The sequence below is a fragment of the Aethalodelphis obliquidens genome, unplaced genomic scaffold, assembly GCF_003676395.1.
Source record: "Aethalodelphis obliquidens isolate GAN/ISIS:26980383/991018 unplaced genomic scaffold, ASM367639v1 scaffold16, whole genome shotgun sequence".
In the NCBI taxonomy this organism is placed as follows: domain Eukaryota; kingdom Metazoa; phylum Chordata; class Mammalia; order Artiodactyla; family Delphinidae; genus Aethalodelphis; species Aethalodelphis obliquidens.
The window spans coordinates 34211651-34352709 of NW_020837960.1; the positions used below are offsets into that span (position 1 = coordinate 34211651).

General features: G+C 53.6%; 1 protein-coding gene and 1 long non-coding RNA gene across 2 annotated transcripts; one reads left to right on the forward strand and one right to left on the reverse strand.

Annotated features, from left to right (window-relative positions):
• Positions 1 to 3223: 3223 nt before the first annotated feature.
• ATP12A (ATPase H+/K+ transporting non-gastric alpha2 subunit) lies at positions 3224 to 96876 on the reverse strand. Its single transcript, XM_027116772.1, has 39 exons — positions 96811 to 96876; positions 96123 to 96250; positions 95307 to 95358; positions 94247 to 94379; positions 91998 to 92124; positions 91588 to 91799; positions 90830 to 90971; positions 90040 to 90233; positions 88192 to 88352; positions 87892 to 88057; positions 87242 to 87357; positions 85576 to 85688; positions 80288 to 80351; positions 77636 to 77773; positions 75753 to 75878; positions 75155 to 75302; positions 73043 to 73130; positions 28801 to 29029; positions 25710 to 25769; positions 24716 to 24919; positions 23836 to 23949; positions 22772 to 22906; positions 22528 to 22645; positions 21999 to 22267; positions 20629 to 20827; positions 20402 to 20511; positions 18609 to 18743; positions 15136 to 15328; positions 13125 to 13300; positions 12279 to 12415; positions 9567 to 9717; positions 6398 to 6566; positions 6149 to 6303; positions 4890 to 5013; positions 4614 to 4759; positions 4063 to 4196; positions 3833 to 3934; positions 3337 to 3428; positions 3224 to 3252 (listed from the first exon to the last, which is right to left on the reverse strand). Exons 1-39 carry the CDS (start codon positions 96874 to 96876, stop codon positions 3224 to 3226), a joined length of 5355 nt encoding a protein of 1784 aa, XP_026972573.1.
• A 56-nt stretch (positions 96877 to 96932) lies between these two features.
• LOC113625852 (uncharacterized) lies at positions 96933 to 100265 on the forward strand. Its single transcript, XR_003434903.1, has 2 exons — positions 96933 to 97412; positions 99956 to 100265. It is a non-coding gene; the product is annotated as an uncharacterized LOC113625852 (long non-coding RNA).
• The last annotated feature ends 40794 nt before the right edge of the window (positions 100266 to 141059 follow it).

Below are 141059 nucleotides of genomic sequence, written 5' to 3' on the forward strand. Positions count from 1 at the left end.
CCCTGTTCCTGCCACACCTCCTGGAATTCTCCTCTGTGCTCATTCACCACCCCTTTAAAGGGGGCTCACCCAATGCCCCATCCTATAACTGTCTAAGCCTCTTTCCACCTATTAAAACCCTGATCGCAATTTATGATACTTTTTCTGCCCCTCTCCTGGAGCACCAGTTCCATGAGTCTGTCTTGTCCCTGCTGTTTTCTCAGACTGCACGGCAGACACTGAATGAATAAAAATCTCTTATAGTTGACAGATCTTTCATATCCTATTGACAGGCAAGATATTCACTTTATTACTGCTGGCAGGAATATAAATTGCTACAGCTTATCTGAGAATAAATTTGGCACTATTTATCAAGAGCCTTAAAAATACTCTTAACCCCTTAATTCCATTTTGAGGAATCTATTATAAAATAATAAGAGATGTGGTATAGGGCTTCCCTGGTGGCGCAGTGGTTAAGACTCCGCCTGCCAATGCAGGGGACGGGTTCGAGCCCTGGTCCGGGAAGATCCCACATGCCGCGGAGCAACTAAGCCCGTGCGCCACAACTACTGAGCCCGCGCTCTACAGCCTGTGAGCCACAACTACTGAGCCCACGCGCCACATCTACTGAAGCCCGTGTGCTCTAGAGCCCATGCTCCGCGACAAGAGAAGCCACCACGATGAGAAGCCCACACCCAGCAAATGAAGAGCAGCCCCCGCTTGCCACAACTAGAGGAGCCTGTGCGCAGCAACGAAGACACAGCCAAAAATCATAAACAAAAATAAATAAATTTATGGGAAAAAAAGAGATATGTGGTATAAGATTTAGTGACAAGATGCAACCTTAAAAAAAAAAACAAACAGATGACCAGTAGGAAATAGATGCGCCATCCTACAGTGGGGATATGGAAAAGCACTCTCAACATGGAATAATGTGTAGTCAGTAGAACCATATCTTCCATGTTAAATAAAAAGGCAGAATGGAAAACTTTATATTTCAATTCTGCCTAAAAATAAATATATGCATAGAAAAACCCTAAAGAAATAACCACTCTTGTTTAGGTATATAACTAGGTAGTGAGATTCTCGGTGGTTTTAATTTTCTTTTTACTCTTGGATATTCCAAATTTTCTAAGATGAGTTATAATTTTATAATCAGAATAAAACAGATTGTTTTAAAAAATGCTCTATAAATCCAGCCTCATCTCTATATCTCTGAGTTACTCTGCCACACCAATTAGATTTAAATTAACTGTTATTTTTTCTAAAAAGTGTCTAGGCCTTAGTGGGTCAATGAAGCAGTCTCTCTAAAACAACACAAAACAAAAACCCTCTGATATGAGATTTTATTGCCTCTTTTCTGTCTAAAACTTAATCAAGCTACTTGATATAACTTGATATCATTTCTGTGATTCCTTAAATTTGTTACTTATTCATTTTACAAACATTTGAGTGTCAGCTTTTTGCGAGGGTAGGTACGTACAATATGAAAGTTATTCCAGACAGGGTTCCTCTACTTCAAATTTAACTCCTTTCAAGTGTAATCCAACCCACCATAAACCCCTTACAGCTTTGTGCTCTATTTACAGCCTTCTCCCACTGGCTCTGGCAGGACCATAAGCTGCCAGCCATCACAGCTAGGGGCACTTGGACAGCCTGGCAGGGAAAAGAGTGAGGACAGATTATTCTTAGTTGAAGTTTAGGAAGCATTACTGCCCTGCCAGGACTGGAATGAGAAGGCCGTCACGACGCTGCCTGGAAAGGGTTCCGGTTCACTGAATTACTAACGTCAGATTAGTCCAGTGATAATTGCAGCTGAAGACAGAGATGAAAAGCCTCGAGATTAAATACATTATGTTAACTTCAATATACACAGTGACACAGTGCACTATGATCTATTTACATGAAGTTACAATGATGGCCCTGAGAACACGGCAGAGAACCATGGCTCCAAGACTCCCTTTTCCTGCTCCAGAGACACAACCTAGCGCCGTCAGCAGCAGAATGTCCTTGCCTGCGCGAATGATGGAGAAGAGGTGGAGAAGCAGCCACTGAATGGGAAAAGCTCACCAATGTCATCCTGTCAAATCAGTTTGTGCTGGGCGTGCAGCTGATGACGGAAAGGCTGTGAAAACAGCTTTCTCTCGCACGCTGCTGCTGCTGGACAGACCCTTCCACAGAAACTCTGCCTTAAAAGTGAGCGCACATCAGAGAGGGGACAAAGCAGCGATGTTGGTGAGGGAAGAGTTCAGACCTTCCATGGACAAGTAAAATGACCAGAAGAAGTAAAAAAAAAAAAAAACTGAAATCACATCTGTCCTATGCTGTGCATTTTAGACAAACTCAAATTAATTAGAACACCACCCTCAGGCCTGGTTTTATAAAACATCTTTTACTCAAAAACGAGGCCTCTCTGGGGTGTCAATATGGGTGTGAGCACACATGTTACACATGAATAAACCTAAGTTAAAGCATGAAACATAAAATTAGCGCTGCGGAGTGCTTTGCGACTGTCTTACAAGAAATAAATATTACGTGTTAAGTCACAGTGGTCCTCCACTGAGGATGAATCCTGGTAAATGAAAACCCTTTTGGGCCAGGGGAGAACCTGGGGCTAGCCTATGCCAACGCCCCGGGGCTCCCTTTTGGAGCTGGTGGTCAGGGTGGTCAGCTTGGGAGGAGGGAGGGCATCACAGGACCACGCCTCAGAGTCAAACTGAGGTCGTCCCAGTTGCTGTGATGTAAATGTGCCATCGCTTCAGCCCTTGCAAACCTCTAGCTGAATTAGCCTTTTCTGAGCAAGGTGACTGTGAAGTAATAAATTCCCTGGGAATTCACAGGAATCTTAGGGAGGTCACTGGACTTTTAACAGAGTGTGGAATGGAGGTTTGAGCAGTCCTGTCTAGAATTAAGGGACAGCGAGACCCCAGCAGATGTCTGGATTACCCGAGATTATTTAACACGAGTGACCTTTATATACATATAAACACGCCATGCTTCCCTACACCGTTCCCTTGAAATTCACATATTTTAAAATAACGAGATAGATATATAAATTAAAATCATGTATGAACAGTTAAATCTCTGCTTTAAATTACAAAACATTAGTGAGCATCTTTCCTACAGTTCTGTCATTTCTTAAACGCGTTCTGACGATGTCCCCACGGCTGCAATCGCCCAGCTGGCGGCCGGAAGATGAAGAACATTCTGACGTGCAGCTGGGGGCTCGGGAAGTAAGGTGGTCTTAATAGTACATGTTCTTATCCCACCAGCCTATAGAGGTAGAAAACAGTAAGCTAGAAACTGAGGGGAGTCTGTTGCACTAGACAGAGACCCCCAAATCATACTACTACTTACTTCCAGGGTAGAGTCTGATGGCCAGTTTCCGCACCTCATCGTACACCCAGATCAGAACAGCGTGTGGTACAGCCACGAACCAGTACTGAGGCCTGGGAGGGGGCGGAGGGAGGGAGGTGAGACCCACGCACCCAGAGGGGGGCCCGCCCCACAAGTGGAGGAGCTTCTCGGTCACTTCCCAGCCTCACTGGAGAGAACGACGCCATTGCGTCACACAGCGTAAAACCACACTGGACCGTGACCACTAGAAACAACGCCTGCCTGGGAAGTGGTCTGCCGGACGAGGGTACAGATGGGATGGTGAGGGATGGAAAACCCACCTCGTCTTCTGAAAAAAACTAGTGGGTCAAAGGCTCGGACTGATATAAAACCGGTGCCATTTTACCTCCTTTGAAAGACTAGAGGGGAAAGAGTCTCTGGAACCCTAGTGATTATTTAGGCCGTGACAGCAGATGGGGGCTCACTCCTCCCTCCCCACTGTTGAAGGGAACCTCACCGGAGCATCGTGAAGTTCAGGGCCACGATACTCCCGAGGCCGTAGGAGAGGATTAGCGCGATGATAACCTGCGAGGCAATCCCCACCCAGATGACTTTATTTCTGTAAGACACAAAAGCAAACAGATTCTGAACTCCCAGGCTCAGCCCCACACACCCAGCACAGTCAACGCCTCGTCATCCCTGCAGCAAAGGCCCAGGCTGAACCATGAGGGTGGATGCCGGCCGTACCTGAAGAGACCCTGCTGGAAGATGGAATTCCTCCGGGTTTTCCTGATGATCAGATCTGCTATTTGCTGGACCATGATGCCAACAAAGAATGCTGTGTAGCCCGTCCATTCTAGGTACTTCCTCTGGTAGCTTGTCTGTCAACGGCCAGAGAAAGAGAAGTCCATGAGGGCCAGGATGGAAACTTCAGGGAGGCACCAGCACACTGCTGTAAGCCTCTACTCTCTCCCCCTTACCAAGACTGAGCGAGGATCACCTCCTTGTGGTTGGAAAGAAACCTTTCTTTCCTTTAACCAGCTGAGTAGGAAAAGATGCTAACTTAATGGATTTGGCCCAACTGTGGCAATGTTGGCTGGTTACTCTTACACACCTATCGCAAAGCTAATGTGAAAAGGTGAGCTCTAGGCACCTAACTCGAGAGGTGAGCTGAGCCCCGAAAGAGGCAAACCGCTGTGACCAAGGGGCCCACAAGCCCCGTTAACCGAGAAAGCTGTCACCTGCTTTGTCCCCTCACGGTCTTCCCAGGAGGACACTGCTGGAGGGCCCGCCCTTACCCATTCTTGTCCATAGCTGTCTTCCAAGTCGTTCACATAGCCCTTTTCCCACTCCACCCGGAGGTTAAGGAGAGTGCTGGGTCGAAAGCCCTCCTGTGCGTACACGGTGAAATATACAACAAAAGCTCCCAGGGCCTGCATGAGGCCTGAAAGAACAGAAGAGGTTCTGTAATGACTTCAGAATTGCCCCGACCTCATTCTCCTCTGGGTTCCTCCTCACGTCCCAACCCTGCCCCACAAGGCGAAAAGAATTCTCTGGGAGGCCCCTCCTCGCACCAATGTGCAGGTAGGAGTACACGGCAAGTGGCTTGTTCACCAGTCTGTCCTTCTTCTTGTCGCGAGGCTTCCTGTTCATAATGTCACTTTCAGCTTTCTCATAAGCCAGGGCGATGGAGGGAATCTAGAGGGAGAGAGACCCCGTGAGGCCCGGCCCTGAAACACTATGACACAAGGGGACAGCGGCTGCATAACCAGGGACTATGGGGTTAGGGAACTGGTCTCTCCAGGGTACAGGCCTCGGGGTGCGTCATCTGTAGAGAATTTAAGAGTCAGTCGGCTTCTGATCATTGCCTTGTGCTTCCAGTTCTAAACAATGCTAGTTATAAAGCACTTTTCTCTCCTTCTGTCCTCTCCCACTTCGCCCCGCCACTGACCAGTGGTCCTCTCACAGGTCCTCCCCCGCTGGAGGGCAGAGAATCTGCATTTCTAACCAGGTCCCCGGTGATGCCTGGAAGAACCACTAGAGTGGAGAAAATGAGCAAACTTCAAGGGCCTGGAAAGTGATCTGACTGCAGGCTCTGGGGCCTCAGCTCCCCACTAAGGTAAAGATACCCCCAGCCCCCTGCAGTGTGGAGGGTGCCCTGCAGCTGTCCTATGAGATGAGGGAGGAGGCGGCAACTTGCAGGGCTATGAGTTCTGCTGCTGCCTGTCACCTGTGTAAGCCAGAGCCACGGGAATAACTGCCACGAAGCTTTCTTAAAGGGATTCGTCCGAGAAGGGGAGAGGGTTTAGGTGACGTTACTGTAGGTCAGCGTGCAGCTTTACAGAGTGTTAATCGTGGCTACTTCTTACTGTGTTTGGTGAGGGGCTTCGGGGTCACAGATCCTTTTACTTAACGAGGAGCGGCTGTGGGTTATCACTTCAGCCACTGGGCCCCCAGCAGTACAGGGACTACTTTGATGACAGCTGCATCTTCTCAAAAGAAAAGGGAGGCATGTGAGCTGAAACTGACTGATGGCATGCTTTTTCGGAATGGTGAAGAACTTATGTCTTGAAAAGTTCTTATATGGAGGGCAGTGGTTTTAATTTTCAAACATATGACAGATCTCTCTAGTCCTTTGCTCTGAAGTGTGGTTGGTGGACCAGCAAACTCGGCATCACTTAAGAGCTTGTCAGAAATGCAGAACTTCAGGCCCCATCACGTCGAGGTTTGAGAAGCATTGATTTAGTGCATCTCTTGCTCTTGAAGGTAATGACTCTGAAGTTTCCATCACCTGGGGAACTTATCAGACGCTGTTCCCTTTAGGGCTACTTACTATGTCCGTGCCCAAGTCGATGAACAAGATAGTAATGGTGCCAATGGGCAGGGGAAGCCCAGCGATGATGTAGATCAGAAAGGGGCAGAGCTCAGCGATGTTCTTGGTCAGGGTGTACGCGATAGTCTTCTTTAGGTTGTCAAAGATCAGGCGACCTAGGCAAAGACGTTACGTTTCTCCTTACAGGACTCGCTTCTGATTTTGCAGGCGGCCCCAGCCCTTGCTAAGACCCCTTGAGACCCCACTCACCTTCCTCCACCCCTGTAACGATGGACGCGAAGTTGTCATCCAGCAAGACCATGTCGGCTGCACTTCTGGCTGCATCAGAGCCCGTTATCCCCATGGCGATCCCGATGTCTGCCTTCTTTAGAGCCGGGGAGTCGTTAACTCCGTCCCCTGTCACAGCGACGATAGCACCCTGTGGGGACACCAAGAGGAGGTGAGTGAGCAGCCTGGGCAGGGGCCACCCACTCCCTTTGCCTTGAGGCCGCGAGGTCAGCCAGAGGCAAAATGAAGGCCCGCTTTGGGTTTGGGGGGAAAGATTAAGACAGCAAATCCCAGAAGCAAGAGCAACAAGCCCCAAACAAGATGTGTGTGAATAATTAAAACCAATGTGAATCCAAACTGGAAAGGAAGAAGTGAAACTGTCACTGTTTGCAGATGACCTGAGACTAAGCAAAGAAAATCCTAGACTCCACCAGAAAACTGTTAGAACTAATAAATACAAAATTAGTAAATAGAAATCTGTTGCATTTCTATACGCTAACAACGCACTCTCAGGAGAAATGAAGAAAACAATCCCACTCACAATTGCATCCAAAAGAATAAAATACCTAGGAATAAATTTAACTGAGGAGGCAGAATACCTGTACTCGGAAAACTATAAGACACTGAAGACGACACAGACAGATAAAAAGATACACTGTGTTCCTAGATTGGAATAATATTGTTAAGATGACCATACTACCGAAGGCAATCTACAGACTCAATGCCGTCTCTGTCAAAATATCAATGACATTTTTCACAGAAGTAGAATAAGTAATTATAAAATTTGTATGAAACCATAAAAGACCCCAAATAGGCGAAACAATCTTGAGAAAAAACACCGAAGCTGGAGGTATCACACTTCCTGATTTCAACTATACCACAAAGCTACAGTAATCAAAACAGTATGGTACTGGCACAGAAAACAGACACATGGATCAATGGAACAGAACAGAGAGCCCAGAAACAAACCCACAATAATGTGGGCAATTAATCTACAACAAATGAGGCAAGAATATACAATGGAGGAAAGACAGCCTCTTTACTATATGATGTTGGGAAAACTGGACAGCTACATGCAGAAGAATGAAACTGGACCACTTTCTCACACCATATACAAAAATAGACTCAAAATGGATTAAAGACTTAAATGTGAATATAAGATATGAAACCATAAAACTCCTAGAAGGATACATAGGCAGTACACCTTTGACATCAGTCTTAGCAATATTTTTTTGGATCTCTCTTCTCAGGCAGGGGAAACAAGAGCAAAAGTGAACAAGTGGGACTATATCAAACCAGAAAGCTTTTGCACAGCAAAGGCAATTATTGGCAAAACAAAAAGGCAACCTACTGAATGGGAGAAGATATTTGCAAATGATATATCCAACAAGGGGTTAATATCCAAACTATACAAAGAGCTCATACAACCTGACATTAAAAAAATAAACAATCCAATTAAAAACTGGACCTGAATAGACATTTCTCCAAAGAAGATATACAGGTGGCCAACAGGCACATGAAAAGATGCTCCATACCACTAATCATAAGGAAAATGCAAATCAAAGCCACGATGATGTACCATCTCACACCTGTGAGAATGGCTATTATCAAAATGACAACCAGGGACTTCCCTGGCGGTCCAGTGGTTAAGACTTCTCCTTCCAGTGCATGGGGTGCGGGCTCAATCCCTGGTTGGGGAAGTAAGATCCCAAGTGTCTCGTGGCCAAAAAATCAAAACATAAAACAGAAGCAATATTGTAATAAATTTAATAAAGACAAAAAAAAATACAACCAATAGCAAGTGTTGGCAAGGATATGGAAGAAAGGGAACACTTGTGCACTGTTGATGGGACTGTAAATTGGTGCAGACACTATGGAAACCAGTATGGAGGGTCCTCAGAAATTTAAAGATAGAACTACCAGTGGATCCAGCAATTCCACTTCTGGGTATTTTTCTGAAGAAAACAAAAGCACCAATTAGATAAGATACATGCACCCCAGTGATCATTGCAGTATTATTTACAATAGTCAAGATACGGAAGGAACCCAAATGCCCATGAATAGGTGAATGGATAAAGAGGATGTGGTGTGTAAATTTGTTACTCAGCCATAAGAAAAAGGAATGAAATCTTGTCAGTTGCAACAATGTGAATGGACCTAGAGGGTGTTATGCTCCACATGACATAAGTCAGAGAAAGACAGATCGCATATGATTTTACTTATATGTGGAATCTACAAAACAAAACAAATGAACAAACATGACAAAACAGAAACAGTCATAGATACAGAGAACAGGTGGTTGCCAGAGGGGAGGGTGGGGGTGTTGAGTGAAACAAGCATGGGGGATGAAGACACACTTTCAGTTACAAAATAAATGAGTGGCAGGGGTGAAATGTACAGCGTGGGAGACACAGTCAATATGTAATATCTTTGTAAGGTGACAGGTGGTAATTGAATTAATTGTTGTGATCATTTTGAATTGTAAAGAAATATCAAATCATTATGTTGCACACCAGAAACTAACAGTGTTGTAGCTCAATTATACGTAAAAACAAACAAACAAACAAACACATAAAAAAAGAGATCAGATTTGTGGTTACCAGAGGTGGGGGGTGAGGAGAGGTGGAATTGGAGGAAGGGGGTCAAAGGTACCAACTCCCAGTTACAAGGAGTGCTGGGGATGTAACACACAACATTACAGGAAAGCTGTTGAGAATTCATCCTGAGTCCCCATCACAGGAAAAAATTCTTTTTTCTTTTTCTTTAATTTTGTATCTATATGAGACAGCTGTTCATTAAACTTACTGTGATAATCATGACATATGCAAGTCAGATTGCTATGCCGCACACCTTAAACTTATACAGTGCTGTGCGTCAATTATATCTCCACAAAACTGGAGGGAAAAAACCCAGTGTGTGTGCAGGCGACAGTGGGTACGCTGTCTTATGGCTTTGCGCTTTCTGTTCTGCGTCCACTCACATCCCCCATAGCGCCAAACTTCCCTGTCACAAGGCCCCAAGGTGAGCAGAGGGTCAGCCCCGACGGGTGGAGATGTGGGGTGGTGAGGATGGGGGCCCAGCGCTCAGCGCTGCATGTCCCCGTGGGATGGTGACACACCTGGAAGGTTCCCCCAGTGCTGCGTCCACCCACCTGCCTCTGACAGCCCTCCACAATGATCAGCTTCTGCTGGGGGGACGTCCGGGCAAAGACGATCTCCGAGTGGTTGGCCAAGAGCTCGTCCAGCTGCGCCGGGCTCATGTCTTTTAGCTCCATGCCGGTCACCACAGCGGCCTTAGCGTCCCTAGAAGGGCAGCAGGAACTGGCTGAGGCTCAAGGCTGAAACACTGTTCTGGGCGGGAGGTGGGCTGAACCTCTTTGATTTTACCTGGAACCCACAGTCCTGACACCTAGTCCTCTGGTGGGATAACCGGGTGTGTGAGTACTCGGGATACTTTGGTCTCATTTCAAGACAGTGAACCAAGGCTGACAAATAAGGTATTTCCTTGCGTCACTCAACAGTAGGAAAAAGCCAATTAGCCATTTCCTTCCAGGAATGTGTGAGAGGTGGTACTTCCCGGGGCAATGCTTTACTCAACAAGTAAAAGGAGGGTAAATAAACCTGCCTGTTTGTACGTTTTGGGTCCTAGAATCCAGCGTATGCCTAAACACATGGGTAACAATTCTTTACTGTCATTTCCTATTTATAGTGTCTGCTATGCCATGAGCTATGCAGGGAGAGAAGTTTATTGAGGTCTTCTTTGAGGAAAGCTTTTAACTGCTGACTATAAAAGTGAGGTTCTAGAAACTATGTGCAGATCTGACTGTGCTGTCCCCTGTGAACGCTCTCCCGAGGCTTCCGCTGTGCTTTGAGCAGACCCCGGAATCCCTACTCGGTCTGCAGGGCTGGGTGCAGCCCAGGCCATCTGTCCCTTCTGACTCTTGCCAGCAGCCCACTAGGCTTCTCAGTTCTGAGCCCCCGGACTCTCCGTGCAAAGGCTCACACGTCCTGCTACGTCGACTTCCCTTCCCTTGGTGAACACTCCAGCCTTCTAATCTCAGCTTAAACATCCTTTAGTACAAAACACTGCATGCTTTTTTCATTCTAAAAGTTCTGAGCTTTTTTTTTAGGTCTGTTCTTTCCTATCGGTGCTAAATATTGGAATTCTAGCACTTGACTCAAACTACAGGTCTTCCTATATTCTGGTAAGAAAATGTATATATATGGGGCTTCCCTGGTGGCACAGTGGTTAAGAATCCACCTGCCAGTGCAGGGGACACGGGTTCGAGCCCTGGTCCGGGAAGATCCCACATGCCGCGGAGCAACTAAGCCTGTGCGCCACAACTACTGAGCCTGCGCGCCACAACTACTGAAGCCCGCACCCCTAGAGCCCGTGCTCTGCAACAAGAGAAGCCACCGCAATGAGAAGCCCACGCACCACAACAAAGAGTAGCCCCTGCTCGCCACAACTAGAGAAAGCCCGCACTCAGTAACGAAGACCCAATGCAGCCAAAAATAAATAAATAAAAAAGTAAATAAAAAAATTTATTAACAAAAATATATATAAATAAAAGTAAGTTAAGAAAGAAAGGGTGTTTCCTTTCTCCCCAGAGCTGCAAAAAATGTTATTCTGTGATCATGAAGCTGGAGTTGATACAGTGGACAATTGAAAATGTTCACAAAGCATCCACCCCTCTCTCCTGTGTGGTAACTTGTAGGAAAAAGTATAATCCTACTATTTAAAAAATCAAAACAGATAAACAAAAGCTCCAAACCTGTCTTCATAGATGAATGCTATTGACACAAAAGAGCGGTGGAAGACCCTTAGACTTCAGATACTGCTGCTGTGCCCAGAGGCCGTTCAACTGTTTGGTTGTCTTAACTGGTAATTCATTGCCCTGGTAGTAATTCACTACCTGACAGCTCTGTGTTCCTAAAAGGCATAAATGCTTGGGTAAACTAGAAGAGGTTCTTTGGTTTTTCCCTTTTTTCCCCACATGCATGAAAGTATAATAAAGCCAATGACACTAATTTTCAAACTAAGACTTTGGAGCCCTTGACTCATATAAATGATCAACAGTCCAGGCTCCCATTGCCAGCTCCTTTGTCCCTGTGTGTCCTTCACTGAACTTACCACATCACAATTAATTTATTTTTCTTCCCCTCTGGCTCAATGGAAAGCTCCCCAAATGTGGGGAGAGTGTCTGGTCTGTTTCTGCTATAGCTCCAGTGTCTGGCACAGTGCCTGGTAGACACTAGGCACTCAACAATTATTTGTTGAAAGAATACAGAACAAATGGACAGATGACTGGACTAAAGGATGAACATGATTTAAAGAATTAGGAGACACAAGAAAACCAGTCTTTCCTTACGAAGCTTCCATTCTATTTACTACCAAGTAAAAAGTAAAGAGAAGTATGTTTCCATAGCTACACATTATGAAGCCAATGGAATAAATACGCAAGATGCAGACTGGGAGGGCACATGGAATGCAAAGTGTTCTCAATATTCTTGATTACACAACTGCATCAATGGCTGGTAATTTCCTGTAAAGTCTTTGCTTCAGTTTCTTCACGCTAAGTTAGGCACTTAAGTTTTCAGATCTGCTTCATTGGGTTGAAATTTCATACAAGACATGCATACAGGTAACCCTCATGGCACCAGTACCATGCCTGGCACATGTCCGGTGCTCAATCCAATTTTGAGGAAGGAATGGATACATACATTATAGAGGAAAGCAGCCTCGCATAACCCTGAGAGGATGTCTGGCAGGAAGGGGGTTTGCACCCACAGCATGGCTCTTTACAGGCAACAGGGCCCCGTGGCTAAGAACCTGAGTTCTGCTGGGTGGGTTCCGAGCTCACCGCTTGTTAACCTGTGCCACAGCAACGTTGAGGCGTTTTGCAATGTCTTCCACTGTCTCACTGTTGGCGGAAATGATACCTACACTCTTGGCAATAGCTTTGGCTGTGATTGGATGATCGCCAGTAACCATGATGATCTAGAACACAAACAATGAGAAGGGCATGTAGACGGTGAGGGGCTCAGGTACCTGAGCAGGGACAACTCGGCATCGCCTGCTCCACCATGGCCCCATACAGCACGGCTAGGGATGACTATGCTTTGCCCTAATGAGTCGTCCTTGATCTTTAGGTCAAAGAAGCAGCTGTCTTTGAAGGGCACACTGATCCCACGAGATCTACCCTTGCTCCTAAGCTTCTTACATTTCCTCCTCTGACATCCAGCCTTTCCTTCGGACATAACTTTATCTGTGAAAGGGCTGACAGGATGTCTCCTTGGGCAGCTTCGTGATGCTCCACAGCCTTGCCATTTACACGGTAATGGAATTCATATTTTGGCTTTTATATCATGAGGGAAATGGAGTATGGAAGCTGGACCTCGAGATTAAGTAATAAAACCTATTACTGTCTATCACAGTCTAGGGCAAGATGTGACCACCTCATGGCACAGGGACACAGCTTTCTGCTCGCTGCAGTTACTCTTGTGGTTTATTCCACACAGACACAATCACTTTGCTTTTATGGGACAGTTACTGAAATCTTAGTACAGTGAAAGTGGAGACTAAAAAAAGGGGAATTATGACATTTAGTTGAAGAGACCTAAATACTGACTCTCCCATGACAAATGTTCCTAGAAAGGGATCCAACATCAATGGAGGACTTGTTAATTCAGGAATGTGTAAGTCCCACCTTGATCCCTGCACTCCGGCACTTGGTGACCGCATCAGGGACCGTGGACCGAGGCGGGTCGATCATCGATAAGAGGCCCACAAAACAGAAGTGGGAAGTAGGAAAGTTCATTGTGTCTACATCAAATGAATAGGTTGCTGGAAACTCGTCTGCTGGCAGGTAGAGATGACAGAAACCTGAAATGGGTATAAATTTGGGAGTCAATGAAACTAGGATAAGAAATGACACAAGAAAGAAGGAACAACAACAAAGAAAAAAGAATGAAAGAAAGAAGGAACATTTTCATACACTCTCAGTCCTTTAGAGTTTAACCAGAACTGTTTAATTCCTTCAGTTCCATAACACATGTTGTTTTTAGGAAAGACATGTTTCATCCCAAAATAATTTACTCTGTGCCCATTAGGTTCTCTGTTACGTTCTGGAAACAGAAAGCCCAGAAGTGGACAGCCTTTACTTCCCAAGAGGTTGAAGTTTAGTGGGGGACAGACACAAAGAGATGAAGAGCCCGGAGCGTGGTGAGTACCACAGAGCAGGGCTACGCTCAGCCACCTGAGAACAGGAAAGACTTCACCGAGGAGGTCATGTGAGCTCACTCTTGAGCAAGGAGTCGGATGTTTCCTGGGGAAAGAAGGGAGGACAGGCGGTGGGAAGGCCCTTTTCGGCAGAGAAAACAAAATGTGCTCCTGCGCAAACCGGGGAAGGAACTGGGGCGTCAGGGGAAGGGCATGATGTTCAGCCTTTAATCACATGTGAGGGAAAGGTCAAACGTGAGGGTCCTAGAGCAACTCAGACGGGCAGCAATCCTGCCTTGAAAGACTACTTGGTGCTGTGGGGCGCGCCTCAAGCATTATCAACTCACTTACGTATTTTATTTGCTTTGCAGACGCAAATGTCCTTTAGAAACACACATTCCACAGATTCCATCTCTACTGGCAAGAGCTTTCACAATGTTTAATGAGCCTTATCGTCAGTATGAACTTCTGCTACCTTGAACCCATCCATCACCCTGTCGTTCAGAGCTGCTGTTTCGATGGCCCCCGATTCTCCCAGCAGAACATGTCCTGTGATACCCCTTACGTTGCCACTGACAGGCTTCTGCCACGGTGGCTGTGCTTCTAAGGTTCCTTCCACCTCTAACGCCCCCTTCTCTCAGTTACTGGCAGTACGTTTTCCCTAACTGCTCAGTGGGAAGCTTCAACATTTTTTTTTTCTTTTTTTTTTTGCGGTATGCAGGCCTCTCACTGCTGTGGCCTCTCCCGTTGCAGAGCACAGGCTCCGGACGCGCAGGCTCAGCGGCCATGGCTCACAGGCCCAGCCGCTCCGTGGCATGTGGGATCTTCCCAGACCGGGGCACGAACCCGTGTCCCCTGCATCGGCAGGCGGACTCTCAACCACTGCGCCACCAGGAAGGCCCCTCAACATTTTTTTAAACTTACTTTTCCGCTCTAATTAGCTGCTAAGTCTTACCAATTGTGCCTCCACAGTCTCTGTATGTGACCTTCACGTTCCCGTTGCCTGGGATCAAATCCCTTTTCGCCTGAGTGAGGGCAGCACCTCCTGCTGAGACCTACTCTGCTCCTGTCCTCGCCAAGAAGGGCGCTGCAAGCCGACCTCCACACGACTCTCCTAGCCCTGTGTCCCAGGACCGTGGTACCTCGTCCACCTGCAGCCTCGACAAGGCGCGTGCCACTCCATCCGTTCCCACCGCTGTGCTCTGGCCCACGAGGTTCCCTCTGCGTGAGTGCGCTCCCTACCTCCCTTCAAGTTCCCTCACTCCAAGTCCAGAATGAAATGCAACCCGTCCCACGGTAACTTCCCAGATTTCCCTGATCTGGAAGGGACCGCCCCGCACACTATCCATCACACATTGTCTCTTGTACGTTGACCATTTCTCCTTTATGACTCAAGTGGACGCCAGAGCTACTCCGCTACATCGCAGGCCTGTCTCCTCGTGTGCCGGAGGCCGGCAGAGAGCCGCGGGCCTCACGGGCGGGATCAGGGCTCTGCTCACCCAGCACGCGCTCCCCCAGGCCGCCCAGCTCCATGTATGCCGTGTGGAAGGCCTTGGCCGTGCTCCTGTCCAGAGGCTGCTCCTGGCCGTTGACCATGATGGTGCTGCACTTCTCCAGGACCCGCTCGGGGGCCCCTTTCATCACCATGAGGAAACGCTTGTCACTGGGGTCGTCTGTCTCGTGTATGGAGAGCTGCGGGGGAAAGGGGTCGAGCATGTTCAGTGTGGCATCGGGCAATGACACCGTCTTTACTACTAAGGGCCTGAACTGGACACATCTTTAAATGAGCAACACGACAAGATTAAAAACACCCCTTTCTCTGTTGGCTACTGGTCCTTGATTTATAAAGAAGGAGTGTCCTCTGCAGGCACATTCTGTCCTTTCTACCCAAGCAATATGCAGAGAGCTAGACTCTGTCCCAGCCCAGGGGGACACCTTGAATTTGAATCAGGGTGTCTCGCAGGGGGAAACTCAGCCTGTCTCTCAAACAGAAACTGGCTGCTTTAGGGAGGCCTGATGCGCTGTCGTCCTGTGAAACCTGCTGCCTTGAACACGATCTCCTGGGGCGACCGTGGGGTCAGAGGGCTGGGAGCTGCCTTGTCTCACCTCCTGCCTTGACTGCCCTCCCTGCAGACCCGAAACGTCCTGCACTCAGTCAGGCACGTGGGCAGCGTCATTATCTGGATGTGACAGAGGACGTGAGGGCTGTGAGGACAGCCTCTCACGCTCAGGCCTCTGGGGGGACAGCTAAGTAACAAGAATCACAACTTTACCATCATTACCCTTTGACCTCACAATTCTACTTCTAGATGTACCCTAATAAGATAATCGGGAAAACTGTGGAAAAATTTATAGACAATAATAAAGTGGCTAAGTCTAGACCTTATTTTATACCAGGTACCCTTCTAAGCCCTGGAAAGAATTTTAGGAAGCTGGAGTGTTTGGGAGAGAATGAGTAAGTTACAAAGAAAAATTCTATCATTTTGGGTCTACCAGTTGATTCTAAACCAGTAGTTTATAGACTTTTGGATATCAGAGATGAGTACAAAAAAAAAAAAAAAAAACCATGGAGGGCAAACGCAAGGTTGCAGCTTTTTTCACATTGCCAAGTAGCGACATTAAAAAAACCAACTAACCGAACCAAAAACCTCCACCTACTGTCACTATCATTTTCTGAAAGGTAGGGCATTTTAACACTTAAAGTAGAAATAATAAATACTTTTATTGTGTATACTGTTCTGAGTGCCCAGAAATTAAATGGACTCATTTAATTCTCAAAACTATGGCCATGGGTACCATTATTACTGCCTTTTACAAGGGAGGAATCTGAGGTGCAGAGAGTTCAGTGACCGCTAGCAGTGGGCTGAGGTGGGACCTGAATTCTGGCCAGCAGGCCCCAGAGTCCCTGCCCTAACCATGCAGGACATAAAGGATAATCTTCTAAATTCAATTCTTTCATCTCTATATAAAATTTTATAAAATATTGTCCTAATTTTTCAATTTGCCATAAACTATGGAAAATATTTTAATGGACCAGTCTCAGTTTGGGGAACTGCTATTCTAAGACTGTCCACTTTGTTTCCTTGGGTTGAACGAGGCCCCAGAGACCCTCCAAGGTCATGACACCCAACCACCTTGCTTAGTGCTGAGTGTTGCTCGTGTGTGGATATAAAATGGCACTAATAGCATCCCAGAGGCTCTTTGGCCTCTTCTGAAGGACCCTCTCCTTTCTAGACCAACCCTCAACATTCCATACACGAGGCCTCACAGAACCCGCTTTTCCTCACATCTCACACGACGAGGAAGCCTTCCCTGGAGGAGACAGAGCCCCGGGGGGACTCTGAGTCTCGTTCATGGTTGGAAGGCCATCCTGTCTAGTCCTAAGAGCATGGTCCCCTGGGTCTGCCTGAGTCCTGGCTCTGTCCCTGGCTGGCTATGTCCTGTTTCCTCCTTCTCTACTGTCTAACAGAATTGTTGTGAGAAGTGTGGAAATTAGCACATGATAACTATTGTTACAATCATTATTTTAGAATTGCTACTCATTCTATTTTCACTACATTTTTGAACAGAAATCTGATTTCCTCTACATTTTACATCATACATTGTTAGTTGTCTGTTTTGCTAACCATGATTTTTTACTGTTCAATCATCCACAAAGATGTTTGCGCCACAGTTATTTTCCAGTCCTAAATTCCTTCCAAAGAAAATGTGTGGGTGGGTGGGACTTCCCGGTGGTGCAGTGGTTAACAATCCACCTGCCAATGCAGGGGACACGGGTTCAAGCCCTGGTCGGGGAAGATCTCACACGCTGCAGAGCAACTAAGCCCATGCACCACAACTACTGAGCCTGCGCTCCAGAGCCCGTGAGCCACAACTACTGAAGCCTGCGTGCCTAGAGCCTGAGCTCCACAACAAGAGAAGCCACTGCAATGAGAAGCCCACGCACCACAATGAAGAGTAGCCCCCGCTCGCCGCAACTGGAGAAAGCCTGTGCACAGCAACGAAGACCCAACACAACCAAAAATAAATTAATTAATTTAAAAAAATAAAAGAAAATGTGTGGGTTATCACCAGAAACTTGTACACAAACATGGTTATCCTATTTACATAATTTACTGTTATGCAAAGACCAAGTCACGATGCCCCACTCTCAGCTTTGGAGTCTACAGGGAATCCCACCTGTGCCAGCACCTTGGGCTAGAAACTGTCCTTTGTCCTAACATGACTGCTGGGCACCCCTGGCATGAGGGGTGACAACTAGGCAAGGATCACCATTCTCTTCCTGAGCCACGGGGGAGAGGAGATCCCTACGTACTGCCTGGGGGGCAGAACGGGAGAGCAGTGTGGCTGGCGCTCACTGGTCTTCACAAAGGGCAAGGCTTACCAACATGGCCTGAACTGAACTGCCCAGACTCTGTGCTGTGGCAGAAAAAGCATAGACTCAGGAGTCAGAGGTGTGAAAAGTGCTTGTGCCACTTAGATGCTTGTGTGACTCTGTCACCTCAGCGCTTTCTAAGGCCTGTTTCCTCACCCTTCAGTTGGGGTTACTTGGTCCTACGTCACAGGCTTATAATGAGGATTAAATGAGACAAAGCACGTAAAGTGCCTGATGCAGACGAGGGGCAGCGCTGCTTCTCCCCATGCCCCACCCTTCTCTCGTCCTTTGGGATGTGGCCGCTGCCCCTCCTTGGCCAAAGTTACCCAGTGCGGGTGCTGTTGCGTCTGTGTGCGTGTGAGTGTGTACGTCACACAGATAGATCACGCGTGGGAACGGCAGGACCTTCACCGTTCTTTTTCTATACTTACTTCAGGGAAACCTCTTACGGGTTTACCAGACGTCCAGGCCCTGCATCTCTGAGGACTATTTTTGAAGTCAAGTATCATTCACAATACATATTAACCAAAGGATACTTACACAGGTGGAAATGCTGTTCTAGTGATGATAAAGATTCAGTTGTGACGAAAAACTCACCTGAAATTTGTTGGTTGAGTTAAAAGGTATTTCAGCTACTTTGCGGTTTCTTTTTCTAATTTCCATCACGTTACCCAAAATGACCTCTGAGAATTTCAAAAGAGCAGTTTCTGAGGCATCTCCAACCACAGCTTTCTGCGAATCAAGAGATAAATAGTTGCAGCACATAATCTGGTTCTTCTCTGATCAATTGCGACGAACCAACACAGAACCTAAGCTTACTATCTCCTGGAGAGAGAAAACAATTACCGCACAATTGGTGACTGACTTAGGACTGTTAACTGCAGGGCGCCACCTGCTGGCATTAGGGGAGTTCAGAAAAGTGAGAGCTCTGAGAGCAGGAAGTTTTCATGAAAAAAGCAGTTATGAACTAGATCTTGAAAGACAGGTGGGGAGAGCTCCCTGGCGGTCCAGTGGTTAGGACTCCGCGCTTTCACTGCCAGGGCCCGGGTTCAATCCCTGGTCAGGGAACTAAGATCCTGCAAGCCGCAAAAAAAAAAAAAAAAAAAAAAAAAAGAGAAAGACAGGTGGGTTACCTACAGAGAGAGGAGCAGAAGAAAGCCTTCTAGAAACCAGAAAGCCGTGAAGGAAGGCACGTGGTGGGGAAACTCTATCGTGAGTGCTGAAGCACAGGTGGACACGGAGAATGTGGCAGATGTAAAGAACCCCAAAAGGCAAGCACTGAGGCCTACACTCGAGAAGCAGAAAATAGAGAAGCATGGAAAGTTTTTGAGCAAAGTCAGATGAAGTAGTCCATCTAACTAATGAAGTAAATTAGTGGCATGCAAGAAAGACAGGAAAATTAGTGGCATGCAAGAAAGACAGGGGAGGGATAAACCAGAATCATGGAGGCCAGTTAAGAGGTTGGTACAATTGTTCCGATGCAAGGTATTAGTGATAACAGAAATGTAAAGTTGGATGTTCTGAAACAAGAGTAATAGGCCTTGTTGACTCACTAGATATTTGGGAAGGAGTAAGTTAAAGATGACTTCCAAAAGGATGACAAGTAAAATGGTTGCAGCATAGAAAAACAGAAAATTTGGGATAAGATATTAACTTGGAGCAAGTGTGGGTACAGGTGGAAGGTGACAAGTATAGTATGTTGAGTGTCTAGCCTGCAAAACCTCCCAGTGGAAACACACACAGCGAGCTGGAAACGCCTGGAACTTGGGTGAGAAATGAGAACTGGAGACAAGGGCTTGAAAGACACAGAGAAGTGATTGGCCGAAAGGAGAATTAATGAGCTGGCTGACAAAGAAAAGCAAACAAAAAATACAAGTGAGAGTCAATGAAGGAAACAGATGGCAAACAGGAAAGCCAGGACACAGACTCGGTGACTCCTGAGAGGGAGAGGGAGGAAAGGAGGGGAGGAGAGAGAGAAGTTTCATATATTGCAATTATACAAGAGCTCCAGGCAGCCCAGAGGAATACGCTCCAAGACCCCTCCTTCTATTTCCAGCCGATTACATGTTAAACATCAGTGAATGGCATTTATGTAATAAGTAACCTTTGATTATATCTTCTTAGCTGATAAAGAAGTTAGGAAAGTAACTTAAAGGCACATTCATTTTCTGGAAAGAGACAGAATTTTCAAAAGGCCCAAGTGAATATTCTGAGAACTTTTAGATTTCTCGAAGCTAGTTACAGCGAAAAAAGTTTTCTACAGGTCTTGTGATTAGACTTGCTCTTACAGCATAAACCTACTCAGCTGCAGAGATTAAGTCAAGCACCAAATCAGAACAAGGAAGTGACGTGGCTCTGCCTGTAACTGAGACCGTGTGCAGGGCCTTCACCTTCATGATGGGGACGCTCTCCTGTCCTGGTCTGAACTCAGCGCGGTTACACAGCGTTATGATCTTTGACAGGGAGGCCCAGGTTGCAGAGCTTTGATCAAAGACTTGATCTGGAAAGAAGAACAGGGGATGCCAAGGGTGCTGGGCTCGCACCCACGAACAGCACTATTCACCCCAAGGGCTGAGTCCGCAGTGCAGGGCCAGGCTGGACGCGCCCGAAGACTTACTCGAATGGTCTTCGCTAGTGTCCGCCACGAAGACCTGGTTGTCGAACCACAGATGGGCCACGGTCATCCTGTTCTGGGTTAGGGTCCCCGTCTTGTCTGAGCAGATGATGGAGGTGGAACCAAGGGTCTCCACTGCCTCCAGGCCCTTCACCAGGCAGTTCTTCTTGGCCATGCGTTTTGCTGTCAGTGACAGAGCCACCTAGATGGAGGAGAGAGGGAGAAGCTTGGAGAAAAACCACCCTTTTGAACTTGGGTTCAATAATGCAGAAACAGGTAGAGCTGGACTGGTGTCAGGTATGGTTGTAGATGCAGTAAAGCCGCATCGGCCCCAGTGACCGAGAAAGCCTGTAAAGCCCGTAAAGCCCTATACATGGACGTGCCACAGCCCTTCCTTCTATTGAATGTGGAACACTCTGTTGTCCCTTTGCCCCTTCAGGAAAATGATCCTAAGGCGCCCACAGGTCGCAGAGCCAGGCAAGTCATGTGTAATTACAAAGGGGGCCTTGGCTGTCATTCACAAGCAAGAACGCGTAAGACGGACTTCCACCGCTGCTTGCCAAAGGGCTTGTCCCAAAGGGCTGCCTTGCTGCTTTGGGGAATCAAGAAGCATTTGTTTCACTTTAAGAGCTCCATATTTAAACATTCTTCGCTCTCTCTGAACCCTGCAGATCTCAAAGGGTTCTGTTTGCCTCCAATTCTGTCAAATTACTCTCTGCTGGAGTCAGAGGAGACCTGGAATCAAAAACTTCTGTCTTTGCTCAGGATGGCGCCAGGCCACCTTCACACAGGACTGAAGATACGAGGTCCTCTTCCCTGCCTGTGGGGGGGGGGTCCGCACCGCAGAGAAGGGCCTTGTTCAAGGGTGAGCTAAGCAGGGAGAACCAAAGCTGAACCTGGACGTAAGCACAGGAAGGGGCTGAACTGCTCTGCAGGAACACACAGAAGCATTTGTGTGTGTCCGTGGGAGTCTGAGAGGGAAGAGAAGCGAGGTAAAAAGTGTGCTCAAGTCCCTCAGCTGTAGAAACTGCTAAAGGAGTTTGTTGGTTTGTTTTCCTTTTGAGAACAGTGGAAATGTGGGGGGAGGTATCCGGCTTCTAGAAAATCCATAAATGGTGGTTCAAGGCTGTCTTATCTAGATCTTAAGGGATTTGCAGACAGATCTCCTGAAAATGAAAATATAAGTTTTCAAGGACATTGCATTCAAATATTAACAAATCACAATTCTTTTTGTCCCTCTAAGAAACAGTCTGTTCAGAATGTACCACGGTTGCCCCTGACGGAGCAGACTCAGCCGTGGTGGGCGCTCACCCAGCACAGCAGAATGGCATGTTAGCAGGGTCAGCGTACGACCACTAGTAGTGCAGACTCACAGTGACAGTGGCCAGGAGACCCTCAGGCACGTTGGCCACAATGATGCCAATGAGGAAGATGATGGAGTCCAGGACATAATACTTCATGGACACTGCGATGATGAAGAAAAGGACGCCGATGGAGACTGCCACTCCTGCCACAATGTGAACAAAGTGCTCGATCTCGATGGCAATGGGCGTCTTCGAGTTCTGGACTCCCGAAGCCAGCGAGGCGATCTGCCCAATGACGGTGCGGTCACCCGTGTTGATGACCATGCCAGTCGCTGTGCCTGCAGGTGGAGCAGACATTTTATTCTGGGGGTCCTCAGCTAGGAGGGACCACAGCCTCACGGACCTCTCTTTGGTGGCTTACGTGGCCAGTCAGCACATGACATTACTAAGGCCAAACACCAGCTCTCTAGGTTCTTCAATTCCACGTCTTCTCTTGGAGAAGCTTTGCAGCAAGTGATGGTAAAGAGAGGAAAACAAAGCCTGAAGACGGAGAAGCGCTATGAGCGGAACATGCGGTCCTGCAAGCAGCTGGACTTACCTTCCAGACAGGTTGTGGAGAAGAAGCTGATATTCTTTGTCTCCAGGGGGTTGTCATGGGTAAACTCAGAGGAGCGGGGCTGGGGCTCAGACTCCCCAGTGAGAGACGAGTTGTCTACCTAGAAGTTTTGAAACAAGTTCAGGGTCGGGCACCTTGTCCCTTCCCCAGTTATGCTGAGACCTGGAAAGACCACAGCAAGCCAGCTGGTCATGAGCACGATCCTTGGGGCGCCTGTGACGCTCACCTTACACCCCTGAGCAGACAGCAACCTGATGTCCGCGGGGATCTGGTCTCCTCCTTTAATCTCCACTATATCCCCCACCACCAGCTGGTCTGCAGGAACTGTCTTCTTCTCTGAATCTCGAACGACAAGAGCTTGCTGCGAAAGAAAATCATGACCCAGGCCTCAGATTCCCTCCTGGAATGACGATGGCAGTCCTGCACCCTCTCCAGACCTCAGGAAGGGAGGCACTAGGACCCACAGCTGTCAGAATAGCAGAAAATGAAACAAAGACTTTTACTTGGGGCCTGAAGACCCTAAGAACTATTGTTTCTTGAGAAGGAGCTCATGGAGATATTCTTTGACCCAGAAAATTCTGCCATGGGAGGGTACAGCAAAGCGACAGCCCTGAGCCTGGCGGGAAGGGAGACCATTAAGGATGAATGATCCTGCTGGGAGGTCCAGGAAGACTCCTGAAGGTTGAGCCAAAGGGTTTAACAATCTTGCTCAGGTCGGGAAAACTTTAATGGCGCGAGAGAAGGGTCTCCACTTCCTAGCACAGAAGATCCCACCCAGAGTCCCCTCTGTCCAGCAGCTCTGCAGACCAGCGAGGGTGCGGTTTTCCTGCCACGCTGACAGCAGTGCATGGTCTCCCTAGAGGACCCCTCCTGGGTTCCTGTGGGCGGAGGGATGGGGGCGCCTCCCATACTGAGAGCACATGTGGGGAGGCTGGGAAATGGGAGCAAAGAGGGTGACACTTAAAGAATCCCAGGTCGGCCTCCTTGGTTCCCGCTCGGAGCCCCCTGGACTGCTTTTGTCTAAACAGTTCACCAGCGCTGAGGAGAAACCACAGGAGATGCTGTGCAACGCCTCATGTCCCTGTCCCACTTTGCTCTCGACTAAGCGCTTTTCTCCATTTTATCTTGCTGATCGTCTCAAAACCCGGAGAGGAAACAGGGGCTCCACAGAGATTAGGTCACTTTGCAGGCAGCAGGGAGGGAGCCCAGGCCTCCAAGCTCTTCCACTCCCCCAGCCTGATGCTCGCTCATCTCAAGTCTCGCAGACACCACAGTGGGTGCCTCACCCACCTGTGGAATCATCTGGCGGAAGCTGGCCATGATGTTGGTGCTTTTCGCCTCCTGGTAATAGGCAAACGCCCCGGTTAAAATAACCACCAGGGCAAGCACGGAGCCCAGGTACACCTGGGAGAGGGGGACAGGCATCGATCAGAAAAACAAGCATCAGGAATGAGCCGGAGCCTAGGGCCAGGGTGCTCCATGGCCAGCGAGAGACATGGCAGTAGCGTCCTGGTGTAAAGAGCAGGCACACAATTTACACACTTGAAGTATATAACGAAGGGATCGTTAATAAGGTACACAGTGTGCAACAGTCACCACAATCCGTCATCCCAGTAAGTCCCCTTGAGCCCACTGGCCATCACTCCCCACTCCAGCCCAGCCCTGGCAGCCCGACGGCTCTGCTTTCTGAATCCAGGGCGGGTCTGCTCTGAACATTTCACATCAATGGAATCGTGCAGTATGCGGCCTTTCTCAGCTGGCTTCCTTCTCTCAGCATCGTGTCGGCCAATACAGTTTTGTGTTTCAGTCCTCCGTTATCAGCAGGCACAGAAGCTCTCCACAGCAAAGGGAGAGAATAGCTTTGAGGAGAGAAAGCCCAAAAGCACTTCACGTGGACAGGGATCCTTTTTCTCCACGTAGGAAGGAACTTTTGTGTTTCTCTCTCTCTCTTAAAAATTCATGCTCATACTGCCTCTGAGACACCAGAATGTCAGATGTAATTTCTGTTTTACACTTTGGAAAATGACTGATTTTCTCAAACTCACGTGGTGACTGATCAGTGGTGGACCCCTGACCCCAGCCCAGTGCTCTGCCCTTGCGTTACGGTGCTGACTCCTCACCGCCCCCCGCCCCGTTACCACCAAACCCAGGAGGAGCCCCAGGGCCTCACGCTGTCCAGGGAGGAGGACTTATCGTTGGAGTACTGAATCCCATATGCGATCCAGCACAGGATGGCTCCTATCCACAGGAGGATGGAGAACCCCCCCACCATCTGCTTGAGGAACTTGATAATCTTCGGGGTTTCCTTGGGGGGGGTGAGGGTGTTGGGCCCATCCCGAGCCAGGAGCTCAGCAGCCCGGGTGCTGGAGAGACCCTGAGAAAGCAGAGCCAAAAGAAACAGAAATCAGACGTTTCTCCCCCGTTGGGTTGGATGTCACGTTTCTGCAGAGGGTGGGTAGCGGTTACTACGTCCCAACTCAATCACTGCACCACCCAGGGAGCCTCGCCTGTCAGACTCCACCATTCCCTCAGCATGCCCTTCGGCCTCTCACATGCCGTTTCGGGGAGCAGCGTGGCTGCTGAGCGCTTTCCTACACGTCTGCCTCCCCCGCCCACTGCGAACTCCTGAAACCCAGGCATCGCCTGCTCCTCACACTGCAGGTATTCTTGTTGACTTGAACAGGTGCACCCAGATCTCCTGACGTTAAGACACCAAAACTTTTGAGATTTGAGATTTGAATTCACAGAAGGAAGCCCTACTTCTGTGGTGGGAGATTTTATGAGGCACATGGTGTGCCCTGCAGCCTTGTCCCTTTCCGGAGGAGGCCTTGATAAGACCCTAATACGTCCTGGGCACAGGGTTTAAAAGCAACCCCTGATCATGACAACGAGGAAGCATCCAAACCTTCCTGGGGTCACCACAGCTTCGCTGCGGTCACAGTCAAAGAACTGCTTGTGACCAAGCACACAGCTCAACAGAGGGCTTGGCCAGGGCTGTGGTTCAGACGGGCCAGCTCCCGAGGGGAACCAGCCCTGTCTCGCATGGTGGGCATGTGGGTGGCTGGCATTCTCAGAGTCGCAGCTTTGGGTCACTCATTCTTTTCCACAAACCCTGAGCACAGTCCTGGGATTCTCTCCCCATCACTGGTTCTCTGACGACTTACCGTAATGATGTTTGTACCGTATTTTGTTTCCAATTCCTCAGTGCTGAGTTTGTGATCATCCTGAAGGCCATGAAAAGAAAAACAGAGTGAATTAGATAATTCCAAGACTCAAACCCTAAGCCTTGACAAGTGCACGAAAGCTGGGAGTAGCGCTGAGGAAGGCAGAGGGGTCAGGGAGTGTGGGATGAAAAGAAGGAACCTTTGTCCCAGGGGCTACTGCAGCGAGAGAAGAGAACCTCGCTGCAGGACAGGTCACTGGCCAGGGGATTTTCTGGCCACCCCTGAACAGTTCAGACTTAACTTGCCATTTACCACAAAGCAGCTGTCCTTAGTTTTTCTGAGCAAAGCAATGTGTTTCACCTCAGTCTGGTCTCCAGCACATGCAAATCCTAGCACACCTGCTGTCCAGGCACCAGTGATCTGGACACTTAACTCAGACCTGAACTGTGGGATCCGTGGAGGGCTGTGAGTAGTGCCAAACCATTTCGTGTCCTGTTACCCCTGCAGCCCTCACCGGGCAGGCGGTCTGGCGCAGAGAAGCATGCCTTTCCTTATTCCAGTACTTGAGACTCAGTTCACTGTCAGAGAAGAAGCCCCCAGATTAAAAACCTGCCAAAATGAGCAACCACACTTGCTCATTTTGCCACAGAATCATTAGGCTAAAGCAGAGTCTCTCAACCTTGGCGTTACTGACATTTGGGGCCAATAACTCTGCTGTGGAGGCTTCTAGCCACCAGCGCCCCCCCTTAAGAAGTGAAAACCATAAATGTCCAGACATTGCTGAATCTTCCCTGGGGAGCAAAGCCCCCCTCTCCTCTCCCTCTGAGAGTCTCTGGGCTAAAGGACTAGAAGCCCTTTCTGTGGCAGGAAACCCAGGGCGAAGTCTTCCTCACCCCACCTAGAAAGCCCAGCATTCAGGATTCTAGAACTCTGATTGTCTGAAACAAAAATTTATACTGTGACTGGTACCAGAACCATCTCTTTTCTCAAGTATATGCAAAAAAGTTTCATGTTACAAAAGAGGTTTTTTTTTTTTTTTGCGGTACGCGGGCCTCTCACTGTTGTGGCCTCTCCCATTGCGGAGCACAGGCTCCAGACGCGCAGGCTCAGCGGCCATGGCCCACGGGCCTAGCCGCTCCGCGGCCCAGACTGGGGCGTGAACCCGTGTCCCCTGCATCGGCAGGCGGACTCTCAACCACTGCACCACCAGGGAAGCCCACAAAAGAGGCTTGATCTGCCTTGCTCATTTGTTCATTGTACCAATATCAACTGAATGTGGCATTGCTGGGGAGTCAAAGGATTAAGACACAGTTCTGTGCACAGTACACCAAGTCCTGGGCAGAGAAAAGTTAAAGGATGATTAGAGCCATCGGTTTCATGGATGCACCTCAGACTTTGAGGGGCTGTACTGCACTGTCGTCTCCTGCTAGCCCGGCTCTGGGGATGAGAGCAGGGCAGGGTGCGGGAGTAAGCTCTGCTGGAACAGCACAGGGCAGCACCAGGTGGCTCAGGCTTGAGTCACTGTCTGCCTGCGTCTTCAGAAGCCAGGGATGCTCTAGTTCTCATCAAGGTTCTAACTTGCTGGAGGGGTCGGGTTGCAAGGGCATCCAAGTACGCAGTCACAAATTATAGGATTCTTGTGAGAAGGTTGTGAAAAAGGAGGGAAAGAAAGATGTATCTCAGCAAGGAAGCAAGGGAACACTTTGGCCAATACTATGGAAATTATTTTTCTGTATTATACATCTTCACAAAATGCTACAATCTCAAGGGAGGTTCTCATTGTAATTTACAGGCATATGATACAATGGATATATATTCATATTATAATTAGCAATTTCAAGTAAGAGTAGTTATGTCTTCGCCCCTAACTGCTAGAGATACGTAGGAAATAAGAATGACTATCTCAGTCTTTCTCCTGCTTTCTCTGTAACCCTCTTAACAACTCTAAGAGGTAGGTACCATTTTTAATTCCAATTTTTCACAACAGGGAACTGAATTTCAGTCAAACTGGGATTTCAGTTCAGGTCAGTCCAGTTCCAGGGCTGTGGTCTTAAGTGTCATCAGAAGATACATGGACAAGTGCCTAGTGGTGTGTGCTGTTTAATGCGCTCTCCAGGAAAAATAAATAAAGAGCTCCGATTTGTAGCATTTACTGATTTCTCACCCCAGTCACACTTCACGCTACTAATCCAGTACCAGTCAGCTTGCCAAATTCCTGAGTGTTTAACAATTGGCCCTGTAGCACACATGAGCACACACTACTACCAGCTGCTCAAAGAATCCCAGCTTTAAGGTCTGCAGTGAAGTGCAGGGACAATCTAGCATAATCTCAAACTCACGTAGAAGTTTCCCCTTTGGCATTCCTGAGATGCAGTGTCACATTTCAGTCCCAGGGCAGCTCTTTTCCAGGGCAGCCAGCTTTACCAGAAACAGGGTTGCACGTCCACAAAACACTTCCATTAAGAACACTCTCATTCTTATCTCACTTTTCTCCTGACAGACCCACAAAAATTGTTTATTTCCCATTTTACCTAAAGAAAACGGAGCTTCAGCAAAGCTAAGTAGTTTGCTCCCAGTCACAGATCAGCCACGGAGAACTGGACCTCAGCTGAGCCTAAGGTTGTCTGAAGCCAAGCCCAACTCTCTTACAGCTGAAATTCTTTCTCGTGGGGCAAATATACCCAGAAACCTAGCAAGTGTAGTGCTTTTGGTTTTCCTCCGGGGTGGTTCTGCCTCAAATAGTTCAATCTTATCAGCTAAAATGTGGCAGCTGGCTGCTTGTATCATCTCGGCGAAGCCACCAGGAAGGAGAGCGGTCTGGGCCGTCCATGCCTGTGGGGACCGGAGTCAGAGACTCCCTCTGAGTGAGTCTCACCTGGGTGCGCCTACAGCCTGAATGCAGGGAGCTTTCAGAGGCCTGACCCCTGGGCAGATATTATCCCACCATTTTTTTTTTTTAAAAAACAAGGAAACAAGTCTCAGGGCTTTTCGAATTCTTGAGACTGAATTTTCGTCTGTGGGAGGTGGGTTATAGGGGCGAGCTCTCAGCGGGGAGGGCAGTGCTCAGGGGCACCCGGTTGGCTCAACTGACCAGATCGAGTTCTTTCTTAAGCTCCTCTTTCGGCTGATGCGTTTTGCGTTCTAAGCAGTTCTTTTTCAGGCCCCCGTACTTCTTGTCATGCCCCTTGTCCGTTTTCTCAATGTCTCCGGTTCCGCTGAGCTCCACAGAGTAAATTTCTGTTTTCTGAAAGAGAAGCAGAGGTGCGGTGCTGGCCCGAGGTGGGTTTTCCGAAGCGGAGCTGAGGCCTCCCCGACGGGACCTGCAGGGAAGACGCGCCTCCCTCCCTCCGGCCCCTCCTCCCGGGATCTGCTCCCTCCCCGCCCGGCGAACAGCGTCCCCCGCGCCCTCTCCTCCTCTGCTCCGGGGTGGAGGGCTGGCTGGGCGCGCGCAGGGCTGGGCAAGTTATTTCCCCGGCTCGAGACAAGATCCCCCAGGAGGGCAGGCTCTCCCTCGTGCCTGGTCCCCAAGGCACACGCCAGCGCGCCGTTCCTCGGCGGGGGCGCCCACTGAACTCCTGGGCCTCAGAGGCCGGGGCGGCTTCAGGACCACGGCGCACCGGTGGAGTCCCCAGCCCCGCGCCGCCTGCGAATCAGGACCCCCGCGGCCCCTGCCCCGCGTCTGGCTTCGCGTCTTCACGCCGGCAGCCCTGGGTCTCCGCGGTCTCCGCGCAGCGGAGGGAGACGCGCGGAGCCCGCCCGCCCTCTCCTGCCGCCCCGCGCGTTCGCGCCCCGGCTGCACGCACCGGCCTCATGGTGCGGGCGGGGGCCCCGGGGGGCGGGCGGGGGCCGAGGCCGGTGGCACGCTCCTTGCTCTTGCGGCAGCCGAGCGCCTGCCTGTCCGGCTCGGGCGGCGGTGCGGCCTTAAATGTGCGGCCCGCCCCTCCCCGCCCCTCCAGCGGGCTGCGCGCCCGGCGCGCTTGGGCGGGGTGGGCAGTGCGGTCCCGCGCCCCGACCTGCCGTGCGCCCCGCCCAGAGGAGAGCCCCCGCCCACCCTTCTCTTCGAGACCTAATTGCTCGTCGGTGGGGATTGCAGCTCCCGGTGTCCCGGCAGTAAGAAGCCCCGGGTGATCGGAGAATCGGCTTCAGGGGACGGTGATGGGGTCAGAGCGAACCGGGGGATAACCTGGAGACCCTCCGAGGGGCAGCTCCGTTCCTCTGCAGGGTCCAGACGGGGATGGAGGCGCTGTGAGGCCCGAGGGCTCCGGACGAGGCGCCCCGTGGGGATGGAGCCTCCCCTCCTCCGCAAGGGCTGCCCCACAGTCCGAATCACCCCCCTTCCCTTCTTCCCGAAAGGGCAGGGTTTGAACTCAAATCCCACCCCCAACCCCCCACTGCCCCCCGCCCCCGTGCAGCAGGGCAACAGCAGTGAGTCACTGAGTCCTAAGGGACGGGAAGACTCCGGCGACATCTGGTTACAGATACACATCACAGGTTCTCCAGCTCAAGCAGCAGTGTACTCCTGGGGAGGTCTGTGTAGGGAGATACAAACTTGGTATGAAATGTATTCCCGCTTTGCTGGGAATCCGGGAGAACGGGTCTTGCAGGCACAGAGTGGCTGCCCCTGCTCTATGTTTTTGGACATGTGGAGTAGAGGACACCTAGAGAGAGGCCCCTGGGCTCGAGCTTCCAGAGCAAACCCGGTTCACACTGACTTGGTTAGGGGGCCAGGAGAGAGGGGGGTGGGGAGAGGAGATGGCGCAGGTTTAAAAACGAGTAGGTTGGGGACTTCCCCGGTGGTCCAGTGGTTAAGACTCCGCGCTCCCAGTGCAGGCGGGCCGGGTTCCATCGCTGGTCAGGGAACTAGATCCCACATGCACGGCGCAACGTAAAAGATCCCGCATGCTGCGATGAAGATCTCGCTCGCGGCAACGAAGGCCCCGCGTGCGGCAACGAAGACCCCGCGTGCGGCGATGAAGACCCCGCATGCGGCAATGAAGACCCCGCGTGCGGCGACGAAGGCCCCGCGCAGCCAAATAAGCAAGAAGGCAAGCAAGGAAATACATGAGTGGAAGCAGCCCCCTCGGAGAAGACCGCTGCTAATCTTGTTGGTGTCAAGTTTGGAAAAGGTCTCAGTTCCTACCAACTGCACGGCAGAGAACACTGTCCTGCCCGGGATGGTCCCGCAGAGATCCCGGCTTCCACCAGGCGTCTGTCTCAGCCACTGCTGCTGTGGCCCCTGTGGCAGCCTCTGATGCCGTCAGGTGTCCTGGGTGTGACCTTTGCCCCTGCCCCACACCCACCCTAACTCCAGAGGTACTGCTTCGCCGTTGCCAGACACCTTGCCCCAGAGTCCCGCGAGGAAAGGGCCTCCGGGTGTGTGTGATGCGGGCACCTGGAGTAGTCCTCACCCGAGAGAGACACAGACTCACCTCTCTCAGGCCCCAGGGCCTATCGACCCTGACCTCCACCCAGTCCTGGTGACCTCTCCTGGGCTGGCCGGAAAGGCCAAGGTACAGACTGGGACACCTTCTCAGCCCGAGCCTGCAGTAGCAGCTTCTGCTGAAGCTGGGTTCTCCTGTCTTTGAAAAGAAGCATATCCACGCTGGGTCTCTTCTAGGGCTTTTCTGAGTGACAGGTATTACGTATTGGGACAGGTTGTCATATGAAACTATTCCTAGCTCATTTTGATCAATTAACGCACTTAACGTGTTTGAAATTGCACTAGACATAGGGGGTGGTTGGGAGAAATGGTCCTAAAATTGTGTTATTCTCTGCCCTGGAGGAAGTTACACTTGAGTTGAAGACCCAAACTCAACAAATAAACGATTGTAAGTGATCCCAGGAAGAACAGAATTTAGCACTAAATGGTATAGGTTTTAAGTGCTTTAGGAGTTTAAAGATGGGACGATCTCATTACTTAGAATTAGTTATCCAGATTTTTTCTCTCCCTTAGCAGCCTCCACGAGAGGTGGGAGAGAGGCAGGTGGGCCTGTGTGTGTCAGTTACCCCTGGTCCCTGAGAGGCCCCTCCTGCTGCAGTTCTGGGGGACAGGTGTCGCCCTCTGGCTCCCAAGGTGGAGGAAGAGGATCCAGGTGACAATGGGACGAGGAAGATTCCCTTCCGGCCTCACACCCACCACCCTCGTCTCCCAGGCACACGGCAGCCCCACACACCTGTGTCCACGCGTCCTGCCAGGTTATGACTGGACAGCATTTCTCCACCCATGAGGGCCTCCTGGAGTTGCAGTCAGAATGAAAAAACAAAAACAAACAAACCTTCCGTCAAGCAGGCTTCTGCACTGTTTCCTCATTTCTTCATTTATATGGGCGTATGAACATCCTGCAGAAAGGAAACTGGCTTCCAGAAATCAGCACCTGGTCTGTGGTTATAGCCCTGCCTGCAAAGCCCAGGGCCAGGTGGGCAGGATGCTCCAGGATGGGTTGGAGCCTGCGGGGGCTCAGGCAGGTTGGGGGCAGCCACACTCACCTTTCTCCTCGTGGATATGCTCCCCCAAATGTTAGGGCACTATGGCATTCGTTCTCTGTGACTAATTTTGGGTAATAAGAGCCTTTTTCAGAAAATTACCATTTTCCTTTTAATAAGTGGTTGAAAAATACTGATTGCATTCTGGTCTTTGATTTGTGTTTTTTAATCTTAGGGGGAACACAGATTTTCCCCACTTGAATCATCTTCATCTTTGTCATGGAAGTTATAACGTATATACATATGTAACATATAAATCGCATAATATGTATGATATGAAGGATATCATTCATACAAATATGTTGGGCTAACTTTGCAGGAATTTGCCTCTTCTGATGAGTGAGGTGATGCTCTCTTGGCCACCAGCCCCCACATTCTTCAGAGTTAGGGAGCCAAACGCAGACACTCGATATTTATTTATTCCTGGAATATTTCTTGGAGGTTTGTGATATGTATGTCGCATCACACCAGGTCCTTCCTGGGAAAGAGCTTTCCACCTGGTTGACAAGGCAGGCTACATCAGCCCAGGCAGGATATTCACACATGACGGTCAAAGGCCTGACGAGGTCCAGCACTGAGTCGGTGGGCAGAAGCCGGACTCCAGAACAGCCGAGGAAGGAGCGAACTGTGCAGTGGAATGATGGGCACTTCCCGAAGTGGGTTGAGTGCCAGTGCATTTTGAAGGCTGGGTCACCTGACTCAAGGGGGGCAGGTGAGGGCACTGGCTCCTGCACAGACATGACTGAGAGCGTTTCAGGGAGTAGCAGGAGGCCCGGCTCTCAGGGTGGGCTCCGTCCGTATGCCTTGGGGAATACTTGACGATGAGATGGCATAAAGGAAACGACGTTTTAGGAAGATGAGAGGTTCTGCAGCAAAAGCGGAGGGCCGGGCTTGCAGCTGCCCCGACGACATGAGACCTGAGCCCAGCTGCCCCCATCATAGGCTCCTGTCAGCCAGCAGAGCGCCAGCGAGGTTTGAGTGTTGGCACCCTGATGCCCTGAGCATGTTTAGGCCCTAAGCAACCGTTATTTCAGATATAATTTATTTGTTCTGTCAAGAGTCTTTGAAATGAAACAAGGGAAGGAAGGGCAAACGATGGTCACCCAATCTAAGTTAGAGGAGTTTCTAGACTCTCCCCTCTGGGTACCGCCCATAAATGTACATTTATCCTGTGTTTCCAGGGTGAACTGAGCTGTTCTAAGGTCTGTGGGGGAGGGGAGCTATGGGATTAAAGAATATCATAAGAGACATGCTCCATCTCACCCACAAAGATCAGCTTCAATCTCATAATAGTGATGAGGGGCTGTCATCCTTTACAAAGATCTAAGGTAATTAAAAAAGAGTGTGGGGCTTCCCCGGTGGCACAGTGGTTGAGAGTCCGCCTGTCAATGCAGGGGACACGGGTTCGTGCCCCGGTCCGGGAAGATCCCATATGCCGCGGAGCGGCTGGGCCCGTGAGCCACGGCCGCTGAGCCTGCGCGTCCGGAGCCTGTGCTCCGCAACGGGAGAGGCCACAGCAGTGAGAGGCCCGCGTACCGCCAAAAAAAAAAAAAAAAAAAAAGAGTGTGACCTTTCCCCAGCGATGTTAGTAGAACTGTCTTCATCTCCCCCAGTTTTCATGCCTGGTCTGTCCCTGTGAGATGCCACGTTCGGTTTTGGGGTGAGAAGAACGACGTGATCCTTATGGGGTCAGTGTTCCATGTAAGCCAGGCACAGAGAACTGTAGCTTCATCATCTTGGTTATCTCTCGTCCTCTCTGATATACTTTAAATAACTGTCTGTGATAACCCAGCATCTTAAGTCAGCATGAAGTAAGCTGGCCTGGCTCTATGAACGCATCTCTCCTGGGATCAGCACTTCAAAATTCCAAAAGTTTACTCTAGAAGCAAACGGGAATAAGAGAGAAGGAAGACAGCCCAAATGCCTGGCTTCATTCACACCAGGGCCCGACTTAGTCCTTGCTGATCCAGAAAGGTGCACAGGAATGGGCCGTCCACAATGTGGCACAGACTCCACAGCGTGGCTAGGCTCGGCATTTCCTACACAAGCCTGAGGAAAGGAAAGCAAGTGAAGGAACTGAGAAACTGCTTTCCAGGGACAAGCGGGAGGAAATGGGCAGCTGCTTGGCTGCATGTTCTACTGGGAAGTTCCCCGAAGAGGCGAGTGGGCAACTGAGGTTCTGAAGTTGTGTCTGCCGTCACGCGGGAAGGGGTCAGACCTGCTGGATAACGAGCCGCTGGGCCCCGGGGAGAGGTGGAAAGCCAGGAGGAACACGAACACGTTTAAGGAGGTCCTACTGCGGCTGCCAGAGTGTCCCCTGAAGAAAGGAGGCCACCGGCTGCCGAAGCACAGCTTGTGTGAGTGAACCTGCGACCAGCATGACAGCGGGGGAGCCTCGGGTCTGATGGCTCAGCCTTCACCAGCTTCCAGCCTTCTTAGACTCTGGACTGACCTTTCTCCTCACGTTAGTCTCTCTTTCCTCCCTCTTAGGGTTGCCAGATAAAACACTGGCACGAGATATGGGAACATGTGTATATGTATAACTGATTCACTTTGTTATAAAGCAGAAACTAGCACACCATTGTAAAGCAATTAGACTCCAATAAAGATGTTAAAAAGAAAAACAAAAAACCCCACAGGCACCTGTTAGTGTTGCCTTTCAGATAAACAGTGAATACTTTTTTAGTAGGTCTCAAATATCACATACGACATACTTATACTAAAACTATTCATTGTTGAGCTAAAGTGCAAATTTAACCAGATGTTGTTTGCTAACGTTGGCAGCTGGCTTCCTCTGGATGCCGTGGGGCCCCTTACATCAACAGGCACAATGGGGACCCTGGCCCAAGCTCTCCTGTCTTCCGTTTCTCCACCAGATAGGAAAATAAAAATATTCAGACTTTCTCTTTTTGCCATGCCAGTCCCGGATTTGTCTTAAGACGGTCAACTTGAATGAGTGTGGAAGTAAGTTTTTTTTTTTTTTTAATCCCCTATCTCTTTAGCCAGAAAGATCTTACCACCGTGCAGAGGTCACATTCTTGGAACTGAGGGAATTCGGTGCCGCCTCAAGACCAACTGTGAATTCTAGAAGCGACCAGCAGAGGGCGCACATCCCACCACCGCACCTGGACTCAGCATCCCTGGTGAGCTCATCACCTACCACCAGGCCACCTGCAGTCGCTCAGGCACCAAGAATTTACAGAACACCCGCAGGCGTGGCCACTTCGTGCCAAATACTTCATTTCTGATGGAGCGAAGGACAACTTGGTAAAAGACAAGTCCCAAACAAACAAACCATTAAAAAAAGAACACCAGTAAAAGAAAAGAAGCAACAATAAAACTCCAGTGATAATTACCACAAAGAAACAGTGAACTACGACGTTACCAGAAAAAGCAAACTGTCATGGTTTCCCTACTCCTACGGCTGGATGGGATTTGGAAACACCACATTCAACCTTCCAAGTCTTGCTTCTTCCCTGAGGCATTCTCTGAGGAGTAGCCCACCTCACCCGCTACCTTCTCCAAGGGGCTAATGCTTTCCTAGTGAAGGGGAGCAGAATTTGCCTCCCCAAGTATGTCTCTTGGGCGTATTACTTCTTTTAAGCTGCTTATTTTCCAAGAAACAGCAGGCATGGGGAAAACTCTGAAAACCAAGTAGGAGCTGCCCTCTTGTGAGAAACATTTGCATCTGTAAGGGAGATCTCCGTTTGTAAGGGTGTCTCCCAAACCTCCAGAGCCATCAGTGGAGCAGCAAGGACTTCCGTCTGTGTGACGGCCCCGCCCTTGTCTACTGTGCTTTGCCTGGTCGCTGCCCCTAACTGCTTCCCCATCTTCAACATCCTCTTTGGTCTTTGGCTGAAGACGGTACATGAGGTGAGGACTTCGTCCGTTTTGGCGAGTTACTCCGTTTTCCTGGGTCTCTTCCATGTGTACGCGTTATTAAACTTGTTTGATCTTCCCCCTGTTCATCTGTCTCATGCCAATTCAATTCTAAACCAGCCAGACGAACCTAGAAGGGAGAGGAGAATTTCTTCCTCCCCAGCAGGAGTCTTGGCCCTACAGAGCCCTGATGCTTCATTTCATTTGTTTGTCTCCCCATCAAGGAGATATGCCCTTCGATGCCACGTCACAGACTTTCTCGGTCTTTCAAGACACGGCCACGGCCACTGGCATGTAGTAGGTGCCTCCAAGGCTCAATTCTCTTGGAGAAATGAAAAACTTTAAAAAATGTCATTTTATTTACTTATTTAACAAATTTATTTATTTATTTGTTGTTTATTTTTGGCTACTTTGGGTCTTTGTTGCTGCACGCGGGCTTTCTCTAGTTACATCGAGTGGGGGCTACTCTTTGTTGCAGTGTGCGGGCTACTCATTGCGGTGGCTTCTCTTCTTGCGGAGCACGGGCTGTAGGCGCACGGGCTTCAGTAGTTGTGGCTCGCAGGCTCAGTAGTTGTGGCTCGCGGGCTTAGTTGCTCCGCGGCATATGGGATCTTCACAGACCAGGGGTTGAACCTGTATCCCCTGCATTGGCGGGTGGATTTTTAAGCACTGGGCCACCAGGGAAGTCCCACTGTCCCATTTTTATAAACACTGTTTTAGAGCCAGATTCCTTGTGGTTTGTTCTGAAGCCATTTTTCTAACCTTGGGGTGTCTGGGTAGCAGTGGGGGGCAGACGATGAACAGTCAGCTCCAGGAGAGAGAAGTGAGGAGTAGAGGCTCTGGTTTTGAAATATTTGAGAGGCTGCAGTGAAGTGATTTGAGTTCTTAGATTTCCTAGGAACTCAGAGAGGCCAAACTACTTCTGCTAAATTTTATGCTGGTTATAAGCTCTGTTTTCAAATGCAGCATGTAAACTGTTTCTACAAAATAAAAGGAAAAAGGGAATTCAGCAACTTTCTGGTGGATTTGGTCAGCATAGACTTCACATCTACAGCTCACAGGGTCCCCTAGACTTGGAGGTTTGGGTACCGGAAAGATCCAAACAACCTCCTAAACACCCTTGTTTTCTTGGCCCCTTTGGTCTCAGCCACATAGACTCAGATTATTCAGCTATAATTATTAATGCATGAGAAGGGGAAACACAGAAGGGCGGCTTCTTGAGGATTCTGTTTATCTTATCTGTGGTGCCCCAAAGGTGTACCATGGAATCTTAGTCCTGCAGCATCGTCATAAGGACAAATATTGATACATTCAACAAGGTTTTATACTGTGCACTTTTCATCCTTGGAGAGTTGCTAAGCTATTAGCATTTAAAAGGTGCTAGGACCCCACTAACCTCCCTCAGAGGGACATTTACTTGAACAGAAAATCTGATTTTACAAGGTCATGTTAAATCAGAAGGTAATTTGTCCAAACACAGTTCACATGCAGCATCTAATCCCGCACTGAGAATGTTTCCTGCCTTTCGAAGCCTGCAGACTTCTTCATATACCCAGCCTGCTCCAGGACACTGAGGTAAGATCCTTCACCTCTCCTCTGCCAGGTGCTGAGCAGGGCAGGTGTTAGTGCGGCATCTACAATGGGCTTGATGATTTGGAGGATATGAAGAAGTAATAAGAATGGTTTTATTCAAAAGTTTAAAAAATTATTTGCATAAATATGTCCACAGTAGTGATTTTTATTTATTAAAAATTTTTTTAAAATTTATTTTATTTATTTTTTTTGGCTGCGTTGGGTCTTCGTTGCTGCGTGCGGGCTTTCTCTAGTTGTGGAGAGCGGGGCCTGCTCTTTGTTTGCTGTGCACGGGCTTCTCATTGCAGTGGCTTCTCTTGCTGTGGAGCACGGGCTCTAGGCGTGCAGGCTTCAGTAGTTGTGACACGTGGGCTCAGTAGTTGTGGCGCATGGGCTTAGTTGCTCCACGGCATGTGGAATCTTTCTGGACCAGGGCTCGAACCCGTGTCCCCTGCATTGGCAGGTGGATTCTTAACCACTGTGACACCAGGGAAGCCCCACAGTAGTGATTTTTAAGTGGCAAACATTTGGAACTATTCAAATGTCAAAAAAGGGGCTATGACTTAAAATTATAGCATAGTAACATGAATGAATATCATGAATTAATTGGAAAATATGGCTATCATGTAGAAAATATCAGTATGAGGGCATGCTTAAATGAAATAAAGTTAGGTGAAAATAGCAGAAAATAGGTTATGTGTACAATGATTACCATGATGTGGAATTATATGTGTGTACGTTAGCAAACATGAGAGAATTTGAATGAGGTTGCTGGTTTAGAATGCAATATACATTGGGCTTTTTTTTACCCAACCACTCAAGTTTCTAAAAAAGAGCAGGTGGAAAACCTCCCAAGTGTGTGGAGTGGGGGCCCTCATTTCACTTACCCGGGGCTGGGCAAGGACAGACGTTCAGGCCGGGGTCAGCTTGATGTGTCCACTTGGCGAAGCTGCAGTCTCAGGCAGTTCAATCTAATGCCCTTGTCGGTGCTGTTGTGAGGCATTTGGAAGCGGGGACCGACGTCGAGAGTCAGTTGACTTTAGGGAGATGGTCCTGGATTATCTGGGTGGGCCCCGTGCAAGCAGACCAAAGGCCTCGAGAGCAGCTCTCGTGGCCCCCAGCCCGCTCCCTGACGGCCTTCAGACTTGCCCTTCCAGCCTGCACAATGTCGTGAGCCAGGGCTCTTACTTACCTGTCTCTGACTGGTTTTGCTCCTCCGGTTGAATTTGGACTAAGTTGCTAGAAGCACTTTAGAGACGGCACATGGAAACTCAGTGGGGAGCCCAGAGCAAGTGAGTGCCGGTGAGGACGATCCAGACCTGCAACCTGGAGTTATCTCTGCTATGCAGCCTCTTCTTCATTTTTCTGACTTGGGGCAAAAGGGAAGGGTGGCCTTCTTTGTAAAGTTCCACAGAAGTTTTATGAGAGCTGATAGAACTGCCTTTGAAATGCTAGAAACTATGTGTCCAGCCCCCTCCCTGCTCCAAGCTCGGAGAAGAGCACCGGCTCTTGAGGGACCCGTTTCACTGCTGCTCTCCTTGGTGAAGGCAGGCAGCCACACTGCGGGGTCCCGGGACCCGACAGGCAGTGTCCCAGGGAAAGGTGGCAAAAAGGGATTCCAAGGGGAACTGGTGGTTACAGCTGCATAAGCTCACTTCCCGCCTTGTAGCCACACAGGAAAGTCAGCGCCCACAGCCCCCAGACTTGACTGGATTGCAGGTGGCGGAAGAACGGGGCGGAGAGGAGTGGAAGCCGTGTTCTCACAGGCAACACGCAGCATCCTGTTCCACTAACTCTAGAGGCAGGGAGATAGATTGGAAAGTCTTGGAAAGTTCCCTCCAGAAAAAATGTTTGTATGTAATGAGGCACTAAATTTATCCTTCCACGTCAGAGGGTTAGCTCCTCTCCAACCAGGTAAAAACCCTGGGCGTGAGAAGGAGAGGACGCCCCAAGTATACATACTTAGGATTAAACTTTGTAGTTTCCTTATGAGTTCATCGTATCCTTAAAATAGAATTTCCATCTGTGTTCTCATAAAGTCTGTGTAAATACGGATTCTAACATAGGTTGGAAAATTATATCTTCAAGGCCAGATGTATGATTTGCAAGGAAGATTCAGTTTCCTCTAGTAATCCCCTCATTTGGGGAGCAAAGAACCAGGAAGGATGGAAAAATAGAAATGAATTTATGATGGCCCTGACTGTATAAGGAAAGCTTTATGAGTTTGATAAGGGCCTTTGTACAACATTTTTGCATGTTATATGTAATATGAGTAATTCTCTTTTTAAGTAAACACAACATACAATACTCTATGCTTAATAAAGCAGGGAAATAATTTATGTATTCTCCACCCTCAAAATTAAAATGCCATGTGTTAGACTGTAAGGTGTGAGAGGACTACGCAGCCTTGTTAGGTAATGAAGAAGGGCAAAGCCACAAAGATGGAAGCAGTGGGTGTAAAGCTGGGGATTGTGGGAAATTCTGTGGTTCAAGAAGGAAAACAGGTAGGTAGCTGATAGCGAACAAAGATGCTCGGGACAAAGATGGTTGTAGGAAACTCAAACTGTGAAGAGGCAACTGGAACCATTGGTTAGTGTTCAGTTGTTTGATTTCCATGACAAGCATTTTAATAGCCTTAGACAAAAAATTTTCAGACTAGCATATTATTTCTCCTACTCCTTGTCGTTTATGATAGAAAACTATGGGAAATTAGTAAGAAAATAATTTTAGGAATCACTTTATTAAAAAAATTCATTCTTCCATAAAGTAAGATACATCGGGATTTCCCTGATGGCGCAGTGGTTTAGTCTCCACGCTCCCAATGCAGGGGGCCCGGGTTCGATCTCTGGTCAGGGAGCTAGATCCCACATGCATGCCGCAACTAAGGAGCCTGCCCACCTCAACTTAGGAGCCCACCTGCCTCAAATAAGACTTGTGCAACCAAATAAATAAAATATTTTTAAAAATGTTCTCAAAATAAAAAAAGAGATACCCTTGTAATCTTTGGAAGCACCCACTTAAGTATCAGATTTTATTTGAATTTATATATTATGTTCTGTTGTTTAGAAGTTGTTAATATTTACATTAATTAATTGATGAAATACATGATTGGTGAGTCAAAATACTCTAAAGATTGGGCAGAATAAACAACAATAATAATAAAAGCGAATCTTCATTGGAAAGGACATAATTTCCTGTCTTGTAAGAATCGTTGCTTCACATTGATCTTTCCACTGGTAGCTATCATTTAGTGAGTGTTCTTATGCAATGGGTATACTAGAAATATAACTTTATTAAAATTTTTTGAATTGAGATATAATTGACATAAAGCTCTTTTTTAGTCAAAGATTTTAAATTACAAAAGTAACATAGCACTGTATAAAGTGCCACCCACCTCCATCCTTGTTCTCGGAAATCATCACCTTGACGTCGCTGGGGAAGACAGTTTCAAGAGGCCACAGATTTCTGCCACTCATGGAGGTCACCCAAGCTGCGGCGTCTGTGACTGAGGTTAAGGCCCGTGATCCCTGAATATTCATTGAGCACCAATAGTGTCCAGGTGGTGGGAATGAGACTCAGATCACAAACTCGGGCATGTGAGAAAAAGAACTTTATTTTCTATAACTAAGGTATAGTTTCTATTTCAAGATCCATTTGCCAGGTGGTGGGAAGTCAGTTTTGTTATGATGGGGTTATCCCAACTATCCCTGGTGTTGGGTCTGTGTAGCTCCAGGTTCTGTTCCTGGAGTTTTCTGTCCTCCTAGAGGGACACCTGCTGTTGCTTGAGATGGAAGACGGGAAGCCCTGAGTTTGAATCGTTAGGGTTACGGGCTTGGTGGGGAGGCACCTGGGGACATGAGGCTGCCGCACAACTGCTCTCCTGGCTGGGCTGGTCCTGGAGTCGTGACCTTGATGGTCTCATGGTGGAAGGAGATGTAAACCTCTGATCCTAATAGCTTTTGCTTCTCTTTCTTTTTTTTTTGGCTGCGCCGTGTGACTCGCGGGATCTTAGTTCCCTGACCATAGACTGAACCCAGGCACAGGCAGTGAAAGCGCTGAGTCCTAACCACTGGACCGCCAGGGAATTCCCTAAATCATGGGCCCCAACCCCCAGGCCACGGACCAGACCGGTCCCAGTCCTTGGACTGTTAGGAACCGGGCAGGAGGAACAGCAGGAGGTGAGCGGCAGGTGAGGGAGTGAAGCTTCAACTGCGGCTCTCCATCGCTCCGGTTACGGCCTGAACCACTCCCCCGTCACCCCGCCATCCGTGGAAAAATTGTCTTCCATGAAATCTGTCTCTGGTGCCAAAAAGGTTGGGGACCGCTGCCCTAAATGCACTACTTCTAATGTCCACAGTTAGATTTGATGTGTTTAGCACATGTCCTTAATCGGGTTAAGGAAATTTTTGTTGTTGTTGTTTGTTTGTTTGTTCGTTTTGCGGTACGCGGGCCTCTCACTGCTGTGGCCTCTCCCGTTGCGGAGCACAGGCTCCGGACGCGCAGGCTCAGCGGCCATGGCTCACGGGCCCAGCCGCTCCGCGGCATGTGGGATCTTTCCGGACCGGGGCACGAACCCGTGTCCCCCGCATCGGCAGGCGGACTCTCGACCACTGCGCCACCAGGGAAGCCCAAGGAAATTCTTTTTTATTCCATATTTGCCAAGAGCTTTAATAAAAACAATTCATTTATTTATTTAATAATAGTTCAGTAAATAGAAACTACTATCTAACAAATAATGAATAATTGTTGAATTTTGATTATTTATGTGGCTTTTTGTGACTACGCTACTTTTTAGAATAGTTTTAGATTTACAGAGAAATTTTTTTTTCCCACATCTTTATTGGAGTATAATTGCTTTACAATGGTGTATTCGTTTCTGCTTTATAACAAAGTGAATCAGCTATACGTATACATATATCCCCATAACCCCTCCCTCTTGAGCCTCCCTCCCACCCTCCCTATCCCACCCCTCTAGGTGGTCACAAAGCACCGAGCTGATCTCCCTGTGCTATGCGGCTGCTTCCCACTAGCTATTTTACATTCGGTAGTGTGTATACGTCAATGCTACTCTCTCACTTCGTCCCAGCTTACTCTTCCCCCCTGCCCCAGCCATGCCCTCAAGTCCGTTCTCTACGTCTGTGTCTTTTTTCCTGCCCTGCGACTAGGTTCATCAGTACTGCTTTCTTAAATTCCACATATATGCGTTAGCATACGGTATTTATTTTCCTCTTTCTGACTTACTTCACTCTGTATGACAGACTCTAGGTCCATCCACCTCACTACAAATAACTCAATTTCATTCCTTTTTATGGCTGAGTGATATTCCATTGTATATATGTGCCACATCTTCTTTATCCATTCATCTGTCGATAGACATTTAGGTTGGTTCCATGTCCTGGCTATTGTAAATAGTGCTGCAATGAACATTGTGGTACATGACTCTTTTTGAATTATGGTTTTTCTCAGGGTATATGCCCAATAGTGGGATTGCTGGGTCATATGGCAGTTCTATTTTTAGTTTTTTAAGGAACCTCCATACTGTTCTCCATAGTGGCTGTATCAGTTTACATTCCCACCAGCAGTGCAAGAGGGTTCCCTTTTCTCCACACCCTCTCCAGCATTTATTTTTTGTAGACTTTTTGATGGTGGCCATTGTGACTGGTGTGAGGTGATACCTCATTGTGGTTTTGACTTGCATTTCTCTAATGATTAGTGACGTTGAGCGTCTTTTCAAGTATTTGTTGGCCAGCTGTATGTCTTCTTTGGAGAAATGTTTGTTTAGGCCTCTCGCCCATTTTTGGATTGGGTTGTTTGTTTTTGTGACGTTGAGCTGCATGAGCTGCTTGTATTTTGGAGATTAAGGATTTACAGAGAAATTGAGCAGGTAGTACAGTACAGAAAATTCCCTTTACCCTCTACCCCACACATACATTTTGCCCTATTATTAACATCTCAGATCAGTGTGGTACATTTGTTACAATTAATGAACCAATATTGATACATCATTATTCACTAAAGTTCATACTTCATTTGAATTTCCTTAGTTTCTTCTCAATGTCCTTTTACTGTTCCAGGATCCCTTCCAGGCCACCACACCATACTTAACTGTCAGGTCTTTGTCAGCTCCTCTGGCTGTGACAGTTCCTCAGACTTCCCTTGTTTTTGATGACCTTGGAAGTTTTGAGGCACAGTGGTCAGGTATTTTGTAGAATATCCCTCAGTTGGAATTTATCTGAAGATTTTCCTTTCTTTTAAAAAAATTATTCATTTAAAAAAAGAATTGTGATATAGTTGACGTATAGCATTATATTAGTTTCAGATGTATAACATACTGATTTGATATTTGTATATATTGTGAAATGATCACCATGATAAGTCTAGTTAACATCCATCACCAAACATAGTTACACATTTTTGTGTGTGTGTGATGAGAACTTTTAAGATCTACTCTTTTAGCAACTCTCAAATATACAATACGGTATTATTAACTACAGTCACTGTGCTGTACACTACATCCCCAGGACTTATTTATCTTACAACTGGAAGTTTGTACCTTTTGACCCTCTTCATCCATTTCCCTCATCCCCACCCCCCTCTGACTCTGGCACCCACCGATCTGTTTTCTGTTTCTATGAGTTCAGTTGTTTAAGCTTCCACGTATAAGTGAGATCCACAGTATTTGTCTTTCTCTGACGTATTTCACTTAGCATAATGCCTTCGACGTCCATCCGTGTTGTTGCAAATGGCAGGATTTCCTTGTTTTTTATGGCTCAGTAATATTCCATTGTGAATATAGACTACATCCTCTTTATCCATTCCTCTGCTGTTGGACACTTAGGTTGTGTCCATGGCTTGGCTATTGTAAATGTTGCTATAAACACAGGTGTGTAGATCTCTTTTCAAGTTAGTGTTTATGCTTCCTTCAGATAAATACCCAGAAGTGGAAATGCTGGATCATATGGTAGTTCTTCTAAAAATTTTTGGAGGAACCTCTATACTTTTTTCCATAGTTGCTGAGCTAATTTATATTCTCACCAACAGTGCACAAGGGTTCCCTTTGATGCTTTTTCTTATTATTAGACTGGGATTACGGGTCTAGGGGGAGAAGACCATAAAGGTGAAGAGCCAGCCTCATCACGTCACATCAAAAGTACACACTGTCAATATGATTTATCACTGATGATACTGACCTTGGCCACATGGCTGAGGTCCACTGTAAGGTTACTCTCCCACCCCTGCCATCCATTCTGTACTCTCTAAAAGGAAGTTTGTGTGCAGCGCACACGTAAGGAGTGGGGAGTTATAATTCACTTCCCTGATGGTGGAGTAGCTAAATAAATGATTTGGGATTCTTCTGCATGAGAGATTTGTCTATTTTCCCCATTTATTCATTTATTCCCTGGTATCTTTTTTTTTTAATTTTTTGAGTACTGAATCAATTTCTTTCTATTCTTTTATTTTTCTTTTTATTCATTTTTTGGTTAGTTTTGGTAAGTTATACTTTATTAGGAATTTTTTATTTCATTGAAGTTTCTAGATTTATTGACATAAAAGTCATTTGTAGTATTCATTTATGATTTTTAAAACTCTACCTCATATGTAAGTGTGTCACCCTTGTCATTCTAAAGTTGTGAGATGTGTAATCTTGCAAAGGGTTTGTATATTTTAATACTCATTGTGAAGAACCAGCTTCGGTTTTGTTGATTGCCTCTATTATTTTTGTATTTTTTAATTTCATTACTTTTTACTCTTATCTGTATTATTTATTCTCTTCCTACTACTTTCTTTACATTGTTGTCCTTTCCCCAGTTCACTGTGTTTGTTTTCAATTTTTCATGTTGTCACATAAATGCATATAAAGTTTAAATTCTCTCTATAGCTTGCCTTAGGTATTATCCACAGGTTCTTAAAATGCAGGATTTTTTAAAAGTTAGAAATATTTCAAAACTTTCATTGTGTTTTTCTGTGGAGCCAATGATATTTAGAAGTGTGCTTTACAATTTCTAGATATAGGTGCTTTTTAAAACCATCTTTGTTATTGATTTCTAATTTAAAGATATTATGATCAGACATATGGTTTGTGGAGTATCTAAAATTTTTTTAACTAGCTGCAGACTTCCTTTCTGACCTAACACAGAATCGGATTTTCTAAAACATTTCTTGTACGCTTGAAAAGACTGTACATTCCGTATTCCTGACGCTGGGGTATGGGTTTCTACATATATTGCTAGATTAGGCCAGAGACTTCCGAAACTTCTCAGCTCCTAGTGTCTTGGTAATTTCTTTGCAGCACCCCTAGACCAAAAGAAATGCCTACTGGGTCTGTTTAAGTAGTTAGATCCAAATGACTTAATAAGTATTTGTGTTCTAACAACATGTAGATGTTTGAAAAATAATACTTATATTGACAGAAAAAATTTTTTTTTCACTTCTTCAATCACCATGTGGCTTAGGAATGGGATGCAGCTGCCTGTTGGGCCTGCATGAGTTCTCAAACCCTGGAAGCAGATTGAACGCTGTTGCCACCCTCATTTCCCAGGCAGCTTTACGTTCCCATGGTAATTGGTTTTTATCACGACAAGTGCTGAAACCCCGGCTTCACAAAGATATCGAGGTTGTGGAAAGAATGTCATACGATCTAACGTTGAAACGGTGAACTCTCTCAAGCTCAGGCCTTGAGTGTCTGACCAGATGTTGAGTGTGGCTGTTTTCCTTGAAGCTTGAACTGTCCCAGGGCGTCCTCATAACTCCTCTTCTGCACCAAGCACCCTGGGGTGCCTTGGGGTAGAGTTTGGGAACCTTGGGATTAGGCTCATTACTTGTGTTGCTCAGTCATTCTATAATTTTATTATTATTTTTACATGTTTGATCTTTCAGTTTCTGATTTAGAGGTGTCTAAAAATCTCCCATTATGATTGTGGATTTGTTCATGCCCTCTAGTAATTTATGCCAGTTTTTGCTCTATGGCTTAGAGTCTCAATAGCGCTATTGTATCTTCCCGATGAATTTTCCCTCTCGTCATTAGGTAGGCACCTTCTATCTTTATTAATAATTTTTGCCTTATATTCTATTTTTCTGGTATTAATATTGTGACACACTTTTTCTTTTGGTTGGTATTTGTCTGGTAGATCTCTTTCCATTAATTTATTTTCAATCTTTGTCAATTTCTTTTAGGGTTTGCCTCTCGTAAGTGATACAGAGGTGGGTTTAAAAAACAACACAGACTGATAGTGTTTGATTTTTATAGGTGAGTTTAGCCCATTTTATTCATTTTACTTTATTTTTATTTTTTGGCCACGCTGCACAGCATGCGGGATCCCAGTTCCCCTTCCAGGGATCAAACCTGTACCTGCCACAGTGGAAGCGCGGAGTCTTAACCACTGGACCACCAGGGAAGTCCTCTAGTCCATTTTATTTTGTCCAACTTATGTTGGCTACTTACATCTACCTTCTGACTTTGGAACTGCACCCTGTCCTGAATCACTGCAGACTCAGACACGCGGGAACTGTGCTGACGGATGCATCTTTCCCAAGAAACAGGCAACAAGGAGGAAGCGGTGGGATGATGGCGCCTTTCCAACTGGGCTTTGGGTCCATGGCCTTTTTCTGGCTAGAGTTGGGGCTAGGAATCACCCTCTCAACAGGCATCTTTATAGTTCGTTTGGGAAAATAGTTGTCCAGACTCAAACATATTTGTCCAAGGGGAAGTTTGATATAGAGAAAAGAACACTGGATAAGAAACTGGGAAACCTGTGTTCTTCTGTCAGTTAGTAGCTGTGTGATCCACCCCATTCCCTTCTGGAATAACACCGGCCTTGCCTAGTTCACAGGATTGCCCGAGGATCAGATGAGACAAGGATGGAATGCTTTGTGTTCTACAAGAGCTTGTACCTGGTGGGTGGATCCGTGGTCCTCAAGGCTGGCTGCGCACACATCTATCACCAGCCCTTGGCTTCTCCTCCTGCTTTTGCTCTTTGACTGTCACTGTCCTTTTGTGATAGAGTCTCCTGTAGAGTGTAGCAAGGCTCGAGACCTGGAAGGGCAGCACGGGCCTGTTCACGGTGCTCTGCTGGGATAACTCTGGGAGTGGCTGACCACGGGGAAGAGGAAGTGGAAGCCATAATAAAAATCGCTGGCATTTTCTTTGAGCTCAGTCACTTTACGTTTCACCAAGCAACTCTTTGCATGGAGCATTCAGAGTCAGTTGTGTTACACATGCCCTCTTGCCAGCTGGGAGGAGAAGGAACCAGCAGCTTGCACTTCTAGGGCTACTGCATGGCCACCACTTCCACAGCGAGACTGGCCAGATGATCTGGGGTCAGGAAAAGGTGCTGGCGCTAGGGACTCGTGTCCTGGGGTGCAAATGGTCTAAAACATTTACTGGGTTATTAGTACCCACGGGGTGTGGTTTGGGCAGGCTCTGCAGCTCTCCATACCTCTCCAATATCTGTGAAGGGCTTGAAATCCTATCATTATAGTTTCCTCTTCATGGACCTTGAAAGCTTTTTGATTTCTAAGAGCCTTATTTGAAACATACACATCCTTCAGCGATTATCAGCTGGTCATTTTAGAGGGGTGCCAGTCAGCTGAAGGCAAGACCGTGACAAGAAGGGTGAAGCTGGGGTCATGGGGGCACAGAAGTGGGGAGAATGGGCAAGATAAACTCTGCTTACTTCCCAATTTTGTTGAAGGCTGGTCTTGGTTTTAGTTTGTATCATGTTAGGCAGGGGTCCCCGATCCCTGGGCCACGGACCAGTACCGGTCCATGGCCTGTTAGGAGCCGGGCTGCACAGCAGGAGGTGAGCGGCGGGCGAGTGAGTGAAGCTCCATCTGTATTTGCAGCCGCTCCCCATCGCTCGAATTACCGCCTGAGCTCTGTGTCCTGTCAGATCAGCAGCGGCATTAGATTCTAGGAGCGCGAACGCTACTGTGAACCGCGCATGTGAGGGATCTAGGTTGTCCGCTCCACATGAGAGTCTAATGCCTGATGACCTGAGGTGGAGCTGAGGCGGTGACGCGTAGCGCTGGGGAGCAGCTGCAGATACAGATTATCACTGGCAGAGAGGTTGGACTGCACAGAGACCATAATAAATCAATTGCTTGCGACTCATATCAAAGCCCTATCAGTGAGTGGCAAGTGAAAACAAGCTCAGGGCTCCCACCGATTCTGCATTATGGTGAGTTGTACAATTATTTCATTCTATGTTACAACGTAATAATAATAGAAATAAAGTGCACAATAAATGTAATGCGCTTGAATCATCCCCAAACCATCCCCCACCTCCGCTCTGTGGAAAAATTTTCTTTCACGATACTGGCCCCTGGTGCCAAAAAGGTTGGGGACTGCTGACGTAATGTACTTCCCACTATGTCCACACAAAACAGCACTGAGACACACAGAGTTGGGATCAAGGCAGGAGCAAGCCCGCTTCTGTGCTCAAAGACTTGTGGTCTGGCAGGCACGAGACTCACCCTTGCCGTGATGTGGGCTTCTGGAAAGACTTTGGAATGCCGAGCTGCTGGTACAAACGCATATAGTGGCAGCGTAGGGTGGCCATGAGTTCTCCTGGAAGATGCCCTTCATGTTTGTTCAGTGGCAGAGGGGGTAACACTGCAGGAGTGGTGATCCTGGACCACTTCCTGTTTCCATGAATCTCCTGTTCCCATGCATCTCTCTGGCTTAAGCAAACTGTTAAACTGGTCTGGAGAGGCAATTCCAGAATAGTTAGCATAATTCCACACTGAGGTATGTTCACGGAGGAGAAGGCGGGTGAAAGGTCTTGGGATGCCCATTAAACCTAGCAACTGTGGAAAGACCCACCCCTGCTGATCTGAGCCAGGCTCCATCCAGCCTCACCAAGCCGGTGGCCACTGGGAAGCTGGAAAACCTCAGGGCTTTTTCTGAATCTTTGGCTTTCTTTTTTTTGTCCCATCTTTTAATTGTTTTTAATATACATTTTCATTTTTATCTTTATTTTTTCAGTTCAAGCATTTTGCTTCTTACACTTTCTTACTCTTCATTTTCAGTCCTCTAATTTCACTTTCCCTTTTTTTATTTGGCCACACTATGCGGCATGCGGAATCTTAGTTCCGCGACCAGGGATCGAACCCGTGCCCCCTGCAGTGGAAGCGGGGAGTCTTAACCACTGGACCTCCAGGGAAGTCCCCCCATTGTTTATATCTTTACTTGTGGGGGACATTTGCTTATTGTCTGTATTCTCAAAGGCACCTGTCAGGACTTCCCTCGTGGCGTAGTGGTTAAGACTCTGAGCTCCCAATGCAGGGGAGCTGCAACTAAGAGCTCTCATGCCACAACTAAGGAGCCCACAAGCCGCAACTAAGGAGCCTGTGAGCTGCAACTAAGAAGCCCGCCTGCTGCAATTAAGACCCGGCGCAACCAGAAAAAAAAAAAGCCACCTGTCTGCATGGTTGGAACCGACATGTGCTTTAGCAGGGAAAATTGTATCCAGATCGATCCATCAATGCATGAGGGCGCCGTGCAGAGGCGGCTGGTACCCTTCCCACATCCTACCTGTGCCCCGTCCCCCCAGTCTCTTTCCAGTCACGTTGCCCATGTGACAAACAGTGCTGCTGGGCTGAGTGGAGGCCGGGGGCCACTGGGTAGAGTAGTTAGGAGCAAGTGTGAGCCTTCAGCACGCTCCTTCTTTCATCTGAGTGGCTGCATGTGAGGACCTGGGGCAGCAGAGGCGCTGGAGGAGCCGCCAAAGAGGCCGCCAGACCCACACCTGGTATGGCATGACGCAGAAAACCCTTTGTGGTGCTAGCTGGGAACTCCTTGTTTCCACGTGGTATAGCTTGTCCAGATCGATGATTCGGGTGCACAGACGATGGGCCGTGGGGTCTGCTGGGGTGGAGAAATGGAAACGGCAAGAGCTTTTGTGGGCCCAAGTCAGGTCACCTTGTTGTGACACCGAATCTGAGGAAGGCTGGGAATGTTCCTTAGGAGAATGACAGCATCATTGTCAGTTTGTGAGCAGAGGAATAACGGGGACAGATTTGTTTGGATTTAGAGAAAAGGATGCCTGGAGAGGAAAGGAAATAGAGCCAGGCAGGTCAGTTAAAGGGGAGAGAATTTCTCTGACTTCAAGTACTTCTAGTTGGAGACCTCAGGATTAAGCAGGATTATTAACCTCATGAAATACAATTCAAGTGACTGTACAAATATTGACTGAGTGGTAGAGAATGTAGCAGATATTTGTAAAAAGAGAGATTATTGTAGGCTGGGAGACCAGGAAGAGGAAAGACTTCACAAAGAGCAGGGATGTGAGACGGCTTCATAATATAGGCCGAATTTAGAAAGAAGGGGAGAAGAGAGTGGGCCTTCTGGGGGAAGGATTGACGTGCACAAAACTTTTGAGGCCAGAAAATCGTGTTAGACTAGTTTGGAGCGTACTATTCCGGGAATGCTGCATGACTGGGAGGTGAGACTTCAGAGTCAGATGGAGGACACATGGAAGAGAACCTCATATGCCATGGGATACCTTTCAACTTTATCTTGAAAGATTGCTCTTTCAATGTCACAGTGAAGAACTGGCGACAAGCCAGATGGCTGTCAATCAGGGGTGGTTAAATAAGTTAGGATGCTGCCCATTGATGGTACACCATTCATCAGCTGTGCAGACTGACCTGGACCTAGGTGAACTCACATGGAAAGACCTCCAAGGCATTGTTGAGTAAAACCATCAAGAGTAAGTAACGCCAGGGACTTCCCTGGTGGTCCAGTGGGTAAGACTCCACGTTTCCAATGCAGGGGGCCTGGGTTTAATCCCTGGTTGGGGAACTAGGTCCCGCACTCAATTCTCAACTAAGAGTTCACATGCCACAACTAAAGATCCTGCGTGCAGCAACGAAGATCCCACATGCTGCAATTAAGACCCGGCACAACCAAATTTAAAAATAAATAAATAAATAAATAAATAAAAGAAAGGGAATGCTTTAAAAACAAAAAAAGCATAAGTAACGCCACTGTGTGAAGCGGGCCATGCCCATCCCCGCAGCACTCCTCTGTACTCTTGAAGGTATGTGTGATCAACACACACAGATGGAAGCGAATGCATCCTGGTTCTGGAAGGATACACACAAACTGAGAACAGTGGTCACGTCCTGGCAATGGCCTGGGACTGGCCACACAATCCTGCCTGCTCTGGAGGGTCAGAGCCTTGTCCTTGGAGAGTTTTTCCTAACGAGATCACTTACCCAGACCCAGCTGAAGCTGGATTTCAACCGGTGTTATCATTTAGGTGGACCAGACTGGACTTGCTTTCCTTCCCGTCAATTAAAATGCATTTATGGTAATAGGACGCAGTAACTATTCTTGCAGAGATACGCAGAGCTCCCTTTTACCTAAAATTACCTTTCACTGAGGAAAAGTATTTCTGGTCAAGAAACACTCTTATGAGAGTGATATTTTTGTTTTCCTGTATGAGAAACTCTTTGATATCCTGTTTATAACCTATTTTCAAGAAAAATCTGAAGTGGACAATAACGTTAAAATACTTTAATCAAAACCACAGGATAATTAAAATATTTTAAAAGAAAGACAAAAAATATTTAGATCACACACCAACGGGAAACACACGAATTATTCAATAGATGATACAGGAAAAATTAGTTATAGGATAAACTATATTTTGCTCAGTGGAGCTGGCGGCCGGCCGGAAATCCTGGCTCCTCGGGCTGGGGGCTGGGGGCGCCGGCCCGGCTACTGCAGCCTGCAGGCTGTGACACAGGCTTCCTGGTGCACGACAGCGTCACCCAGAGGGAAGACCCTCGGACGGTGGGCAGCATGACGCCGTCCACCGATGCAGCTGTGGACCAGCAGTCTGGAGTACACACACCTGGGCCGTACCTGCTCATGCGCTGGATTTGATTTAATTCAGAGGATCCTCACCAGGGTTTTGGATGCAACATCATCACGGTGATGGAAGTTACAGACATGGGTAATGAAGTAACCAAAGAGCCAACGAGGGGCTTCCCTGGTGGCGCAGTGATCAAGAATCCGCCTGCCGATGCAGTGGACACGGGTTCGAGCCCTGGTCCAGGAAGATCCCACATACCGCGGAGCAACTAAGCCCGTGTGCCACAACTACTGAACCCGTTAGCCACAACTACTGAAGCCCGCGCGCCTAGAGCCTGTGCTCCGAAGCAAGCCATCACAACGAGAAGCCTGCGTGCAGCAACGAAGACCCAATGCTGCCAAATATAAACAAACAAATAAATAAATAAATTTACTAAAAAAAAAAAAGAGCCAATGAGGTGTGCATATGACCCGCTTCTCTGGACAATCTTCAAGAGGATGATTCGAAACCAGCCACGGCAACCTTGAAGGGTTTCCCTCCCGCGTGTACCCAAGGGTGACTGGAAACATTCCTGGGTTACTGCTCTCATGGAGGAATACTTGCTAGTGCTCGCGCTTACTCACAGCGAGAGGCCACGTCCAGGTCCATCTGCGGCCCAGAGGCGACAGGTGGCCAAGCGGGTGGGGCGGCCCGGTCCGGCCGGAGCCCAGGGGCCCCCGACGACGCCCACGACCGGCCCGCGGAGCAGCAGAGCCCCCAGAGCTGTTCGGGCCGCTCCTCGGGGGACGGAAGGTTCCACCATCTCCGGTGCGTTGTTTCGAGGCGGCTGCTACCCACCCAGATGGGATGCATTTAGCTTTTCCGCCCACGCAGGGCGAGCCCTTCCATGGGCGCCGGCGGTGCGGGAATTGTTTCCTACTTTCTGGACACTTGCACGTGAAAGACGAAGACGGAAAAGTGTCCAAGTCGCTAAGAACTGCCTCACGACGAAGGTCCTGCTCGGGACAGCCCTCGCCCTCGTCGCCCTGGAGGCGGCGGCGGGTCGGCGAGGCTGAGCTGGGGGGATGGGGGGACGGGGACCCCGGGAGCAGACGGCCGCAGGGGCCCAAGAGCCGGTGCCCCAGGAGCCCCCGTGTCCGGCGCGTCCCGTCGTCCTACGCGGAGCGGTGCCTGGAGATCCCTCCGCTGAGCGGCGGCTGGTTCAGGGAGGGCAGCCCGGCGAGGAGCTGGTCCGGTTCCGGCCGCAGGTCCGGCGGCCCGCTCTGGTCGCGGGGAGACCCCGGGTGGGTGCCCCCGCTGGACGCGCGAGCCCGCGGTTAGCTGGAAGCCTGCATCCACGTGGGAACCGCTGGACCTGAGGACAGAGGCCCCGAACCAGGGAGCCGAGGACGCGTGAAACGAAGGCCACAGGCTCACTCTGTGCTTCCTTAAGTCAACATAAAACCTTTATATTAAAATAAAAATAAATAAATAAACTATATTTTGGTTTTCACCTCACACTATATGCCCAAATAAATTTCAGGTATATTAAAATCACTATCAAAATACAATAACGAAAAAGCAAGCAAAAATGAACTCAGAATTGTATTTTTAAAAATGAGCAATCAAGTTACAAAAGTGATATAATGTCAGAAAATTTTCAGTGTAAGTCATCACTTTGGCAAATTAAAAGAGAAAAAAAGACCATAGTGTTGTATCGGAGGATGTAGAAAATGCACTCAACTATCCAATTTTTGCTCATATAAATAACCTGTTAAACAGTAATGCCTCAAAACCTATAGCAAACATCGTACTGAATGGTGAAATCTTAGAAGAGTCTCAGAAAAATGACGCGTGACACCCCTTTTATCGCCTCTGCAGTTTAACATGACACTGGAGGATCTGGCCAGTGTAAAATTTGTACTGTCATATGAAATACTTACCCATAGAGAAAATCTAAGAAAATCTGGTTATGAACCATGGCTACTAATAAGTGAGTTCAACAATTTGTTGGATAGATATTTTATGAATTGAATAACACAAAGATATTTGGAAAATCCCCCAAACATTTTGAAATTAAGCAACATACTTTCTTCTTTTTTGAATTTTATTTTATTTTTATACAGCAGGTTCTTATTAGATATCTATTTTATACATATTAGTGTATATATGTCAATCCAATCTCCCAATTCATCCCACCACCACCCCCCCAAGCAACAAACTTCTAAATGACCCATGGGTAAATAAAGTCACAAGGGAAATTAGAAAAATACTTTGAAAGGAATAAAAATGAAAATGAAAATCACAACGTATCATTTACGGGGTGCAGCATAAAAGCAGAAAAATTTTAGCTTTAAATGTTTATATTAGAAGAGAAAAAAAGGTGTAAAGTCACTCTCTAAGCTTCCAATTTGAGGTGCTAGGAGAATAAGTTAAACCCAAAGTAAGTAGGAAGGGAAAAGTGAAGACAGGAATAGAAATCTGAAATACAAAACAGACAAGCAATACAGAAAATAAAACATAAAGCTATTTTTAATGGATAAAAATGGGTAAATCTAGCTAGACTGGTTAAGAAAAAAGAAAAGGATCATAGATATTAAAATTTAATACTTTTGAAAACTTAAATGCAGTGGATAAATTTGCTGAAAGATTCAAATCAAATCACTAAAGATTCAAATTGCCAACTGTTAGCAAAGATGTGGAGTAGCTGAATGGCATTACAGGTGGAATGAAGATACAACTGTTTTGGAAAACAGTTTGGCAACCTTTTGTAAGTTAAGCATATTGCCTAGCAATTCCACTTCTAGTTATTTAGTCAGGAGAAGTGAAAATGTTTGCTTATGCAAAAAGACTTGTACATGAATGTTCATGGCAGCTTTATTTAAAATAGCCCCAAAATGGAAACAACCCAAAAGTCCCTCAATAGGTAAGTGGATACACAATTTATAGAACATCTACACAGCAGAATCAATGTAAAGGAATTAACTACTGATACACACAATCTGGATGGCTTTTAAAAACATTATGTTGGGACTTCCCTGGTGGCGCAGTAGTTAAGAATCCGCCTGCTAATGCGGGGAAAACGGGTTTGAGCCCTGGCGGGGGAAGATCCCACAAGCCGCGGAGCAACTAAGCCCATGCGCCACAACAACTGAGCCTCCGCTCTAGAGCCCGCGAGCCACAACTACTGAAGCCCACGTGCCACAACTACTGAAGCCCGCGTGCCTAGAGCCTGTGCTCCGCAACAAGAAAAGCCACTGCAGTGAGAAGCCCGCGCCCTGCAACAAAGAGTAGCTCCCGCTCGCCGCAGGTAGAGAAAGCCCACGCGCAGCAATGAAGATCCAATGCAGCCAAGAAAACCCCAAAAAACAAACAAAAAAACCCCATTATGCTGAGCAAAGAAAGCCAGAGACAAAAGGTATATGCTGTATTATTTCATTTGTGTAGAATTCTAGGAAGGACAAATCTGATCTGTAGTGCTACAAAGCAGATGAGTGAATCTGTGGTGCTCCAGGTTATGGGTAAAGATTGGGAACCATTATGAGGTGATGGAAACATTCTGTATCGTGATTGAGGTATCGGTTACATGAGTGTATATGTCTGTCAAAACTCATCTAACTGTACACTCAAAATGTGTGCATTTTATTTTGTGTAAATTATACTTTAATGAAGTTGGTTTTAAAAAATTAATAACACCTTAATGCAATAACCAAATAGAAAATATAGTAAAAAAAAAAAAAAGACAATAGCAGCAAACTACAAGTTACTTCAAATGAAAACAAACAAAAATGTACAAGAACTTTATGGAATCAATTATTATATATTATTGAAAGACATGGAAGATCCAAATAGAGAAATAGGCCAGGTTTCACGAACGTAGAGATCAGTATCCAGGAAGCGTAGGTTCTACAGAAATTGACCTGTAGATCCAATGCAATTCCAACAAAAATTCCAACAAATTGTTTGGTGGAATGTCGCCAATGAAAGAGTAAAATATCTAAGAATAGCTAAAATGTTTCTAAAAAAAAGAATTAATTGAATTGAATTATTGGATGTAAGAAATTATCATTTTGTGGCGAGCCTCTGTCGCTTGGCGGATGGTGCTGGTGTGGGACGATGGGGTCGCCTGCTTCAGGGCTGATAGTAAGATATGGAGCAGAACAGAAGGGGTGGCAACCAACCCCCCTGTGGCTCACTGGTGTGCCACGCCAGCCCTGGGACCCAGCCTCCACTCTCCCCTCCCCAGCTCTCTGGTGGCCAAAGTCGTGGGTTTGCAGAGAGACTGAGGGTGCGTGCTGCAGCTGCTAAATGGTGAGCCCCAAAGTGAAAAAGGCCGCTCTCTGAGAACTGGCTGCTTCAGGCATGGGGAGAGTCCACACGAACAAACACTCACACCCACCCAGGGACACAGGTCAGTGCAAACCAGTCCGGGGGGCCCTCCCTCGTCCCACGGACAGGCCTCCAGGCACCTCACCTCCCTTTGCTTCCCTGTCCACCCACTTCAGGGTTCAAGAGCTTAAACATTTGCGTAATGTTCACAAATAATTATTTACCGACAGTGTTTTTCCTCTCCAGTTCTCACCCAGTTAAATTCACAGCAGATTTAACTGCTCTACCCTCAATTTTTATAAAAATAGCTTCAAACCCAAGGAATGGCCAGTGAATAGAAGCTGATTTATGGTTCAGCCTGTCCTGCTGTCTGAGTCAGTCCAGTCTGCGTTCCTGGCGGGAGGAGCAGTGTAGACGGACAGTGCTGGGCTGCCCACCCTCTAGGTCAGCTTCGTGACTGTGTCATGACCCTCTGTTGACTGAACAGAGTAGAACCAGCGGACGATCGCACAGGAATGGCAGTGCTTCCTGGCCCACCTGTTTCAGGCTTCATTAAAGCAACAGCGATCTCCTATTTTCAGTATTGCTTTCCTGCGGGCCGTTCTTCCTGATGCAGACAGTTCTGCGAGGCTGCACATCACACCATCCACTCAATCCTCTGAGCCTTGAAGACTCAGGCGGATGAGGGAGAAGCCCACAGGCCCCGGGGCTGTGGGCTGACATGGCTCACTAGGCAGACGTGGTGATGCTCATCTAGTCTGAGTGAGATGGGAATCAAGTGTTTTCTGGAGTCTTTGTGTCTTGCCGTGTATACATTCTTTCTAGCCCCAGATGGTCGTGCGCCGCGCCCAGTGGAGATGGCTCTTTCACAACCTAACGTCCTCACCTGCACAGCGGCCAACGTACTCACCTCCCTGGAATGTGTCAGCGCATGGTCTGGGAGGTAGTGAGCGCTCGTCAATGTAGCTATTATTGCGTCCTTTCTAGAACAGCAACCTTTGTTAAACACACTCCAATATCTGATGCAAAAGAGGCATCACTGGGAATATGTCCGTCTCAGAAGATTTGGGTGTTAAATGGCATTACTTTATATATGATAGTGATCTTATCAGTTTGCTAATTGACTTCAGAAAGAAATGCTTTCTCTTACTGAAATCCTAGTGATGTAAATGGAAACACATTTATGTGCAGTCATTTAAACATGACTAAAGCACTCTTTAGAGGCCATTTTGGGGACAATTACATATTTATAGTCTAGTTTTTAGAAAATTTTATTTATTTTATTTATTTATTTTTGGCTGCATTGGGTCTTCGTTGCGGTACGCGGGCTTCTCCTTGCGGTGGCTTCTCTTGTTGCAGAGCATGGGCTCTAGGCACACGGGCTTCAGTAGTTGTGGCACGTGGGCTCAGTAGTTGTGGTGCATGGGCCTAGTTGCTCTGTGGCATGTGGGATCTTCCCAGACCAGGGCTCGAATCCGTGTCTGACTCCCACTTCATAGTAGAGAAAGTGTAACCATTTTCACTCAAGCTTTTTTATTAATAAAAGTAACCAGTGCATTTTCCCACAGAAAGGGCTTGTAGGCACAATTATTTGTCATCGTTACATAATTTCTCCCGTTCGGAGAAGTTGTGGCTTCTCTGCACGCCGCAACTAGAGAGAGGTCCACGTGCCGCAATGAAGAGCCCTCCCGCCGCAACAAAGATCCACATGCCGCAACTAAGACCGGACACAGACAAAAGCAACAACAAAAACAAACAAAAAACCCCTAAAAACCTGTCAGCAGCAATGTGTCCAGACTTGCAAGTATAAAGACCATTAATAATCACAGTAAGAGCCCAGCGAGTATGGCAAATAGGAGAGCCACGTTCCCAGTAATAAAGATTTGGTAAATGCTAACGAAAATGTTATTTTCCTTAAGCCATGCTACTTTCCCCAGGCTCAGCGGCTCCTGCTGAGAAAGCTCCTCCTGCCCTCCTTTCCTTTCCTGACCCCTTTCCCACCTTCCTTTGCTTCCTCCCTTCTTCCATCTGGTTGCCTTCCTGAAGCTCCTTTTACTCCAATTCCCTTCTCCCTCCTATTTCTGCTCTCGAGGTCTGTCCTGCTGATGACAAAATGGAAATTCATCCTCAGTGAACAGAGATACACCTGGCAACAGCGGGACTGCAGTTTTGAAGTGTGCTTCCTTTTTTCTTCACTTCTTCAGTTAGGATTTCTACTTATTTATACTGTTTTGGACTTGAAGTTCTTGAATCTGAAGATTTAAGAAACTTGTCTGCCACCGTCTCTTTGTACGTGGCCCCTTTCCTGTTCTCCAGGGAGGCACCTGTGAGTGTGATGGGCTTTCTCACTCTGGCTCCCACGTCTGTCCCGTCACTTGCAGATTTTTGATCTCTTTGCTTTTCTCTGCTGCAGTTTCCCTAAATGCACCTTGCAGTTCTCCCAAATCTCTCTTTGGCTGTGTATATCCTGTGATCTGACCCTATGTTTTGCATTTCTGAAAGTTCTGTTTGGTGTTTTTCAAGTCCCCTTTCCCCCTTATTTTTAGATAGGACCTTTTACTCTTTTCTAGAAACTTGATTTTTAATGGTTTGACACATTTTTACATTCTCTTCCATGCTGCCATTCTATTACCTCCAATACTTACTGCTCTAATCTTGCTGTTCGTTTTGTGTGCTGTCACTCACATTGGCTATTTCCTCGTGTCTTTTCATTTTTGGCCATGGAGTTTGTTTTAGTGGGGCTTGTTTCCACCATGAAAATCCCTTGAAGCTCTGTTGTGAAAGTCCTCCCAGACCAGTTTCGCAACCAGTTTTATGATAATATCATGGCTTGGGGACCCAGGGTAACATGCATTCATGTTCCACTTCTTTTTGAGGAGAAGGCCTGGGGTCCTGAATTCTCAGGGAAACGTTTCTTTCACCCAGTGCCTAGAGCAGATACACTTCTTTCCAGCAGCCTGCTCCTAAGCGTGTGAGCTTTTCCTGGTCCACCCCTCTGATGTGAGGAGAGGTTTTGGAACTAAGTATTGTATGGGCTGTGTTCTCAGCTCCAGTTACCCTCCTTGTGAGAATTTTTTTTAAAAATTATTTTTGGCTGCGTTGGGTCTGGGTTGCTGCGTGAGGGCTTTCTCTAGGTACGCAGGCTTCAGTAGTTGTGGCTCACGAGCTCTAGAGTGCAGGCTCAGTAGTTGTGGTGCACGGGCTTAGTTGCTCCACAGCATGTGGGATCTTCCTGGACCAGGGCTTGAACCCGTGTCTCCAGCATTGGCAGGCGGATTTTTAACCACTGCGTCACCAGGGGAGCCCTCCTTGTGAGAATTTAAATCTTGTTTTCTGTTTAAGCTCTGAGGGGATTGGGACCACCCTGCCCTGAAGGCAGCCACAGCTCAGCTCACACACTGACTGCTCCAGTTCTCAGTTCCTTCCTAGTTTATGGCACCTGAGAATTACCCTACCCCACCCTGCCCCACAGGTCCTTGTTTCAAGATCAGCCTTGCTTAAAGGTTTCTCTATTTTTTAGCAGTCCTAAGGATTTTAGGCAATTTAAGTCAGCTGTATTGCCAGATATAGAAATCTCACCAATAAAGCTGGTAAAGTGCATGTTTTATGGTTGTTTCTGCTTATCAGTGGTGATTGGATTGAGCTGCCAGTGTTTTAAAATCATGTTTTGCATCATTCTATGCTATAAATGCTGCACGTCTGTATCTATTCAGGTCGAGATGCTGATACACAAGCCAACTTTCAGGAAGTGTGAGGACGCCCTCCCCTGTGCTCCTGCCGTGCCCTGGGGAGGTGGCCAGGATGCCACAGCAGCTCAGAGCAGAGGCGCTGGGGTTCCTCACTCCCGGGTCTCAGCCCCAGGTCTGTCACTAATCTTGCTTGAGATTGTGGGCTGACTGTTTTCTCAACTTTGGTCTTCCCAGGTATGAAATTGGGACAATAATACCTGTCTTACCTGGTCATGGTGAGGATGAAATGTGATACTGCTTGTAAAGTGCTTAGAATACATGGTGCCTTCACATGGGTCAGCATGACCATTATCAAAAAGACTACAAATAACAAACGCTGGAGAGGGTGTGGAGAAAAAGGAACCCTCCTGCACTGTTGGTGGGAATGTAAGCTGGTGCAGCCACTGTGAGAAACAGCATGGAGGTTCCCCAGAAAACTAAAAATAGAATTACTATATGATCCAGCAATCCCACTCCTGGGCATATAACTGGACAAAACTAAAATTCAAAAAGATACCTGCACCCCCTACGTTCACAAGAGCCAGGACTTGGAAATAACCTTGATGTCCATCGACAGATGAATGGATAAAGAAGATGTGGTCAGTGAAATACTACTCAGCCATAGAAAAGAACAAAATGATGCCATTCTCAGCAACATGGATGGAACTAGAGATTGTCATACTAAGTGAAGTCAGAAAGACAAAGGCAAATACCGTATTGTTACCGAGTCCAAGCTCACTCTGCTCGCGGCACGACAGGCCAACGAATCGGAGACGAGGTGCTGAGGCAGGGAAGACGACTTTATTCGGAAAGCCGGCTGACCGAGGAGATGGCAGACTAGTGTCTCTGAGAAACCACCTCATTGGGGTCTACATGCCAGTTTCTTTTATAGACTCAGGGAGGGAGAGGTGATGAGGAAGTAAAGTAAAAGGGCCATCAGTCTTGCAAAACATCTCCTGAATGACCAGCCTCTGTGAGGGGATGTGTTAGGTTCTTTTTTCTTGCAGCCATTCACAGGGGGCCAGGGTTCCCTGAGGCAGGCCATTTTGTATGATTATAATAACAAAAGCAACGAAAAGCAAAGGTTAAAGTCAAAGAAACAGATCGAACATGGAGTCCGATTTAGCTCTTCCCTGTTACAATAGGATATGACTTATATGTGGAATCTAAAATATGACACACATGAACCTATCTATGAAACGGAAACAGAATCGTGGACATAGAGAACAGACTGGTGGTTGCCGAGGGGGAGGGGTTGGGGGAGGGATGGAACGGGAGATTGGGGTGAGCAGATGTGAGCTTTTATATAGAGAATGGATAAACAACAAGGTCCTATTGTATAGCACAGGGAACTATATTCCATATCCTATAAACCAAAGTGGAAAAGAATATAAGAGAAAGAGTGTATCTATATGTATAACTGAATCACTTTGCTGTACAGCAGTAATTAACACAACATTGTAAATCAACTGTACTTATACTGTACCATAAAAAAAAGAAGAATATATGGTGCCTGGATATAGTAACTGCCGCCGATAAATGGTAAGTATTCTTGCCATTAGTTCCCTCTCCTCCCTTGAGACTAAGGCCGGCGATAACACCATCTCTAAGCTCAATAATGCCTCAGTTTTATAGTCCAACTTTCTGACTCCCCTCTACTTTATCTGTCTTCCGAGTCGTCCAAGGTAAGTGTGGGAGACAAGGAGGTCACAGGCTTTGGGTTCAGAGCCTTGCTTGGCTGCCTGCCGGCTGTGGTACGGGACAGCCTCCCCAGGCCTCGCTTTCCTTCGCTGCACCCCGGGGACGTGAGCTCTTGCTTTCGGGGTGACTCTGCAGGACGCGTGTGGAGGGGCCCGCTCGGCTCTCTGCCAAGTCTGGGCCAAGCACAGGACCGCACGCCCTCGGCAACAGAGCCCGGGACCCTTCACACCTTCCGGTGCCACCCCAGCTTGGTGAACACCGGGCTGAATGGTTGGAATCACGGATGAAACCAGGAAGGAGAAATGAGACACAGGGCAGTAGGAGACAGTGGCAAAGTCTGCAGGAACTGATTTTGTGTGTGGCCACAGGAACGGGGACATTGTTTCCATCTTCTTTATCTTTCCCCTGTCCCAGGAGAAGCCGGCACCAGGGACCTGTCAGTCACGCTGAAGCCCTGGCTCAGGCCCGCCCCGAGGTGGGTGGAGAGGCCCAGGGGGAAGCTGAGTCACTGGGCTGAAGAAGGAAAAGCTCTGAGGAGCTGGCAAAGGGTGTGGAGACCTTGAAAGACTGACTTGATTCTCTTTCTACTTTACGTAAGAATCTTGAACTTGACATTTCCACTTGAATAGGAGGGAGGGTACTGGAGAGTTATTACAGATTAAAGCAATTCTTCCTTCTCCAGGGCTCAGCAGTTTCCCTTGGGCAGTAGAGGCAGCAGCCGCGTTAAGTCAGGACAGACTCACCGGATGTGGAGCCACATCAGTTGGTTGCTCAGACCCCCAGCTTCGCCAAGTCTGCCCCCGTCTGCTGGCCACTGTCCTATCCTCTCCCTCGTGACAGCCTCTGTGCACCGAGCCGTGGCAGCCCGAGGCCCCTCTCATCCTCCCAACTTCTCCGGCCCATACATATTAGCGTACATGTGTTTACAGATGGGAAGCTGAGGGTCAGAAGGTCCAAGGGATTTGCCCAGGAGGAGGAGACACCACCATGTGGGAGCCCTCGGCTCCAGAGGTGGCTTTGCCCCTTGTCTCCCACGGCTCCCGGCTCGCTGTGTCTGCTCCGTGTCATCCTGGAGAGCCAAGTGGGGACCCGTGGCCCAGGGCCTCCTCTTCCTCCTGACTCACAAGCTGTGTAAACTCAGGGAAGTCACTTCCACCTGGGAGCTTGGCCTCTTCATCTGTAAAGCGAAGGGTTGGATGAACTCTAGGGCACCTTCCGGCTCCAGCTTCTATGATTCTCCTGACCCAGATTTTAGGAGAACTCAGATTTCTGCCAGGCCACCTCCTGTGTCTCTTCACCCCATAAACCCTCACCTGAAAGCCCCATGAAACAGAAGACAGAAAGGTGACGAAAGGGACTAACATTTACCAAGAGCTGAGTTTGCGGCGGAGCTGTGCTGGGCGCTGTTAGCTAAAGCGCCTGGTTTTCATTAGGTGCGACGCTCGCGTCCCTTAGAGGCAGTCCTGGTGTTCACAAACTCTCTATCATTTCTACGATTCGTGGTCCTTCTACTCGTCCGCACCTCGAGTGCATTCTTCTCGCCCGCTCCCCTCCACTCAAGCTAGAATAATTTACTTTGGGTGGCACCCCACGAGAATACGCTGCTGTGTTGATGTTTTGGTAAAGAGCTGCAGAGAGAAGTCCAGGTAGAAAGACTGGCTTAAAAAGAATGAGTAGGGATGATTCTCCTGTCACGGGCTGGAGATGGTTCCCTGACTTATTAATCTGGACCACTTGGGGACCAACGTCATGAAACCTTGATTCTTTTTGTGAAAAGGGATAAAAAAAGATCTTTTCTGCTTCTTTCCGTGACTTTCCGGGAAGCTTTGTGCTGTGTGGGAATGTCTTGCTCAATGATTACCTTTAATGCTGAATTCAGGGTTAGGATTTGTGGGTGACCTGTTCCTTCCAGAAGAAAGTAGAGAAGGATCTGAGAAGACTTTGCCCTCAGCCTGTAAACGCTTTGCAGGCAATTGGCAGTTCAAAATCTCGTCCTGTTAGACCTTCGCGGTCTCCTAGGAGTTTCGACTCGCCCAGGAAACAACAAGAGTCGGAAGCCGATGCAAAACGCAAGAGGTTTATTGAAGGCCGGTGCACCGGGGTTCCTTGGTCCTCACGCAGGAGGTCGAAGAAGGAACCCTTTTGGGCGCGAATATGTCAGTTTTATAGGTTCCCACTGCCCCGTATGTAAATTATAGATTTGGTTGTGTTTTCCTGCTGATTGGTCCCGGCTTAGGCTCGGACCAGAGAGGGAACTTGTCCCCAGCTTCCTGATTGGTCTTTGACAGACACCTTTTTTACATTTTGTTATCTCCCTCCTTCTCGGAAGGGGGCCGGACATCCTGGAAATTTACCCATTGTCTAAGAAGCCCCTACTGTCTGGAGAGTTCTTAATCATTAGCTGGAACAATGTCCCTCGAGTCCCACAGTCCCACATGTAAAGTTTTGTAAAAAGCATTAGAGACCAGACTTTAATACAATTACAAGAAATTCCTTGAAGGGGCCAAACCCTCCCACGCGGGGTGATCCCCTGGTGGTAGCTGGGACCCTTCCAAGTGCTCATTTCATTGAGATGCTTCAGCCCCTCCTTCCACCTAGACCTAGGACATGTACAACTGCTGGGCATAAAAAATACAGTTAAATTCACATCACTTCAACAGATTTCTCAAACCCTTGCTACTGTGTGCGATAAACCCCAAGTGGAACCCTCAGCGGCTTAGCACAAGTGAAGTTTGCCCAGACGCACACGCTTCACCCTGCGCAAGGGGCCCGGGAAACGAAGCCCCTGGCTGGGCGGACGCTTCCCAGCAGCTGCCCTTCATTCTGCAGGGGACGCGGCCCCGCGGGGGCTGCCTCCAGGGTGGGCGTGGGCGGCGGTGAGGACTCCCGCGGCCCCGCCATCCCTCCTCCCCCCTCCCCTCCCCCACACTTCCCCACCCTTCCTCTTCTGCTCTGGCACGAACAGCTGCACTACGGGGGCCGTTCCCATCGGAGCTGGTCTGAAAGTTCAGGCTGAAGGGGAATCAATATCGTCATCATCCCCCTCCCCCCTCCCAACCCCAGCCAGGCTGGAGCCTAAAGGATATTGGTTCAGGCCTCGACTGTTGTCCCCAGATGCACTTTCATCAGTCGCTGCTTTGTCTGGGAGCTCGAGGGGACCCCTCTGCCCCAAGGGTGCTCCCCTTCCCCTTCTGAGAAGAGCCGGGGTGAACGCGGCCTCCTATTCACCCTCGACCGCCATCTGGCTGTGGAGGCGAGTAACTGCAGGATGAAGGCAGAAGGTCCTGGCCCAGGAAGAATCGGGAGGATTCATTCTTTTCCCGCGTTGGCGTCTTTCTGATGGAATGCCAGGACTCCACTTCAGCCAGAGCTGCGGAAAGTGGTTTCCCCTCTGTATCCCCAGAGCACCTAACGATAGATAGACTTTCTGGTTACTTATTTAAAATATGACGGCTGCTGCTAAAGTTTGTTTAGTATCCATCATTGACCAAACGTTTTATTTATCGTGCATTCACTTATGTTACCTCAAACATACTTTCAGATGCTCGGTGCCAAACTGGGGCTTCCTACAGATTAGAGGGTTATAATTACAGGTCATGGAGTGGAAGGAACAGGCTCTGAATGCAAGTCTTCTGACTTCAAATCCTACGCTTTTTTTTTTCCTATTATTTTATGTACTTTATTGATTTTCTATTAAAAACCCCTAGTACTGGAACCCTGGCAAGTGGGGGCCAAGGGGTTGGGAAGAAGGTGATTTGGTAGAGCCAGGTTTCCATTCCCAGTCTATCTTGGTGCCTCAGTCTTCCCTTTGCCAACCCAGCTGTGCAAATCAAATCGGACTCGCGGAGCAGTGGTAAGAGAAAGGCTTTGCTTCTCTAGAGTAATGTCTTTTGCTACAAACGATTATGAAAAAAATAGATATGTTCCAAGGATGAGGAGAAGCAAAATCCATTTGTCTGCAAAGCACTTGACCCAAGTGTCTTGCAGGGTTTTGCGCTCTTCTACACGAATGTGCGCTGGTTTGGAGCTGGAGAACTCTAAACCAGCCTGCAAACTCGATGAATGTGCTCCCGCCGGCTCGGGGAACAGTGAAGCAGGGCGACCCAGCGGCAGGAAACGTCCACGGAGGCGGACTCACGCCTCTCCTCCATGTTCCAGGGACGCCCGGAAGGCCCCCCGGCCCGTCTTCTCGCGCTCCAGGGAGGACCCACAGCAGGGAGGCTGCTGGTGTTCGCATAATGCTCTGCGGTGTGCACAGCTCTTCTCAAACACAGCGAGCACCCAGTCTTTGCGATAACCCGGTGAGGTGAGGGTGTTACCTCACCCCCTTACATCTGAGGAGTCAGAAGGTCAGTGTTAACTAACTCACCAAAGGTCTCCCAGGAAACAGCAAAACCCACACTCTCAAACCAGCTCCTCAGACACGGGTCCGGCTCTGTCAGCGCACCTTTGCGCGTCCCGCCGAGTCTGTCCAGGGGTGGTGTTGTACTTACACCAGCCACGATTCCGGGTCGTGCTCCCTTCCCAGCTTCCAGGCCTTGACTCTTGCCCTCCCTCTGCCTAGAAAATTCCATCTCCTTCCACCACCTCTGATGGCAGAATCCCAGCTTCAAGGCCAGCTTAAGTGTCTACTTGTCCAGAAAGGTTTTCCAGATCCTTCCTGGACTCCCCCTCCCTGTGTTTCCACGGCCCTTTCCTGTAAATTATATATAAAAAAGCTAAGACCTGCTGAACGTTCTAATTACTACATTCGTGTCAGCCTCGTGGTCTACAGAGGGCAGGACCACTGCCTAGAAGAATGCCTCATATGCAGCAGGTTCTCAATAAAAATGCTTTTTACCCAACTGAATTCTTACTATGGACCAAGTAAAACAGTAACATTTGACATCTGTCGGCACTTTCTGCGAGCCACGCACGGTTCTGAAGGCTTCGCATGTCTCAAGGAGTCCTTAACCCAGCCCTAGAGGTAGGTCCCATCGCTGCCCACGTCTTGGAGGCGAGGAGGGTCTTGTCCTGGGTCATACAGCTAATTAGGGCTGGAGCCGGGTTGGAGCCTCTTTCCCCACTGCCTGTAAGGCGGGGATGGTTCCTGAGCCCTAAGAGCTGTTTATTTATTTCCTTCCACAAGAAAGAAGCCTTGGCTCCAGAATCAGCTAAATTGTGGCAAAACCTTTGCTGGTCCTGCTTTGGCCAGAGACGGGCAGCAAGTCTGTGGAAGGGTGACTGTAACCCCGTCCTCAGCCCAGAGGAGTCTGTAAAGGGAGGACGATCTCTCTGGAGCGATCAGTGTGGAAGAAAGGGAAGAGACTGTGCTGGGAATGCGGTCGTGTCGCCGTCCCCACATCCAGGGAGCCACGAGGCCCGACAAGCCAGACCTCCACCGTCTCCTTCCTGGCCAGTGCTACCGCCAGCGATCCACAACTGGGAGGCGCGTCTCCCGCTGCCCCTGCAGCTAAAGATGCCTGACACCACCGAAGCCACTGCGTGTCCTTCCTGTCATCATCTCCAGCACCAGCACTGTTCTTTTCAGAGCTTTGTGGGGTGACGGCGTGTTGGCATGGGTGCGGAAGGGCTGTTTCCACACAGTCCTCTGCTGCCTCTGGGGCTGGGGCAACTTATTAAATCTCCGTGAAGCTCAGTGTTTTCATTTCATTTTTGTTTTCTTTTTGGCCGCGCCCTGTGGCTTGCAGGGTCTTTGTTCCCTGACCAGGGAATGAACCCGTGCCCTCGGCAGTGAGAGTGCGGAGTCCTAACCACTGGACCGCCAGGGAACTCCCCAGTGTTTTCATCTTCAGAAATGGGGCCAAGAATGACTTCCTTGTAGGGTTTTGTGAGTATGAAACACCTCCTTGAGCATTATAGACACTTAATCAATTTTATTTTCCTTCTTTCATCAAAGAGCTAGGTTGAGAAGATACACACATAGAAACAGGATAGAACACACTCATGCTGAGTGTCTGACGACTGGTGCAGAGGTTATTCACAGTGGGGAGAGGGCCTGGCTGGCGAGGTGTTCAGGCACCGTGGTCTCTTTGGAGCACCATCTCAGCTGTGTTCTGTCTCGGGGTTGGGGGCCTATCTAGGTTCAAGGATCAGACATAATAAGGCAACCTGATAATATAGCTAAAACTCAAAAACCACTCAAACCCTTTGACCGAATAATGTCACCTCAAAAAAACATTACAATACAATAACTGAGAAGAAAAAAAAAATCTAATCTTTGTAAAGATATTCATCATAGCACTATTCAAAAGTAGAAAACTAGCGAAGTAAGCAGAGAGTAATAGGGGAGTGACTCAACAAATTATGGTACATTGCTCCAATACCACACAGGTAAAAAATCAAAGTGAACCCTGACATTGTCCTGTTCAGCTATAGGAAAAGAGTATTACAGATAAAAGAAGTATAAAAAAGCAGAACTCACGATGTGCAAATGCTGATCACAATTTTTAGTACCTATGCATAGCCCGGAGGAGACGACACAAGACGTGCACGGTGACCCCTTTGTTTCTTCGGCCGTAGCGTGCAGCATGCGGGATCTTAGTTCCTGGACCAGGGATTGAAACTGCATCCACTGCATTGGAAGTGAGGATTCTTAACCAGTGGACCACTAGGGAAGTCCCGTGAGCTCTTTGAAATTATGAAATTTAATTCTGTGTAAAGAAGTTTAGGTAGACAGTATTATACAATAAAATGTCAATACAATTTTAAAGTTAAAAACATTAGGTAAAAATTAATAACGCAGACAAGCCACATGCAGGTAATGAGGGATCGACAGCGTTTGTGCATGTTTTTGGCTGTCAGCAGGTCTGCGTGTGTTTATTCTAAATCGTGCTATTGCATCGCTACCAACTAAACAAATGCTTTTGCCCAAGTTTCTCTTCCTTTGCAGCCCCCAGGAGAATGGAGTTGGCTCTGTGCGGGTCTTCTTCTCTAGCAGGACTCATGCTCAACTGACCTGCATAGAAGCAAAGGTGGGCCGGTGTGAATAAGAATGAACAGCACAGGGAAGGACAGCCCAGGAGGAGCCCGATCCGATGCCACCTTCAGGGTCTGGCCTTTTCTTGGTTCTCCAGACTTGTGCCTGGTCCCTGGGCTCTAAGGTGTCTGCCAAGTAAGGCCAGGACATGGTGCTGAGATCACCCTTGCTCCATTCAGGGAAAAGCCTGTCTCCCTCTTGTGGAGTTCATAGCTGCTCCTGGGCTTTTGCACATAAATTACACATGTCCTTAACCAACTGCCCTTTTGCAGGGGGGATCAGAGCTCAGCAAACAAAAACATCATTCTTATTATTCCCCTTCATAATTGGAGAAGTGGCTATTTCCAGGCTGGTGAAAATCTGTCTACAATACAAATTAGAAGGCAAGAGGGGTTTTGCTCAGTTTGTTGATGGAAGATAGACTCAGGACGACTGAAATACTGACAAATCCCAAGCTTGATGTGAAGAATACTGGGTGTTTCCATTGTAGATGCACTGTGCGTAGAACGCTTTTGGTGTGAACACTTGTATGGGAATGGGGTCCCTGTTCCCTTTGTCTTGGTCTGGGCTTCTGCTCCTCGTGCTGCCTGTCTGGGTTGGTTCGGCTCCTGGTCCAAGGGTCCCACAGCGAATGACAGGCAGGACCAGGGAAAGGACATGCCTGCCTGGACCGTTCTCCCAGGGGGAAGGTTTTCTAGACTTCTGAGCTCACGTACCCCCGACACAATTCTGTAAAACTATGTACCAGCTTTTGGGGCTTCCCTGGTGGCGCAGTGGTTGGGGGTCTGGCTGCCGATGCAGGGGACGCGGGTTCGTGCCCCGGTCCGGAAAGATCCCACGTGCCGCGGGGCGGCTGCGCCCGTGAGTCATGGCCACTGAGCCTGCGCGTCTGGAGCCTGTGCTCCGCAATGGGGTGTAAACTTTTTCATTTTTAGGTTTAAATAGTTGTAGTATATCAATCATCCTATCATATTTCTTTAAGGAAGATACATATATACACATAAATATATGTATACAGTCTGTATATATAGAAATTGAAACTAGTTTTTTCCTGTGAGTGTATGATTCTAAGTGCTAAACATTTCCTTCTGGATTTACGTGTATTAGAACTATCGTGGGACATATTTGATTAACACGACATGAGTTGTTTGGAAGTGTCTCTGTGGGGTCCGGGGGTAAGTGAGGAGTGGGGTGCAGGGTGCACCGCGAGGCGTCTGCTCAGAGCTCCCGGTGTCAGGCCTGCCCCACTTCTTCCTCTGCCTCATCCTGGCTCCTGTCCCTGCCCTCCACAGGTGCGGGTCCCTAGGAAACATCTTGTGCCTCAAACTCTGCTCAGTGTCTGCTACTGGGAAACATAGCCTCTGACACTAAACGGGCCAAGGGAAGACCGCTGTGGAGGCCGGAGGGCAACGCAGAGCTTGGGCTTGAAGAGCAGGTCCTGCCCCAAACCATCGCCGCCCCTCCCCCTATGCTCCCCGGCCTCAGGAATCTGGAGGCCTGACTTCGAGAAGCGCTTCCTGCTTTGAAGATGCCAGAGAATCAGTAACATACTCGACACATTTAATGAAGATCAGGTCCCCCTTTTTACGTTGTTCATGTGGGTGCGAAGGGGCTCTTCTGTCTTCAGTGGCTGTGGATAAAATGTTTTAAGCTGTCCCCAGAAGAGGGACCGGAAGCTTGCCTCTGGGCTGCTAATGCCATCTTGGTCTGAAATACACAACAGCAATAATAAAATCGTATTTTCATAAGGAACACTCACAAAGTGCTTGCTGCGTGTCAGAGCTCTTCTAAAGGTGTTATGTATGTTTACTCACTTAACCCTCAACACAATACCCAGTTAGGTATTGTTATTAACCCCATTTGACAGAACAAGGAAGGGGACGACAGAGGCCCCTTCCTACTGAGTGTTTACCATGCTCAGGTCGAGGCGCCAAGAAAGTAACGTGCAGCACCTCGGTCCTCACGTGCCTCAAGCAGAGCCAGCAGTGGGCAGCTCGCCTTGCGGAGCAGGGGGCCGTGGTCCTCAGGCCCTGCGGGAGCGTTAATCGGGTCCTTCCCTCACCCGCCCAGGTGGGAGCAGAGGAGTCTCTCACAGCAGGGCCCTTTGCGCCTCTCCCAGTGGCAGGTCATCGCCCTCAGGGTAAAGCTGAACGCAGGGGAGAACGCTTGGCCGCCGTGCAGGAGGATGGCTTTGTATCAGTCCTTCAGCTTCCTGATGCCAGAGCAGAGCCGGGGCAGCTGGGGGCAGGCGGGGAGGCTGGACTGTCAACAACACAGAAGGAAGGAATGCAGGGCAGGCTGGGGCAGGGCTGTGACCTGAGGCCCGTGAGTTCTGGGGGCCGTTCCTCCTCTGTGGAGGGACAGATGGACCAGGGCTGGGAGCAGCTCCAACACGGAAATGCTGCGGCGTTTCCCCCAGAGACGCTGCCCACGCTGGCGAAATGACTTGACAAAAGTGGCCGAGGCCCAGGGCTTCACCCCGAGAGGCAGGCGGGTGGCCCAAGAGCCTCAGGCTCAGACAGGAGGCAGGTAGGCCGAGAAGGGGAGGCTTCCTGCCAACAAAATCCTGTGAGGATGCAGCGCAGGAAGTGGGGAAAAGGCCACCTTCTAGGGGTATGCATTATTTTATGGGTTCAAATTTATTTAACTTGTTATACAGCGTTCAATGAGGTCAGTGAGGCTCTGCTAATGGACGCGAATGTTTTGAACGGGAGGGTGGACACAGGCACCCGCCGGCGTCCCGCTTGTCAGCTGGTGGCACAGTACTGAGAAAAGTCCAGATTCATGCAGATCCACTATTACAAGTTCCAAAAGTCTGAAAATGTCTTGCTCTGCAATTTCAGGATATTTTAAAATTAGAGACGGCAGGAGATGTATCTTGGAATCTACATTAAAACACACTCACCTAGTAGTTGAAGCTAAAACTTTGGTGATTTCCAATGATTTGTGTGTTGACTGTTACACCTTTGAATGCATTTTCTTAATTTTCATTTTAGAAACAGGTCAGAAATCATACTTGGAAAGTGAAGGTGAATCCCTGTAGAACTTTTGACGCCGGCCCAGGGCGCTCACGAGGTTTCTGAGGCACGTGCGCTGGGACCCAGGCCAGTCGGGGGCCCTTCGGCGGGGCCTCTGGGTGAGAGCCGGCCGCCCGTTACTGACTGTGTGCAGGTTCCAGCAGCTGTGAACCCATCGGTAGCACTGCTGTAGCGTGGTGGGGAAGAGCCTGGGCTCTGTTGTCAGACAGACCCGGGTCCGGACACCACCTGCTGCTTAGCAGTGCCCACGACCGCTGTTTCTCGTGTGTGGACCGCAAACGGCGCCACCCCACTGTGTGGTCCCGAGAGCAGCGCGACTGTGCCCTTAGGGCTCTCGGCCCAGCCTTCCGCCTCCAGAGAGCACTTACGGAGAAGGGCGGAAGCCTTCTGGGCGCTCCAAGGGCTGCATGGGCTCAGGGACGAGGGGCTCGTGGGGGCTCCCGCGTCTGGCTCCCGTGCCACTGGAGCTCCCGGTTCACAGGCACGCCTTGTACTGGACTTGGGCGTCGAGTAGCTGTTCAAACTCAGGAACAGATGAAACCCATGACCCCCGGGCTCTCCCAACCCTGTGAACCCCAGACCGTATTCTCCCATGACCTTGACTCCAGGGGGCCACGGACCAGCAGCCTGGGCATCTCTGCTGGAGCTCGTTAGAAACGCAGGCACTCTGGCCCCCTGGAATCAGAAGCTGCCTTTTAACAAGATCCCTGGCAATTCTCCTGCACGTTTCCTGCTCTGACCCCTCAGGGGTCACTGTCCTCCGGGCACATGAGCCCCAGCCCTGGAGCCTCAAACTCCCCACCCCACCTCATGGGGACCTTTGTACCTGGGCCCCTCGCTGTCACTGGCCCGGGTCCAGTCCAGGCCCAGTACCATGAAAGCCTGGACCAGCTGCTCCCGCTTCTGGTTCCCTTCTGTGGATGAAGGCTGCCGTCCAGGCTGCTAAATGTCTTGGCTGCTCGGGTGGTTGATTTAGGACCCACGAGAGGTGGCCCTGGGCTCGGGTCTGGGTGGACATGCCTCTCACTCCAGGCTGATCTTTCAGACCCACAGTGGCCCCCCCCCGCCTCGGCCATGGTGGTCACTTCTGTCTTGCTCACAGCTCACCTCTGGGCCTGGGTCCGCTCCGAACCACGTGTCTGACGTGAGTACAGACACGTGCACACACTTGGGGTCAGCTGTGTCAATCCCTGAAGCTGGTGGGAAGCAGTTTGGATCTGCAGAGCTGCGTGGAGGCCCAGGGGGCAGTGGGGGAAAGGCATCACTGGTGGTTTTTTAATCGCCTGAGGTGGGGAGTGACTACCCTTCTGTCCTGGCCCAGGGACTCGAGCTGCTAAAAGGGACACGAGTCACTCATCTGTGGAGAAAAGCATTTCTGAGAAGGTGGTACCAGCCAGAAAAGCAGACCAGCTGGCAGTCTGTGGAGCACCCCTGTTAGCCCATGCCCACCAGTGAGCACTTGATAGGGGCCTTCACCCCGAGGCAGCTTGTCCCTCCCTCAGTGACCTGGAGCCCTGAACTGTAGGGCCTCACGGGTGAGAGACCTTGGAGACCCTCACATCCTATGGCAGAGGCAGTGCCCCCCTGAAGTGTTTGGGGCATGACAGGGGGTGGCCGTTCCTCTAGGCCCTGTGTGGACATCTGCTTGGGGCCCCCTGGGTCCCCGGCCCGGAGCACAGCTCTGAGATACTGGAGTCCAGGCGTGCCTTGATCTGGCCGCGAGGGCTGAGAGCCTCGACGCAACGCTGGCTGCCAGAAGGGGCCGGACACCGTTCTGTGGCCTGGCCTGCCAGTGGCTGAAGAGCAGCAGCTGGGGGCGGGGAGGGGCCAGGAGCCAGGACACTCTCCAGCCCACCTGCCTCTGTGGTTTCCTCTCCCTGAAGTGATTCTGCTCTGATTCCTTGCGGACCACACCCTGCACGCTCTTCTCCCTCACCTCGCTCTTTCCAGCCACCTAAGTAGTCTGCAGCGCTCTCCCTCCCCCTTGCCCCTTTCCAACCATCCACGTTTCACACCCTCGAAGGCTTGGGTGGAGTCCCAGCTCTCCTGGAAGCTGTCCCAAGGGGTCCAGCCCTGGAGCTCCATCTCCCTCGCTTCCGAGTGCATCCCCACTCATCCCGGAGGTTGGCAGTCACGGCTCTTCGCGGTTTCTGTGTGCTGGTGTGGTCCCGACGTGACCGTTTAGTCTGTACGCATAAGGCCAGTCACATTCATGAAGCGCGTCTGGGTCACCTGACGCCCAGTACGTGGGAAGCAGTGTGCTGAGTGGTGTGTGTGTATGTGTGTGTGTGTTACACACTCTGCCTTTAAGGAACTCACAGTCTAGGAAGGAGGCTAGAATACGGTAGGCCGACTAAAGTAGGAATCAGACGGCGGGCAGACAACGAGGGTTAAAGGAGGGAGAGGTCGAGAAAGGGGTGCGGAAGAGCCTGGTGGAGCAAGTGGCCTCCGGGGTAGGTCCTAGGGGGTGACGAGAGTTTCGTAACCAGACCAGGTTTGTTTGCAGCAGAGAAGGTTCACTAGACGGCCACTTCTCAGGTCTGCCTCCCTGCAGGCCAGGGGCGTGAGCTATTTATGGGGTGAAGGAGCGGGGAGGTCTTAGGCGTGGGGCAAGGGGATTGGACGTCGGGCAAAGGTGAGGTGATCTGTGTTCCACGCAGGCCATTTTAGGCTTGGTGGCCCCAGCTAGGCTCTGCCCGTCTGAAGTGCCCAGAGCCGACTCCAATTTCTGGAAACAACTTAAGCCCCCGTTACTATAGTGACCCCTACGTCAGAAGCCTTCTCTACAGGGGTGGTTAAGCACCCTGGTGATATATTACCTCGGCTTTGCGACGCTTGGAGGGTATGCAGTTAGAGAAAGGGGAATAAACAACAGGGACAGCAGCCTTAACCACTAAAGGCAGGTCCTAGGCAGAGCGGCTTCTAACAAGCCCCTTACCTGCTGCTCTGTGAGACACACCCAAGGGCTTGTGCGGGCCCTGCAGCCGGCTGAGTGTCCTCTGGTGTTGGAGGCCCTCAGGGCAGGCAGTGCCGGCTCCTCTGTCTTCCAGGAGGCCACAGCGCAGGGAGGGGATGCGGTCCCTTTGCTCCCCGTGGGGACTCAGCGGTCATGGAGCACCTAAGCTCTCCCCCTGAAGGCGTGTGGGGGCCATTTGGCCCAGACCACAGAGGCTCGAGGGACAGACTCAGTGATGGGAATGCCTGCGGGTTTTCTCACCTGAGTGACTTTATTCTCCCTCACTCCGAGGTTCACAGGCAGAAGTCGGCACAGGCTGAGGTGCAGGCTCTGAAAGGAGTCTGGGTGCTGCCGGGAGCACGTCCTAACACCGAGCACTGTCGCGGCCGGTGGTCCCGGGGCGCCCACCCCTCCTGCTGGCAGAGGTCCCTGGCCGCGCCCCGCGTGCAGAAGGCGTCACGGCATCCTGTGTGACTCAGGGTCCCCCCAGGCGGGGCCGGCTGCCGTCTGCCGTCTGGAGGAGCAGCCACAGCTCCCACTCCAGCTCTTCTGCCCTCCGGGCCAGCCGGGCTCTCCTCACCTCCAGCGCCAGGGCCTGGTCACTCTGCAGGGCCCAGGATCCCAGGTTCTCTCCGCCAGGGCCGCCGGCCTCTGCTGGGCCGGGTGTGTCTTTCCGCCGCGCGGGAGGGCAGATCCTGGGAACCACCTGAAAAGACACCAGTGGAAGAGGCGATGGGGCCTGTGAGCGCTGAGCCCACCCTGAGGACCCGCGTGACTCTGGGCACCCTGCCAGCCTCCAGGCAACACCCAGCCGAGTGCTTGGGGAGACGCCAGCAGCTCACGTCCAGGGACTGGCCTCACGTTCACGAAGGACACAGGGTCCCCTGAGCTTATGTTGCCAAATCCGTGCACAGCAGCGCCTGATTATGTCCCCACACCATCATCGCCTTTAATAATGCAGAACAACTGTGGAGTAATTAAGTCTTTTTATAGCCCCTCCGCTCATCCTGCTTGTTCCGTCCTAATACCAGGGATATTTATATAATGTCTCTTTAAGCATGAAAATTTCCCGTTACTTTATTCTCACTAAATGGCTCTCCTCTGAGCCCCTCAGTGCAGCCGACGCTGGGTGCCTGCACCTCGCCCTCCACACTGGAGCTGGTGCCGCGGCCGCCCTGACCTCCCAGCCCCTCAGCTTAGCGTGGCCTCTTGGACGGGGTCTGGAGGAGACCAGGGGAGGCAGACACGCGGGGCCAGCGTCTCCGTTTGGGTTTCACAGGGAGGACTCACCGGGGAGGGGGGGTTCAGGGACCCTCTGGGGCCAGCGGAAGACACAGCTCCTGCTGGGAAGGGGTCTGTGCATGTTGTGTGTGTCACACGCCCACAGTGCCTTGTGCGCACGGAGAAATCTTCCCTCACTTGTTCGTGAGCACATAGGTGCGCTTCCTGTGCTTCTGTCTTGAGAGGGCAGTTTGACCCGGAAGGACTGACTTTCCCTCACTTGCTCGTGAGCACATAGGTGCGCTTCCTGTGCTTCTGTCTTGAGAGGGCAGTTTGACCCGGAAGGACTGACTTTCCAGACCCCCTAACATCCAGGCTCAGGCACGCGCTCTGTCCTCGCGGAACTCTCTACTCAGGGAGCATCTCGGCCCCGGGTCTCCTGCTCTCGGGATCACCGGCAGGTGGACCCTCCCTGGTGGTGAAGAGGGCGGCCTTGGTGAACAGGATATCCCGGCGCTGATGCCGGATCCAGAAGCCCAGTGACAGGTGTGCCTAACCTTGCCCCCCACCACCAGGGCTTTGCCCATCTTCAGCAACTCAGCAAGACGGGAACTAGGGGGACACGAGGGAGGCCCTGGGCTTGGGTGCAAAAGTCAAAGGGGCACCAAAAACTCAACTCAGGAGAAATAGTATTTTAACGCAGTTTTAAAAGTCAAATTGGCAAACTGAGGCCCACAGACTGGCGCCTGCTTTAGGAAAGAACGTTTCATGAGCTCAGGGCAGACACAACTGAGTTATCGCTGTATCTCACGCCTGTGACCCCTCCAACCTTCCCCATGTCTACACCTCCAGAGACCTGAGTCGGGATCAGAGTTCATCTCACGGAAAACTTGTTTCAGAACCATGGCTATCAGTCAGGCTGCAGCTAGAATAGCTTTTGCATTGCCCCCCTTTCATGCCCTTCCCCAGTCTTTCCAGGCCGTCAATTTACTTAGAGACCTGCAAACCCAAGGTGGCCGACACGCTTTCCTGACCCCTGATGCAGCCCTGCCTTCCACGGTCAGCCTTCCGTTTGCCAAAGGCAACAGGCAAAACGGGGGGACCTTCTGGTCAGAGCTGGTTGTTTGGTTTTGTTCTGAACCCCTATCTGCAGCGGGTGCTGTGACCCTGTGGGCCCCACCTCGTGAGACCCCGCTGTCCATGGGCACCTCAGGAGCTGAGATGGCGGTCTCACAGGCTTACCACAAACGTACTGCCTTTGCTTCGTGGCAGTTGGCCTGGCCTGTCCTCTTCTTTCCGGAGCGCTAAGGCTTGAGCAGTGAGCTGGAAGAACTCCTCGTTCAGCTCATCCAAATTGTCTTCCACCTGCCGTATCTTCCTCTAGAAACAAGGGACACATGGTCTTCATTACTTTCCTTTTTATTCTAATTTTATTAAAAATCCATTGAGCTCCTGCCCCATGACAGGCAGGGGCGTCAGTGCTGGACGTACAGAGTTGAAGTCAGGTCTGCTCTCGAGGAGCTCAGCGCCTAAAGAAAAGCAAACCCAGGCCTACAATCCGGTAGAGTGAAGGCTGCAGGGGAGGGATGTGCGGGGCTACAGGAGCAAAAGGCAGGACACCTAGCCCAGGCAGGTGCAATCAGGGAGAACTCTCTGGAAGAGGGGAGACATCTCAGCTGAATGTTAGCAACAAATAAGAATTAACTGGGTGGACAATGGGAGAATGGCATGCTAGGCAAGGGAACAGCACGTGTGGGAAACACAGAGACACGAGAGCACGCAGGGAAGTTCGTCCATCTCTCAGTTCATCCATCCATCCAAGCATCCATCCATCCATCCATGCGTCCATCCGTGCATCCATCCATGTGTCCATCCATCCATGTGTCCATCCATCCATGTGTCCATCCATCCATCCATCCATCCATCCATCCATCCATCCGAACATCCATCCCTCCATGCATCCATCCATCCAAGCATCCATCCATTTGTCCATCCATCCATCCATCCATCCACCCATCCATCCATCCATCCATCCATCCATCCATCTGTCCATCCACCCCTCCATGCGTCCACCCATCCATGTGTCCATCCACTCAGAGGTAAAGAAAGATTTACTGAGCACCCTTTATGTGTCAAGCCAATGGTTGATTCCATTAGTGAACTTCCATGGGGTTTGTAGTCTATAAGGAAAGGCAGACATAGAACAAGGAATTATCAGTGACAAATGTTACCCGAGGGGATGTTCATATTGCTGAGGGAAGTAGTCACGGTTCAGTTTGGTGGTAGCATGGAATTTGTTTGGACAAGTGGGAGGAGATGATGCTGGAGATATAGGGGTGGCGAGCTGGGGACAGCAGGCTGTGACGGGCCTTGCGTGACGATCTTGGCTACTACGGCAGAGACTTTCTTATTAACTTTTTGGGAGAGTGAGTGTTTTCAGACAAAAAACTGCTTATCTCAGACATTTTTATAGACAGAAATGATTGTGTGGCTAAGATTTGGCCAATGAGATACAAAAGGATATTGTTGAGGGGATAGATTCTGTAAAACTGTTTAAAGAGAGAGCGGACTCTGTTACCCTTTCACATTCCTGCCTTTCTAGCAGCTGTCGTGCGACTGACGCGACCATGAAGATGAACTCAGGAGTTAAGGGTCACAGAGTCCTCGAGTTTGTAGGCCATTGTGGATGTTGATGACTTTGATTTGAACATGGTAAATGTAAGCTACCTGTGGGGCTTCCCATGAGTTAACAAAACATTTGATGCTCTGTGAGCTCGGCTGTCAAGGGAAGGCCACCTCTTGCTCCACACCTGAGATGCCAGATAAAATGCAAATACGATACAAATGCAGAGCCACGTTTGAATGCGACCCCTCTCGACCCCAGAGATGAAGATGCAAGCCGGGGCAGGTGGGAGCTGAAGGCATGGGCGAGGGTGCTCCTCCTTAGAGGAACGAGGCCATTATGGTGGAAACTGAGTAAAGTCTGGACCGTAAGTGGCTGACCCTTCTCTGAACGCGAGAGAAGCCTGCGTCCAGCCCGAGCACACAGCCCCGTAGCTGCGCGGGTTTCTTGCTTGGGGCTGAGGCTGGAACAGAGCTGATGTGAGAAACTGGAACCGGGAGGGGCGCCTCGCACCACAGGAGCCCAGAGCTGAGACACGGGAACGACCTACAAGCAGGACTTGAAGCAGGATGCCACAGTGTGTGAGCAGAAACACACAGCTGCCCCACGCGGAGGCCTGCGCGGAGGACCGTCCCTCGGAAGCCGGCTCAGACGACAGTGCACCCAAGAGACTGCAGACAGTGTGCGAGCTGAGTGTGACTGTCACAGAAGCATGTTCAACGTGTGAAGAGGGACAGAGGACGAAGAGAAGCCATGAGGCAAGAACAGGAATCTTGTGGAGAAGAGAAATCTAGAAATGAGAAATGCCAAGGCAACAACAACAGGGCTGATGGATTACCTGCTGACCTGGCTGGAGTGAGCTTGTGAAACTTGGTAGGAAATCACCTGCGATGTAGCACTGAGGGGCCAATAGATGGGAAACACGAAGGGGAAGGGAAGAAACAGGGAGGTAGAAGTTGTAAGTATTGTCAGGCTGTGCCCATCCATAGACGGCGCTTCGTCGCGTGAACGTTTCCGAGAGCGTCTGTGTTGTGTGCGTGTTTTGCCTTCTCAGCCCTGCGGACCTGCCTGCCGGGCCCTGGAGGAGGGACCTGGGCCTGTGCTGGGAGCCCCGGTCCTGTGAACGCCGCTAGAGCACGACAGGGAGCTCAGCAGGGCGAGCTCTCCTTCCTGCACCTCTTCCGCTCCTGAGTGAGGTTGGGTGGGTGACACAGAAGGAAAAGCACGGGAGACTCTCCTGGACAAAGTTACTGCCCGTCTCTGAGGCTCACCTTCCACATCCGAAGACTGGACGAGGAGAAGGTCTGTGTCAAGACGCCGTTGGGGGTGTGTGCTCTGGGACGGTGACCAGCCCAGGGCCTGGCTCACAGGAGGTGCTCAGTAAATAACCCCCTTTTCCGCTTCCCTTGGGCACTGATGAGGCTCCCTGTGCATCTGGCAGAAGGAAATCTAACCCCGGCTTGGTTGGTGGGAATGACGGATAAAGTGGTTACCGGGCATTTTGGATACCAGGTAGCTCCACGGGTCACGAGCTGTCACGCTCTCTGCTCTTTCACCCTCGTGAAGAGGGAAAAGGGAAAAGTGTTTGTTCCATAGAAAACGTCTCCCAGTCTGTCCCCACCCTGGGACGGGAGGGAGCAGTGCTCCTGGAATCTGCAGGATTTGCTACGCCCCGAGGAGCAGTGTCACTTGCTGTGAGCAGGAAAAAACGATTTCTGAGGCTACCTTATTGACAGAAAATTATATTTCGTGTGTTTACCTCACATTCCTATTCCTTTCACATCAGATTTGTCCTAGTATCTTTTAATTAAAAAGACAACGAAAAGTAAAAATATGCCAGAACAAAAAAATCTCCCGACTTCCGTTTTTCTAATTGTAAACAGTAACCCTGTTTGGTGTAGAATATTAGTAAATATACCATCTAAGCGCATAAACAAGCACATTAATGTCATCCTAACCCACTCACGGCCCCAGTCCTTTGCCCGCTCTCTGAGCCAGTGCCCTTTGCCATGTTTTTTGGTGGTGCCCTCCCTCTGGGAGTGGGCTTTTTTCTCACCCCTGGACGTTGGGCCCTGCCACCTCGCTTGCTTTGGCCCCTAGGATGGGCAGAAGTCACCCTGTGCCATTCCTGAGACTGCGCCCCCAGAGCCCTTTTGTGGTTCTGCTACGACCATGAGAAGGCCGCGTCCAGGCTGGTCCGCTGGCCCCGGAGGAGGGGAGACTCCAGGTGACGGCTGCCCCGCTGCAGTGCCCCAGGCAGGCCCCGCCTAGAGCTGCGAGCTGCCCGAGACCCTGGCCTCCGGGAACAGATCAGCTGAGCCCCCAGACATGGGAGCAGCAAGCGCTCCCGTTCTTTCCTGCCGAGGTTTCCCTGCGGCAAAAGCTGGCAACCCGGCATCGTTCTTCCATCTGGGGGTTTCTCGTCTCAGTGTCTCTCCCCCAAGCTGGCCTCACTCCCTCTCTTTCTCTGCTGTTCCCTTTTCTCTTTTTAAGAACAGGCAAATACTCACATATGAAATCCTGCCATACATGCAATTCTCTATCCTCATCTTTCACTTTAAAGACACAAAAAATTCTCTATAATATCATTTTCAGTAGACACTTTAGTATTTCATGATAGGTATCTACCATAATTCAGATAAATCATATTATTGGAAATTTAGGTCACCTCCATCTATTTTTATATCATTAAAAATGGCAATGAACATGTTTCTTCATGTTTACTTGTATGTAAAAATGATTTCTTCAGAGAGATTCTTAGAATTGGAGATACTGAGTCAAATGGCATGAATATTTTAGAAGCTTTTGGTAGGAATTGCCACACTGCTTTCCAGAAGGGTTTAATTTTCGTACCCTTCAGCCAGTGGAATATGGGAGTGTTTATTTCTTTATTCCTCACAATTACTTAGTACTTTAGTTAAATGTCTTAGGTAGATAAAAAAGGGCATGTAGTTTAATGAACATTTTTCTGATTCTTTGAACGTTTTGATATAATTTACTTGGTTGTATTTCCTTTCTCTTAGGGCCATTTGCATATGTTTTCTCAAAAGAGTAAAAGCATCTGCTAATGGGAAAATTCTGCCCTAGCGGTTTTATATTATTATGTGATCATACCTATTGTTGCTTCCCTTTGGGATTCTTTCCCCCATTGTTTTGAAAATTCTTTTAAACCTTCACAGGCTCCCACCTCTTGCCCTTGTGAATATTGTAGAAATCAATGCACACTTGTTAACGGAAAGAATGATTTTCTTGACCAGTATTCTCCAATTGTAATTTCTTTCTCCACAAAATATCCCTCCCGGGCACTTTTCCCTCAACCCTGTGTGCTGTTTCTGTTTCCCAGAGTCGCAGGAGGGTGCAGCTAACAGGCAGGCTGGGGGTGAGGCAGCTTCCCCACACCAGCTGGCTGTGCCCCTGCCCAAGGCTGCCCGGCTCCTACCTGCAGCTCAGGAAAGGCTCCGTGCCTGTGTGCGGGGCCTGGGCTCGCGGCGGCTCCTCCTCTGGTATCACCCCAGGGGAGCCTTCCGGGTCCTGGGTGCTGCCCGGGGCTGGAAAAAGAGGGAGGAGAGGCCCCCTTTCAGGCCTCTGCTGCCCGGTGATACACCCCCTCAACCAGAATAAAAGACACTGGCTGCTTTCAACGTCTCCCTGGGGCATCTGAGCTTAGAGAAAGATGAGATGTTAACGTGATGGAGAACTGACAAACCCTTAGATCCCCTGAAGCTGGACGACTGGGCCCACGCAGGCTTCCTTGTCCAGCAGGTGGGTGACTTCTCAGTGCCGGGAGCAGAATTCACCCCGACATAAGCCAGCTCGGCATATTGATTATTTTGAGCTGAAGGCAACTGAGATAAAAGAAAAGCTCTCTGCCTCCCATATTTGCCTAAAAACAGGACTTACCTTTTGAAGGGGCCCCTCCCCTCTCCACCAGGAAGCTCCCAAGTTAATCACTGGAGGCACCCTAGACCCTTACCAGCCCAGAGATGCCACCAGAGGAATTTACATAAAAACCAGCCCTATCCACCATGACTTTCCCATATATTTACCATCCCACAATTTGCCATCCTAGAAACTCAAAAAGTCCTTCTCTTTCGTCTTGTCACTTCTCTAAAAATGTACTGTTCTTTTGTTAAGATGCTATATAGGCCCCAGTTCTCGCCACCCCTTCAAGTTACTCAGCACTGAGGGCTCCTACACTTGGGCCATGCACATGTGAATGAGCTTCTGCTTGCTTTTCTCTCGTTGCCCACGTGGAGAGCCTAAGATGGGTAGAGGAAAAGGGTCTTTTCCTTCCCTACGTCAGCTGGCTCGTGCTCTCTTCCTGTGGCCCGGTGACTGCTCTCTGCCGTCACCTTCCAGGCCTGGGAGGGGGACTGTGCTGCCTGGACCTTGGGGGTGGGTCTCAGTTCACGAGTCTAACCTGAGCACTCTCACCGTCATCTGTTCTCCTTTAGGAAGACCCTTTGCCAACACCAGCTGGTGGGACCCACCCTTATTTAAAGCCTATCTTACCCTTCCTGATCCTTACAGACTTCTTTAAATTTCTAGAATCTTTTATTATAACCATGGTTCTTCCTGACCCTTTCGGCCCTGTGTCAAAGGCAGCAATAAACATCTGTGGAGTGACGTTATCCCCAGGTTGTAGCTCATGGAATTGGCTAGAAGATGTTTTCTCAGGATCTACAGGGTCCAGGGCAGAGTCCAGTCTAGAATCCAGGCCTCCAGGGTCCTAACCTGCCTTTCTTTTGTGTGATTCTTCTTTCTGGAGTCCCTGACCCTCCAAGGGCCCCAGGCCTTGTGATTTTATCAGGAGTGTCTAGATTCTTGCCTTCTTTCCTGCAGGAGACTTCAATTATTTGTATACGCTTTCTAGGCACCTTAAATCAGGAAACCAACAGGAGAGAGATTTCTGGGAGGAAGGACCACTGTGGCTGTGGTGGAGGGATCAGAGGGGAGGGCCGGGCAGGGTGAGCTCTGACATTCAGACTCCCTGGGCGGAAATCTCAGCTCCTTCCTGTAACAACGTCTCTGAGCCCCAGCTGCCTCACCTTTAAAATAAGCAATCATACCCACTTCACAGGGTTGCTGTGAGGATGAGATAGCAGATAAAGGGCTTATCTCAGTATCAGTAAACACAGCCATCAATGATGTTACCACTTATTGGTGGGGCGGGGATGAAGGGAATTGCAGACCACAGGGTCTGAACAGATGAAGAGAAAGCAAGTCAACATAAGCGGACAAACTATCTCAACCTCTCCTCGACTTGGAGGAAGGACAGAGACTGTGGGTCTCTACCCAGAGAGAGGTGCGGGCCGTAGGAAGGCAAATCAGAAGGAGGGGTGGGATGTGAAGTCTGGGATCAGCTGAGCGAACGTGGCCTCGTTCCCATGGGTGGGAACAACCCCAGTGAATGACACGAGCTCTGACGAGGTACTCAAACCAGCAACCGCTCGGCAAACGAGGGAGGCCACGACAATGGGGGTTACCACGGGCAGGGAGCCCTGAAGGCTTGCAGCTGGATTAGAGTGGGTTGAGGCTATAAATCAGGTGCTGGTTGTAAAAACAAGAATCTTGGTGCCAGGGAGCTTAGGGTGCCGATGCCTGCCCCACCTTGGGCTTTGGTGCTCCTCGTGGGAGGGCAGAGGCTGGGGCTTCAGCAGTGTGTCACTCGCCAGTTGAGGGTCTTGTTGACAGGCGGAGAGAGGCCGTTCGCCAACCCGACCAGATGCCTTGGAAGAACAGACAATCCTGTAACTTTCCTCGAGTTCTGGGCCCAGAAAGGAACAGCGATGGACCAGGACATCATTGCTATATCAACCTGGACAAGTGTGCCGACCTGAGCTTGGGACTCTGTGTCTCCGTGGAGCCTGGCCGCTGACTGCCGGGTGCTCCTGGGGGCCCCAAGCACCTGCCCGGCATCAGTGAAGACCTGACGAGGGTCGTGGCCTCCCTCGTCTGTGCCCGCAGGCTCCTCGGGACTCGTGTGCCGTGGTGGATTCTGCCCTACTGCGCTGGGGGTGCCCAGGTGGGGACTCCTGAGCAGAGGCCTTCTGAGTCCTCCTTTTCTCAGACACGCTGCCCTCAGGCAGGACTTGGGAACCGTGCCCCCCTCCTGAGCTCCCCGTGAGGGGCCAGGTCAGTTAGTGGACTGGGGAGATTGTCTCAGACACACTTCTTGGAGGAGGTACAGAGGCCCCCGGTGGAGCAGGGGCTCACCTCGAACACAGGCCACGCGTCTTGGGTTTCTGACCCGAGTGCAGGGCACCTGCTGAGCATGAGGCCCGGGTGTGTGTGAGCGTGTGGACGTCAGCGCGGTGTAGTGTGTGTGTGTGTGTGTGTGTGTGTGTGGTACGTGTGATGTATGTGCACACATGAGTGTATCTGTGGGCGTGTGTATGTGGCACGAGTGTGTGGTGAATTGGATGTGTGCGTGTAAATGTGCAGGTGTGCGTGACTGTGGCCTGTGTGTACATGCATGTGAGTGCATGTGCGTGTGTGTGCCCGCGCACCAAATGAGTCTCCACAGGGTCGGGCTGCCCGCCTGCCCCGCAGTGCTCACCTTTCTCCGGGCCCCAGCTGGTTGCCCATGCGCTGAGAAAGTGCGGCCGCCAGGGCCTCGATGGCTCGGTCGAGCTTCTCACAGCCCGGGCGGGGGGGCGCTGGGGGCGCAGCCTGGGGGAAAGAACACAGAGAACCGCTTCAGACATCCCCTCACCCCACCACAGCCACCCTGCCAGACACTTCACTCCACTTTCGGGAGGCTGGTGTGTGTGCCCCTCGCCTTCGTGCTGTTTCCCTCTCCTCCCAGCACCCGCCCCACCCTCTCTTCCTTTAGGCCATCACCGCGCCGGGCTGGACACACAGGGACACACCGCACCGGGCTGGACACACCGGGCTGGACACACACACAGGGACGGGGCCTTGAGGCGTGTGGCCCGCTGCCTTGAGTCTGGATGGCTTCCTCCTTTCTGTACATCTCATTCTGTTTCTTACTGTTTCTAAACTCAGAAATGTCTAAAGATGCGCCCATCTTTTAGTCACGCGTCTCATCTGTCCCCTCTGCGAGCCGGGCTGTGTTTTGTGTTCCCCAGGCCTCCAGGCACACGCTGTGGCCGTGCACCTCCCCGGGCCAGGCAGTGAGTGAGGCTTCCTGGGTTATAGGAGGATTTCGCTAAAGTGTTGATTAACTGCTTTTTTCTTTTTGATTTGCTAAAGCTTCCTCACATATTATTTTTGAAAAATTGTCCCCCACCAAGGAAAAATGGAACCCCCTCCCTTCAGTTGGCAGAAGCATCCAGGCTTCTAACCCAGCTCCTGTCAGTGCCCAGGACGAAGACGGCCCCGGCCTGGTCTCAGGCAAGCTTCAGAGGAAAGCGTGTTCTCTGTCCTTCTCAGGATCACTTGGCCGGATGTCCCAGACCAGAGGGTACCAACGAGAAGTTTGAGAAGCAGTGGTTTGGAGGCAAGGTCAAGGAAGGCTCTCGACATCATTGCTCAGTCCCCAGGGTTCCACAGGCCACACACTCACACATACACACTCATGCACACCCCCACACCACTCATACACGCACATGCACGCACACACACGCGCACACGTCCACCACACCACTCACACACGCACACTCACACGCACGCATGCTCACACACGTGCACACGTCCATCACACCACTCATACACGCACGTGCACACATGCACACACGCACATGTCCACCACACCACTCATACACGCACACTCACACACACGCATGCACACGCACGCACACGTCCATCACACCACTCATACACGCACATGCACACACACGCACACGTCCACTACACCACTCATACACGCACACTCACACACACGCATGCACACACGTGCACACGTCCATCACACCACTCATACACGCACGCGCACACACGCACACATCCACCACACCACTCATACACGCACATGCACACGCGCACCCCCCCACTCATACATGCACATGCACGCACGCACACACCTACACACACGCACCCCCCCCACACCACTCACACACTCTCACACACACCACACGCTCATGCACACGTGCACACACACATGCAGCTGCCAGGGAGGGTTTCTGGCACCTCTGACCTGCCCCCTGAGTCCTGTCCCCAGGGCTGGGACCGTGAGGACAGTTTATGGAAAAAGTAGCACAACTGCCTGGGCCTCAGCCCCCTCACGCTTTCCAGGGAGTGACCTTGACGGAGGAACAGCCTACCTCCCCCAAAGGGCCAGGCAGCTCCGTGGGGGACGGGGGCTGGGCTCGGAGCAGAAGCCTGGCGCTGACTGGTGGGCCCGTGGGCTCTGGTGGGGCACGTTCCTTTGTGCCGTTAGCTAGAGGTGGAGGAGGTGTGTGAGGCATGTGCAGCCGGGATCGGGCTTCTGGGCTGGCCCTTCATTCTCTGTGTGAAGCTGGGAGGGCCCTTTAGCCTCTTTAGGCCTCAGTTGACTTATCCATAAAATGGGGATGTGATAATACCACTCACAGGCTTCCTGTGACAGTTGAGTTGGTTAGTTAATGGAGGCAATGCTTGTCTGGTGATTATACAGCACCGAGGGCTGTGGAGGACAGCGCCTGGAGAAGGTAGGGTCCCAGGGCCCCTGTGGCCCCAGGGAGTGGGCACAGGAGGGCTGGGGCAGGCTCCCGTCCTCCGTCAGACCACCATGTGTGCTGGTCTCCCCGTGGGAGCACCCCTCCCCTGGCCCTGTGCCCAGGACCGTCTTCTGCGATCAGGGTGGACGCCGCCTGGTCACCGTCCCCAGTGGGATGACACAAGTGAGATGCAGTTAGGCAGTACCCAGTGCTAGCGCTGCTATCACGGCTTTTCACCTGCTGCGGTGGCCCCGCCCCAGGCACCTGCCTCTCACCTGGAGGACGCTGCCGGGGCTCCCTGGGAGAAGCTGCAGCGTGGCTACCCAAAGAGTCCTCGCTCTGCCTAGCGTGCGCTCTGGCCGCGGCTCTGGCCCCCATCTCCGGGTCTCCAGTCCTGCCCAGGCCTGGCCGCTTGGCTTCGCTGAGGCCCTGTAGGAGGTCCTGGAAGAACCAGGGCTGCGTCACCCTCTCGGGTGTGAACGTCCTCCTCGGCTCAGGCCATTTCCAGAAGGGGTGGGTGGCTGTTTCCTGAGCGGGAGAGATGATGGGCCTGGTTGTCTGGGGTTGGGGCTGACCTGGAGCCCCCGGAGCTGCTGGCGGGCACCCCCGTAGAAGGCCAGAGCGTCGCTCCGGTGCCGGCTCAGCTGGGCTGCCACGTGCAGGCTCTGGTCCTCAAGCTTGTCGTAGAGCGTCCGGATGCTGAAGTCCTCCAGGGCCTTGGCCGGAAGTGGCTTCCCTGCAGGAAGAGGCCTTGGGATGAGACTGTGTGATGAGCAGGGCCCTGAGCACAGCAGCTTCCCTCCTCCTGGGGGGGCTTTGCCAGCAAGATGCAGGGGCAGAGGAGGGCGGACGCCTGCCTGCAGGAAGAGGCCCGCTCAGGGGGAGGGAGGAACGGCTGGGCTCAGGCTGGTTGGAGCAGGGGAAGGGGGAGACCTCGAGACACAGGAGGTGGCTGCCGGGAGACCCTCCTCAACGTGGGCGTGACGGACCGGGGCCTGCGGCCTCTGCCTGTCCCAGGCTTGACGTCACACCAGATCTGGGCGACGGGCGCTGCCCCCTTGCTCTGCTGAGAGAGGGTCTCCGCGTCCCGGACGCCCCGCGAGCCGCCTGAGGAGGCTCCAGGCTGTGCGTGTACCACTGCCCCTTTCCTCCATGAGCTCATCTCCTGTCCCAAGTTCCCACCACGGGCCCGAGCTCCCCTGCGCAGCTCTCGCCCTGTCTGCCCGCTGCTCCGGGGACTCCTGGCTGGCCGGGCTGACAGCTGCTCCCAGTGACCCGTGGCCCACACCGCGCTGGGCAGACGGCCGAGCTGGCAAAGCACTCGTTGGGGCGAGGTGGGGTCCCCTCCTTCAGGCCGAGGGCTGTGGCCCAGGCTGACCCCAGGGGACTGAATTTGGGTGACCCCACGAAGCTGCTGGGCCTGAGCAGGTTCCCTCACATCCGGCAGGAGCACCCTTGGCTGAGGGAGGGCCTTAACCCCTCAGCTTGTCCCCCTCACACCCACTCTGCTCTGCTAGAAGGACAGGTCTTCCCCTGTGGGGCCGTCTTGAAGCAAGGAGGACGGAAGGTGGTGTGAGGCCCCCCTGCTGGCCGGGCTCAGCCAGGGCGGCACCTGCAGGACAAGCGTGAGTGTGACGCCGAGTGACCGCCCACCGCCCTTTCCCAGGCCGGGGGGTGTGTACGGGGGGAGGCGAGCCCTTTCACACTGGAACAGTGATGGGGGCATTCTCGTTCTGAGCAAAAAACATGGGCCCGGCCAAGCAGGGCCAGCGCTGCCTCTTTCCTCTCTCCGCGTCCAGGGTGGGGTCTGTCCCCCGAGCATACCAGCCGTCAGGTGGGAAGGGGGGTGGGAGGGCAGCTTTCCAGAAGACCGACCGTGGCCTCCCACTGTGTCAAGGTCTTCCTCCCCATCTGCCCTGTCACTGCCCCCCACCCCCAACCCAAGGGACCGGTCCTCCGTCCACAAGAACCCTGTCCCACCCCTTTGCGGGAGCCCCGGCCCAGCCCCGGGCTGAATGGAGGCTGCCCTGGGGGTAGAGCGCTGGCCTCAGTCCCGCTCTATGCAGCCCCTCCCTGTGTCCATGGTTCACACTCAGCACAGCCCGCCCGCTGGTCACCCATGAGGGGCGACCTGGGGGAGGGTGACTGGTTCTGGGCCCAGCCAGTCCTCTGCCCACACCAGGAGGGCGCTGTCGCCACTGTCCAGAGCCCTCAGCGGGGAAGGGGAAGCGGCAACTGGCCTGCAAGCGAGGGGCTCAGGGACTGCAGGGCCAGGCCCGCCCGCGGTTTGGGTGGGTGAGCACACGGGAGGAGGCCTGTGCTCAGCTTCACACGACCAGCAAGACCCCAGGGCTGCTCTCATCCCATGACGACGGCGCCAGTAACCCCCATGTCACTGCCTCCCAGGCCCCTGAGCATCCAACCCACTTCCTGGGGCCCCTGCAACTCCGCAGTTAGGAACCAGCGGAGGTGACGTGAGCTGCGTGAATCCAGGTCAGGGAGCACGACCAGGGCCCTCCCCCGCTCCGCCGACGTCGGAGCCCGGGCAGCCCGGGCAGTGAAGGGTCTTTCCTCCGCCAAGCCCCGCTCCATGCCCCTCTGCACACGCTTCCTGGAGCTGGGGGCCAGGTGGGGATGGGGGGGGTGCAGGTCCCCCAGGTCCTCCTGAGCTCCGAGGCAGTCCCCAGCTCTCCAGGTGCGAAGAGGAGCTGACGGGGCAGGTGAGTCGTCCCGTAAAGGGATCCTACAGGGCAGTGCTCATCCCTGCCCTGGCCCCAGCCCTGACCACACGGTAGGGATGGGAGAGCTCTGGCCGCTCTCCGGCCTCACCGCCTGGGGGCGCTGGGCAAGCCACTCACATCCCCTAGAGCCTTGGTCTCTGTCTGTAAAAGGCGGACAGAACAACCCCGGAAAACACCCACTTCTAGGTTTTGTTGTGAGGCTGAGACAGCCAGCACGGACTGTCATAAACCATCAGTGGAAATACCAGCTGCTCCCCAGAGCGTGTACCTGGGGTGCAGGTTGGGGGAGGACAGGTGGGGCTGGTACCTGCACCCTGGGCAGTGGTTTTCCCCGTGGAATCCGCTCCTTCCTCAGAGCCCCAGGGACCAAGGTCTTTAGTGAACGGAAGGCTGCAAAGAAGCACCAGCCTCAGTGCAAGACACACACGCCACAGGAGACACGGGGCCAGAGCCGGGGCGGAAGGGGACTCACCAGTCCCCGAGGGGCACACGTTCCGCAGGCACGTGAGGCCCTCGAGCCCTTGCGGGGCAGGCCGGGGCCAGCGAGGAGGGTCTTAGCACAAGGCCCAGGCCCGTCAGCAGCACGGTTGCCAAGCCAACAGCCAGCAGCACCCCTGAAAGGTGGGGGAGTGGGGTGGGCCCGTGAGACCGCGCAGTTCCCCGCTTCCTCTTCCCACTGCCTCTGGGCTTTAGCGCCTCACAGTCCCCTGCAAAACAGCCCTTGTTCCTGCCTGGGCGCTTAACCCTGTCAGGGCTCCGACGGGAGGTTTTCCTCCACCCTGCACCCTCCGGGGGGCTCTCCTGGGACGCTGCTGCTCTGCCCTCCTCTGGCCACCCAGGGCCAGGCCTGGGCCCCGTGCCCAGGCGGGCTGCCTCCCCTCCGCCCACCTGGGCAGGCCCAGCCTGGAGCTCGGCGCAGACGGCCAGCTCACGAAGATGGAGGGAAGAAGGCGGAAGACCCACAGAGGAGGCTAGAACAGGTGTGTCCGGATGCCTCTGCTCAGGGGCCCCGCTCACCAGGGTGGGCCCCAGAGCCGAAGGGAGCAGGGAGGGTGAGACAGACAACCCCAGTCACGGAGATTCAGTGTCCTTTGCCCGGCAAAGGCAGCCCCGGTTCAAGGACAAGCTTGTCCTCATCTCTGCGGGGCTACGCCCAGCGTCACAGGCTGAGCCCGGCCCTCCCACGGCCCCTCCGTGTCCCGGCTCCTCTGCGTGCTCTGCGGTCAGCACCTGAGATGGCCGCCCAGTCGGGGCCCAGGTTTGGCACCCGGTGCCTGAGGACGCCGTGCCTGGCGAGCTGATAGGGTGACGAGGGCTGCACAGGGGACAGGCCCGGGTCGCAGGCCACCCCCTTCTCCTTCACCAGCACCACGGCGATGCTCTCAGGCAGCCCGTTGTCCCGAAACACGTACGTGCCCAGATCTAGAAACTGGTGAGCAAACCTGGGGGGCGAAGGGCCAGAATGTGAGCAGGTCTGGGGGCCACGAGCCGTGCACAGGAATAACGAGGTCCAGGGAAGCCGCCCGTGACCCCCTCCCACGTGGTCTGCGGCCCCCCGCCCTCACCCGTCCCTCCTGTCGCCCATTCCTGAAGAGGCTGTGACCTACACTCGAGGCGCCAGTCAGCCCAGCTACGGTCACCTGGAGAAGCTGAGGTGAGTCTCCCGCACCAGGTGGCCGAGGTGCCTGAAGGCCCCGAAGTCCCAGTGAGGGTTGCTGTTGAGCAGGTGCTGCTCCTGGTACACAGGGAAGTGACTGGCCGAGCGATCTGGCGAGTGAACCAGTTGGCCTGGGTTCCAGAGGCTCTCCCAGCCCCAGCCCCGGGCAGCCCACGCCCTGTCCCCAGGAGACCGTTTTCAGCCTTTCGTGTACGTAATCTTGGTGCCAGGGCGAGACCCTCCTCCCCTCGGCCTACGGAGAGAGATGCCCCCTAGGGGTGAGTACAAGCGGAGGCCCCGGTGCTCTCGGTGGTGGGCGCTGCTCAACTCTGTACCCCTGGCAGGCAACACAGTGTAGGCATGCAGCAGGCGCTCAGCTCATGCTGTGGGGTAGCTGGGGCAGAAGCACAGGCGGCCCGGGCCTGGCCGTTCCCTCTGGCGAGGCCTTTCTCACGCACCAGTGCCGGTGCTTCTCCCTGAGACCTGTCTCCTGCCCGCCAAGGCGCCACAGAGGCAAATGCCGAGGCTGAGAGGGTGACGTTGCGCCAGGCCCAGTGGGTTTACGGGTTTACGGGAGAGCTAGGCCTGGAGATGCCCAGTCTGCGTGAGTCCTTTCCCTCTTCGAGCTCGCTGCCCTGGCACTGCTTTGTGGGGGAGGACCTTGGGCAGCTACGTGACACGTGAAACCAAACACTTGGTCTACTTCTACCTGGGCCAGGTGGCTGTTCTGTTCAAATCTGATTAAGACTGGGGTCTTCAGCCTTGCCTAAGGGAACACCTCGGTCTCTGAGCCTCTACTGCCTTGCTCTGTGCAGATATCCTCTGTACTGATTTGTTGTGCTTTTAAAGCAATTAGCAAGCTAGCTTACATTTGTAAGCTCTCTGACCCCTGTTTTTTCTCTCAAAATCCATTCTTTAGGGGCTTCCCTGGTGGCGCAGTGGTTGAGAGTCCGCCTGCCGATGCAGGGGACAGGGGTTCGTGCCCCGGTCTGGGAAGACCCCACGTGCCGTGGAGCGGCTGGGCCCATGAGCCATGGCCGCTGAGCCTGTGCGTCTGGAGCCTGTTGCTCCGCAACGGGAGAGGCCCCAACAGTGAGAGGCCCGCGTACCGCAAAAAAAAAAAAAAAAAAAATCCATTCTTTAAAAAAAATCTATTGGAGAAAAAACAAAAAAGCCAGCTGGGGGGTTAGCTGCCTCCTGCCTCCGTCTTGGCTGGCTGCCCGCCTGGCGTCCTGTGACGTCCGTGCGTGTGAGCAGGTTGGGGGACGCCCATCCCCGCAGCAGCGCCGGGGGAAACACCAGGTGGGAGAACGGGAGGGAGTTAAAGTCTCCTGAGGGCCTGGACCACCGCTCAGCGCGTGGAGGGTGAATGTGAGCTTGGAGGGGATGCGAGCCTCTTCCACCAGGGAAACAGTTTCGTGGAGGAGAAACTGGCTTGCTCTGTGAAGTTCCGGGGCTGGGGCTCACGGGGAGGCTTTGGCTCACGGTGGGGAAGACGATCCTTATAAACAAAGACGTCCGAGATGGAGGGGCTGTGGGCAGGGCTAGGGTCTGGCCCTGGCACAGAGCAGCCCTGCAGAGGGGCTGGAGCCCAGTCAGAGGTCACCTTGGTGAGCCCCACCTCGTCCCAAGGCGAAGAGGTCCGACAACCCCACCTGGAGCTGGAACATCAGCTCCAAGATACGGAATCGAGGCCCCCAGTGAAACGACCAATCAGGCCAAGAGCAAGGGGACAGCGCAGGCCTGTGACTCACTGCTGTGGAGTCCGGTCTGTCTGTGAGGTCCCTGGACAGCTGGGCGGGGGAAGGACGACAGAGTCAGGGCGGGACTCACTGTGGCGAAGAATATGAAGCTGGAAAAGAATCGCGTCCCCCTGTGCCAGGCAGATCACTGGGTTTGGAATACGGGGATCGGTGCTGGGATCTTGGGGGGCAGGGTGCTCCGGGCCTGCAGTCCAGTGACGCCCTTGCTGCCGTGGGCTGGACACAGGCGGACCTGGGACAGTTTGGGGGAGGAAAGCTGGAGGACCTGGGCCTGACCGGGGAGCCACGCACCTACCTCTGGGCCCCACCTGTCTTGCTTCCCCTTGAGGAGCAGTCCCAGGCCTCAGGGGGCCTCATCTCCCCAAAGGCTGTCTTCCCACATGACCTGTGATCCCTGTCAGACTGAGGGATCCCCCCACTCCTTCCACCCTCTCTGGGAAAGCCTGGCTCGGTACCCCTCTGCGCTCACCGAGGAGGAAGGAGCCCAGCACGGTCCGTGTGGAGATGACAAAGCCAAGGATGCCGTGGGGACCACACTGGACCAGGTGGACCCTGGCGCTCCCTTGGAAGGATGCGTCTGGGCCCACTGTGCTTGTTAGTCTCTAAGAACAAAGCACAGCTTTGAACACCGGGGAGGGGCAGCGGGACTTGCAGAGATGGCCGGACGGAAGCCCAACCACCCATCCGGCACAGGTCCTGGTGAGGCTAGGCTCAGAGGTGCCACCCACGCTCTCCCAGGACGTGTTTCCTTCCTCACTAAACTTGCCCTGGTGGCGTCCTGGACCCTGGGCCCTTCCTCTCTTCAGGAAACACCCCTGACTCAACTCAGGCCCCTGTACTGAATCATTGTTTTCCTCTCTTTTCTCTCTACCTGCAAACATCCTACTTATAGAGCAACTTAGACACATCACCCTGTATCCCAAATCTGCTGTCCAGTCCCAGGCCAGGGGACCCTTCCTACCCTTCCAGTGGCAAGCAGACACAGCCCCCTAGAGCCTCTGGCGACAGACATCCAGGGCGAGCCGTTCCTGTGTCCAGGCCCTGGTCCTCTGCCCCCGACCTCGACGAAGCATTGAGGCCCTGAAGACAGCCAGGGCCACACCATGGTGGCCAGGAGATGGCTCTGCCCTGTGGCCAGCGGTCTGGGCTGGGACAAGGCTCTGGCTGGGCTCTAGCAGGGTCCACACCATTTCTGTGATGGTGGGGAGCGGTTTCACACCTCTGGACCTCGCTTCACACTTCTGTAAAGTGAAGCTGATGATTTCCAAGGTCCCTTCTGGCGTTCAAACTAGATGGTCGACGTTGACATAAGAAACACCACTATCGCCTCCTTCCCGCCCTTCCTTCCAGCCCGCAGATCAGATATTCGTGCAGATAGCAAAGACCAGGTAGGAAGGCTCTTTGAAAGATGGGCTTTCCCTCCTGCCGCCCGGGTTCCTTAGACTGGTGCTGGGGGTTCCGTAGCCACGGGTGCCGGGGGCCCATCTCTCCTGCCCGTCCCTTCCAGCCTTTCCTCGAGCTGGGCTCACCCTCTGGACGCTGTCCCCAGCCTCGTCCTTCACGCTGAGGATCAGCTCTCTGCTGGGCCCCAGGCCAGGGAGAGCTGGGGGGCCCTGGCCAGACACTGGGCGTCACAGAGCTCTTCTGCAGAGACGTACTGCTGGCACTGGCAGCTGCGGGAGAGGATGGGGTGGGGAGGGGTCTGTCTCAGCAGGCTCCGTGTGCCCCTCAGCTGGCTCGGGCTCCTCTGGAGGAAAGCGAGCTGCCTATGCTTCCTGAGCAGCGGCTGCACTTTCGGGGGAGGTCCTGAGGTGACTGGACAACACGCTCTCGCCCCTGGCCCTGTGCCAGCCTGGGCACGTCCCGGGACAAGAGCAATTGTCCTGGTTGGGGGGCTCGGCACTTTTGCTCGGCTTCCTGCCAGGGCAGATTGTGGCGAGGGTGAGCTGCTCAGCCTGGAACGCTGCCAGTGCAGCGGCTGCCCTCCACAGCCTGTTCCCCCCAGTGCAAAGGTCAGCTGGAGGTCTAGAACTCAGGACCGCATCAGGGCCCCTCCTGGCTTGGGGTCCAGTCAGGGTCAGCTCCTGGCAGTTGCGGGGGCCTGTGGTCTGGACCTCACTCTTCCCTGCTGCCAGCGCCCCTTCAGGCCGGGCCCCTTGCCCCTGGCTGTGCTGGCTGGGCGCCCATCTCGGGATGCGCACACAGGCAGCTTCTGGGAGGAGCTTGCAGGAGGCGGCTCAGTCTGGGTCCTGCCAACAGCCTCCTGGACGGGCCCTCGGGGGACGGTCAGGACCTGCCTGGAGATGGTGGCTTCATTATACTCTCAGCGGTTTTTCGTCACTCACATGCCCAGTCCAGCGCTGAGCTCCTCGCCCACTGGGCGACAGAAGAAGGAGCAGTTGTACTGCTTGGGGGACACACACGTGCGGGTGGCGGCCAGGCGGACGTCTCCAGGAGAGCAGCGCTCCACGACCTGTGGGAGGGCGTGGGAGGAGAGTCCTGGCCCAGCACCTGCAGGCCTGGGGTGCACCAGAGAATACTCCAGGGACAGGGGCAGGGTCTCAGGGGGAGCCAGGCCCCTCTGAGAGTTCATGTAGTCAGTATGCTAAGACTAGGGTTAGGCTTGAGGGTAGAGGGGAACCCACGAAAGTAGTAGGAGACAAGTGAGCTGCCTTGGGAGGTATTTGGGAGGCCTAGCTCTGGGGAGGCCGGACCCAGGTTCCCACACAGCAGCTAAGATGACCTCCTAGGAGATGAGTGAGGATCAGCAGGACGGAAGGTGGGGGCTCGTCAGAGAAGGCTTGCTGGAGGAGGTGGTGGTGCAACTGGTTTTGAAGCAGAATTGTGAGGGCAAGACTCACAGAGGGAGGGCGGTTCAGAGGTCAGAACGACCAGAGGGTGTCGGGGGAGGGGGGCGGCCCAATCAGCGGGGCTGGGGTGGAGGGGTCTGCAGAGGGCGTAGCAACAAGTGAGGCTGGTGAGCTGGCCGGGCGGCCACCCGTGTGTTACCCTGGGCCCTCACCATCTGCCTGCCTCCTGAGAGTGGGGGTCCAGGAAGGAAGGGGGCTGGGCGGCCACAGCCGCCTCCCTGGAGGTCATGTCGGGGAAGACACACTCCCACCTGAAAACCTCAGTTACTTAGGCCAGTGGTAGCCAGACTTTTCATCCTGCTTCCCGAGAGTAAAAAAGTACTGTAAAAAATATTGTGATAATATACACTAGACTGAGTATAATATATACGCGCACATGTAAACGCAACTGAAAAGCTAACGAGGAGAAAAAGTGAATATGAACCGTTCTGATACTTCCTTCTTGTACCCCAGTGGCTTATCTAGAGCACACCCACGTTGAGACGGGCTAGGTGAGGCCCAGAGCCTTCCCTGTTCCCTGAAGAGCGGTGACAGGTGAGGGAATTTGCCTATTAACATCAGGGATGGGCTTTAGGTGACGCCCATGAAATAAGCCACACCTCTGGTTGGGGATCTGATCTGTATGTGATCGGAAGACGTGTCAGAGCGGAGACATGTGTTCCCTGTCTCCACTAGGCCTCCAACTAGGAGACAGGTTTGACCTTCGGGGCCAGGAGGTGGGGTCCCCACGCAGGCCAGTGTGAGGCACCTGAAGGCCTCCGGCTGGTAAGCAGCTCTGAGCGGGAAGGAGGGTGCCCCTGAGGGAGGGAGGGCGTGGGCCCGCAGGGAAGTCAGAGAGGTGCGGAGGACGGGCGGGTGGGAGGGAGCCCAGCTCCTCACAGAGCTGAGGAAGCAGCAGGGAGCTGGGCCCGTTGGTGACACGAAGGACAGATGCCCCGACTGTTCGAGGGACCAGCTTCTTATCCAAGCTGAGGGCCCTCAGCTGAGCTGAGACTCGAGCAAGGCCTGGGAGCTAGGTTAGCCAGTGGCTTTTCAAACTTCAGCGAATATCAGAACCACTTGGAGGGCTTGTGGAAACCCAGTTTGCTGGGTCCCACCCCTGGGGTTCCTGATCCAGTAGGTCTGGGGTAGGGCTCAGGGTCTGCATTTCTAACAAATTTCCAGGTGATGCTGATTCCGTCAGTGCAAAGATCACACTTTGAACCACCGGTCTAGGATAAGGCAGGGTGCAGAGCCTTTTGTACGCAGGGGAGAGGGGCTCCGACAGGGAGGGACCACTGGAAACTGAGGACCGCGTGACTTAGGGCTCCGGGCAGGCTGGGGCCAGGGCCAGGGGCTGCTGCCTGTTTCCGCCTGGTGGGGATAAAGCAGCACGCCTCAGCCTGTTGGCTTTTCCCCTGTTGAGCAGCGGGGTCTTCAAACGGGAAGGTAGAACGGCCTGATGAAGTGGACGGTGGCCAGAGGAGGAGGGTGGTGAGAGAGCAGCGTCTCAGACGGAGCTCCTGTCAGACTTGGGTGGGTAGGCAGCCTTGGGGTCCTGACTGTTGTCTTGTTTGCTGTGGCTCAAATATGGGATTAAGACCGACTGATAACTGGAGGTTTGGACTCAAAGGGGAAACCTCCGAGCAGATAGGGGCCTGGGCGAGGGGCTGAGTGAGCTGGGGCAGCACCGGGGGCAGCTGTACCACACTGGTTGGGCAAAGTGTCCCCCATAAAGATGTTGCTGCCTTTTAGGAGGAAGTCGGATCCAGAGCCTCCGGAGCTGGCTCTGAAGGGAGGGCGTCTGGATCTTGCTGCCACCAGGGCTGTGTGCCTGGGGAGGGGACATCCTCCTGCAGACCCCTCCACGCCAGCCCGGCCGATTGGGCTGGCTCCCCGACGCTCCCCAGCCTCTAGCCTCCTGGCCCACACGGGATGGTCGCCCCTGCGGGGGCGACTCCAAGACCCTTTACGAGGCTGAGGTCCTGGGGCTCTGTGATAAGGAGAGACCCCGAGGTCGCCCCACTTGTGCAGGACGTAATCCCTGGCTGTGGCCCACGGAGGCGCCCGGCAGGCGCGGACGGACGGTGCTCCCCTTGCCCCCCTCGGCCGCGGGGCTACCTGGGGCTGACAGTCCTCTTCACTGCTGCTCTCGCCCTCGTAGGACTCGTGTCCTGCCCGGCAGATGCAGGAGCCGTCTGACTTCTGGAAGACCCTGTTCAGTCCCCGGCACGTGCAGTGGGAGGCACCTGGGGAGAGAGGGTCCCGCAGCCGTCCAGGCACCTGGCAGGGAGCCAGCGGCAGCCAGGTGGAGGGAGCAGACACCTGTCTTTACCAAAGTACTGACCTGGAGGGTCTTTGAGGGGGTTGAATGAGATTTTCCAAATCTCAACCCTGACTTTGCATTAGAATCTGAGAAGTGTTTAAAAAACATCAATGTCTGGGTTGAGGTCTGGGTCCCCTTTAGACCAATTAAATAGAAATCTCTGAGGCAAGGCGAGGCCAGGACAACGTAAAATGGATAGCTAGTGGGAAGCAGCCGCATAGCACAGGGAGATCAGCTCCGGTGCTCTGTGACCACCTAGAGGGGTGGGATAGGGAGGGTGGGAAGGAGATGTAAGAGGGTGGAGATATGCGGATATATGTATACATATAGCTGATTCATTTTATTATACAGCAGAAGCTAACACACCATTGTAAAGCAATTATACTCCAATGAAGATGTTAAAAAAAAAAAAAGCGCCCGCAGAGCTTTATTGTTCAGCCAGGACTGAGAGCTAGCGATGCAGCTGAACACCCCCGACACCTGTGGAAGTTGTTGCTCCTACTTGGATCACAGAAACCCTCTGGCATGTCGTGAAGGGCTGGCACAGGCCTCTGTCTCTAGGCAATTAGCAGGGGGGATCTGAGAGGGAAGGCCGCTCAAGAAGCTTGAAGGGTGCATGGACTGGGTGAGTGCAACTGGGAGGACAGGGATTCTCAGCAGAGAAAGTGGTGGGTAGGGAAGCTTAGGTTTTCTTTGGAGACAAAAGGGGTCCAGGTGGATGTTCTCTGGGAGAGGCAGCTAGGGGGAGGTAGAGACGGGGCCTTGCAGGGGACTAGGGTTCACTGCAATTCTGGCCAATTCAACCCTGTTGGGATTGGCGTCTCCTTGGGAGAATAAAAACACTCATTTAGGGCGTAGCCTTTGTCAGTTTGCTGCAGGTAACCACCTGTGCACAGTGCACAGGAGCCAGTAGACCCGCAGCAGAACTTGTTGAGTGAATTGATTAAAGCTGACATTTTTTTGCTAACATGGTTACATTCTCCCCCTGTCCCCCCAAATTTAGGGACCATTAACATGAGAGACACCTATTTCTACTGTAGAGAAGGTCGGGAATTGCTCAACGCTGAATGACACAAGGACTGTTCTTCCACCAGTCAGGTCGGCCAAGGCCCCTCTGCTCCCTTGAACTCTAGAATGTGCTGTGGCCCATCTGGACCAGCTCCCTGCAGAGACCTGGGCACCATCATGCCCTTGGAGTCTTCCGTCTCTTCTCAGTGTCCAGAGCACTGGGCTCCAGACCTGGCTTGTGGCCTTGTGGTCCCACAGAGGTGCCTTGGGAGCTTCTTGGGTGATGGAGGGCCTAATGGGAGCGCTTATGAGACCTCACCCTGGACATAAGTTTCAGATTAATTCACTAAGCAAGAATTTTTGGAAAAAGTTTTCTGTTGCTAAAGAATACTTTGAACAAGAGTCTGAAAGCTTGGCGTGGCATTCACGCCTATAGAATTGATCACGGATCTATATTAGAAGCATCATTTTTTAATGTCTGCCTGCCACCAACCCAACCCAGCAAGATTTTACTTATCTGCAAGTTCCTGTTTAAATATAACACTTAAACATTTTGGGGCTTCCCTGGTGGTGCTGTGGTTAAGAATCTCCTGCCAACGCAGGGGACACGGGTTCGACCCCTGGTCCAGGAAGATCCCTCATGCCGCAGAGGAACTAAGCCCATGTGCCACAACTACTGAGCCTGTGTGCCTAGAGCCTGTGTTCTGCAACGAAGAGTAGCCCTCACTCGACGTAACTAGAGAAAGCCCACGTGCAGCAACGAAGACCCAACTCAGCCAAAGATAAATAAATAAATAAATAAAACGTTCTCCATAAACTTTCCCTGGTCCTGCCATGAAGAAGCAATTTCTTCCTATTTTGAACCATCCAGACTTTTTGGTTCTTTTCTTGTGGCACTTGACACTTCTGCCCATTTGTTTTGCGTTTTTTCTTTCTTCCGAGTGGACCTGTCTCAGTACCTTCCACAGTGCCTTTGTGGTACTAACAACAATTGGAGGCTAGTGTTTATGATCTGACCTTTAAAATAAATTACCTAAAACAGTCTCCATTGCATCCCGAAAGGGAAAGAGGCAGCTTACAAAAGTGCACAGACCTGCGAGACTTTTTCTGCCTTTGGCAAGGGCAGAGCAGCTTACTTCAGGTCAATCTTCCTATGACATACAACAGAAAAGCCAGAAAAATATAGAAAACCTCTGTTTGAAGGCCTAGGGAGCTTAATTGAGGACTTAAGGAAAAGAGAAAGGAAATGCAGAGGGACAAGCCCACATTTGGGACCCGCTTCCCTGAAAGGCATTTGCCTCTCAGTGGAGAGCCTGAGAAGGTGAGCATAGCTTCAGGAAGTCTCACACGGCCCAGGGACCACCAGGAATGAGGGTCTCTGGTAAACATGAGACCCTCAGTGTTTCTGGCTTTCAGCTCGAAGCACTGAAGAGCTACACCCGGGTAAGCGCTGACTCTTGTGAAACCTGAAGTCCAGCACTGATTTTCTGAAGTCCTGATGAATGGAGGGAATTTGTTCCTACTGTAACTGGTTTCCAGAGTGAAAGTAATTCCTCTACGGAGGAAGGTACAGAATCAAGAATTTCAAAATTTCTCTACAATTTTCATTCACTAAGTCTAGTATTCAATTAAAAAAAGCATATAAACAAACAAACAAACAAACAGTAATTGCTCAGAAATCCAAAGGAAAAAAGACAGAGAGTAGATATGGCTCTCAAGAGATCCAAATACTGGAGGTGTGAGACGTGACATATACTTTAAACTGTGATTAGTATATTTGATAAATCAAATAACAAGATGGAGAATTTCAATGGGGAACAGGAAACTATAAAAGATGAATAGAAATTCTAGAACTGAAAGATTCAATAGCAAAAAATAAAGTATCTTTAGATGTATTTAATAGCAGATTATATGGAGATGAAAAGAAAATAGAGTATAGGTCTGAAAAAACCATCCAAAATGAATCTCAGTATGAGAAAATAAAAGATAAAAATTGCAGAAAATAGTGCAAGAGACATGTGCATGGTGAAAAGAGATAGTATATGTGTAATGAGAGATCCAAAAGGAAAGGAGGAAGAACAAAACAGAGTAAATATTTAAAAATGTAATGGCTGAGAATTTCACAAAATTAAAAGACATCAAACTACTTGAGAAGTACTAACGAGATTCAAACAGGATAAATACAAAGAAAAAAATTTAGTTATATTCCTAAAAACCGAAGACAATGAGAAAATCTTAAAACCACCCAAGAAAAAGGATATTTACCTGCAAAGAGCAAATAAAGGACTTATATAAGACTTCTCAACAGAAAAAACGGAAGCCAGGGCAATGGAAGTGTATCTCTGAAATGCTGAAAGAAAATAACTGTCAAGCTAGAATTCTCCGCGTAGCTAAAATATGCTTTAGGCTAAAGCTGAAAAGAGACAGCTTTAGGCAAACAAAACATTAGAAGATGAAATTTTAAAACCTAATAGCATTTACAATAACATCAAAATATATCAAATACCTAGGAATATATAAATATATATATATATATCTCGTAATTTTCTGAATTGTGTTCTGATTAGGCTTCTCAACTCCTACAAGAAATCCCACTCCAATTAACACGTTTTCCCTTTTTATTTGCTAAAGGCTTTGTTGATTTCCTGTGGAGGATATTAGTGAAGAGTCAAAATTCACTCTTCCTGAGTAGATATCCAGTTGTCACGGCACTTTTACTGAAAGAACACTCATGTTTGCCATTAATCAAACATCTCATATACATGTAGGTCTATTTGAAAATCTATCCTGTCCCCTTGGTCTTTTATCCTGTCCTTGCATAAACATCCCCCTGTCCTAATCACTGTAGCTTAATAATAAATCTTATCGGTAGTCTGTGTCTGCCAACTTTGTTCTTCTTTTCAAGGTTGTCAGCCATCTGTGGCCCTTGAATTTCCATATGATCAGGTCATATCCACAAAGATCATAACTGGAATTTCTCTTGGATTGCACAGAAACAACAGATCCTTTGGGAGAGACATGACATTTTTATTATATTGAGGCTTCTAATCCTTGAACATGGCTTAACTTTCCTTTTATTTATGTCTTTTTAATTTATTTTTTCTTTTAGACAGCACTTAGAACAGTACCTGGCATGTGGTAAGTGCTCTTAGTACTATCCTAGGTAAAGTCTGCCAACTTTGTCTGTGGACCTCAGCCCTCATTAGGGCGCAGGGCTGGAAGAAGCCCACATCGAGGCTAAACGTGTGGGGCGCGTGGGACTTTAATTTCCCACTGCGGGATCATCTGGTTGCGCCTCCTGCTGGCACAGTAGACCAGTGCAAACGGCTCACGCAGCAAAAACCATGGGAAGAGATCACGTCTCTGAAATGAGGGGAGGTTAGGGGGTCAGCAAGGGGTCATTGGCTTACAGCTCTGCACCTGATCCCTTGGGGGACTTCAGAGCAGCGGCCCCAGATCCCCGCTGGGCAATCCCAGGAGGAGTACCTGCCCCCAGCCTGGTCCTTGGAGCAGTTTGCTCAGCCTCTCTGAGGGTGTCCCACGTGCTCCCTGGTCTGCGTGTTGAAGTCACCACCCAGACTCTCATTTCACCCACGCACCCCACGCTGGGATGTACTGCGGCTCTCGGGAAACACCTCCCCTCGACGATTAGGTGGCTTCCGTCAACCTTACACCGTTGACCCTCAAAGCTGCAGGGACAGGGGAACTGGTGTATTTGGAGCCCACGTCTGCAGACAAGGGCGACGAGCCAGCTGGGGCGGGTGGGCACGTGAGACTCACCCGGTGGAGAGAAGGCAGAGCTCCCGCAGGGGAGGCAGCCTGCCTGGCCCGGCTGGGCGCTGAAGGAGCCTGCAGGGCAGGGCAGGCACTCTTCCACTGCCCCCGCCTGCCTGCTGCTCCTAAAGGCTCCCAACGGGCAGGGCCTGGGGCTGCGCGTCCCGGCAGGACAGTAGTGCCCCACTGGGCATGGCTGGCTGTGGTAACTCTCTGTCCCTGGAGGGAAATGGAGGGGAAATTCTGAGCTGTGGACTCCCCCTAAGGCGGGGACAGAACCTGCGCGAGAGAGTCCAGAGAGTCCAGGGGAAGAATGAGCTTGCTGGGGTGCGGGGGAGGGGAGGGGAGCCCGCAGAGCACTACAGGGAAGGACTCGGAGGCCCTGTACCCTGCTGTGTCTCCCGCACTCCCAGCGGTCCCCTCGCCTCCATCTCACCCTGCAGACACAGGGCGGTGTGTCTGGCCTCCCTCACACACTGGGCAGCCCTTGTCCTATTTTCGAGAGCATCCGGGCCACGGGCTCCAGCATGCTCGTTTGTATGGTGTCGTGCACAGTCTGTGATTGTAGGTCTTTTAAACCTAACATCCAGACAGACGGGGTGTCTACTTGCTCTGAGGTCTCCTTCATCTGTGCCCTCCCTGTGCGCTTGGGTCTCTCTGTCTCAGGCAGCCGGCCTGGCCGAGAAGAGCTACGGGCCTGTCCCGTGCACACTCCCAGGGGTCCTGCAGGCCTCTCTCCACCTGCCACCTCCGTCCACCTCACCAGTCTCAGCCCACTTCTGACCCGAGGACCAAGCCCTACCCCCCCAGTTCCCAAACTCACCCTGGTGGCAGCTGAATCCGGGGGGGCAGGGCTGGCAGGGCAGGGCGTCCAGGGCCCGGCTGCGGTAGGTGCCCGCTTCACAGAGGCGGCAGCAAGTCTCCTGGGAGACTCTGAGGCCACTTCCGTTCAGGGCCTCGGAGCCCCCAGGGCACGCGCGTGGATGGGTGCTGCCCGGGGGGCAGTAATAGGGAAACACGCAGCTGCACAGAGACAGAGCCCAGACCCCATGTTCATGCTGTTGCTTCTCATCTCAGCAGCAGAGCTCCGACATAGCCCAGGCTTGGGCCTTAAGCTGCCAGGGGGAGGGCAGACCCCGATATTACCCCAGATGGGGGGCTCTGGGGTTGCCTTGTGTCTGGTGGGGCCTGAGCAGGTCCGGTTGCCTTCCTGGAAGTGGCTGAGCCATGCCCAGGCGGCCAGGCCATTGGGCAGTGCCACGTCTGCCCCCCTGCCCACCTCGCCCTGGACAAGAGGACGTGTGGACCAGACATGATTGGCGGGGGCGCGGTGGGGTGCACAGCCAGGCCTGCTGGGGTGTCGGTCCTGGACACAGGAAAGGGGCTGCCAGGTGAAGTTCAACATGCCCAGGCGTATTTGAATTTCAGGTAAACAATGAGTAGAAGCACTCCCGAATATTGCTCGGGCCACACTTATATGAGCAACGTGTTTGTTGTTTACCTGAAATTCAAGTGTGACTGGGTTTCCTGCATTTTCTTTACCTGAATCTGGCCAGCCCGCAGGACGGCCCTAGAAGCCCATGAAGGACATCTCAGTGCAGTTGGCTTCCTCATCCTCCTTCCCTGGGACAGAGGCATGGAAGACCAGGCAAAGGGGTACCAGGTACTTGTCTCTGGGCCCTGCTTTTTGGCCTGGGCCATTTGGGAACCCGAGGGAGGTGACCCCTGTCGGTGGAGAGCCCGCGGGCTGAGACGTGCTGAGGGCCCTGACACTCACACGATGGGTGGGGTACTCACAGCTGCCCTGGGCTGGTGTAGGTGGAAGAGCCGGCAGGGCAGACGTAGCCTGCAGGACAGAGCGGGGGGGTCCCAGTCTGGGGCCCGCAGTAGGAGCCAGCCCTGCACATGACCTCAGCCACGGCACCTGAGGGAGACAGGGACAGGCCGAGCCACCTAGGCCCTGGGGAAATCCAGGTGGCACAGACACAACCAGACTGGGTGGACCTTGGGGGGCTGGGCAGATGGTTTGCGAAGGCAAGCAGGTGGCCATGCAATGCCTGCGTGATGTTCTCTGGGCCTCCTGCGTGAGCTCCCGGCCAAACCTCAGCGGGGAGGGGGGGGAGGGCTAGGGGAGGGGCTGGGAGGGAGCGAAGGGTCACAGTCTCACCTGCAGAGCACTCAGATCCAGCTCTGCAGCGGATTGGAAACACATTTGCTCGGCCGCCCTGCTCAGCCTCTGGGCAGTAGTAGCCAGGGGGACAGAGCTCACAGTCTTCCCATGATGAGGCCCCTGGCTCTGTCCGAAAGGTTCCAGGTGGGCAGAGAAAGGCACCCTGACCACCTGGGCACCGGTAGCCTGGAGGACATGGGTGGTCTTCGAAGGAAGAGAGACCTGGGGCAAAGGCAGAAGGCAAGGAAGGTGCCTCCCGCTGGCCTCTCGACTCTCCTCCCCAAAGGTCTCAGCATCTGGCCTGGAGACGGCCTCTCACCTGGGGACGCGCAGTGGTACCCGGCGGGGCAGGGGAGGCACTCTGTCAGACTCTCGGCCCCTTCTGCTGCCAGGTAGGTGTGCGCAGGGCAAGCCTGAGGGGTTCCTGGGTGGGTCTCACTACCTCCAGGGCAGTAATGGCCGGTGGGGCAGGGGTAGATGGCCGGGGCCCCTGGAAAGCAGGGCAGGGCTCGGGCTCCATCCTCCCCTCCTGCCCAAAGGGCCTCCCCGGGCCCTTCTCAGGACCAGCACACCCCAGGCTGTGGCACAGGTGCCTCACCGACTTTGCACCAGTGCCCAGCGGGGCAAGGCCCGCAGTCCTCTTGCTGCTTGGCTCCTGGGGCTGCCGCGACAGTGTGACGTGGGCACGGGCTGGGCTCTCCACTGCCCTCGGGGCAGTAGAAACCTGCAGCACACGGGGTCGTGCTGGAGTCCTTGGAAGGCAGGGAGGCTGCTCCTCCGGGGCAGGTGGGGAACTGCGCCAGGACTCTGGGGGAGCTGTGTCTGGGGGCGCCTGGGGGATTCTGCCAGCCCAGGAGTTGAGAGGTCTGGGTGCCAGTCCTGGCTCCCCTTGCTTCTGCATTTGTCCAGTCAGTAGCCATCTGAACTGCATCGGGTGCATATTCATATGAGATATTACGTACATGTGGTATGTGTAATTACATACACATGTATATGCAGGTACATGCTAGACGAACAACAACTGGGGTCAACTATTTTTAGAGTCTGTTTGTGACACACAGAGAAGGTTCTTTGCTAGGGTGGATTCTGTGGTGACAGCTGGACAGCCTTGCTGTCTGCCTCTTTCACACCCCAAGGGCAAGAAATGGGGGCTGTTACCTGGTGGGCACTGCTCGGCACATAGCTGTCCCTGGGAACACGGGGTCTGGGACTCCCTTGGACCTGATGCCGTCACTTCAGGGGTCCCAGGTGGGCAGAAGTAACCAGCAGGACATTTCCCCCATACCTGTCCGCCTCTAACAGCCGGGGAGAGGGAAGAGAGTGAGACCAGGATGGAGGGGCCCATCTGAGCCCAGTGCCCCAGCGCCAGGGGGAAGCTTGCCCTGGTTTCGGACAGTTTCACTGTGACCCATAGTGTAAAGGACCTTTGACCTCTGCTGCAGGAGCATGTGTGAATATATCCAAGTATACGAGAGAAAAAGATGGGACTCTTCACCCAGCAGGGGAGCAGGGTGGGGCTCACACCCGGGGGCCGTCGCAGCGGCCACGAGCCCCGTCCCCGCGCTGCCTCCGGGAAAAGCTGGATATCTTTTCTCTACGGCACTCGTGGAGCCCAGTGGATAAAGCGCAGGACCCCGGCTGCCATCAGCAGCACGAGCCCCCGGGAGAAGCTCGGAGGCCCTGCTGCACTCGCTGTGGGCTGAGGAGGGAGAGGACAGACAGCAGGTACTGTCCCCAGGTGTGCTCAGGGCCAGGGCCCGCCGGGGCCTGGGCTTGGAGCCACCGGTCTGACCTCCTGCTCTGCAGCTGGAGAAAGCAGACCAGACCTAACGGTGAACTTCCTGAGATGGGAGAGGAACCTGCAGAGGGAGAGTCCGAGGAGTCCTCTGCTGTCACCTGGTAGGTAGAGGAGGACCCGCTTTGAAGCAGGTTCATCTCCGCATGAAATGTCCAGCAACTCCTCTTTTGATGACCCCTGTCCCCAGTCTCCAGAAACTGCCTTTAGCAAACGTCGGGAGCTTTCCCTGGACGAGAGACCACCAGTGTGGTCTCTTGTTTTGATTGGCTACTCTGAGCGGCTGAGCCTGTCCCTAAGGTCTCAGGAAAGACTGGAAGCCGGGGAACCTCCACCCCCGAGGCTGTGCGTCTCTGAACCCCAAGCGCACAGTCCTTGCTGTGACATTCCACGGACGGGGCGGCCAGGGGCCACCACGCACGTCTTACACATAGAGGAGGGAGGGGGTATAGGAAGTTCAGGAGGAATTTGGACCTTAAGGCCTGCTTTCTGATCATTCTGGTTAAAGAAACCATGTATTGTCTGTCCAGCCCAAGGGATTACAAAAGCTATTCACACTACAGAAAATTCAGAGGTAGAGGCACAAGGAAGAATTGTCCGTCTTTCCCCTGAGGGTACGTGCAGGACGCTGGCATCGCCTGGAGGCACAAAGAGTTTCACCTGCAAGGAACTGCCCCTGTTTTTAGGCAGGAACTGAGCAGAGCTATTTTCATTTCATATCCACCCTCGCTCAGTCTGAATGTATTTTATTTATCTTAAAATCCAAGTCTGTGCTAAGTGTCCTGGCTTTCTAGCTGTCTTTGCCTAATTGTCAGGCTTTCCCTCCCTGTTCAGGCCCATGCAACCACGTGGGGCTGTGATCTCACCGGCAGCCTTTTGGCCTCTTACACATTAGCTCCCACACCCCGGGTTGGGGCCCTTGGGAGAGACTGGGGGACCCACCGGGCCTCTTTAGCCAGAGTGCGCACTTTGATGGCGGTGGCAGGAGGTGAGTGACTCTGGGCTGTTACTGACCTGCAGTAGTGACCAGGGGGACAGACGGAACAGTCACCCTCTTCCCGGAGGCCCAGCGTGTCCCTGGGAGTGAAGGTCCCTGGCGGACATGGAGGTGGGGACCACGTCCCTGGAAGAGGGGGAACAGCTAGTGAAGACGGGCAGCCGAAGGCTCGGGTCACATCTGTGCCTCTGGACCTGCCCAGACGGATGAATTCACAGAGGGCATCGCATCCTGCTGCCCCTGAGGGCGCTGAGCTTCTCACGCTGCTTTCTCAGAGTCGACGGAGTGACGACAGGGTGGTGACCTCGATGTCTCTCCCTAGGGTCATTGTCTCTTTCCAAGAGGAACTCCCTAGCGGAGGGTTTTCAGAGAGCAGTGAAGCTGTTTCGGGGAGAGCGGCTCAGTGAGGTGCATGCTGTTGGTCAGGCGTGTGGGATCCCCGGGTCTGAGTGCGTCTCACGGGGAACTGCACCCGCCCTCCCTCCACAGGGCCCTGCTGCCCCGCCTGGCTGGGTGGGTGGGACGCTCCTGGGCCAGTCCCACCCTCCTCGACTCAGCACCCACAGCCCCACCACATCCTCAGCCCTCGTCCTGGGGGCTGCCGTCTGGCTTTGCTGGCCTCAGTGTTTCCTTGTGCACGTGGGCAGGGCTGGCAGCTACCAGTGCACACACCCTGAATGGAAATGAAAAATTTCCTGACGGGGAAAAAAGGTTTAGAGGGGCAGCCGGAGTGGGGGTAAGAAGCCGAAAGGTGTGGGTTTAGTTAGGGGAGGATGAGAGTAAGACAGTCAGCACCTCAGCAAGGGTGGGCTGAAGGTCTGGGGGTGAGCCTGTGAGTCCAGGAGAGCTGTCCTCTCCTCTGTGTGTGTGTGTGTGTGTGTGTGTGTGTGTGTGCATGTGTATGACTAGTACAACATGTAGTCACCAGGACAACAGGCCAGGTTATTAGAACTTGTCATGTCCTAAATATTCTGGGGAAGAAGATCACTCATTTAAAAGGGGCATAACTTTCACACCACAGGCACAGGAAAAACAAATGTATGCATCACTTGTGGCTCAAACACTTGTGAATGTAACGTACTCAGCACTCCTAAAATTGGCAGGAGGATCTTCTCCCAAGTTCACCTAAGACATGACAAAGCTTATGAACTTTTGTGGACGCCTATCTGTCTGCTGGGCTGCCTGCGGACCGCATATGCATGTGCGGGCACGTGTGTACATCTGGGTCATCTGCTGTGTGTGCAGCTGTAGGTGTGTGTGCATCTGTGTTTGTGAGCATGTGTACCGTGAGAGTGTGTGAGAACCCTTGTGTCCGTGTGTACATGTACTCGCAGGCGCATGTGCGAGCTGGTGTGAGAGTGGCATGCACAGTGTGTTCTGGGTTAGCAGACTTGCAGTGGCTGTGGCGCTGCTGTCTCATCTGCCGCTTCCCCAGAACCCTGACACCACCGCAGGGCCCCTCTCCAGGCAGAGCTCAGGAAGCCGCTGCAGATCATTGGCCCAGACCAGCACAGGCAATGACCCCTGTTTGCCATCATCTGTGGCCCAGGTGCTCTCTGGGGCCCCCAGGCTGAGTGCGGGGAAGAGGCAGGGCACTGAGCATGGGTGAGTCAACTGATGGAGAGAAGAGAAGCAAGAGGGTGGGCGGGAGAGTGAGGGGTGGGATCGGGGCGAGGGGAGGACGGAGGCTGAGGGTAGCTCGTCGCGCCGGCCTTCCTAGTGCGGGCTTGGTGCCGACACGCGCTGGCTCTCAATGGATTTTGAATGAAAGAGTGAATAGATGGATGAATGAATGCATGAAAGGAAGGAAGGGAAGGGGGAAGATAGGGGAGCTGTTGAGAAAGAAGAGAGCCCGGGAGGCGTGGGGGGCTGAGGGCTCCTGGGCGTACCGGCTGGGCAGTAGGCGTGTGCTGGGCAGGGCTTGGGCGCTCTGGTTCCAGGCTGTGGGCAGTAAAATCCAGGTGGACACTGGAGGCAGGTGTCTGAGCCTGGGGAGGGCTGGTACTCTCCTGGGTGGCACAGGGCAGGCCAAGCAGCCCCTGGGTGGCAGAAGTGACCCTGGGCAGTGGACGAAAAGCAGCGCCTCTGAGGGCCAGGCTGGGTATCGTCAGGGTGCCCAGGGGCTCGGGTGGGTCAGTGCCTTGTCCTTCCTTCTGGCTGGTTCAAGGCCCTGCTGACTGGAGCGCAGGAGGCCAGGGGGCTGTGTGGGGCAGCTGCGGAGAGGATCGGGGTCTAGGAGATGGGGAGGTGAGGCCCCTTCTGTGAGGCACTGAGCGCTCCAGCCTGAATCCCAGGCGGGGCTCCCTGGCTTCCCCGGGCCTCGGTGCCTGGGCCCTCTCCCACCGCTCCCGGGGAGGTACCTGCGGGCAGAGGACAGCCATGGGACCAGAGGCCCTGGGGTCCCAGGGGCATTCGGAGCCAGCCACACAGGAGCCAGGTGGGGAGCTGAGGCCCAGGCTCGGGCAGAATGAGCCAGCTGGGCAGGGCCTGCAGCTCTCCTCAGAGACGCCACCTGGAGAGAGAGATCCCCACGCTGGAAGATCAGCCCCTGAAAACAGAGACCTTCCACTGCCGGGCTCACGGCCGTCCACCGGGGCCGGAACGGAGTGAGCGCCATGGGCGCCAGGTCTCGAAGTGGCTTTGGCCGGGCCTCCCTCAGGCGCCGCTGGCATTTTGCAGGCAGAGCCCCGCTTTGGGCACAGCCTACCCCGGGGGTGTTGCCTGGACTCGTGCCCACTCCAGGGAGCCCCAGAGCCCCAGACCAGCGACACTCCTGTTGCGCTGTGCGCATCTGCTCCGTGGGGCTGGAGTGGGGCTTTTGAAGGAGGAGGGGCCCACGGCCGGGAGGCGTGGGGAGGGCACAGGCCAGATGCTCACCTGGGTTGCTTCTCGTCCTCCCCGTGGGGCAGGGCACGGGGTACAGGGTCCCCTGCGGGCAGTAGTGGCCTCGAGGGCAGGGTCCGTTGAGGGGGAAGGCAGAGCTGCTCCAGGGCGTGGGGCTGGCGGCAGCCCCCTCGCAGTAGTAACCAGCTGAGCAGGGCCCTTGAACATAGAGAGATGCAGATGTTAGGGCAGCTGTCTGCGCCACGAGCCCACATCTGCCTCTCCCTGATCGCTGCCTGCTGCCCCAGTGCCGGAGCATCACAGAAATTAAAGTAGGAGGAAGGAGGTCAGGGAAACAAGGAGTGACTTCCGCATGGGGCCTGGGCTGAGGGGTAAAGCACAGGATGCTGGCTGAGGGCACTCACTGTGCAGCCAGTGCTGCCCTAAGCCTTGACTTGCTAAGACCGCACGCTCCACAGCCACCGCGGGGCGTGGGATGCTCTCAGCCCCCTTCTACAGGGGAGGAGCCTGAGGCCCGCGAGGCTGGCTTGTCCAGGGTCATGCCTGCACTGAGCGCATGGCTGCCATGAGAGCCCCGCTCTCGGCCACTAGGCTGAGGCCTCTCAGGGGAGGGCTCAAGGGAGGAGGTGCAGGCGGCCGCACTGAGGCGCGGGCCAGCCCCAGACCTGTGCTGTGTGCGCCCGCCCGCAGCTCTGCTGGGTTGCTGGTACCTACCCTCGGGCTGCCCATTGCCCTCCCCAGGGCAATACATCCCTGCTGGGCAGGGCTGGCAGGCCCTGGAGGAGAGAGCGCCTTTTCGCGGGTTCAGGCTTCCCTCTGGGCAGGGGAGAGGAGAGGACGTCCCTGCTGGGCAATAGTGACCTGTGGGGAAGGCGGGAGCGAGACAGCTCTCAGCATCCAGACGCCACCACCTCCTGCCATTCGTGGCAGAGAGCACAGCCAGAGGGCACGCCAGGGGTGCTGGTGCGGTGGTGGGAAGAGGCCGGGAGGGCTTGCAATCAGGCAGTGTGCGGGGGCCCTGCTGGAGGTCAGTGCGGGCAGCCGGGATGTGCCTGTGTGCACGTGTGTGCCCTTACGTGTGTCAGAGTGTGCGTGGGTGTGCACACAGGGACAGCAGCACTGTTTCTGGGCTCATAACTTAGTGAGACGTAGGTGACGTGCATGGTCTGGCTCTGTAGGGCTGAGAGAGAGTTTCTTGTCTTGAAGAAAGTGGGGTCGTGTACCGCCTCCTCCGGAGAAATGGCTGCACCCACGACAGGCAGCCTGGCCACCCAGACACACTGCAGAGTCTTCTCTGGGGGCATCTGCTGAGAGGGAGTTAGCCCTCACCCCAGGGTGGAGGTCCCCCGGGGCGCCGTGGGCTCGCTGTGCAGAGTGCCGGCCGTCCCAGGACAGCAACGCTTAGGTCAGAGCAGGGACTGACCAGATGTCCTGCCCGCAGGCCAGGGCTCTGCCCTCTGTCACCTCCGTGGCACTCGTTGGGAACTTGTGGTGAGCAGGAAGGCATGGCCGTGGGAGGGGGAGTTGGCAGCCCAGGGTGGCAACCTTCGCCCCGCGTCCTCCCCTGCAGCACGGGTGGCCCCACTTCACATGCGGGCCTCTGGCTCCTGGGAAGGGCTGAGGTCTTGCCATCGAGCATGGAGCTCCAGGACAGAGCCAAGTTTGGGAAGACGGCGGTCCCGTCTGCACTGAACCCTCAGGGGCACTGTCCATTGGGGTCACGCGCAAGGTCCCTCTGCCCCCGAGAGACGGGCCTGAGGGCATCATTACCTTTGGGGCAGGTGGTGGCCTCCACAGTGGCAGCTGTTTGGCAGTAGGCGTCCCCTGGGCAGGGCAGGCAGGTGTCAGCTCCAGGCAACGGGCTGAAGGTGCCAGGCTCACAGGGCAGCTCACTGTGGGCCCCTGGGGGGCAGCGGAAGCCAGGGGGACATCTGTATCCATGGGTGCCGTCGGAGGGTGAGGGGACAACACTGCCTCCCAGGCAGATGTACCTGAGAAAATGGAGAACCATGGCTGAACCTCCTTCAGCACGACCTTGGGGTCCCGGCCAGGCTGAAGGCGAGAGCAGGGGTAGCCTTTGGAGGCCCCGGTCATCGGAGTTGTGCTGAGGGAGGCCAGTGCAGCCACAGCCAGGGTCCGTCCCTGGGATGAGAGGAGTTCCCCTTTGGCAGGAGACTAAGTAGCAGGGGCTCAGGAAGCCACTTCTGGGCAGGGTCTGACATTTTCCAGAGTCAGCACGACTCCGCTCTCCAAATGTCCTGTCCTCGGGACCCCTGAGCCGATGGCACAGGTCTTCCTTCGCACAGGACCTGGCCGGAGCTTACTGGTGGCCATGGCCAGTCTCCAGCCTTTGGACAATGAAGGGGATGCACCTGCCAGGAATCTCAGGCACCTGTTGGCAGGGGCTGTTGGCTGATGGGATAAAAACCAAGGTCTGGCAGGGGCCACAGAGGCTGTGCAGGCCGAGCACACCCGGAGCTCCTTGGACTTTGGGAGGTCAGTGCTGTGCGGGCCTGTGAGAGTGTGTTCAGTTCAGCCCTGTATCTGAGGGATGGGGCATCGGAGGGCCGCGCTCCTGGGGCAGACAGTCACCCTGACCTGGGCTCCTCAGAGGGTGCCAGGGAGAGACCTGGGAATTTAGGGTTCGTATGTGAACTGGGGGCCCTGGAAAGCCTAAGCTAGGGAGCCTCCGCCCTCCTCAGGCCACCGCTCACCCTGCATCACAGATCTCGGCCTCCAGGATGTGGGATAGCCCAGGACGGCTGCAGTAGTGCCCCGGGGGGCACGGCCGGCACTGATGCTCACTGGCCAGGCCTGGGGCAGGGGAGTAAAACCCAGGCGAGCATGGCACTGGCGAGCCTGTTCCCCTGGGGCAGAAGAAGCCAGGGGGACAGATGTCATTCCCAGAGAGCCCAGGGGCCTCCACCTGTGGATCCAGAGAGAAGGAAGAAAGGATGTCAAGGCAAGACTGTGGTCTCGGGCCGCAAACACCGCTGCTGGCTCCTGGGGGAGAAGACTTAAATGAGGCTACTTCCCGCAAAATCGCCCTGTTACTACGTGCTTTACGTGCCAGCTACAGCCTCTGGGGGAGGATCTACGGTGCCTGGGGGCAGCCTCTTCCTAAATCATAGCATCCGCTCACTGACCTCCCCTCCCTCCCTTCATCTCCCAGCCTGTTCTCTTCTCTGGTGTTGATGTGGACTCGGTGACTTCCAGAGTAGGGGACGTCCCTGTTCTAAAGGGGATGCCGGGGCCCAGAGAGGGCGAGGGGTGCGCATGTCCACGGTCATGCAGCCAGTCAGTAACAAAATGAGAACCAAAGCCAATCAGCCAGCACACCAGCGCCCATCTGTCTGTCCAACGTGGGTCCGTGCGTCCACCCACCAACTGACTCTCCACTGCCCTGCTCTGCAGAATAACCCAACATACTGATGGTTGCTTTCCCACCATGCGGCCTTGAGAAAGTCCATTACCCCGCGTGTTCCTCAGGTTCTTCCTGTCTAAATGGGGTCACCCTGGGGCCTCCCACAGGGCCATCGTGAGGCCTGCTGTGTCAACGTGTGTACAACACATGGATGCTGCCAGCACATGTAAAGGCTGTGCACATGTGACCTGCTAATATTGCCACGTGTCTCAAACCCAAGATGCCATCTGCTGGAAGGTGAGCAATTTAAAAGAAAAAATTTCACTGCCATTATGATTGCCAGATGCCAAGGATTATAAGATGATGCTGGTTCTGGAGATGGTGAATGTGAAAAAGACACTTGTCTTAGAATCATTGAACTAAGCCACAAGGCCCCATGCCAGGCCCTGGGGACACTTAGGTGAGGAAGGTCTGGCCCTCAGGGTGCTTCAGCCCTGGTGGGAGTACAGTCAGCTCAGCAGGAGCTGTGTGGTCCAGTACGCATGCGGGCACTGCAGGGTGGACTCACACATCCGTCTGGGGTGCCGTGCCCCCATTAGGTACCTTGTGTTGGATGGGGGTGGGAGACACCGCTCCCCCTGAGCAGTAGTGGGAGGGGTGGCAGAGCCCCGACGGCTGAGACAGTCCTTCTGAGGAGCAGAACATCCCTAGAAGAAGCAGACCCAAGGGCGGGTGACAGAGGGCCTTCCCTCACCTCCCTCATGCTCCAGCCCCAGCCCCAGCCCTCCTGGACTATGCCCCTCCTGCCCACACCCTCCAGCAGGCTCTCAGACCCACAGGCCCTGGGGGAGGGAGAGGCTGTCCTCTCTCTCCAGCAGCCCCAGGCCTCTGAAGTGAACTCAGAGGGGATGCGTCCTGTCCTGAGCGCTAGAGGTGCACGTGGGCTGGAGCACAGGGCAAGAGGAAGCCCTGGGAATACAAGGACGGTGAGGGCCATGGCCCCTAGGGGTTGGCGGGGCCTGGCCCACGTGTGGACCTGACCTTGCTCTCCCTGACGCAGCCACTGGACTTGGGGGGCGGCGCCGTGACAACAGGGGCCCGGGGCCAAGGCGCTCACCCTCAGGGACTTCCGCTGCCCTCCTACTGCCCCTCACGCACTCCCCAGCCTTCCAGCCTAGGCCTTCTGCAGGGCCCACGTCCAGAAGCCACGAACCTGCTGGGCACAGCTCACAGTGCAGCTCTGCAGTGGCCCCTCGCCTGGGCCCGAACGTCCCCCGAGGGCACGGGTGGGCAGTGGCTGAGTGGGAGCCAGGGGGACAGAAGTAGCCCCGGAGGCATAGTCTGGGGCCGTCGGAAGTGGGACCTGGGGGCAATGGCAGGGTCAGCCCGAGCTTGTGGGGGGACCCCCCACCCTCCGAGCGTCCTGGGTTGGAGACTCTGAACCTGCCTTGGCCCAGGCCCTCAGCGCTTTATTCTTTGTCTGATTTCTGGGTATGTTGGCTGGCAGGGGCCCCTCAGTGTCTGACTGTCTGCCGTGGCAGCAGAAGGGGCATCGCCCAGGAAGCCTCTGTGGCCCCTGATACCTCCAGCCTCCAGGGACCCTGGCTGCTGGGCATGAAGCTCCCTTTCTCTAGGACATGGCAACTTGCCCACACTGGCCACGCCAGGGCCACCAGCCCTCCGTGGCCTGCAGGCCCCACCGCTCAGGCCTCTCTGCTGGGCCAGTAGCCACCTGCATTTAGGGACAGCCAAGGCCACATCCTGACCTCGGGTGTGCAGATGTATCTTGGGGCAACTGAGTGGAGCCACAGCCAACACAGATCCTAGAGCCCTCGACCTCAGACTGTCCTGTCCGGCGCCTCGTGCCCACCATCCTGGGCTGGGCCCTGGGCGTCCCGGGAGTCTCCATGCAGCGGCCCGTCCTGGTCCAAGTCCCCGACGAGCCCTTCCCTCATACCTGCCTGTGTCAGGGACCCCTTCCTTCACTCTGCTGTCGGTTGTCAAGGGCTGCACGTGAATCATAATTCTACGACCGTGACAACAAGCTCCTGGCATAAGAATTCCCTGGACACGTTCTAAAGGCAGATCTAAAAGCGCACATACGGGGAGGACACCACAGTCTCCCTCAGGCTACCCACTGCGCCTCCTTTCACAAGTCCCTCCCCCTCTAACAAAGGAGGCGGATCCTGGTCTTCGAGGGGCCCGTGAGGGCTTGATGCTCCCGCCACTGGCACCTGGCCCTGGGGCCCAGCACCCTGTGGGAGCCTCGTGCTCAGCCCCAGCGAGCCCACCTGTGCCCAGGGCTTCGCAGTAGAATCCCGTGGGGCAGGGCTCACAGGACCCCTTGGCCTCCTGGGGCTGGAATGTTCCATTCTCACAGGCCTTTGGCTGGCGGGATCCCTCGGGACAGTTGGAGCCGGGTGGGCACCGGAAAGATGAAGGGGTGGCTGAGGTCTGGCCAGGGGGACAGTAGTAACCTGCTGAGCATGGCCCGTCCGGGAAGCGCTTCCCAGCCCCTGTGGTGACAGGGTGGAGACAGTGGACCTCGATTCAGATGAGAAGGGAGAGGAGGAGACGGAACTGTCAGAGGGAGGCCGTGGAGGCGCCTCAAGGCGCCAGGCTTTGGAGCCAGACTCTGCACCCCTCCTTGCTCTGCTGCCACTACCGATGCAGAGGTGCAGGAGGCCTCTCTGAACTCGGGCTTTTCGTCTGTAAAAGAATAGCCCTGGGGACTTCCCTGGTGGCGCAGTGGCTAGGACTCCGTGCTCCCAATGCAGGGGGCCCGGGTTCAATCCCTGGCCAGGGAACTAAATCCCACATACGTGCTGCAGCGAAGACTTTGCATGCCACAACTAAGGAGACCGCCTGCCGCAACTGAGGAGCCCACGTGCTGCAACTGAGGAGCTGGCGCAACCAAAGAAAGAAAGAAAAAGAAAGAAAGAAAGAGTAGCCCTGTTGTGAGGATACATCAGTTAAAAGGCCTGTCTGGTCACATCCCATGGGCTCACGCGGAGTCAAAGTGAGAGTGCTGACTTGGGAACCAGGAACACAGGCCAGGCTGAGGTGGGTGGAGGTGTGCAGAGCCCTGCGCCTCGCCCACAGGTGATGGGCCAATGCCTCATACCCCAGCCTCATCCTCATATGCTCTTGTGGGGATCCTGGGGCCCTGGGGACCATTTGGGGGAATACACGCCGCGCTTCTTCTGCTCCCAGCCCCACACGCCCCTCTACTTACTGCCCAACTGTATCGTCTAGGTGGTTTCTGAATAAATGGAGTAGACCACTAACATTGACAAATGCACATCACCCTGTCTCTTCCTCTCTCCAACTTGGTTACAGCTGTGTCCACCGTCTCATTCTGGGGCTCAATCCTGGGGCGTCCCCCTGAAGTCCTGCCCCTGGCTGCTCCCTGAGCAAGGCTGGTAACCTTCAAAGCCTGTGGCAAGCACTCCACAGTCCCTCCCTAGGACGCTCCGGGAATCACGGTATGCTGGGCTGGGGCGTTGGTCTGTCTTAATGCGACCCCTTCCCCTCTGTGAACTTGGGGCCAGGTCACCTTTGCCTTCCCCTCCAATCCCGTGCCTAGTCCTCAAGCAGTGTCTCTTATGTGGGGGCTGCGGGTCATAAGTGATGTGAGGGGACCTAGGACGGCTGCCCTCAGGCAGGTGAAGTGTCTCTGGGACAAACGGATCAGTTAAGGACCCCGCAAAGTCCCAGAGAGCTGGCTCTCATCACCTGAATCTGAGCAGAACTGTCCTGCAGGGCAGGGCCTGCAATCCTTAGTGCCACGTGTGCCGGGCCTCTCGCGGAAGGTGCCCCTGGGACACGGGTGCTGAGTGGGGGTCTGGGTACCCAAAGGGCAGTAGTAGCCAGCAGGACAGTCCACTGGCCAAGGAGGCGTGGCTCCTGGCCCCTGGATCCCATAGGGACAGAACCTGTGGACACAGTCAGTGGGTGGTCAGGAATGAAGGGTCAATGACTTCTATATCCCAAGGCTTTCTAGGAAAGGAGGCCCCTCCAGAGCTCCCAGGACATGGAGGGTTTGGGCAGAAGAAAATCTGAGGTCAGAGGAAATGGACATTAAGGCCAACAATGTCCTCCTGTCTCAGAGTCTTGTGCGCGAAGCCTGCAGCCCTGCAGGCCTCTGCGCTGGCATTAATGTTTATTGCTCTGGGCTTCAGAGGGCAATGGGGGCCTGGAGTTCCCGTGGTCGCCAGTCTCTGCAACAGGTTGGAGCCCCTCTGGCTCCCGGGGGGGCGGGGGAGGCAGGAGAAGTCAGATGTCACCGGGATGGAGAAGGAGCCCCAGCCCAGCCCCAGCTCCTCACTTCCCAGCAGGGCAGGTCTTGCAGAGACTCTGTCCAGGTTCATCCTGATACTGTCCCGCGGGGCAGAGCTGGGGCTCCAGGCTGCCTGGGGGGCATGAGTGCCCAGAGGGGCAGAGAGTGCCTGGAAAAGCCGAGGGAGACAGTTATTTCCTCTTGGGAGACTCCCCATCTCCCTCCAGCCAGAGCCCAGAGGCCCTTCTGACCTGCCCCACGTCAGTGAGGCGGGGATGGGGTGTGTGACTCATGGGGCCTGGGACACCCCCGGGCCCTCACAGCTCAGTCCTAGGAGCACCTGGCGGGGAGGCAGGTTCCCTGTGTGGAAAGCCCACGTGGTGGGCGGGAGTCGGGTCTGCAGTGAGCACGCTGGGGCGGCGCAGGGCGGTGCGCTCCACGGGCCGGGCGGTGGAGCTGGAGCCTCACCGGGTACGCAAGGCAGACTCAGGCTTCCGGTCAGAGCACCTCTCACAAAAGGTGCTCCCAGGGCGTTCCTAGTCCTATGAGATGTTCCGAGAAAAGTAGCTTCTTTTGGGAACTGCTGTGTGGACTAAGCCCCTGGGAGCCCCCTGTGCTCTCATGATACAGGGCACTGGTGAGAAGAAGGAAGCCCACCCTGCTCACAGACTTGGTCTCCCGAGGACCCTTGATTGACAACGGCATGAGATGCCAGCTTGCAGTGGAGCCGATTTGGGAGCCAGAGCAGGGGAAGGGATGGGGCAGGATCAGAAAGCTGTACTCTGTGTCCGCGTTTGGGAGGATGAAACTGTTTTTTGCTTTCATATATTCACTTTGTTCATTTCCTGGGATACGTAATGACTTTCTTTGGAGGTGCTGTCTTAGCTTGGCCGTGCTGCAGGGTCGGGGCTGAGGATGGGGACAGTGGGAGCACCCTCTTGAGAGCTGCAGTGTCAGAGGAGCCCCTTCCATGCTGGGGCTGTCGGGTCATAAGCTTAGTGAGAGCAGGGGACTCGAAGCTGTCAGTTCTCTGCAGGCCATGCCCGGCACACGGGCCACTCTCACGAGCGCTGGTTGAGAAAGGAGGTGGCCACTGAGTCGTGTGGAGGCTGGGTCCCATCGCCCTTCCTGAGCTCTGGGCGCACAGGGAGCCTCTCTAAGGCACGGTGCTCCCAGGCCCTTCCGCAGCAGGCTGCAGGTCACAAGGGCCCACCTCGCTGCTGCTGGGCCACAGGAGCCTTGGGGCAGAGGGGGAGCCCACAGGCCGTGTCTCCCTTCCAGGACGGGCCTCTGCAGGCCCTGCAGCACCCTACCCCTTCCCAGACTGTGAGCAATGTCTGCCCTTACCTGGACTGCGCCCAGAGACAGAGGCCTCGGGGCAGAACCAGCCTCCTTCACACGGGGCCTCTGGGGAGCTCAGGCCAGCCCGGGAGCAGAACCATCCAGCTGGGCATGGCTGGCAGTCCTCCAGCGACGTGGCCCCAGGGAGGGCCAGGAGAGAGCCTGTGTGCAGGTGCACGCACTGTGGCCGCCAGCAGCAGGCCTCGCGGACGGAGACTTGTGGTGGTCGGTCTCAGGTTCCAGAGCCAGATCCCGCTCTGTCCCCTCAGCCTCCCAGACCAGTGACTGGGAGGCTCCCTGGCCTCCCGGCCACCACGTGTGTGCTGCACAGCTGAGGTGTGTCTCACCCCCCATCTCCGTTGCCAGGCACCTCTCACTCTCACTGTGCCTCTGTCATCCACCCCTCCCTGTTCAGGCTTCCCACAGGGTGCCTGGCCCCAGCCTCTAAATCACCCCGTTCATCACTCCACCAACAAGCCCCACACTGTGTGGATCCAGACGGGACAATGCTCTTCGAGAGCAGTCCGGGGGGTTCTTCTGTAGCCGTCCCCAGGAGCCTTGCTGAGTCTGGGTCTTCACTCCTTTCCCCTCTCGGGCCCAGAGCAGACCCCTGCACAGCCGGTGCTCATCCACCAGTGACTCACCGGGGGGGGCACGGAGTGGGCCTGGGGCTGCCCTGAGGACAGAAGTGGCCCGGGGGACAGAGATCTCCTGTGATCCTATCGGTGGGATTTGGAAGAGATGCCCCCTGAGCACAGTGGAATCCCGCACTGCAAGGCCCAGACATGGCCACCAGGCCAGGCAGGAGACAGTAGGAGCCTGTAGGGGAGAGGGAAAGACAGGACCCCTGGGCTTGGGGGGCAGAGAGATTGGGGTACCCCACACCCGACCAGCAAACGTGGGCCGATCTAATGTGCACTGTGGGCTGTGGCCAGAGCATCTCTATCTGAGCCAGGCCTGAGTCCTTCCCTCACTGGCCAGGGAGGAGGTGGCCTAATGTGGCTAGAGAGGGTACGTCCCTGCCCCTTACCTGGCTCACAGGGGGTGCAGTCTGACCGCCGGACACCCCCTCTCTGTGGCTGATAGGTGCCCCTTGGGCAGGGGAACTGAGAAGCAAAGGAGGTGGAAGCAGGACAGTAATGGCCTGCAGGACACTCGTTCCCCACTACAGAGGAGGTGTTTGCCGGGCAGAAGAAGCTACAGAGGAGACAAGTGGGGAGGGGTCAGAGGGCCGCGGGGCCCTGCAGCGTAGAGTGGGGAGGAGAAGGCCGCCTGGGATCGCCTTCCTTCTGTGGCCTCAGGCATCGTCACTGGCTGGGGACGCAGGACTGGTGGGAGGGTTCGTGTGGAGCTTAAATGGCTTAAACTGCAGCAAAAGACACCCAGGCTTGAAATTAGGAATGACTCAGTGATACCCAGCAAAGAGATGGAGAGACATAAAGACAGCAAGAAGTTGTGCAATTCTTCTGAGTCACAGAGAACTGAGGTTGAAAGGGGTCTTAGGGAGCATTTGGTCCGGCCACGTCCCGTAGCAGCAATGCAAACTGTGCGCCAGCTGCACACGTGCCCCCCTGGGATGCCTCTTGGCACTCACCCCTCTGGACAAGGCTCGCAGTGGCCCTGAGCAGCCAGGCCATTGTGGGTGCCTGCTGGGCAGGGCCTGGGGGCAGCAGTGCCTGGGGGGCAAAAGTGTCCTGAAAGGGAAGCAGATGACCCGACAGGTCAGGGCCAAGGAAAGACCACTGCCTGGTGCTCCGAGCAGCTCCATCCTAAACCCAGCTCCTGGAGGCCCCATCGGGGAAGCAGCCGTGGAGCCTGCTCTTTCCCTACCTCCCCAGTCTCTTCCTCAGCCCAGCCCTGGGGGCTACCTGCAGGGCAAGGGCCACTGGTCTGGTCTCCCAGGGAGCCGTTGGGGACGAGGGCCCCACTGAGGCAGAAGAAGCCTGCGCTGCAGGACCCGGAAGGGCTGGCGAGGCCAGAAGCGCCGCAGTAGTAGCCGGGCGGGCATGGGGAGCAGGCGGCCTGCAGGAGATGCCCCCATTAGGTTGTGTGACAGCCTTGGACCTCGGAGGCAGTGTGGTTTGGCCAGACCAAACAGGCCCTCCTCGCACCCAGACTTTTCCCTACCTCTGAGCAGAGCTTGACACGCGGGCTAAAGGTGCCAGGTGGGCAGGGCTGGGGCACGGCTGAGCCCCTGGGGCAGTAGTGTCCCTGAGGACATGGGCCAGCCCCCTCTGGAACCAAGAGACAAGTCAGCCTGGTCACTGGGAAGGACAGGGTGAGACGTGGGTCCTCGAGCAGCTCCACCCTCTCTGGGACAGGCTCTGGGCCCAGGGGGAATCGGGCAGCTGGCTCCCAAGGCACAGCTGTGAAGGGGTCCCTCCTGTGGCCACACCCCCTGCACCTGGCTACTCCACCACAGCCCATGTCACTGATACAAGCGGGAAGGCGTCAGGGGACGCTTGTTGACATGGCTGGTGGCGTCTGTAAGGGGCCCTGGAGGGAGGCGGGGCCTCCTTGGAAGGCTCAAGTCTAGGGGGTGGACAGTGTCTGAGACTGAGGCGGGGCCCCCCTAGGCGTCCACCCACTTCAGCTCTTGCTGCGGCAGCCTTTGCAGACCTCCCTGCACTGGCGAGTGTTGCCACATTTTCCCCGGTTCCTGGAGCTGCCTGGCTGTGTCTTCTCTCCTCCTCCCCCTGGCCTCACGTGGGTCATGCTCTGAGAGGCCTGCCACCAGGGCCCCAGGCACTCTGATTTGGTGGCCTGGGCCTTCCCCCGCCCACCAGTGTGTACCAAGTGACGGAAAGGCATGGCCTGGCTGAGGGGCACGTCACCATGACCCTTAAGGCAGCTTCCTCAGGCCTGCCCTGGTGTTTGCCCTCAGCCTAGCCGGGGTGGGATATGGGGGTCCCTGGGGGGGTCCCACCCAGGATGGACAGTGGGCGGAGGACACAAATGCCAGGGCACTCTTCATTGCCGCCACGATGTTCCGCTCACCACGAGCAAGAGCCTGGGGACACGGGTGGCCGAGGTCAGGGACCAGGTCCCTGCAGAGAACAGACTTATCAGTCTGTCTGGGTTGACCAGTGAGTGCATGCAGGGCCTTGAATCTGTCCCTTACCTCCCAGTCGAGGGCCCCAGGAAATGGGGCAGCGGCTCAACGTCCATTGGGGAAGGGCCCATTACCTTCAGTGCCGGCCTCCGGGTTGGGCCGGGTGGACCCTCTGGAGCAGAAGAAGCCCTCCCAGCACCGCCCGCCAGCTTCCGTGGCACTGGCGCTGGGGCAGAACCTGCCCCCATCACAGGCTCGACACGCCTGCAGGCTGCTCAGCCCAGGCACAGGGCTGTAGGTGCCCGCCGGGCAGGGCTGCCAGTTGAGCTCTGTCCCTTCAGGGCAGTAGAAACCTGTGAAGGGGCAGGGCCGAGACTAGGGCCTGAGTAGGAGGGGAAGGAGGGAGTCTGAAGGAAGCTGGAGGAGGGGAAGCTCTGGGTGCTGGGCTGGGCCTTTCTGCCGCAGGGCTCCTGCCCGGGAAATGCTTGTCGCTTTATTATCAGACTATACAGCCCAGGCCTTTGACTGAGGGAACTGGGGAGAGATATAGTCTCCTATGGGTGACTTCCCCCTCTCCTCCCTTTTGCTTTGGACGCTTTGCTCAGTCAGCTGGGCTGCTGGCAGGACACTAACCTCTCGGACACAGCTGTGGCCTCAGCCCTGGAACACAGTAGTGGCCACTGGGACAGATGTGACATTTTGCTCTGTGGGTGCCAGAGGCGTAGGAGCCAGGAGGACACGGAACGGGGTGAGCCATTCCTACAGGGCAGACGTGCCCGGGGGAGGATGATCTCCCAGAAAGCCCCTCCACGGGGGTGATGGGGACAGTTCCTCCCGTGCAGGAGACGCTGGAAAAACAAGGGCCAAGCAAAAGGGCCTCAGCAGAGGAGAGCTGCCGAAGGGCGTGCACCCGTGGGCGGCAGATGCACTTCGAGCGTGGGCCTGGGCCCCTTCCTGCCCTGTTCGCTCCTCGCGCCTTCTACCTCGTGGGTCCCTTCCCTGCAGACTTCCCCGAGGATGGGCAGCCCAGCTGTGCTCAGGGGTGCGATGGGTGGTGGCAGAGATGAGGCGGGCTGCCACAAGTCTGCACACCGATGTCCTTCCAGTGACCTTGTCTGCAGAGCAGTTGGGTCCCAGCACATTGCACCCAGTGTGGCCTGACCTTTGCATGTCTACATGTGGCCTGCAGGTCCCACGGACTCCTGCCTACCGGCAGGGATTTCTTCCTCTTGTTCTCTGACAAGAAACCCTGGAATGGAGCCCACTCCCCATTCTGTGGACACGTTCCCTGTCTGTCAGAGGAGATAAACTGTTTGCCCACCCTGGGTGGCAGGGGGCTGGCCAGATTGGTGGGTGGCCACCAGGGCAGAGTCGCCCTCCTGAGCAATCTTGACATCCTCCTGGGGTTTTGTTCCCTTCGTCAGACCAGGTACCAGGTGGGCATCGGGCTGGGACAGGAGCTCCTGCAGGTCAGAACGACAGAGGAAGGAGAAGAGGCAGTCTGGCCAGCTCCCTCTGGCCTGAGGGGGACCCTGCTCTGGTCGGGCTTCTGAACCTGGAATCTCTCCCTCTGGGCAGTCAGACCAGGGTGGAAATGCCTCCCTGTCTCAGCTTTCAGAGGGCAGGGACCGGTTCAGCTTTGGAGTCCCTGGGTCAGCTTCACTGAGTAAAGGAAAGATGCTTGACATCCTGCAAGCGAGGACCAAAGTGGGGAGGAATACCCGGGCCTGAAAAAGCATCCTTGGTGGGGAGTAACCAAGGCACAGGAGGCCAAGGAGGAAGGTCCATCACACAGTGAGGTTTCCTGAGGGCCAGGCTGGAGGAGGGTTCTTGGGGAGGGGACGGTGAGGGCTGCTGAGCCGAGTGGGGAGGGCATCTGGGGGACAAGGTCCTGTGCTCTGCCCTGCACAGCTCAGCACTGCCCTTCATTTAGGGCCCCAGCAGCCTGGTTGCAAGCAGGCTCAAAGCACGTGGAGACCCTCCTTCCACCGGCCGAGGGCTGGGAGGGAGGCGCCTTCTACTCGGCTGTGGCTGGCGTGGCTGTGGACGTGCTAGGTACCCTCGAGGCAGTAGTGCCCAGCGGGACAGTGGAGGCCCCGTGGCCCGTTAGTGGGGGCCTTGCTCGTGGCTCCTCCCTTGCACCAGTGCCCCGCGGCGCAGTCCCCTAGGAGAGAGGACGCCTTGTCAGCCGTGCCTGCCACTCCTAGCACGAGGCACCAGGGCCCCTCATGCTTTCCCCACACACACCGGCTGCCACGGTGGGAGCTGCAGCCCGCAGGAGTCCCAGGCCCAAAGCCAGCCCCAGGCGCTGGCCGAACACGGCCTGAGTGGCCCCTCCTCCGTTCAGTACCAAGCCCGTGGGTCAAAGCAGGTGTGGGGTCTGGGCCAGTTTGAGGTTTGCCTTCCCCAGAGACCGTCAACTGCCTGGCCTGGACTTTCCTTACGTAGCAGGTCATTTCTAGCCATTTTATATGGGAGCTACCCAAACACCCCAAGAAAGTGACACCTTCCTTCCTCCCCTTCTCCAAACCAGCTAATGGGGGCAGGGGTGTGGGGAAGGGTAGAAACACTAAAGACCCTCTGGAAGGAACCCCAGCCCAGTGCCTGGGAGGGTGGTGCTGGGAATGGTGGCTGAGGTAGACTTCCACTCTGAGGCAGCGCACAGCGATGAGAGACTCCCAGGATCGCTGGAGAACCTTCCAGAACTGGACCCCTAGGCCCAAGTGCACACCTCCTGACTTCCGGAGGCGGGGTGTGGGGCCATGTGTTTCTGACCTAAGGGGTCTTGGGAAGGCAGAGGAAGGGAAGACCTCCTTCTAGCCCAACAAGCCCATGCTGCTCTGGCCCCGTGTTGACCAGCGATCCAGGTCCCTGGAGATTCCCCTGAAGCACCTCCTCCTCAGACTGGTCTGGGAGCCGCCACTCTAGCCCACCCACTGCCTAAGGCCTTTTCTGCCTGGTAGGACATACCTGTTGGAGCCGTGAGCCCTGCCAGCACACAGAATTTCCCAGCAGGGCACAGCTGGCATTCAGTGAGGCTCCTCAGCCCCTTCCGAGGGCCGTAAGTGCCCGCTGGGCAGCTGTGCTGTGTGGCTATGAATGTGCCTGGGGGGCAGTAGTAGCCTTGAGGACAAGGGTACAGGCTGAAGTCCTGGACGGGCCCAGCCCTGGAGTCACAGTAATAACCTGGCAAGGAGTGAGGAGTGCTCAGGACTACCCCTCCCTGCTCCCTGTTTAGTCCTAGCGGGGTCTCTGGTACAAGGGCCCAGGGTCCAGAGAGCTGCGTTCCTGGCCTCACCCCCTCTGCCTGCACCCCCAGGTCCTCCCTGCCTCTCACCTGCTGGGCACTGCCCACTGGGAGCCTGGAGACCAGCCTCCTTGCAGTAGAAGCCGCGTGGGCAGGCCTGGCACACAGAGAGTGTGGCTCTGGGAGGCTGGAGAAGGTGCCCGTGGGGCATGGCGTGGGCCTGCATGATGCTGCGGCTAAGGGCACAGGGGGGTGCCAGTCCCGGGGGCAGGCTCCGCGCTGTGCAGCCGTGGGCCCAGTCTCAGAGCTGGGGCGGGCCCCTCACGGCTCCCTCTAGGACCCACCTGTGCCCACCTCCCTGTGGCCGGGTCCCCGGGCCCCTCAGCACAGCAAGTGGAGGGGCAGACCTTTTACCTGTAGCTGGAGGAACAGGACCAGGGCGGACACCACGGAGAGCTAACAAGGCTTCCGGTGCGACAAGGCCGCAGCCGGCGATCCTCAGCCGTCCACAGCAAACAACTCAAACCACAGCAAATGCCCCAGCTGTGTTTTAACCACGCCCCGCTGCAGCACCTCTCGGCAGCAGGCTGGAGAGCCTGTGGCGCCTCTTTTCCCTCTGGCTTTTCCCCAGCTGCCCCAAGGTCCCCACGCATACTGGGGAGTAAGGTCTGCCAGCAGCCCTTGGGAGGAGGACGAGTTGGGCTAAGAGCGGGGCCCAAGCAGACACTCACGGCAGCAGGTTCCTGGGGGGCAGGGCCCCCCCGTTAGGCCATCCTCTGGAGCCGGGGATGCTGCTGCTTCTGCACAGAAGTAGCCAGCCTGGCAGGACCCACTGGGTGTGGAGAGGCCTGGGGGCGAGAGTAGACTCATCACGAGAGGCGGCCGGTCCTGCTGGGCAGCTGGGAGCCTTGCGCAGAGAGTCCGGCCTCAGTGCACTCGGGGCCTCTGGGCTGAGGGTCCCGTTAGCGGCTGAGCCTGTGCTGAGCACTCGGTCCCATCCTCCCCTGCACCCAACCCTGAGATGCGGGTACCACTCCCATGTCCCCGGGGCCTGAGGCCACCTTCAGCAGGCGTCCAGGTTCTTGGCCTCACTGCACTCCCCAGTCCCAGGGGCACTGGGAGCCGGGCAGGCAGAGTCTAGTTCATGTCTGGGTCCCCAGGAGTGGGGTGTCCAGCCGCAGCAGGTGCTCGGGAAGTGTGCCTCCAGGCTCTCCGTCTTCAGAGAGACCTGCCCTCCTCCATGCTCTCCTGTGTGACCCAGCTGAGCTCACTGGACTGTCGGTGATGGCAACACAGCCCCGGCCCTAAGTGCGCCAAGCACGCCCCGCCTAGAGGCAGGTGCAGACAGCAGTTTGCAGTCTTCAGAGGAAAAGGGTGGTGGGGTGCGTGGGGTGCGTGAGGCACACAGCTAAGGAGACTACTGAGGTCCCGCCAGCTTTCTCTGCTCGCTGCCCAGCCCGGGTCTCGGCCCGGCGACTGGAGGGGACTCGGTCCTCATCAGAGGTGCTGCAGAAAGATCCTGGGGGGCAGGGCGTGGGCTGGGGGCTGCCCTTGGGACAGAAGGAGCCAGCTGGGCACCTCCCCCCCGTAGCCGTGGCTGGGCAGAGGCAGCTGTCCAGGTCGAAGGGGCGGGCCGTCCACGCTGCTGACACGCAGAACCGGCCTGAGGCGGGGACCAGAGGGGAGGGTTGAGCACTGGGGCAGGAGGGCAGGCAGGGGTCTGGGGGTCAAAGGCCAAGCTCCCCCCGCCGGGCGTTGTGCCAGGGGATAGCCTGGGTCACCCCAGGTCCGGCACAGAAGTGAGAAGCACAGGGATCGGTGGGGACGCGTCCGTGTGCTCTGGGAAACGCCCCTGTGTCACAGGGCCCGGAGGCCTGCGTCAGATTCTCCTGCCCACAGCACTGACCTGGGGGGCAGGGGAGGCAGCCGTCTGGGCTCTGGGCCAGTGGGTCTGGGTTATAGTATCCCCGAGGGCAGGGGAACTGGGCGGCACACCTGGTGCCTGAGAAGCAAAGTGCAGAGGAGGGGCCCAGCCTGCCGGAGCCCGGCGGGGCCCAGGCTGGGGTGGGAGACCGTTGCCGCCGGCGCCCTCCCGCACGGCCTGTCCCGCAAAGTCCTGCCCTCAGTCGCGGGAGCTCCCTCCTCGCCCACTGCGCCCACCGGGCTTCCCAGGCTGTGTGGCTGGGGGCCTGGGGTCCACAAGTCCACAGACTATGCAGGACTCGTCTTCCCGGTGGTCAACCACACTGAAGGGCGTGGGTCCCCCGGATTTGTAACGAACTATAATTTAAAATCTTTATTTTTCAGCCAACGTGGATATATTATGGATTGGAAGATAAGACTCTCATGAATGTTAAAGATAAATCAGAGGACTTGGATGAAATTCAGCGTTCAAAGCCTGCCGCTTTGGGCTTGGCCTCTGGGAGGGGCCACTCCTCCCCTGGGCCTTTGAGACGGGTGGCGGGGAAGTCTCGGATGCAGAGGACATCTGTGCTCCTCAGATGCTGCAGCTTCCAGAGCAGCGAGAACCAAACCCTCAGGCAGAGCCCGGCCCAGGCACTCACCTCTGGGGCAGCAGAAGCCGGCGGGGCAGGGAAAGCAAGAGGCTTGGCCAGTCAGGTTGCTGTAGAAGCCAGCCGGGCAAGGCTGGGGGAGGCTGGTCCCTCTGGGGCAGAAGTGGCCTTGGGGACAGGGTCCCCCCTGCTCCGAGTGGCCTGAGGAGAAGATGGAAGTTGACTGAGGGGGGCAGTCACAGCAGAGCTGGAGCCTGGGGTGACTCGTGTGGTGCCCTGGGATGAAATGTGGACCTGGGTTTGGGTCAGAGGCTCATTGGTTTTATAAAGACACAATGCCCATAGCTAACGTTCGCACAGCCCTTACAGATCAGAAAGCACGTGCTTTACATATGTGTTATATTATCAGAGCCTCGGGAAATCCCTCTTTGGTAGGTGGGCAGCAGGAATAATGATGCAGTTTTACTGGGGATGATGCCTGAGATGGTAACTGGCTGCCCGGTTTCCTCACATTCCCTGCAGTGCCCTTTCCAGGAGAGGCTCTGTGACTGTTTATGTGTTTAATAAAACAGATTTAGAGAACGTTGCTTTCACATTTAGCCGTGATGCACCGGGAGAGCCGGTTCTGGTTTCGGTGGATCGTCTTGGCCGAGCCGCCCGGGGCCCCCTCCATCCCCCAGCCCCTGCCCTGGGGACATGGCTCCCGCTCTCTCACTCCCCACCCGACCCCCCAGAACTTGACCTTCCACCTGGGAACTGGCCTTTCGCCTCAGATGTTTGCTGGACCAATGGCAATGTTTGAGAAGAGGGACTGTAAGGGCTCCGGCCCAGGTTCGGCGGCCCTCCCCAAAGCAGCAGCTCTGCTCTGTGTACCCCTTAGACGTCCTGGAGGACGAGCTTCCTCCGAGGCCAAGGGCAGGGCCACTAGAGAGAGCCAGACATCCTGGGCCCTCCTGCATCTCACCTGCATCCTGCTGGGGCGCAGAGGGTCTTGTACCCCACCCCCAAGGTGCTCTCTCTGGCCCCCGTGGGACTGAGAGGAGAGCCACACTCAGCTCACCTCTGCATGGCCCACAGGGCAATGCTGGCGCCTACTGACTGGTCTCTGGAGGCCCCCGGTCCTCCCCGCCCACATCCCTGCAAACCTGCAACATTCCCATCTTTAGGCCAGTGGGGCTTTGATTCAGGAGGTGGGGTGTGCCTGGGGGGGGGGTTGGGGATGCTGGCATGACAAGAGCCCTGTGACTGCAGTGCAGGAGGGCAGTGAGTCACACTGTGAGACACTGCTGGACAGAGCTGGGGCGGGCCCCTCACGGGGGCCCGAGGACAGAGGCAGGGGGACGGGAGGCCCGAGGGTCCAGGAGTAGTGGTCAGACCACTAAATACTCAGGCCAGGGTTCATCTCTAGGCCTACTCTGCTCGCACACTGGCCCTCTGTCCACAAACTGCCCATACCTAGTCACTTCCCGTCTACCTCTGGGGTGTCTGGTCAATGCAGGGCCCACTCCTGTCCTGAGAGGCCCCTTACCTGTTGGGTTTGGGGAGGTGACTCCTGCCAGACAGAAGTAGCCAGGGGAGCAGGGTCCCGAGGGGGCAGTGAGGCCAGACGCACCGCAGAAATGGCCACAGGGGCAGGACAGGCACTCCGAGGCCATGGAGAGAAACATCCTGGGGAGATAGAGAGACAGCTGGGGAGCCGGGCTGGGGGCGTGTCCCAGGGCCGTGAGAAGGTGGCTCAGGGGGCGGGGGGCTCTTAGGGTGGCAGGCGCCTGCCTCTCTGGGGATGCCTTTTTTCCCCTCTTGTAGGCTCCCTGGGATTCCTCCCGCTTTCAGGGTACCCAGGGCAGCATTCCGGCAGGTGCCTGAAGGAAGGTATGGCCTCTCTGTCTCTCAGGATAGGCACCTGGGTATAGCTGTCCCTTTCTACCTTAATCCCCAACTCAGACTCAGGGTGTCTAGGACCACAGACCCCTGCGTCTGGCAGCTGCGGTCAGAACACACAACAGCCCTTCAGCCTCTGGCTCCACTGCTGTCCCCTTGCTCTGCGGTACCCGCCCCTGGAGCCTGGGAGTTTCCTGCAGGTGGGGAGATGGGGCTCTGCTCTCAGGTGAGACGCAGGCAGACGTGCAGGCTTCTTGATGCTTTTCTTTCTCGGGCATGACGTGTTCTCAAGCTCCCAGCCCCTGATATTCTGGCCGGCCCTCTTCCCGCCTTCTACTGCCCGTCAGGGGACGTCTGCCCTCACAGGCTAGGTGGGAGTCCTACTCTCTAGGGCCCATGATCCTCTGTGGCAGAGGGATATTGTTGGTAAGACAGTCAGTGAGGGAAGGAGAACCAGGGAGAAGACAGTTCCCGGCTCTCCGCCACGGGGCTGGGGGCAGTGGCACTCACTGATCCGAGAAGGTGCCCAGAGGGCAGGGGAGGGGCACCCCCGTTCCCACCGGACAGAAGTGGCCTGGAGGGCAGGGTCCCCCTGCCATGGCACAGGTCCCGCTGACAGAGTGGGTGGCCTCAGCTCCTGCGCAAAGCCAGGAGTGGGTGAGATCACAGAGCAGCCTCTCCCCAGCCCCGAGCCAGTCACTCAGCGGCCCCCACGCGGGGACACTCTGCAGCAGGACATTTTCTGGAAGAGGGAGCTGAGCTGGAAAGATGCAGTCACAGCACCTTGACTGCCAAGGCAGCTCTCGAGCCCAGGTCCTGCCCAATGCTGGTTTCGGTGGGGATGCGGGTGGTGCCCCAGGTAGGGTGGGGTCCTGCGATGTGCCCCCTTCTGAATTACGGGCTACCTGGGAGGGACCCTGCTTCGGAGCCAAAGGTGGGGGAAAGGTCAGGAGGCCAGCATTTGCCCCATCCAGGAGAAATGGGGGCACGGGACAGAAGAGGGCTGGGGGGCTCCAGGCCCAGCTCGGGGAGGAGATCCGGGTGGCCAAACGCAGGCCTCTGTGGCATTCTGGAAATCTGTTCCCATCCTGGCCAAGTGTTTCGTTTTCATTTGCACCTTTATGCCCCTTACGGTTCGATCAAGCTTTTCTGGGATGAGATGGGGCACATAATTCTACTGAGAATCAACTCTGAGGCGAAGAGGGCCTTCGTATTGTTACAGGAAGAGAAAAGAGAGCAGTGTGTGATTCCCCTTTTGTGACTGCCCCCAAAGCTGGGGGACTTGTCCATGGAAGCCTGAGTGTGCACACATCTGCGTGCACGTGTGGGTGCAGGAAACCTGTGAAGCACTGCACCACTGCATGTCACACTCTGAAACAGGCGGCCGAGGATGCAGGAGGAGCCCCGAGTGACGTGTCCGTAAGAGCGAGGGGTCCCACAGCTTCGTGAGCGCCTCCTCCATAGCACTAAGGGCACCGAAGTGACAAGGGGGGGAAGAGAAGCTGCCTCACGTCGTGAGCCATCTTGGAACAAGGGAGGCCCGAGGTCAGGGGGTGGTTCCGCCAGCGCTGGGCTCCACGACCTCACCCTGGTGGACCTGCCTGTACTGCAGTAGTGCCGCCTGGCGGGGACTTTTGGGCTGCCTTTTGTCTTACAAGCGTACGTCGGCTCAGTGCCAACCCTGGCCGCAGAGAACCTACACAGCTGGCACCGAGGTCCCGTTCCCCGAAGCTCCTCCAGCCTGGGGTCCTACGATTCATGGCCTTGGGGCCCCCCTTGCTCAACTGACGCTGACCTGGGAGAGAGCACGGCCGGGGGTGCGCCTGGAGGACCCCCGCCTCTGAGGAGGGCAGCTGGGTGGAGCCGATGCTTGGCCTGCTCTGCAGGAGGCCAGGGCCACCCTCTCCCTGCCGGGCTGGTGACGTGTCACTCAGCACATGTCCTTCGCTCACCCAGACGGAGACGCTCGCCTGGGTTATGCGATTTCCCACAGGGCAGAGGGGTTTCGCTGGGCTTCTGCCCAAGGCCCAAGTCCCTGTCCTTAGCCACCATTCACAGGGACTCCCAGACCCTGGGCCAGCAGGGGGAAGAACTTTCCAGGGAGCTGTTGCTCCTCAGGCCCCAAGACACAGCCTTGACTCTCTCCCCAGGAGAGATCCCATGTGCCCCCTTCCGTCTCCTCACCTGCACGACGCGGCCAGCAGCCTTGGGCCTGGCTTTGGCCCTGCCGTGCACTGGACATGTCTGGAGGGCAGGTCAGGGAGAGGTGGCGAGTGCCCTGGGGGCAGTAATGACCAGGGGCACAGGTTCTCTCTTGGTGGCGCTCTTGACCTGGAAAGCAAAGTGGCTTTGGTCATCCTGTGGCCCTGCCCATCCCGTGCTGTAGATAGTTTCCATAGCAACTCTGCTCTGCCTTCTGAGCCAGTCCAAGTACCTGAGCCATTGCTGCGCTGCCCATCCACCTGGGGCACGGCCAGCAGTGAGCCTTCAGGGCAGACGTGGCCCTCAGTGCCGAGGTTTCCCCGTGGTCCACCGAGAGGTCTTGGGGTCTGTGCCCCTCCTGGACAGTAAAATCCTGGAAGCAGAGAAAGCACTCAGGCTGGTCTGCTTTTGGGGGCTGGAGCCCTGCCCCCTGCATTCCTGTTCCCGCGGGTCCTGCCACTCCCATATGGCTCCTACGAAGCCCAGCCACGCGGACTTGGGCAAGTTTCCCCGGGTTCTGTCTACTGCGCCTGTGCCTCAGGCGCTGAGGGTCCCAGGGCTGAGGTGGCTGGCTGGCCACCCTCTGCTTGGTGTTTAGCCTGCCAGCCGTCAGGGGAGAGCCGGGCGCCCTCACCTGGTGCACACGGGCCCCTGGGGGCAGCCTGGCCCGCCTTAGCGCAGAAAAGCCCAGGTGGGCAGGGCAGGCACCAGCTCACATCCGGTGCCCCTCTCTCCGCATTCCAGGTGCCGATGGGGCAGGGCCTCTGTCTGGGGCTCTTGGTGCCAGCTGGGCAAAAATGGCCGGGGGGGCAGAGGTCACCGAAGGGGAGTCCCTCCTGAAGGAAGAGGGGCCTTTCAAGGCTTGAAAGTCAAGAGCAAGACGGTTGTCTATACCAGGTTCCCTTCTAGTCCTGTCTGACACCCTCTCTGAGGAAGCCGGCCTGGCTCAACCCGGCCACTCCTGTTCATGCACGTGCGTTGATCTGCACTTACACCTCCCCCTGGGAACCGCTCTGGGAGTTTAACTTTGCAGAAAAATAAAGCGAATTTTAGTATTAAATAGCCCGAACAATCCCATCTCTCTGTCTGTTTGCTAGAAGTATCGATACACAGCTTTAATTGTGGTAAGGTATATCTGTTTCTGTCAATCATCTATCAATCATTTATGCACCAACATAGTATACCTACTCGTCATTAATAAGAGTTACCTAGTGTCACACTGGGTTGATATGCCATATCTCTGACCAGATATTTTTTTATTACTGGGCCTGGCAGTGTTTTGTTTTGTTTTGTTTTGTTTTGTTTTTGCTATTAAAATTGGTGATTTGACCATCTTTTCATAAATCACTTCTTTCCCCTCTCGGGCTTTTCCCCACACTGTAATTCTTGGATCAGAAGATAGGAACCGCCTGGAGGCTCTTGCTATATACTGCACGGTTGTTCTCCAGCAGCCTGGGGCCCGGCTGCAGGGGTGGAAATGGACTCTACTCCCCAGCAGCGCCTTCTTAGGGCCTCGGCAATTGTGTTTACCTTTGATGATTAGTAGGTGCACAGAGTACAGAAGTGACTTTGCTTCATGGGTCCTTAATTGTCAGTCCAGCTGTGCATTTTTCTAGCTTATGACGTATTTGTATTTGGCCCCTTTTCAGGTGGAAGCTGGAAATTGGCGTCAGATCCTTTGGCCCTTTCTTTACTTTTTCACGTTTTTGTTGGCCATGCTTAATGCTCTGTCTCTGCAGTACTTTCATCCCATCTTTGCTGGGAGCACTCTGTCACCCCACTACGCAGTGAACCCTAGAGGGCAGGCACTAGGTCTTGCCCACTGAGGTGTCCCCCGACCCTGGCCCAGGCCTCTGTGCTTAGGCCAGCCTTGCCTCCAGGAGGCCCAGTGGGGCCTGCACTCACCGGGGAAGAGGTGTTGGAACCAGGCCCACAGTGATGCCCTGGACGGCACAGCCCCTGGGGCTCAACCAAGCCGGCTCTGCCACAAAAGGTCCCAGGGTGGCATGGCTGGCAGTCCTCCATGCGGGCGGCCCCAGGGGCCTCTCGGAAAGTGCCCTGGGCAGAGAGGAGGATGTCACTGCGGTCAAGGTCCTGGAGACCCGCGTGGGGCCTCCAGGTCTGGACAGGTTGGCCACTCTGCCAGGAAGGGAGCAGAGCAGGGCCCCTCTGGTCTCACCTGGGACAGACGGGGCAGGGGAGCAGGAGATGCCTGATCAAGAACTGAGCCTCCGAGACACTTGCAAGAAAGGGTGGGATTTCCTTTTCAACAGATCAAAAGTGTTTTGACTGCAAAGCTCCCACCCAGTAGGGAATGTTGTAACTGGAACTCACTCACAGCAGGTTTTGATATTGGGCAGGAAAAGTGAAGAGAAGCCACCATGTCATCCGAGACGCGTGTGTATCTTGGGGAGAGGAAGCCATGGTTTGGTGGGGGGCGTGAGAGAGAGCGGTTTCTGGAGGCTGGGAGCTCCTCCTGGGCCGCCCTCCTCTTTCCTGTTTCTGCCCCCCCCCCCAAGCCTGGCTCACTTTGTCCCTTGTGATTTCTGGTCTAGCGCCACTATCAGAAGCCGGCTGCAGGAAAGGGAGTGGCCCAGCCCTCCTCTGAGTGGGGGCAGGAGGCAGAGGGCCGGGGTGCGGCGTGCTGTGGCAAAGGGATGCTGTCCGTCCGTCCCAGCCACCAGGACTGGCTGATGGCTGCGGAACTTTCCCACGCAAAAGCAAAGAGAGGCCGGAAGAAGGGTGGAGGGGAACTTCTCACCCGGGGACAGGGGATGGACAACAGGCCCCGGGCTGGGCAGTAGTGCCCAGGCGGACACGCAGCGGGGCTAGCCAGCTTTGTCTGGTTGCAGAGTTTTCCTCCTGGGCACTCCTGGCACCGCAGATGACCCGGACCCTGGAAAGAGGGATTGGCAAGAAGATTGTTTTCTTTCCACACCTCCAGCAGTTGGGCCAGACCTGGCGCATACCAGGTACTCAGGAAATGTGCTGAACTGAACTGGGGATGCTTCTGGCCTGGGCCCCAGGCTCTGTGTGTGCGCCTCCCTTCTGAGGAGGGCGGGGCCTGGGCGGGCCTAAGAGCAGGACAGTTGCCGGCCAAATTGAGCATCTGCCTGGTCGGCAGATCGTCGTGTTTGGAGGGAGGGGCTGGGATGAAGGCTCTGCTCTGCTGGCCTCCACCCCGCCTCCCTGACCCTAGGGCTCTCCTGCTTCCAGGGCCTCTGAGGGAACCCTTACCGAGAAGCTGCCTGCGCTGCATGGCCGTGGAGTAGCGGTGCCCGGCTCAGGGCAGTGGTGACCGGCTGGGCACAGCACGCAGGCCACAGCCAGCCTTGCACCAGGACTCTGGCAGGTGGTTCCCCTAGGCGAGAAGCAGAGCTGAGGGTGTGGGACCCAGAGCCCTCCTGGGGGAGGAGCCGTGACAGCCATATAGGGTCACCATTGCCCCCAGGCTCACCCGCGGGGTTCAAGAGCAGAGTCAGGCGCCTGGGTCAGGCTGAGGATGGGGCTGGTGTGACCCCAAACAGCCTACCTGGTAGTGAGGTGCAAGAGATTTTGAAACCCGGCTATGAGCTAATCGTGCTTCTTTTAAAGTTGCCTGCTCCTCCCCTTTGCTTACGTTTTTCTGTTGGTTCTACCTCTCTTTCTGTCTTATTTTATTGATTTGTAAGGGCTCTTTATATAATGAGGTAGTAAGTAGATGGATGTTAGCCTGTCACTCATGTTGAAAATGTCTCCCTGCTTTGTTGTTTGCCTTTTAACTTTGTCTAGAACGACTTTGAAGGGTAGAACCTTGAAACGTTGCATTTAAATCTTGCAGTCTTTTCCTCAATTATTTCTGCCTTTCGTGCTGTGCTTAGATTTTCCACCTTCTCTCAGATTTTATAAATATCCATTTATACTTTGTTTTGTAATTTTATGATTTTGTTTTTTACATTGAAAGTATGTTTGTTCTGAAATTTATTTGGGTTAATGCTGTTTTCACTTTTCACAAGAACACGTATTGCTTTTCTTTAGTAAGAAAAATTCTAAGTATTACTTTTTGACCACAGGGGTAAAAGGCACATTTTGATAAAACAGTCTATCAACAGAGAACCCCAGAACTTGGGCCAAATCTTTGCTGAAACCCTAGCTGGAATCAGCTTCTAGATGCTTGGCCTTTGGGCTGAACTGTTCTGAAGCAGCTTCTCATCTGGGGTGTGGGCACCTCCCTCACCGACTCCAGCCCAAAGTGCTACCCCTGTTTCCACCTCTGGGCCCGTGGGTGTGTAGCTCCCATATTATCCTGTCACGCTGAGGCCCTGAGCCCTGACCCCTGCCCATCCTATTCCTGTGTCTTGTCTCAAAAAGGCTGCCAGGTCCTGAGGGCAGACTGGGTGCTCATCTCTCTTCACAGATCCCTCGGTGCCCAGAACAGTGCTGGCCTCTAGCATGTAACACGTGGTCACTTAGCTTCAAGAACAGCCGCACCCCTCGGCCTCCCTTACCTCGGGCAGAGCACAGGCTTGGGGGCCCCACCGGGGCAGAAGGCCCCTGGTGGGCAGGGCAGACAGTCTTCCACCTGCCTGTTGCCTGACTGAGAGCTGTAGGTGCCCGCTGGGCAGGGGAACTGGGTGCCCCACTTTGTACCTGAGGAGGGAAGAGGGGGGTCAGACCTGCATTGTCCAGGCACAGCTGTTTCTCCCCTCCTCCCTGGGGATGGGTCCTTGAGGGAGGCCCCTGGGAATGGGCAGGGATCAGGGGGTGCCACTCACCCAGGCCAGCCTTCGTCTGGGCTGAGACGCCCCATGAATCCCCAGTCAGGATGCTCATTGGCTGACCAGTCCCAGCCCTCCTCTCAGGAAGGTCTTCCGGAAATCCTACCTTAACCTGGGAGGCGTGCAGGCTGGCCCACGGCTTACGCTCCCAGCACTCATCCACGACCCTGCCAGGGCAGACCCTGCCCCACTCACCTTCTGGGCAGTAATGTCCAGCCCTGCACGTCCCTGAGGGCACCGGGGCTCCACTGACACAGAACCAGCCCGTGGGACAGGGCGCACATTCCTCGTCCGCAGTCAGTCCGGTCCGGTTACTCCAGGTGCCCGGGGGACACTGGAACTGGGTTGGCTGTTTGGTGCCCCGAGGCCAATAATGACCAGCTGGGCAGGGGGTGGGGGGCCAGCCTGGACCCCCAGTTCCTGCAAACACAGTCCTGCAACACTGTCCTGCAAACACAGTCAGGCTAGTTCAGCTAGCCTGGAGCAGCAGCCCCTCCAGCCCTCTGGCAAGTGGCAGGGACATGGGCTGGGGCCCAGCACCGGGGAAGGGGGCGCAGAGGCTACCCTGCCCGAGGCGGCGGCCTGGGACCTGAGAACATTCTTCATGGTCCCACCCTTGAGAGGTGGACCACGCTCTTTGTGGTGAAAGAAGGGGCTGTGGGCCAGGGTCTGTTTTCCTGGGCTCCCTGCCTTGGGAGGGAGGCATGGGGCTGGTTCTTCACCCAGAGACAGGGTCTGGCAGGTAGCAAGGTTGCCTTTCTGCCCCTCACTCACCCCTAGGACAGGCCAGTCCCGCGGGGCAGATCTCACACTGGGACAGGTCTGAGAGATCCCTGAGGTTGCTGAAGGTCCCAGCTGGGCAAACGAGAGTGGGAGCGTGGGGACTTGAGGAGCCCTCAGGGCACACGTACCTATGACAACCAAGGAGTGGGATCCTGGTACCCACCAGGCAGAGCCCACCATCCTGGGGAGTCACAGTAAAATCCCACTCTGCCCACCGGCCTGCTGTGTGGCTTTGGCATGGTAACCTGGCCTCTCTGAGCTTCCTTTTCCTATGCCAGAGCCTGGAGTCCCCCAGCTGCCTCCTGAACATGCTCAGGCCCCAGTGGTCCCGGAGCAGGAGGTCCTGGAACCTCGGGCTGGTGTGACCCTGAGCCCTGCAGGGGCCCTCCCAAGACACTGAGGCGGTGAATTCTTGGAAAAGCCTCACCTGAACCCCAGGCCCCGACTCTCTCACGGTGGAAGGGGGAGGAGGCTGAGGCCCCATCGCTGAGAAATCAAAGCGCCTTACCCCGGCGTGCACTCTGCATCGGGCTGCGTCAGCCCAGCCTGTGTACAGGCCCTGCCTGCTGGGCACGGAGTGCAGTCTGTGGCTTCGTCCTGGCCTGGGTAGGGGCTGAATGTGCCCGGCCGACATGGGATAGGGTGGGTGGCGCTGTTGGGACAGGAGTGTCCTGCCGGGCACTGCAGACACCGGCTGAGAACTGGGGAGAGAACAGCCCACGTCACGCTAGCTCTCTCTGGAGAGCACGGGCTGCTGTCTTCAAAAGAAAAGCAGTGAACCTTTCCCAGGCCCTGGCGCCCCTGATCCTCTCGTGGACCTGGGGGTGCAGGGAGCAGGGCTGCCTCCCAATTTACTGGTAAAGGGTGCCCTTAGAGACACAGAGTGGGGGGCCCAGTCCCCACCACGCAGAGGCAAGTAGCCAGGGCTGCTGGGTATCCTTGCTTTCTGCTCAGCCTGCAGGGAGCTCCCACCGCCCCAGCAGCACTGCTCACGGACGGCTGTGACGGGGAGACTCCAACTTCCCAAGCCTCCATTCTCCTTGCTATAAAATGGGGATCAGAGCTGCACATCCTCCCAGGTTTGCTGTGAGGACTGAATGTGACATTGCTCAAAGGGGCAAACGTCCACATGGCGCCGGGCACACGGCAAGCCTTGGTGAATGCTGGCTTCGCCGTCGCAGCTGCCACACCCCTGGGAGAAGCGGTAGTTTCAGGCTGTCCCAGCTCACGCTGGACCCGTACTCATTGTCCTTGGAGGCCGGCTCACTTCCCCAGTTCTTGCTGTACCTGTTGCTCTGGCCGAGGCTGGGAAAACTGCTGCCCTCGCCCCGCGCTCGAGTGGGAAGGGGCTTCTGGTGGGGAGATGGTGTCTGCCTGCAGGTGGATCTGCTGGACCACCGGGGCCCTCGCTCTCCAGCTCCTTCCTGCTGAGGACTGGCCCCATCCTCCAGGGCTGGCCTTGGCCTCGGCCTGCAAAGGAACGGCTGTGCTGAGCGAGGAGGGTTCTCTCTGTGTGGCTCGGAGGAGGGGCCCAGGGGCTTGGTGGTTCAGAACCTCCTGGAAAAGTAGCTGAGAAGTCCCAGAAGTCTGTTTCTTTGAACCATTTCCCCAGGACCTGGCCCTGCTCGGGGTAACAGCCTCAGAAGTGGGCAGAGCTCCCCAATGCCACATGCCTGCCTGGAGCCCAGCCATCGGCTCAGCGGGCAGAGAGGGCCCTCCTGTGTCCCGGTTCCGTGCCCAGGTGAGGCAGAGGAGGTCAACCCTGCCCGTCTTGCGCTGACACCTGGGTTCTTGTCCCGGCTTTGCCACACACCAGGTGTGTGATCAGTGATCAGAGCAGGCAGTGAGCCTCCCAAGCTTCTGCTTCCTTACATCTACAGGATGGGCGCGAGCTCTCCTCCATCACGACTGGGCTGTCACAAGCACTTACATGAAAGTGTTCGGCAGCCTGCCGGGGTGTGTCTGCTAGTGCTGGGGCGGGAGGGGGCGTATTCCCTCGGGACGCTGGACTGTCTGACCGAAGGGACACACCTTCTCTGCCCCCAGACACGGTCTTCCACGGTGGGAGGAGAAGGTGTTGATGGTGGTGACTGTGAGGCC

What these genes read in the sequence shown, in the direction of transcription:
- ATP12A (XM_027116772.1), bottom strand. Translation starts at nt 96,876, where the DNA reads ATGACCTCCAGGGAGGCGGCTGTGGCCGCCCAGCCCCCTTCCTTCCTG. An exon ending in TGGACCCCCACTCTCAGGAG is followed by an intron (nt 96,251 to 96,810) that starts GCAGGCAGATGG and finishes GCCCTCCCACAG; the next exon opens with GTCGTGGAGCGCTGCTCTCC. An exon ending in TCGACTTGGGCACGGACATA is followed by an intron (nt 5,014 to 6,148) that starts GTAAGTAGCCCT and finishes CTCTCCCTCTAG; the next exon opens with ATTCCCTCCATCGCCCTGGC.